Source organism: Capricornis sumatraensis, chromosome 2 (assembly GCF_032405125.1).
Source record: "Capricornis sumatraensis isolate serow.1 chromosome 2, serow.2, whole genome shotgun sequence".
Taxonomy (NCBI): Eukaryota; Metazoa; Chordata; class Mammalia; order Artiodactyla; family Bovidae; genus Capricornis; species Capricornis sumatraensis.
The window spans coordinates 50,443,002-50,587,180 of NC_091070.1; the positions used below are offsets into that span (position 1 = coordinate 50,443,002).

The window sequence follows — 144,179 nt, forward strand, 5'->3', positions numbered from 1 at the left end:
TGGCTCAACACTGCATGAGAAATGATGGCTTCTGATGTCCTGGATTGATCTGCAAAGCAATGAAGTTGTTTTTTTTTTTTGAGTTTTAGAGTTGTGTGTATGCAGCCTAGTGTCTCAAGATCAATGGAAGAGATCCATCATCCGTGTTTAATTCTCACACAGTATTGTGTGGTGTGCAGGGCAGGATTGATCATCTGGATCCTACACAGGAGGAAGTGGAGTCCCATGGAAGTTATATGACTTACCCCAAGACACACGATTGCAGACTGGCCAGGATGGGACTCCAGCTGAGGACTTTTGATCACTTCTCTGACCCTCTGATGCCATGTGCTTTTCACTCTGCCATGTTGCTAATGGGCTATTTCTCTGTGCAAAGTTGTCACTCTGGGTTACCTAAAGGACCTGGGAAAGGTCTACGTTATCCTTCCATAAATTGAAGGTACGTGCCTGGCAAGGAGTTACAGTGAGACAGCAGAGAAAACTACCGACACTTGGCTCTGAGTTGCCATATTATTAGACCATGAGCTTCACGAGGGCAGTAACCAGGCCTGGCTCACTCTGCATCCTAGGACCTGGCATAGTGAACATCTGCAGAGGGAGGGAAGGGGGAAGAATGGGAAGTATGAAGGGAGGTTAATTTCTTAGGATCACTGGCCTGCTGTGTTGGCTCTTGTATTAGATTATCACAGGCACTCAAGATGAGTCCTAGGATAGGACTTTGCATAACATGATTTTTCTGGTCTCATTCTGGCTGCGTTAGTTTCCCACCTTTGTTTTTTCTTTACTTCTGCTTTTAATTCATGTGATTTTGTTGTTTTCACTTTTTCTGCTATACTTTAAGCATTCTTGTGGCTGAGTAAATATTTCTGGGACATCAGTCCACCAAAGAATAAAAAAAAACCTAGAAAAGCAAATGAATAGCTATACACACACACAAATGGCAGTGAACATCTCTACTTGTGACCCCCCAACCAAGAATGCCACCCATTCGATATTAACAAATTCCGAGATTTTTTTCCCCCAGCAATCTTGCTATCCTTCCTTTTCGTATCTTCCCAAATTCTACTCACTCTTTAACACCTATTCCACCAAGTTTCCTCCCTGACCTCAGCCAGCTAGTCCAGCTCTAGAATCTTCTAACTGAAAGTGGCATGTGCTACTTGTGAGCTCTGAGGCTGGCGGGAGCCTGGGGCAGGGCAGTGCCATGAGACTCAATGGCCAACCCCCCGCCCTCGCAATCTGAGTGAGTTCCGGCATGTGGTAACTGCTCTTGCCAGTCCATCCCCTACCACAAGAGCATGCCTTGGCCTCCCTCACCTCTGCTGACCCTGAAGGTTTTACTTAAATTACTTCCCTACCTCAAGCCTTGTTTAAAATCCATCTCTTCCAACAACTTGTCTCTGTCCTCTTGAGTGCCTTCCTATATTAACTACACATTCCAGTAGATTCACTGTTTCTGTGTTTTACTTCCTACATTGTATTTTGTCCTTTATTATCTAAAACGTCATGAAAAAGAATATTATCCCTATAAATGCACTGAGGATGATTTGGAGGAAAAGGTCCAACGGAAATCTCTGGGGTGAACAAGAAGACTGTAATTATGTAGTGCTGATGACACAGGACCAATGGGTGTCTCTGTGTTGGTTTCACTAATGACCTCTGTAGTGCCATCTGTCTTTGTTTTCCTTTACGTCAGGATCATAAACAGATGAGGTTTGAAGGACTTTGTGCTTTGAAGAACTATCAAATTATGCCTTACCTTATTCTGGATTCCTGTTATCTGTAACCTCTACTTGGCATTTAACAAAGCACTTTTACACGACTATTCTGTGTCCATCTTGTTCTCTTTTTCTTCTCGACATCTCAAAGTACTGAGCATGAGGTAGACTCACAGAGAGCCTACAGCCTACATTTGAGAGTTCACCCCACACCCGGGGATGGCATTCTCCCATGCTCAATTTGTTCCTCTGAGGAACAAGACACCAGCAGTCCGAGCAAGTAATCCCAGTCCAAAGCAACATGTCTCTCCCCGGGACCCACTTCCTTTGTGTCGAAGTCATCGGTTTTTGTTTTTGTTGCACTTGTCCAGGACTTGGGTTGGGGAAGTGGGGTTGGAGGAGGGGATGTGTTGGTCTGAAGGGTGGAAACCACTCTCCTAAAGCACCACCCTGAGAACACACGGAAAGCAAACATGCTCTGGCTGGGCCTACAGTCACCATTTACAGCTTCCTTTCTACAGCTGCAAAAATATTGCATCAGGTTGTCAGTTTCTGACTTTGTTTTTGTTCAGTAAATAAAAATAAAGCTACTGATAAATGCCATTAGTAAATGTGAGCTCTCGTCCCATGGTCCACGTTCGTGAGAACAAGGCCTGAAGATTCCTCTACAAGTTAACTCTCCTGGAGGCTACTCTGCATGAAAACTGTCATTTCCTGTGTTTCATGCAGGGTTGGACTGGTTTGCCACACAGAACCATATGGATACCTGGCTTTATTTAAATAGAGTCAGAAATAAGGGCTTCATTTACCTTATGGCAAGAATACCCTCCCAGACTGCTCAGTAACCAGAGCAGGCAACATGCCTGAAAAGTCCAGCTGCTGAGCCAAAGGCCTAGATGGACTCAGTATTACACAAAGACACTGATAAACATAGCCAGCAGATCCCAAGAAGTACACAATATAAATGCTTTATTGCTAGCACAGAGGTTTCTTTTTAAGTAAATTAAAAGAAATAAATCTTCATTTTCACATTCTATATTGCAGTTCAAGGTAACTAGCTGGTTAGTGGATATGTTCATGGGGGACACAGGCTATAGGAGGAGAGCATGACATTCACACGAAAGAACTCAGAAATGTGGCATCTCTCAAGGCATCCAGCCACTGTCCTTTGTCAATAACAGCAAGTAGAAGTTTCTTTAAAACATCATGAGTAGACACAAGGGTTATAAATAGACAACCGGCAATGTTAGAAAGCAGAAAACCATTAAATACAGAAGGCTATATATGTGTTGCCCATATTTCATATACTCTCGGTTAGGTTTGGTACTTTTAAATAAGTGATCTTCATCTAGGTTAGAAATGAATTGGATTCAGCAGCTGGAAGGGAAGCTGACACTGCCCACGTCATGGAGCCTTCACTGGGAAGCAGCAGTGTGGTGCTCAGCTGGGAGGAGAGGGGGACAGGGGGCAGGCCTGTTTCACACCATGCCCCCCACCCTGCCAGGAGGCCAAGAGGCAAGAAAGGTGTGTGGACGGGCCACGGGCATGACAAGTGGAGCTCTGGTGGGGCATGGCAATCATGGCACACTGGAACACTACAAACGGAGAAGGAAACCTCCAGGCCTGGCCAGCTCTTCCAAGGTTACCGCCAGCAGATCTAGGGCATGGGGGCCAAAAGTAACACTTGGTACACCAGGACTAGCAGGTGGTGGGCACAGGGGACTGGGGGGCAGAAGAGACTGTGGATTCCAACTGCAGGGAGAATTCACTTCATATGAACTGTCTGCAGAACTGGACATGGGATTATTTCTACAAGGCACCCAGCATTACCTTCTTTCCAAATTCTCAAGTCCACTCAGATCACTTTTTGGTTGATTTGAAAGATAAGCTTTGGAAAAGATCTTATCAATCTGTGAAAAACAACCCAGACCCTAACTTATTCCAGAATAATCAAGAAGGAATTAAATGCATACATGCACATGTATGCACACACACACACACACACACATCTCTCACACACACCCCCAAACCATGCAGTGAGCCCCGAGGCTGTGAACTACACAGAATGGTCTCTGGAGCTCTATCTCCTGATCTTTCACTCAGGTTATTGATGGATGTAAGAAAGCCAGACTGGGTCAGAAACTTCCTAAGTTCTTTCTCCTTAGTACATCTGCAGTGTACCAGCTCCTGGCATTTTCAATCTGGTCTGGCTCTAACTAAAACCATTTCATGTTTTGCTTTGAAGAAATGGATAACATGAAACGGTAATTTGGCTGCAAAACCTTGGAAAATTGTTCCCGGCCCAAACATCTGCCCCAAATGAGCTCAGCTGAGATCTCCTTGGAGGAGCAGGAGGGGAGCGTGAACAGAGAGAGCCTGGAAGAGGGAAATGAAGACAATGGAAAGGCTCCCTTTGCTCCTGAGTGAGGTCCTCTGTGACAGAGGCACCAAACAGTACAGCTCCCTTATTCAGGCCCTCACCCCAGAAAGACACACTGGATGTGCCCACGGCTGCTCCCCAGCCTTTATCCCATTCCCAATATTTGGTATCATTAAGGTGATCCCTCACAGAGTGCCAAGAAACCACGCCCACTGGCTTGCATTCATTACACCCAGTGAATGGTCTACATGCTGTCATTTGAATTGTTAAATAAGGACTAAGTATTGGGGATTCCTGAGAGCTGGGCCCCACAGGGAAAGCAGAGAGGGGAATCGTGCAGGCTGGTCTTCACCTTCCTTCTTGGCCATCTTAAGAGTTCTTCTGGGGGATCTTTACTGTCACAGTCTTAACTTCAGAGTACTCTCGCAAACCAAATTCTCCCCTGAAAAACAGAAAAGGGCAGAATCAGGCTCCTGAGGCCAAAACATTCCAACGTGGGCTTTCCCCTTCAGGAAATGGGGTAGAAACTCCACTCCTACCACTGGACACCTGGGATGTGTCTGTGCTCTCTTGGGTCTCCTGGAGATCTAGTCCACTTCAACTGAAAGAAAACCACGAGGTTCCCAGGTAACAGTCCTCTTGGCTTGGGATTCTACATTCCTTCCCGTTAGTCCTTGGGTTTAATGTGTGTGCTCAGTCGCTGAGTCGTGTCTCTTTGCGACTCCCTGGACTGCAGCCAGCCAGGATCCTCTGTCAGTGGGATTTCCCAGGCCAGAATACTGGAGTAGGTTGCCATTCCCTTCTCCAGAGGATCTACCTGACCCAGGGATCGAACCCAGATCTCTTGCATCTCCTGGATTCTTTAACACTGAGCCACCTGGGAAAGTGGAAACAAATACCTAAAGGCCTCCCATGGAGGAGTACAAATCACCTATAATGCCTTAAAAATAGAACCCTAAATAAATACTGTCCACAGTTCTCCACAGAGTCAGGGGAAAGAGTCAATAAATCAAAATAACTGACTGAAGAGGAACTGGGATGTGGTAGTAAGCTGTTCCCTAAGACTTGCCTTTGGTCACTTTCCCTCCTGGCTCATGGCACTCTCTGGGATCTTGGTCATGGACCAAGGAGTCTGTGTCATTTCTAGACAAACACTGATGGCACTGCTAGCATGGGGCAGCACTGGGCTGGGTGAAAGAGAAACGACATAACTGGTCCCAGCCTCTGAGGAGCCTGCAGGTGGTCCTGTCTGAGAGGGAGGGGTGGGTGCCAGGTCACCTGCCTAGGTGGCCACAGGAGATGAAGCCCTGCGACCTCTGCTCTAAGGATGCTGGGGCGAGGACAAGCCTCCTTGACACCATGCTCCTTTTCTTCACCTCTTTTCTCAAGTTCCTTCTCATTTTACCTCTCTTTAAATGTCTCTTTTTCTCTTCTCTATTTCACTGTTACATCAAGTATGTTCTCTCAATTTTTTTCTATAAAATACTTGAACTTTTGTCTTCTATTCTTTTTAAAGTCACTCCTGTGAAGCTTCTCCTCACGCTCTCAGGAGCGCACCCTACTCCTCTGTGTTCAGAGCACCTGGGCCCGCCTCCACTACTGACCGTCTGCGCCAGGGGGCAGGGTGCGGGAGGGAGGTGGCTGCTCTGTCTCCCTCACCAACCTAGGTCTCACTGATACAGCTTTCCGTCCTCCCCCACCCCAGTGTGTGGCCCACAGCGCCAGGCTGAAGGCACCTGGTGACTGGGGGGTTATCGGAGAGCTCTCCTGGCACCACACAAGGCTCCTCATGCATTTCCAGGGCCTCCTCCGAGCACCAGGGCACCTGCGGGGTCATGCTCCCCCCAGCCCCCAGGACATCAGAGACCGGGGCAAGCAAGCGTGCTGTCCTCTCATCTGCACTGGCCATCTTGCTCCAGGGATGAGAAGAATAAACTTGGGATTGCCCCACTTGGTATATGGTTCCCTCACTGGCTCCAACCAGGCTGTCTCTTTATTACCAGCTCAGCTCTGGCTCTCACTGGGCTTTTTCCTGCCCCTGGGCAATGGTGCATGTGTCTCCTCATCACAGACATCATCTGCCTCCTGTCTGAAGCGTGGTTACTCCCTTCTTGTTCCCTTGCCTGTGCACGCACTTGGGGCAGACCCTGAACCACTCCCCTCAGATCTCTGGCTAGGCTGTGAGAAACGTAAGAAAGCCTTCAGAGGCAGGAACTTGCACTCCAGTGCGATTGTCAGACCCCAGACCTGTGGGTGCTCAAAGCAATGGAAAGCCCTACTGGACCGGGGGCACTTCTCCCCTGGACCCCAGGCAGCCAGCTGCAGTAAGCGCTCAGACTGCTCTAAGATGGAGGGCTGGGTTCTTATCTGCCGCAGGAGGAAATGACATCCATGGGCCCGACGGCAGGGAAAGCCAGCGAGACGTCCTAGGGCACTGGGTGGAGCTGAATGCTGGGGTGGGGGATCAGCAGACAGCAGCGCCCCCTCGGCTTTGTGTTAACTGGCTGTGTGCCTCCAGCCAACTCATCCCCATCTCCTGGTACCCAGCTGTCTCTCTGACATCAGTTCCTGAATGTTAGTATACATACCACTCATGAAGCTTGCTTAAAGCGTAGGTTCCTGACCAATCCCTTCCTAAGACTCTGTTCCAGTAGGTCTGGGGAAAAGCCCAAGAGACCATGAGAGGGGTGGTTATTGGACCCAGACTTTGAGCAATACTGCTGTAAGGTCTCTGAAAGCCTTGACATTTCAGTTCTTCAGCTATTTTGCCATCTCCTTCCAGGGTCTTTCTCTTAGATCTACTGAAATTTTTCTTAATCCAGTTAAATTCTGTGGCACAGACAGTTTCACAGTTAAGGAAGAAGCTCACCGCTGCACAAAAAGCAGATGCACTGTTACTGACAAGCCCCAATATCTCTACAAGGGCATCTGTCCATCTGGGTCATGGCTCAGGGCACAGGACATTTAGAAGCCTACATTCATGTATGGATGTGAGAGTTGGACTGTGAAGAAAGCTGAGCGCCGAAGAATGGATGCTTTTGAACCGTGGTGTTGGAGAAGACTCTTGAGAGTCCCTTGGACTGCAAGGAGATCCAACCAGTCCATTCTGAAGGAGATCAACCCTGGGATTTCTTTGGAAGGAATGATGCTAAAGCTGAAACTCCAGTACTTTGGCCACCTCATGCGAAGAGTTGACTCATTGGAAAAGACTCTGATGCTGGGAGGGATTGGGGGCAAGAGGAGAAGGGGATGACAGAGGATGAGATGGCTGGATGGCATCACCGACTCGATGGACGTGAGTCTGAGTGAATTCCAGGAGTTGGTGATGGACAGGGAGGCCTGGCGTGCTGCGATTTATGGGGTTGCAAAGAGTCGGACACGACTGAGCGACTGAACTGAACTGAATTGAACTGATTTCTGCTTCTTGGCCAGACTAGGTTATATTCCCAAAGATGAACCAAACTCAGTGTACATATGAGGTAAAGTAAGATATTGAATCTTGGTGTCTCTCAATCAGCCATTTTAGGAAATCACTTAGACTCACGCATAAAGCAAACAAGGGTTTCTGCCTAGGGTGTCTGTTTCCCTGCCCTTTCCTTTGGCTTACAGCAGCATTTCTCAGAGCAGGGTCCCTGGATCACCTGTACCAGAATTATTCCAGAAATTTGTTAAAAATGCTATCCTGGGCCCTAGCCCAGATCTACTAAATCAGAACCTCTGAGAGGGATGTCACCAGATAGGCGTGCTTGGCAAGCCCCTCTCCCAGCCTGCAGGTGACTTTCCCATGCACCCGCATACTGTACACACACACACACACACACACACACACACACACACACACACACAGATCACAGATTCAGGGCATCCAAACAGCGCTTCTTGTCTTCAAAGCCTGTGTCCTTAGTTTTTAAAATGCAGAGGTTCACAGCTTTCTTTCCATCCCCCAGGTTTTTGACACATATTTTGTAGCTTGGGCTTTATGACCTCTTGTCTCAGGAGAGCTTAATGAGATGGGAAAAGACATGAAGACTGAAATAGATGGAACTAGCTGAACAGGCAGAACTGAGAGAAACTCAGCCCAAGTCTCTGACCCTAGGAATTAAAGGCCAACCCACTAGGTGAAAAACCAACTCTGAATATTCATTGGAAGAACTGGTGCTGAAGCTGAAGCTCTAATACTTTGGCCATCTGATGCCAAGAGCTGACTCACTGGAAAAGAGCCTGATGCTGGAAAAAACTGAGGTCAGAAGGAGAAGAGGGTGACAGAGGATGAGATGGTTGGATGGCATCACCAATTCAATGGACATGAGTTTGAGCAAGCTCTGGGAGATAGTGCAGGACAGGTAAACCTGGCATGCTGCAGTCCATGGCGTTGCTGCAGTCCATGGCGTTGCAAAGAGTTGGAGACAACTTAACAACTGAACAACAATCACCAGGTAACCTGCAGAGGGCAGCCCTCTCCACAGCTCTCTGTAGGGGAGCGACCAGAGGCTCAGACAGCCCTCAGAAAGTGCTACCTCCCTTCTCTGTGCCTCTCGGAGGCGGGCAAGGTGATGCCAGGAACCAAAGTTGCATAGAGCCTGCAGGCCTTAAGAGAAACAGTTCTGTCCAGCTGGAAGGTGAAGCAGAGTTTCTGGGACTGTATTAAATAAGAAGGAAGAGTGAAGGACCAGGACAGGGCAGGTTCTTCTATTTGAAGCACTTCCTACCACTCAGGGTCATTTAAGGAAGAGAAAACATGTTTTGGGGGCAAACAGGGACAAAGACTCATATAATTTAGACAAGATAAAGTGAGTCTCATCAGAGAGCACTGTTTCCTAATTGTTTTTTAACTGCATGGAGAAGGCCAAATCACTGTTAGTGCCTATGAGATGAGTAGAGAGAGAGAGGCCACTAGTCTGTGTGGTTCTGACACAGCCAAACTGTTCCCTGGACCTTCTTCCTAGGCAAGGGCAATGCTTCCGATAGAAAGTTCTGCACTGGACAATGTCACAAGCTTGAATCCTAGTGGAAGGCTTGCCCCATGATGAGCGTCCAGGGCTAGCCTGGGATGAGAAACTGCTAACCAGCGGTTACATATGACAAGCCTATTTTACGGCCATGCCACACGCTGTTAACGACCTGTGACAGTCTATGTGAGCGGCATTTCCAGAGCCAGTGACGACCCTGACATTTCAGAGGCCGAGAGAGCACAAACACAGGGGCGGGGAACGAAACAGGCTGAATGCATCTTGAAAAGCAGGAGCAGAAAGTTAAGGCAAGTTAAGAAGAGATGAGTACGTGGAGACTTTACAAAAGCTGAAGGAATACTAATAACAACAAATACTAATAACAACAAATGGGTTCTGGCTGTAGAGCAAGTGGGAGGTCCTGAAGGCCAGAAGCAAAGGTTCAAGCAAGAGCAGCTTCTCGCTGGTGTCACCACAGACAGAAAGCAGGCTGACGATACTCGCTGAAATTTAGGGAAACCTGTGCTGCATTTCTGAAGTAATACATTCATTAAGAGAAAAATGGGTTGTCTACTTGGCAGTCGTTTAGTTGATCAATAATGAAGACAGGAGCTCACATTTTCCGCAGGTTTGTCAGGCACCCTGATGGATATTTGGCATACTTGATTCTCACATTTAATCCTCACAGCAACCCTGTGGGGGAAGTGCAATAACAATGCCCATTTTATGGATGAGGAGACTGAAGGTTAATGAGACTAAGTAATTTGTCCAAGGTGGCACAGGAATTAAGCAGTAGAGCCAGGGTACATATCTGAGCTGTGTGATTCTAGAAACTCCGCTCTTAGCCTCAAAGCTAAACTTCATTTTCACGGTTTAATGGCTCAGGAGTAGAAATTATTAGCTACAGTATGTAAAGATGTAAATCTTCTGTGCTGGTCATGGGGTCACTCCTCTTCTCCCTAAACACCACACCTTTCTCTCATGGTGCCTCTGCTCACCCTTCCCTCACTACCAACCCTGGAAAAGTATTCCTCTCTCTTCATCTACTTAAATGTTCCTCTTCTTTCAAGGCCAATTCAAATCCTTGTAAAAGATCACGTCTAAAGTTGTCCTGGACTTCTCTGGCTCATACCATCTCTATCACCCCTGAATTCCTCTATCAGTTCATAGGCTGTTCTGGAATTCTTTTGATTCTTTAAGTGTTGTGTATTTAATTTATCCAACAAAATGTTAAGTGACTCAATGAGCTGGACCTTTCCCCACAGACCAAGGATCATGCTTTGCACAAAGTATATGCTCAGTAGTTGTTAGCAGGTTAATTGTGAACTGAACATTTGTTTAAAAAAAGGATATATTCAGTAATGCCAGGAAGAGTGGGCATAGAAGATATTTTCTCTTAAGAGTCACAGGATTTAGAAAACATGGAACCAGCTCTTTTCAAAATGAGTGAAAATTCAGGTTTTGGGGATGAGGTATCAGCTCAGGAAGACCCTAGCTACCGTTCCTTCTTCAAAGCCATTCTAAGAATCCATCTATATATGAAACTGCAAATACAACCTCTCTAGTTTTCCTCTGCCACAGTCCTATTTTTCACATCCTTAGCATCGCAAGAGGGAAGTCCAGCTCTGATCCTGACCCGGAAGAGTCCTTATTAAACCTGATACCCACATGTCCTTGGCCAGACATCACAGAAACTAAGCCACCAAAATTCTGGTTCTAAGCTCAGATCTGCTATTTACTGGCTGTGTAACTTAGGCAAGCTACTTAACCACTCCAACCCTTAGTTTCTCATCTGAACCATCTATGAGATAAACATAATGTATCTATTTCATAGAATTACTGTGAAAAGCAAATGAGACAAAATCAAACAATGTTAGGTACGAAGGGAGAATAAAGCTACATGCAGAGCAGGCATCTGATTAATACCTATTACTGTTATCGCAAAATCCTTGTAACAGGTCATCTTCCTGTAATCTCTACCAAAACATCCTCTCTACACCAAGAATGCTGCCCTTAAAATCTCTGATATCTCCTCAGCTCCCACACCTGCCCTCTAAAGACCTTTCAGACTGGGTTTAAAGCAACCTCTCCACTTGCATCTTCAGCAAGTCCCCTCCATTCACCCCATGTCCAAGCTCTACAGCCCTACACTCAAAAGATCCAATAGGCACCAAGCAGGTGACAATGAGCGAACTGCATATGTGTAAAAATAACAGCAACCAATATTAAGTTCCATGAACTGCAGAACTCACAGCCGCAACAATTCCACCATGGCTGATTGAAATAAGCAAGAAATTTAGATTTTATGGAAAGCCTCCTCTTTTTGGATGTCAGGTAAAGATTTTTAAATGTTATGAGGAAAAAACCCCAAAACATTTCTCTAGGCCAGATTTGTCCCTGAGTAGGCAGTTGGTGACCTGTTTTAAATACACCAAATTCTGTCTTGTGTCTGGACTATTCTGTACTTTCTGTGACTTCATGCACAGGAAGTGTTCTTGCTATTCCCTCTGCCTGGAATATCTTCTCCTAGAAAAACTGAAATGTTATTCCTTCTGAAACTTCATAGGCAAAATTGATTTTTTTCTCTGTACTTAACAAGATATTTAACCTACTTCTATAATAGCACCTATTACATGAGATTATTGGTGCATGAATTTTTCTCCACTCCCACTTAAGGTAAGGGCATTGTTGTGTTTTAGTTGTCCTTGTAATGTGTGCTTTGTTTATAGACATGTGTTTTCAACATAGTGTTTGTTTAATGAATGGATGGGAGTAAGAGAATTCACTGATGTGAGTACACTCTGAGCTGCTATTTGCAACTCTGTTTCTCTTTGGGCACCAGCAACTTGGGACACTTACATTTCTCTCCCATTTCCAGACATCTTGAATCCCCCAAAGGGGCTCTGGGCATTTAAGGCATTGTAACAATTGATCCTAAAAGAATAAAACATGTACTGTTAGCATGAGTTCTGTTTACACAGGAATAATCCCTCTGGCATGGTATTTCTTTTGCAAGTTCTATTTTTAAATTCCTTTTCCCACATGAGAATTCTATAATTTAAGATTCTGTGTGTTTTTTTTTTAATTGTTATTGGCGGATAATTGCTTTACACTGTTGTATTCGTTTCTGCTGTACAGCAAAGTGAATCAGCTATATGTATACATATATTCCTCTCTCTCGAGTCTCCCTCCCACACTTTAGATTTCCTGATTTAGCCAATAGGAAGTGTCCCTTCTCAGGGTGAAGTCTTTAGTTGGTCTCCCCCATCTTACCAGAGCTTATGTGCTTATTTCACACAGGCTCTGAAGAATTACAAGGCCCTGCACCCCCCAAACCCTGCCCCACAGAATGTGTTATGGCCAGAACAAGACTGACCCTGATCTTACCAAACAGTCCCGGCTTGCATTGCAGAAGACACTGTGAGAGCCTTGTTGATGTCGTTAGTAAAGACAGCTGCTACAAGCCCGAAGTCTGAGTTGTTGGCTCTTTCAATAACTTCATCCATAGTCTTAAACCTCAAAATTTCCTGAACAGGGCCAAAGATCTGCAACGAAACAGATGGATCCAACATGGATGCTTTGCTATCCTTTCACCTGTTCTCCAAATTTCAGGCAAGTGTATTCTGCCTTCATCATTTAAATGATGTTTAAGTTTAGAAGAACATAACTGTAAAATATCCCAAACTTTCCCAGAGTAAGATCACGTAAGTCTACCTTTAGAGTGTAACACCTCCACTCCCCAGCCCTGCCTGGCATCCCTTCATTTCATTGTATGTTCTACAGCTGTGTTCTCTACAAGCTCCCAGGCACTGCTCCAGAACTGAGAGCTACTGCTCTGGGTTGCTGGTTGATCTGCAACTGGTCCTCTCCTGCAGAAGTGTGATGATGCTTGGGTGCTTTCTCTTTCCTGGTTAACAGCCTAATGAACCACACTGGGGGGACCTTAACTGTTATCAATGTATTACTGAGACTAGTGATTGATTTTTATGATGATTCTGTTGACCGATAGCACCTACAATCATGAAGTGCCGTCACCTGGCCTCCATCTAGCTGGCTTGCCTTTTTGTCTAGCTTTTTTCTTGAAAGTGGGATGTCCATAGCCATGTTTATTGCTATTGCATAATGTATATAAGGTACAAAGAACTAAACCTCTAATAGTGTCCACTAGAAATGCCCTGGAAACAACCCTGGGGAAGAAGTGGCTGCTGTTGAGGTCTAAGAGCTACCTCCTCCTTGGCGATCCGCATGTCGTCAGTGACATTGGAAAACACCGTGGGCTCAATGAAGAATCCCTTTCGACCCAGCCCCTTGCCTCCGCACTCGAGCTTGGCGCCCTCAGCCACACCGCTCTGGATGAGCTCTAGGATTTTGTTGTACTGTTTCTTGTCAATCTGCGGAAGAAAGCACGTAATGACTCCAAGTGAAATCTTCTCTGAAAATGGACTAAAATACACTCAAGACTCTCATTTGTGATTTTTTTTCAAAGTTTCATTCTATGTAATCAAATCACATGGAACTGCTGTTAATTAACCATTTTTGATCTACAAAAAGTGAAATTTTGTATGGTTCAACCTAAGACACCAAGAATTCCAATAAATGCACTGATCTGCTGTTACTGACAAATCGTTAGCTACCAGTTCAAGATTTAAGCAATGTTTCTCAATGACGGAGATATTGGTTGATTGACTACTGACTTTTTACAGAAGTAAAAATTAGCCTTATAGACAAATGAATAGTGTAGTGACTTGTACTGATACTAAACAGATGAAAACAACAGAGGAGCTAACATGCAGCCCCTGTACATGGTGCTACACATCAAATCCTATTGGGGTAGTATTTTTATGGAACTGCAGTTACACCATCAGAGGAAAGGATTAAGTTTAAAGAGGGAGAGCTAGCATCCTAGTCCATAAAATAAGGTTATTCTTGCCTCCTCCATGAGGCCCCAAGTTATAGAGTTATTGCTCAATTGCTATTGTAAATAGAATAAAAACCTACACTCACCTGGGTCTGAACTGCTGTTAGAACTTTAGTCTTCTCTCAAATGGCCCCCAAACTAAGGAGATGTTGTTTCTTATCAGGAAAACCCATGCTCTCATGATCCAGATGAGATCTGGTCTACATATTCCTTTAAATACTCTCAGTTCAAAACTAGAATTCATCTGGAAAAACACTTAGATGAGTGGGGAGGACCTGCAGAGCTCAGGAGTGCAGTCTGCATGGGGTCTGTGGGCCTCCTCCTTCACCACAGTGCATGAGGCATTCAGAGTAAGAGAGAACCACACGACAGAGGAAAAAGCAGACAGCTCTTGCTCCCTACACATTTACAAGCTGCACGTGGTTTCCCCAGAGTGGGTCAGGTTGGTGGAAAAGAAACCTTGGCAGCCAGTAAAAGGATAAATGGTTTCCGGGAAGGAGAGATACCTGCCCTCCCTGATTGTGGCACCTGTGGGGATGTCTTGAATCCAACAGTTAAGAACTGGGTTCTAGTTAAGATCCATCTTGCCATGCCTTTTTTAGAGCCAAGAGACTCCAACTTACCCCCAAAGTTGATGATACCCTTAAGGGAGTCCTAATCCCTTAGTTTTTCAGAGATAAAGTTTAGAAAGGAAAAGAGAAGTGTAAGACACAAGCAAGTAATGCCTTGGTGGCTATATCTTCAGCCATGAAGACAACTGAGGAGGAGGAGTAAGGAGGCTGGTGCCTTGTTGGGCTCCATCACAGCGTCCTACTTCTGTGCTCACCAGGGATTAAGAAAGGACATGTCTATGATTTCTCTACCTGGGGTCCCTGCTCGGTGGTGGGGTCAAAGGGACTCCCCACTATGCGCCTCTTGGCCCGCTCCACACTTCTTCTCACAAATTCTTCATAGATGGACTCCTCCACAAAGATTCGAGACCCTGCCGTGCAGCACTGGCCTTGGTTGAAGAACACGCCCTGGTGAGCCTGCTCCACAGCATAGTCCACTGCAAGAGGAAACAGCCACGTTCTCAACACCAATCTATGGGACTGCCTCCCTCCCCTCCCCAAAGAACCAGGCATGATGTCATGCGCACTGCAGAGCAGAACCATGAGCAGCCCAGTGAAAAGCACTGGACTGAGAACACAGCTTTTTCCTACTTCTAACCAGACCCTGACACTATTGGCTATGTTAAGCTTGGTAATCTACTCTTGGAATCCCTTTCTTATTCTATAGAAAAGAGGAATCAGACCACATTATCTATAAAAGGAGTCTCAAACCCCAATAATCCAAGGGGCTGGGCAGATCATGCAATGGTAGTTAAGCAGTGTGACAGAGACTCAGAACCCCTATGCACAGACATAGCCCAGGGTTGGCAGATTCCAAGTTTAAAAAAAAAAACAGAAATCAATATTTTGTGTAACATTTAGAAGTAAACATAGCTAAGGGGCTTCTTAGGTGGTGCTAGTATTAGAAAACCCACCTGCATCCAAGCAGGAGATGCAGGAAACATGGGTTTACTCCCTGGGTCAGGAAGATCCTCTGGAGGAGGGCATGGCAACCCACTCCAGTATTCTTGCCTGGAGAATCCCATGGACAGAGGAGCCTTGTGGGCTATGGTCCATAGGGTTGCAAAGAGTCGGACATGACTGAAGCGACTTAGCGCACACAGCACAAACATAGCCATACCCTGCATTTGGCCTATAGACTGCCAATTTGCAATCCCTAATCTATAAGACCTTGAAGTTATGTTTTTAATTAGTGTTTTGGTGAATTAAACTGTAACAGCAATGATCGTCTTTGAAGACACTAAATTTCCTCTATATTTACATATATAATATCATGGAATTATATAATAGCATGTGGTAACTCATTTTCATCTCTTGTATCTTATATTTGAAAATAGTATTAATAAACCTGGTGTCTGCATCCTTAGTCACATCTGACTCTCTGCAACTCTATGGACTATAGCCTGCGAGGCTTCTCTGTCCTCGGGATTTCCCAAGCAAGAATACTGGAGTGGGTTGCCATGCCCTCCTCCAGGGATCTTCCCAACCCAGGGACTGAACCTGCATCTCCTGTGGCTCCTCCATTGCAGACAGACTCTTTACCGCTGAGTCACGAGGGAAGCCGGTGTCTGCTAGTTGCTAAATGACTGACTCAATGAATCCATCAATGTACTATCAGTGGAGTGCCTACATTTTAATAGGAATTTAGTTATAGAATTCTGATCTCTTTGACAACTAGTATAAAGCTGAATTCTTTGCAAATTCCAAGCGAGGGCTGAAATTCAGGTAATCTGTTTTCTGACATCTCTAATAGTGAAATTGAGGGAGCAGGGCTGCATGGCAGGATGTGGAGAAGAAAACGGATGCTTGAAAGAAGTTTTGTAATTTCATTCCCTGGGAAGTTTTCCCAAACAGAAGGACCACTCCCATGCAGAGTGGACTAGAGAGCAGCCTATCAGGAGACATGGGGTTTCCTAGATTGTAGCTCCAAGCCTCTGTATAGTCTGACTGCCAAGGTGTGATCATCTCCAATTTAGGTCTATTCATACAGAACTGTGGAGAAGGGACTGGTAACCCACTCCAGTATTCTTGCCCGGAGAATCCCATGGACAGAGGAGCCTGGTGGGCTACAGTCCATGGGGTCCCAAAGAGTCAGACGTGACTAAGGGACTAACACAACACACAACACACATACAGAACTGACCACAGTGTGTCATCAACCTTGCTGAAAGCCACGGGAGCAAGAGAAAGGGGAGTGGGCAGCTAAACGGAGAAGAGGGTGTGGGTTTGGGACAACGCTGGCAGGGCTGGTGAACTAAAAAATTTTAATGATCTACAAAGCTACCAGGCATACATGAGACGTTTCAGATTTCTTGAATCTAGGCGGAGGCTACATTTCCAGTGTTGAGAGGCTTAAACCACACTGTTCTTTCCACTGTGCAGCACTGGCCAAGCCTTCACCTCTTCTATTATATTCTACAACACTGCAGAATCAAAATGGCTTATGATGTCTAGAAAACAAGCTCTATCTGATTATAAGTGGTCTTTCCCAAAAGTGGAGAGAGGTTTTTCTCCTTAGAATGAAGGGTCTAGACTTTTCTCCTTGAATGCCACTTAGCTTCAAAGACCTTTCTCTGCATGTTCTGTCTAAAGTGAAGATAACAAAAGTGACCACCACGTGGCAGTGTGCCAGGACAAGGCAGCACATATGTGGTGGACTTACAGTCAGCATCTGCAAAAATAATGTTGGGACTTTTTCCTCCAAGTTCCAGGGTTACTCGCTTCAAATTGCTTCTTCCAGCTGCTTCTTGGATAAGCTTTCCAACCTGAAAGAAGGGCAATGGAGACAGGTTTTGCACATCTTGCAGTTGAGACCATAAAGTGGCCAGAGGCAGCTGTATGCAACAGTGGGACAGGGTAGCAGTGGACCCTGCAGGGCAAAGCACCCGCTGGATACACAAGATCGGCTCCCGTGGTCACCTTGTGTGGACAAGTTATGCAGTCTGGGATTCAGTTTCATGTCTGTGCTGAAGGGAGCTGGAAGACAGCTTTAGTTTCATGATGGAAGGAGCAAGGAAAAGGGGGTTAAACCTGATTCTTAATCACTGAATGATTTTTCTAAAGATAACTGGCAAGCAAAATGTAACCAGAGATTTTCCATCACTACACTGTGGCTTTTTGCTTTGGACTCTGGCCTCTAGAAAAAAGCCAACTGGCTCCACTTGAAAGACTTTTATGAGCATAAAACAAACTCTTCATGTGTCTCCAAAAATGCCAGGTATGACTTTAATCACATGGTCCAAATATATATATATATGTAAATACATATATATATATATGTGATACCTCTGCTTCTGCCTAGGGCTATAGTAAAAGGATTTCAGAAAGCTGAGGACCTGTCTTTATTTGTGCAATTCCCATTAATCTAGAATCTAAGCAAGCGAGAGGTGAGTTTGAAGAAAGCACTTCCCATTGTGTAGACTGACACTGTTAACAACATTGAAAGTATCAAGAGAGAAGCATGGATGCAGCACCTAGAGCCCCCATTCAAGAAGGAATGCCTTGCCTCAGTGACTAGGGATGCTGTCAGCTCATTCTGAAAAAAGCTTCCTCACCCAAAGGGACACCCTCCCCTGGGGTCCCACATCCACTGCCTGTCAGTGGCAGTGGCGCCACCACTAGACAGCTCTGCTTCACCACACCCACGTGCTTGGAGGAGGCCATCAGGCCTACGCTGCAGCTCCACTTCCCCTGCCTCCACTGCCCTTCGGCTGGGATTCCCAGTAACATGTGGCCTGCATGGCAAACTCCACCTCAGCAGCCCCTTCCAGGGCACCTGGTCTGCGACAGGTGCTGCTCTACTGGAGGACAGAGGTCACTCCGTGGAAAGCACTGAGCCACCATATAGTTCTTATAGGCCGTGTGCCCTTGTTGAGACGAAAACAGTTACTCATGACCTGGAATCCTACTGAAAATAACCCATTTTAAAAGTCTAGGGGAAGAGAAATACTAAATATATGTTGGACTCCTCTAGTCTCTGACTGAGATCCTGACTGATAACTCCTCAAACAGTGGGGAGCAGTTAAAAGGCCCTGGAGCCTGGATTTTTTTTTAACAACTGTTTGAGCTTGGGATTTAAAAAAATCTTTTCTGAGCCTCCATTCCCTCCCCCATAAATGGAGCCATTCCCTCCTCCGTAAACACTACCTGCATCAGAACTTCACAGCAAATAGAAGGGGGAAAAAATGGAAACAGTGACAGATTTTATTTTCTTGGGCTCCAAAATCACTACAGATGGTAACTGCAGCCATGAATTTAAAACACACTTGCTCCTTGGAAGAAAAGCTATGGCAAACCTAGAAAGCATATTAAATAGAGCAGAGACAGCATCACTTTGCCAACAAAGGTCCATACAGTCAAGCTACGGTTTTTCTAGTAGTCATGTATGAATGTGAGAGCTAGACCATGAAGAAGGCTGAACACTGAAGAACTGATGCTCTCAAACTGTGGTGCTGGAAAAGACTCTTGACAGTCCCTTGGACAGCAAGGAACTCAAACCAGTAAAATCTAAGGAAATCAACCCTGAATATCATTGGAAGGGCTGATGCTGAAGCTGAAGATCCAATACTTTGGCCACCTGATGTGAAGAGCTGACTCACTGTAAAAAACCTTGATGCTGGGCAAGACTGCAGGCAGGAGGAGAAGGGGACAACAGAGGATGAGACGGTTGGACGGCATCACAGCCTCAATGGACATGAGTTTGAGCAAACTATGTGAGATAGTGAAAGACAGGGAAGCCTGGGCGTGGGCACAAACAGTTGGACATGACTTAGCAACTGAATAACAACAACAACAACATCCAAACCTACTTGTCTTGAGGATGCAGTGATCTAAGATCGATGGCCCTCAGAACCCAGGCTGGCACACAGTAAGTGCCCATATGAGTTACTCACATCCAGGTGCGAGAGGCCAGCCCCCACCTCACCCCAGAGGAGAAACAGACAGTCCATAAGGGGCGGGGCCTTCCAAAGCCGGTCTCCTCTCAGGGTTCCCAACTATGTACACATATCAATTACCTTGGGGAAACACCGAGGAAACTCTCCGTCATGCCACCAATCTCCATTACTGCTCATCAGCTGGATTAAATGCTTTTTATGTTTTTATTGTTACTCTACCTCCTGGCAAGAAAAATTTAGAAAATGTACTCCCATTCTGAGGAAACCTAACCTTGGTTTTAAAAGAGGTAAAATTAAGAGTCTCTCAGATGCAGAACACTATTGCTCATCGAAGGTGTAAGAAACACTAACATCTGAGCCTAAGGATCAATGCGCAGACTAGTCCATGGCCAGACTGCCTTTACCCACTTGCCGTGTGCCTCTCTCTTCTACTTCCCAGGAATATGGGCTAACAAAGCCCTCATTCTCAAGCAAATGTGCTCTTTCTCTTGCATGAGGGAAGTATGGATACACAAAAGAAAGGAGAATTTGGGCCTCTATGCAGGTCAGAGAACAGCAGGTGGGTGAGAATCAGGACTGAAGCCTGAGGGCCCAGTAGAGGCAAGCCCACACGAGGGCGATAGGGTTTGGCTCTCTCTGCCCCAAGGAATCCATATTAACTGATGGGGATTCACTTCAAAGTCCAGGAAGATAAAGAGAGAAGCGCTTTCTCAAAGAAGATAATCACTATCACTCTATCACTATCACATTATTATTAATTATATTAAAAAACTAGCATTTACTAAGTGGGTTTATATGAGACATTTACATGTATTCATTTATTTAGGCCTCTCAAAACCCCTAAAGGTAGGTATTATCTCATTTTAAAGAACAGTAAACTCAAGTTAGAAATCAATGGCTGTTACCAGGTTACCTGGATGGTTACTGCAGAGCCTGTTGGGCTCTGTGCAGGCTGACTTCAGGGTCCAAGTGTGGACCAGTTCCTCTCCTTCCCTTAACCTCCTCCCAGCACTGTCTTCCTTTACATATTTGCTGAGCATCTAACACATGGCACATACCACCAAAACCTTGTCCTTGAACTTAGAAGAGAGGAAGAATATCACTTTTTACAGACACAAATAATGATCACAGTTCATCAGCTACAAAACTTATATTCTGCCTTCAGACGGACTTTTGAAAACCAAGCCAAAGGAAGCAGAAACCACGGCTTTTACACACAGGAAGATGCTGAATAAATGTTTGGTATTGGTGAAGAGTGCTGACCTGCTGGCATGACATTTCTGTTAGCTCTGTTCCCTGACATTCGTCAAAGTGCTCCATGGCTTGGTATCTGTTGCACTAAGAATGCTGTCCAATGATTAGTATTTTCATGGCTACAGTAACTATACAAAAATCTTGCTCAGTCAATGGTCATCAGAGAAGAATACCTACGAAAAATTTTTCCTGTGTCAATGCTTTGCCAACCTTTCCCTGGAAACCAAATTTATACTAAACACTGCAAGGCAAATCTCAGATGAATAACACTTTTTCTTTTCATCTTTGGAAGAAGGTCATATTGCAGCCCAGCCTCAAGAAAGAACTGGATGTGTTACCTACGCTACAGGAGAAGCACAGCCATCTAGAGTGGCCTCGTGACAGAATACTCTGAAAAATGCCAGTTTCTCATCAATCCCCTTCATTCAACATGTACTCCCAGTTCTCCTTCTATGTGTCGAGCACAATGCCAGGTACTGCTCCTTATCCACAAGGGACTCACAGCCAAGAGGATTCCCATGCAAACTAACAAGTGCTCAATAAGTACAAAAAAATCTGGGCCTGACTTAATATTAGAGTTGAACAGTGGAATTATGGTTGTGCAGCATTTTGTTATAATCCAGGGTCAGGCTCCTTTGAACCTCGCCCAGAGAAGTGGGCTAGGATGAAACCATCATTAATTACAGGATTGGGTATCATAAGCCTTCCCATTTTACCCTCAGTTTCCAGGTCAGACTGTCTCTGGAGAACATATTACTACTCAGGAATTCTGCCCACAAATGGAATGAAATTAAGTGACCCTGAAGGTAGGCACTTCTCACTACACTCAGCGGGAAAGAGACAACAGGAAGAATAGATGTGACTCCAAAGCAGGGAATTCTTAGCAGGAAAGAGTAATGTTTAAAAATGAAGAGTTCACGTGAGAACTGACTCTTACAAAAAAATATGATATGTCCTGTGCAAAGCAACCTAAAATATTACTTGTCTGAATCCCATACAAAGGTTTCCGAAGTTAAAATCTCTGGAGTAGGAAAGTCCAGGAAGAAGTGAAGTATAGACATCAAATGAAGTACAGACCTGGGATTAAGTAGCTCATGTTAGAAAAGTTCCGTGGGGATATTTATGTGCCACGCCAGTCATCTTTATACACGAACAGAAGGGAGGAACATATGATGAGCTAAATGAGGCTGCCAGGATGGACAGGCCTTCTGAGTAGTTCAAGTCGAGGCAATGGGGTGGACTTCGTAAACCTAAACCCTATTCTGATAAATAGCCAATCTGTGAGATAAAACAGAGAAACAGTTTGAGAAACTAAATCTTGTATGTGAATACGGATTAAATAGAATAAAGGCACAGAGACCAGATTTTGACCAAATTTATCATTATCTTTTTTTTTTCAAATAAGATTTTCCAATATACTTACTATATACCCTGTCCTATTTTCTGACAACCTAGCTAATTATAACCATGACCAGGCTAACAGACTACAATTTGGCCCACAGGAGTGACAAGACCTATTTACTACAAGCTCTGGCTTGGTTTCTAACTAACCTTTGATTTGGGAAAGTCACTTCACCTCCTTGGGCCTCAGCTTCTTCATCTGATGAATAAAGGCGCCAAGCAGTTAACCTGGCCCTTAGTGCCCCAGTACTGGGCCTCCCCAATGGCTCAGCAGTAAAGAATCTGCCAGCAATGCAGGAGACCCAGGTTCGATCCCTGGGTTGGGAAGATCACCTGCAGGATGGCATGGCAACCTGGAAAAATCCCATGGACAGAGGGGCCTGGTGGGTTATAGTCCATGGGGTCCCAAAGAGTTGGACACGACTGAGCAATTGAACACATACACATACACAGACCCAGTAAGTTGGAAGAGTTAAAAAAGACTCAGGGCCCCTGTTCATTCTGAGGGTCTTGTCTATAGTTCTCCTGGATTGTTCTTGTCTTTGAGCAGAACTCAACTTTCATAGAGGCATCACAGCTGCACTGAATGGGAAATTAGCCTGATCTTTTTCAGTTTCCCACAAAGAGTTCATTATGAAAGAGTAAGTGATCTTGTTTCTATCATGTGGCGTCTTAACTTGGCGCTCCCTGCAGAGTCTCTCAGCTGTATCTGTGTCCCCTGAACAGGCAAGGGCGGGGACCTGGGGCTCGCCCACACATAATGGAACTGGGCTAACTCTCAGCAGGAATGTTGGCACAAGTCAACTCTGACTCCCATCCTCATTTCGAACAGTCTTCAAGATTGATATCAGGAGTATCCTTGGAAGAGCCACAGCGCACCAGAACCATGCTCACGGCAATGCAGTAGGGCAGGAAATGCAATTTGGAGCTTTGCATGGAAAATAATTTGTTATACAGGACAAAAAAGACCATGAAAGGCTTCCTGTGCCCTCTTTATTTAAGGTTGTTGCTTCCTGAACAGATCTAAAGTCTGGTAAAATTTTCCTTTTTATTCATTAGTTAATCATCCATATTTCTAGGATGAGTTTCTTTTCAGAGATACTTCTTTTTCTTGATTAGTTAAGTATACATGATGGAGTGGATTCCTTTTAGAGATATGCCATCTTTTCTAAGAAATGGAAAAATCTCTACTAGAGACATCAATAAACAGGTTGAAGATGAATGATTTTTACAATATATTTCATTTATTAAACCCCAAACAGACTCTCTGGTTCTTCCACCTCTCCTTTCTTGATGTTCAGTGTGCTCTAGGTTCTGTCAGGATAGAAACAGAAATGCCCCAAATATGTGTGTACTGTAGTGTTAGTTGCTAAGTTGTGTCTGACTCTTTTGCGACCCCATGGACCATAACCCACGAAGCTCCTCTGTCCATGGGATTCTCCAGGCAGGAATACTGGGGTGGGTTTCCATGCCCTCCTCTAAGGGATCTTCCCAACCCAGGGACTGAACCCATGTGTCTTATGTCTCCTGCACTGGCAGGTGCGTTCTTTACCACTAGCGCCACCAATATGTGTCATTGGACATCTCTTGTCTCTTGGAAATATCCAGAAATAACAATTGATTTGCAGACCAAATCAATCTGTTTGGATCTGCATCAGAAAGTAACAGGACCAAGGCATTACAGAAGCTCCTTTAATTTAAGGAATAAAAGCAATTTCAAAACTCTGTGAAATTCAGACTGTAAAGACCAGTGCAGCCACTGCTCGAGCCTCCAGCCCCTCTCCTCCACCACCATTCTCACCACACACTTATCACTCCAGCACATGAACCACTTGCCCTTCCTGGGATGTGGCTGTGTACCTCTATCAGCTCCCTTCTGTTTGAAATGCCTTTCCTCTCCTCGCTTACTCATTTTTCCAGCCCTACCTTTGCTACCTCCTCTGAGAAGCCAGCTTTCTGGATCTGCCCTCACTACAGGGTTTAGTTTTCCCACTTTTCTGATCCCACATAACTCTCATACTCTTCTTGTTTAACTGTTGCCTTCCCTACCAGACTGACAGTAAGCAGAGGGACTCCTGTGCGTGTGCACATGCACGCACGCGTGAGCACAAACAGACATTTTCAACAACATCTGACGAGTCAACGGGCCAGACATTACAGTTGCTCTTCAAGTCTCTGGAAATTGGAGAATATGAAGTCTTTAAGGAAACGGAAGTGAGAGATTGGCAGACAGGATGCCTGTGTGCAAGGCCCTGCTTTGCCACCACTGCTAGCACCGTCCTTATCTTTGGCTGAAAACTTCCCCATCTTCAATGAAGGGAATGGCTTCGTGGTTCTAACACTGAATGCACATCTATTTTCCTGCAGCTCTTAAAAACTTTTTTTTTGTCTGGGCTCTACCTCCAGAGATTCTGATCATGGTGTCTGCAGTGGAGCCTACAGGCATGGGTATTTTTAATGTGCTGCTAGGGTTAAAAACCATGGGATTAAAGAATCTTTAAGGGCACCTCTCTCATACTGTCTCTAATCTTCCCCTGTTGGTTCTATTTTTCAGTTGTTGAACATTCTCATTTATTGAGCACCTATTCTGAACTGCTTGTTCTTATAAACATTATTTAATCCTCATGGTGATCCTGTGAGGCAAGAATTATTACCTTATTTTCGGTTTGAAAGAAAAAAACATGACTCAGGTCAAGCAATCCTGAGTTGCTGACAGGCACCCACCGAGCGGCAGAGCCAGTACGGCTGCTCTTCTCCACATGTTCTCCTGGGATTAGACACTGCTGCTCTGAGCAGAACCCTGATGACTAAACACACTCTCCACAACTAACAGGTATTCTAGAGTGACTGCCTTGAACATTCAGCCTCCTTCTGTTACATAAGACTCTCCTTTTGTATTTCAAATAAATTTTAAAAATTAAGACTTTGATTTTGGGGAGGTCTCCTTTGATAGGAAGAAGTCTAGAATCCTCAAGTCAAAGGTACCACATGTCCCACGAACCAGGTGATCTAAAGGGATGGGCTTCCTAGGATCGGTTCATCCTCAGCCTGAGCTCTCGCAGCAAGAGACCTACTGCAGAATGAATCATGGCATCGCAGGGTGGCAGGCAGAGGCTACAGCAGACTCTTTCTCTTCAGTCATCAAATTTTTCTTCAAGTGTTAAACAAGAAAGGTAATAACTTAAAATTTGTACATTCAAAGGTTTTGACATAACAAACTGGTATTTTTGATTCAAACGCTGGATAGTTTACTAATGGACTTATACAACCTTAGAAAGCCGCTTATAAGCTGTTTTTAAAAAATAACTAAAACTCTGGCAGGCCACTTCCTCCCACCTACAAAGAGGGGTGAGGTTACCCAGAGGGGAGAGCTGACCCGATTCATTACTCAAGCAGCAGAGAGGGTGTCCGTACCATGTACGATGACATTCATCTCACTTCGGAAATGAAAGGAGAACCCCGGCTGCGTAAATTAGAATCAGTGATAATACAGCTGTTAGCTACAAACATTTGTTTGGCACGAATCAATCTGGACTCTCCTGTAGTTTGCTTTGATGGTCTCTCTGTTATCTTGTTGACTAATGATGAAATCATGGTTTGTTAACCTAACTGAATAAAGAAAACATCATACTAAGCAAAATGCAAACTGTTTTCCTATACTTCACTGAGGTTGTTTATTGCCTCTGTGTTTATAAGAGCCCTTTCATAGTCACATATTAAATATTTACATTCATTGCTTAAGTATTTAGCTGCATAAGAGAAATTAATCCTATCTTTGAGTAACTTGTTTTCTTTTTAAAGGCCTTTTTCTAAAGTAAAATGGAAAGCAGCCACCTCAGATAAGCTTCTTATTGCTGGCTATTCCAGACGTTTTGTGATACTAGGATAATCGTTAGTGGAGCCACATTCAAATCCATATTTAAGTGACATGTGCCCTCTGGAAGAATCTATACAATTTCTCAAGCAGCCTACAAAATTAAGAGAGGATAGGTAAATAAAGAAGTAAAAAACTACAAGCTATAAGGGGTCTGGGATTACATGATTATTAGACTTGCCTGTGAAAGTTCTCCACTTGGCACCATTGATATAATTATAAAGTGAAAGTGAAAGTGAAGTCGCTCAGTCGTGTCCAACTGTTTGCGACCCCGTGGACTGTAGCCCGCCAGGCTCCTCTGTCTATGGAATTCTCCAGGCAAGAATACTGGAGTGGGTTGCCATTTCCTTCTCCAGGGGAATCCTCCTGACCCAGGGATCAAACCCAGGTCTCCCGCATTGCAGGCTGATGATTTAACCTCTGAGCCACCATATTCTAGTCAAATACTCTGGTCTTCTACTGGGCTTCCCTTGGTGGCTCACTGGTAAAGAACCTGCCTACCAATGCAAGAGATGTGGGTTTGATCCCTGGGTTGGGAAGATCCCCTAGTCCGGTATTCTTGCCTGGGAAAGCCCATGGACAGAGGAGCCTGGTGGGCTACAGTCCATGGGATCACAAAAGAGTGAGGCATGACTTAGCGAGTAAACAACTTGGTCTTCTGTTACCCATCAGTTATATTATACCAGAGAAGAAACTGGGAGATACTCCAGACGCACAGGGTTGGTTTCCCTCCTAGTGAACACAAACCCCTCCAGAGAAGTATCAATAGACACCACCAGAAAACTTTGGGGGAAACTAGTTAATGCACACTGCTATACGCTATCTCACTGCATGAATGTTCCTAACAGCAAAATGGTTCATGGGGCCACCCTGCATCTTATTCTCTTCCCCAACTCTCTATTCTCTCTCAGCTCCCCCTTTGGACATCTGCACTGATGAAGATAACATATTTCATTTTTAATGTTCTTCCTGTGAAGATAAAGTTTCTTGTGTTATATAAAGCAACAGTGAGACAGCACTGTACCCCTATTAGAAAGGCTAAAATTATAAAGACTGATTGTACCAAGTGCCAGTGAGGATGTGAAGGAGCTAGAAGTCTTATACATTGCTGGTAAGATGATGCACCCACCTTGAAAAAAAATTTAGCAGTTTCTGAACCTAATATGATTCAGCCATTCCATTGCTAGACATCTGCCCAAGAGAAAAAAAAAGAATCAACCAATCTATAGACACACACACACACACACACACACACACACATATACACATACACATATGAACTGGCACAGAAAATGTTCATAGGAGCTTTTATCTGTAGTAGTTCCCAAATGAAAACAAACTAAATGTCCTAAATGTCCAACAGGCAAACTGCTATGTATCCATAAAATTGAATATTACTCAGTAATAAAGATGATTTTTGATATATATATGCAAAAATGTGCATGGATCTCAAAATAACTGTGTTGATCACAAGTGGATAACAGAGTATATACTGTATGCTTTTATACATATACAATTCTAGAAAATGCAAATGACCTATAGTGGCAAAAAGCAGATCAGTGCCTGGGAATGGGAATGGAGAGAAGGGGAGAAAAGGGAGACAGGTTACAAAGGGGTCGTAGAAAATGTCTGAGGGTGATGGATGTGAGCTGTGGTGATAGGTTCACAGGTGGATACATACGTCAAAACTACCAAACTGTACACTTTATATATGTGAAATCCATTGCACATCAATTATACCTCAATAAAGCTGTTAATAAAGATATATTAAGCAGTAAAAATGTTATTTTATTACAGTAATTATGCCATACATCTTTTCATTGTCCTCTGTGAACTGTCGGTAGGGAAATGATATTGAATACACATGACTATTTCAAATGTGATTTAGTGGTGTTAATTAAAGTCAAGTGTATTAGAATGAATTAATTAAATTTTAAAATAATTAAAGCCCAAAAGGGAAAAAGAACAGTGAAGAGGAAAAAATATATAAACTTAAAGGAAAGCAAAAGGTGGTAAAAATAAAGAACAAATTAAAGGCTAATAAAAGATATTACTAGAAGTAAAAGGGTGACAATTTTTGAGATTATGAATCTAAATAAAAATAAAGCATCATACTTATTATATAAGTTGACCAGTTCTCATTTAACTGCACAGATGATAGAACAGAATCATTGAGCTAGGAACTCATTGAGTAGATGATGGAAGGGTGGTCATTTCTGTTAGAAAAAAAGGCATGTGCATGGTTACAGTTGAACTGTGAAAGGCAAATCACATTTGAAGATTTGCAAGCAGTCTGGGGAGGCTAGAGAACATGGGAAGGTGCAGGGTTCAGGTCACGAATCAACCTGTTACCTGAAGCAGATTAAATATCCAGGTAGATGTGTCCACTCTAGAGGTACAAATAGAAGTCTGGAGCTCAAAAGAGAGGTTCGTAACTATAAGTGACTTATTTCAGGGAAATATTCCACATGAAATACTGCACCGACTGACTTGATCACTTTCATACTGGTAAATAAAAAACTTAATGAACCAATCAGGTTGCTATGGTAGAAAATCTTTTATACTGATGATCTTACAGGGAAGGAAGAGAGTTGGAGTGGGAAATGGTGGTGAATTTCCATGTTCAGAAACCAACAATTATGACTGAAATAAACCTTGGACCTTCCATTAGGAATATTGATTTTCTGCAGATAAGGGCTAAATCAACAAAAACTTCTCAAGAAGAAAATCTGACCAGCTAAGCCTATAGGGTAAAGTTTTCTATGAACCCATCAGTTGATTTCTCTGGGCTCCTGTGAGCAACATAAAATTCCTCTTTCATCCAATAAGCGATTGCAGTCTCTCCCATGTCAGGCACTGGTAAAAATTCCCTTAATTCACTCCTTATCTTACAAATGAGGGAATTCTGGGGTTCACCTGGCATACAGAGCACTGAACTGACTCTTGGTAAAATCGCCTGAATTCTTCCTGAACTCAATCCTCCCCATCTTCTCTAGTTCTCCTGTGCTGTGGGCATGTTTCCCCAGAGGATTGTGTAAGGTCAGTACAGCTCCAATGCCACCACACAGCATCATTTCACCCCAGGATCATTATGGGCACCTCTTTGTAGGCTGCTTCAAAATATGTGTAAACTAGTGATTCTTGAATGTTAATAAACATAAGAATCACTAGGAAAGCCTATTAAAATAAGAATTCCTGGACCCACCTGAAAGTTTCTAATTTAGAAGATCTCAGGTGGTGCTCAAGAATCTGAATTTAAACAAATCACTCCTCTCTCCCCCAGAGCTCACCTCCCCATTACTATAGGGAAGGTAGTGCTACTACTGAAAACAATCGTAACTACACGACAGGGAAGAACAGTGGTAATTACGTTATAGTTTGCTACAAAGACATTTCTCCCTACACCAGAACCTAATTCTGGCATACTGTGGCTGTAGGATTGGCCCCTGATCTAGACCATAGTAAAATTGCGAGATCCTTAATAGGTACCAAGTGTCCTCTGACAACACTACTCTCTAAATGTAGTATGCTATTCCATTTAAAAAAATAAAAGAAGAATTCATAATCAGTTTATTTAAGCAAGCACCTAGGCGCCCTTCCAAAAAAGTGAACTAGAACAGCAAAACAAACAAAATAAACATTTATTAGAAGACAAAAATATTTGTAAAATATTTATAAAAGCCATAAAACAAAAAAAAGGAAAGTAAAATTTCTAGAGGAAAGCAGAGATTAGTTTTGACAGACATTATCTGCAAATAGATTCAACTAGAATCAATCAGATTTAATTAGTATTCACTGAATTCTCACAATATGCCAACAACAGGACTGGAACTTTCAAATACACTAGTGCCATTAATCCACAAATAAACACGTAAGGAGTTCTTCCTAACTGTCTTAACAGATGAAGAAATGAGAGATGAGAAAGATCAAATAATGTGGTAAAGAGAGCCAGGATTTGATCCAAGGTTGGCTGAATCCAGCCCCCTTCTCTATTACACATTTTCCCAAGACTATATTGTTATATAAATTTCATTTAAAAATAAATATAAAATAATAACAGCTAATATTTATTGACATCTTACTAAGAGCCAGAAGCTGTGTTAAAAACTTCAGATATACTAGCTTACTTCAACCTCAAAATCGAAGAATTAGGTACAATCATCCTTTATCTACACACATGCATCTGAGCATGGGGAAGATTAAATATTAACATGTACTGTGAACAAATGCACACCACCATTAGAGACGCTTAAATTATGTCTAATATAATTATAAGTTTTCTAATATAGATCTGATATTTAATCTTGATTGCTTTTAGTATGATTTGAAGGCTGTGTTTAGCATATCTTACTGAAAAAAAATACCTTCCTCTATTTTTTTAAGAGGTGGAATGATGCAGCATTCTTTCCAGTTTTCATTTCAGCAAAGCCATGAAGAGTACTTTATTTTTTTCAGAGACTCTAAATAAAGGAGTGAAATAAATACACTCAAGGTGAACTACATTAAAGCTCTAAACTCCCTAAATTAATGTAAAATTCTGTGAGGAGGTCTTCTTTGATCATGAGATTGATCAGACAGATTATTAACCTATCAGCTCAGTTACTACCTTTGCTTATTTAGCATAAAACACTGGATAGTTCTGTAGATGGAAATTAACTTGGCCTGAATTTAGGTAAGAGTAATATAATCTGAGAATTAGAAAGATGATTTATGGGAAATGGGTATAGAAGAAAACCTAATATTTTACTTAAGTTTTGCACACTTTTGTGTCCCTTAAATATAAAAATAATTCCATAAGAACACTGGAAAATGTATTCAGCAGTCACTGAACATCTGGTGTCCAGCACTGTCTCACTCTCCCAAGTGTTTGAGGCACAAGGAAATCAGACACACACTAACTCCTTGAGGCACAAGGAAATCAGACACACACTAACTCCTCAACAAGTCCTATCTGTCATGATTTAGATTCACAGGGCTATTTTTTCCCATCTCTATTAGGCTTCTCACTTTAGAAGAGATTTTAATTCCAGAACATTTCATATCCATTAGTAGTCCTTTCCCATTCTCCCCTCTTTTCTACATCTGGAAGCTACTAACCTACTTTCTGTGTACAGATCTGCCTATTATTGACACTTTATAGAAATAGTATCACACAATATGTAGCCTTTTGTGATTGGCTTTTTTCATTTAGCATGTTGGTAAGAATCACCCATGGCAAAGCATACATTGGTATTTCCTTCTTTTTTGCGACTGAATAATATTCCACTGAGATGGCTGGATGGCATCACTGATTCAATGGACGTAAGTTTGAGCAAACTCAAGGAGATAGTGAAGAACAGGGAAGCCTGGTGTGCTGCCTGTTTGCATGGGGTTGCAAAGAGTCAGACATGACTGAGCAACTGAAGAACAACAACAATATTCCATTGTATGGATATGGACACATCCATGTTTTGCTCATCAACTCACCATCTAATGGATATTCTGATTGTTTCCACTTTTGGCAATTAGGAATGATATTTTTGTATGCTTCTATGTGGTGTTAGATTTTGTCAAATGCTTTTTTCTCTCTACACAGATGATTGCATGGTTTTGTCCTCTGTTCTATCAATATGGAATATTACACTGACTGATTTTTTTGGATACTAAACTGACCTTCCATTGCTGGGATAAATCCTATTTGGTCATACTATATAATCCTTTAAGTTGCTGATTTCTGCTTGATAGTATTTCATTGAGGATTCTTGGGTCTATATTCATAGAGAGCATTGGTGTATAATTTTTATATGATTTTTTTTCTGAGACATCTTCTACACTCTGGCCTCAAGTTTTAAACTGAGAATTATTTTCAATGGCTTGATTTGCAGAACATTACCTTCTAGTTCATCTGCCTCCCAACATTTCTCCCTAAGCCCTCTCTCAATCCCTATTCTCTTCACTAAGATGTCCTGTACTCTTCAGCCTCTAGTTGTTGAAATACTACTTCTTCCCAATTTACTCTACTTATAAGACTAATATAAAATCTCTCTTTCTCTTGAAGCCTTGACAGACCATCCAACCTACAGAACTCTCTCATTTTTTTAGGATGCTAATAACATATTACAAACTAACATGTGCTTGTTGCTTAAAACTTATAAAAACTCACTGTGCATTTAATTCTCACAGCTCTGGAAAATGTATGCTTACTATTAAGCAAATTTTAAGTGGTTCATAATTATACAGCTACAAAGTAAAAGATATTAAACCCTAAGCTATTAGTGGTATTTTGAAGAAAGAAAGTGTTCATCACCTTCTGTTTCTGGGATTAAGCTTTTATTTCTCAAATTTAATCTTTCCTCCTTTATATAGTTAACAAATACTTATAATGTTTGCTGACTACACATCAGATGCTACTTGGGGTAGTGAGAATAATGACTAAAGGACAGACTTCAGTGAAAAATAACGCAGCACCCCCAAATCTATGTATATGACCAGAAACTGTAATCTTCAATGATTAAAGCTTAAAAAATCAACACTAAACTAATAATCAAATTATCTCACCCCAGAAGACTAGAAATTAGTCATTTACAGGATTATAATCCTTTAAGAATATCCTACACCAAAGAAACCAAGGACTTCTAAATCTGAACATCACTAGAGTTGTATTCTTATGACTTTAGTTATATAAACAGACGTATATAAATTTGTAACCTCATTGAGTATAATATATCTAATTTGAGACAATGGTAAACTGTGAAAATTTGCCTGAAACCTACCTGCTGCTGCTGCTGCTAAGTCACTTCAGTTGTGTCCGACTCTGTACGACCCCATAGATGGCGGCCCACCAGGCTCCCCTGTCCCTGGGATTCTCCAGGCAAGAACACTGGAGTGGGTTGCCATTTCCTTCTCCAATGCATGAAAGTGAAAAGTTAAAGTGAAGTCGCTCAGTCGTGTCCGACTAGTAGCAACCCCATGGACTGCAGCCTACCAGGCTCCTCTGTCCATGGGATTTTCCAGGCAAGAGTACTGGAGTGGGGTGCCATTGCCTTCTCCGTGAAACCTACCTAACCAAAGGCAATTTAGAATATCCATGGTGATTATGGGAAACTTTTGAAATCCTTGAACTTAAATAGCTCTAAAATTTCAAACACATATTTCAATTGGTAGTTTGAAGTTTCCATTGTCAGGAGCCTAAAACTGCCTTTCTGCAAAGTAAGATTTTAAAATTAAGATGCAAAGATAAAATAGGAGAAGTGGCCAATATGGTGGCGTGGGAAGATATTGAACTCACCCTCCTCCCTCAGGCACACCAAAATTACAACTATTTAAAGAGTAATTATTGATAAGAATGACTGGAAGACTAGCAGAAAAGATCTTCTGTAACTACAGATACAAAGAAGGAACCACAATGAGACGGGGCAGAGAGGCTGAGATGCAGTGTAATCAAGACCCATGCTCCTAGACAGGTGACCTGCAAGCGGGAGGATAAGAACAATTGCGGAGATGCTCCCCCAAGGAGCCGGGGTCTGAGCTCCGCACCACGCTTCCCAGCCTGGGGACTCTGTACCAGGAAGAAAAGCCCCCAAAACATTTAGCTTTGAAAGCCAGTGGGGCTTACTTTCAGGAGACCCAAAGAGCTGTGGAATATTCCATTCTTAAGGGCACACACAGAACATGTTCTGAGACCCAAGGCAGGAACAGTAATTTGAAAGAAGCCTGGGTCATACCCACCAGCTGATCTTAGAGAGTCTATCAAAGAGGAAGGGGGCCACTGGGGCTCCCTCAAAATGAGGTGGTAAAGGAATATGCTCCAAATGCAAGAACAAGATAAAGTACCAGAAGAACTAAGTGAACTGGAGATAAGCAATCTACCCCATAAAGTCTTCAAGGTAATAATCATAAATGTGCTCAAAGAACTTGACAGAAGAACAAATGAACACAATGAGAATTTTAACGAAGAGTTAGAAAATATAAGAACCAAACAGGGCTAAAGAATACAATAACTGAAATAGAAAATACACTGGAAGGCATCAACAGTAGATTGCATGATCCAGAAGAACATACAAGAGAACCAGCAGACAGAGTAGGGGAAATCATCCAGGCTAACAAATAAAATAATGTTTTTAAAATGAGGGCAGTTTAACAGACCTCTGTGACAATATTAGCTGTGCTATTATTCACATTATAGGGGCCCCAGAAGAAGAAAGAGGGTAAGGGGCAGAGAATACATTTGAAGACATAAGGGCTGAAAACTTGCCTAATAAGGGAAAGGAAATGCAATGTCCCATATAGGGTTAACCCAAAGAGGAACATACCAAAGCATATTGTAATTAAAATGACAAAAATTGAAGTTAAAGAGAGAGTATTAAAAATAGCAAAGGAAAAGCAACCAGTTATATACAAGGGAACTCCCATAAGACTATGAGCTGACTTTTTAGCACAAACTCTGCAGGTCATAAGGGAGTAGCCTGATACATTTAAAATGATGAAAGGAAGAAAAGCTACAATCAAAAACACCCAGCAAGACTGTCATTCATAGTTGAAGGGAAAATCAAGAGTTTCACAGATAAGTAAAAACTAAAAGAGTTCAGCAGCACAAAATAGTTCTTACAAGAAATGTTAAAGGGACTCCTCTAAGCAGAAAAGACCACAGTTAGAAATATGAAAATTATGAAAGGAGGAATCTCATTGGGAAAGGCAAATACATGATAAAGATAATAAATCAACCACCTATAAAGCTAGTAGGAAAGTTAAAAGACCAAAGTAGTTAAGTTATCTACATCCACAATAAGTAATTAAAGGATACAGAAAACAAAGCTTATCAACCTGGTTTCTCTGATGTACATCTTCCTGGTGAAGGCCAGGCCCAGTATTGGATGAAAACTGCTAACAGGGAGAATCCTGAAAGGTGTCTAGAATTAAAGCTGGAAATGAGCCCACTAAGTTATTATATGACCAGACTCAGGCAACTGCTATACAACTTCATCAAGCAATTTCTGGACTTTTCCAAAGCCTGTTGACTGGGACATAATTCAAGCTTGCACACAAAAATCTGCTGAACGTGTTCATGACAATTATAATCAACTTCAGATTGTTAAGGAAATTTTGGTCTCCCTTCAAATGTTGATCCCACCTGGGGAGCTTTTGATTTTGTGTTTATCAGTGGGCTGAACTGGGACCTTTCCCTTCTAGTAAAAAGGACCAGGATGGGATGGGTAACCCATGGGATGTCCAGTTCAGATGCAGTTAATCTGGTATACCAGCTCTCTCACACTTTAGAGGAGTCATCTAAAAGGAAGATCAACAAAATTCTTAATCTTCAACTCAAGCAAATGAAGACCCCTTAAAACAAAACAAAACACACACAAAAAAAACCCTCCTAGTTGTTACCTTTGCAAAACAGCCAGGACATTGGAAAAGAGACTGTTAACAAATTCAAACTTCTGGCATCTTCAGGTCTCTTAACTAGTTTTTCCATTGTCCTCCTAATCCTCAAGGAAGTGGCTCTGAGGAACTACAGGGGGCTCCTCCCAACCCTCCCTCTTACTCATCTTAGAGAAATGTTTCTCCAGACTGGGGCTGAATCTCTTCCAGCCCTAATATTAGAGCCACATCTTGGTGCTCGACTCCACTACTATAAAGCAGCGCTGTTTCAGAGTACTGAGACAGTTCAGTGGGGCTCTCTAGTGAACTTCATGAATTTCTTTCTCTGAATCTATTCCCTTTGGTTTAGACCCTTTGAGAGATAAATACTCTTTTCTTCTTAGTTCCTCCATCCATATCCATTTTCACCTGAGATTTCTTAGGGAAGTATAATTCCAGAATTCCTCCAAGAAAAAGGGGAAAATTAATTACTTTTCCCTTCTTTAGTTAAAAAATCACCATAGCCCTTTCGGTGAAGGCTACCAAAAAAACTGTTATGGGATCCCCTTTAACCACTTTTGTACCTCATGTAGGAAAAGCTCACCTGAATTCTCTTCATAGTCAACATTTCTCTGACACCTGCCTCACCTCCTATGAAGTCTTCATGCTCTTCACAGAACGTTTTCACAGAGTAAAGGTAACCCTGCTGCTCTTCTCCCCTCTGCCACTGATGAAGTCCCTCATGACTGCTCAACACTGACAGGTCTCTGCTTGACTCCTTGAGATGATATGCAGGAAAGTGCTTTAGGAAACACTGACTTCTCATGGTTCTCTGATGGTTTCTTTTTAAAAAGTGACAATGACAAATACTGTGCTGGGCATGATATTTAATACTGTTGCAGCAGCATCTTTACTTATGGCCACTTTGGCTAAACAGGCTGAATTATATACTCTTACACAAGCCTGTCCTTCAAAGTGCCACTGATAGTAGACCTGCTTTCAGAGGGGCAGCATGGCTTCCTCACATGTGTGCTTAGTCACTCAGTCATGTCTGACTCTGTGCCACCCCATGGACCGTAGCCCGCCAGGCTCCTCTGTCCATGGGATTCTCCAGGCGAGAATACTGGAGTGGGTTGCCATGCCCTCCTCCAGGGGATCTTCCCAGCTTAGGGATCAAACCTGGGTCTCCCACACTGCAGGCAGATTTTTTACTGTTTGAGTCACCAGGGAAGCCCAAGAATACTGGAGTGGATAGCCTATCCCTTCTCCAGGGGATCTTTCCAACCCAGGAATCGAACCGGGGTCTCCTGCATTGCACGCAGATTCTTTACCAGCTGAGCTACCAAGGAAGCCAAAATTTTAAACGACCCTTATATTCAGGAATTATTGGATGCAATACTATTTACCTGCTGCTTTTATTAAGATTCCAGGATATTCTAAACGTGACTTTCTGGAAGCTAAAAGAAATCATCTTGTTGACATTTCCAGAAAGAATGCTGTCCTTAAAGAAACCAACAACAACCAAACCTCTGGCATGGTCCAAAGAGATATTTCCCCAAATGGTGACTTAGAAAAAGTATAGAAGCCAAACACTGTTGGCCTCAGAGAAGGGAAAACAAGACTAGAAATTCAACAGTTGTTGGTTTGACAAAAAGAGGAAGCTCCGGTTTAGACCAAATAACAACTCAGTCCTAGTGGAAATTCTAAAATTCTCACTCCTAACCACTGTACATACATTAAACCACTGGTCTACTGACAAAATGATAGCATTCATGAATCAACATTGGTGAGGCAACACTAAGGCTCCAAGAATTTATCACTTAACCCACTTGTCTGAAATATATACCCCAAATAAGCCTGTCTGCACTGCTCCTGGACATTTCAAACTGCCTAATGACCATCTGAGGTCTGGAAAAGGATTTCATACAACTTCCTCCATCTCATGAATATAAATATGTTTTAGTTCTGGTCTGAAGCCACCTCCTGCAGACAGGCTACTGCCTCTTCTGTGACTAAAGTCCCTTTGAAAAATATTATCACTACCTGGACAACTCTTGAACTTCATAGTGATCAAGGAACTCATCTTACTAGTCAGGTAAGACAACTGTGCACTTTTCGGCCAGTTTCATGACACTTTGACCATACTTATCACTGTCAACCCTCTAGTTTAGTCAAATGCACTAATGATATTGTTAAGATTCAAACAGGAAATCTGTAGAGTCCCTAAAAAACCTTGGCCAAAAGCATCACCAAGAGGTCCTTCTAGATCTTAGATTGATATCTTTTGGAACTCTTAAACTCTCACTCTTTGAAAGAGTCATTGAATGTCCAGTGCACTTGGCTCCTGCCTCTTGACTCACTGGTAAGAAAGATCCTGCAATATTGCAAAGGCCAAATTGCTTCTATTAAAAACAATCATGTTTTGGTACAGCAATCTTTTTACAGTGTGCTCTTGGGAGACAAAGATGTTGAGCATCACACCTTATGCTCTGTGGAGATTTTACCTACTGGAAAAAACTTCCAGAAAGACTTTCTTCAACCTTGCTGGAAAGATCCCTCTATCTAGTAATGCTAACCAACCCATGTGTCACTGAACTCCAGGGAACAGACTTTGGATTTATGTGATACAGTAAAAGAAAGCACCAAACTCTGGCTGGGCCTGCACATCACTGGGGACCTGAAAGTAAAGATTCCCTGGAATTGAAGCAGACAATATCTGATGAGATAGCCTTTCCAAGATAATCTGGACCAGGTCTGTTGGAAACTTGCCTGCCAGACCTTTAATGATGACATGATACTTCAGAAGATCTCCGATGTCTATAACCTTGATAACACAAGGGCTTTACATAAAAACCGCCTAAGAGTTCTCCCTCCTATCCTTCTTTGTTACTAGAATGTGACCTCAGTAGGTTTTCAATCTGCATGCTTTCCCTCTGTGAGAAACTACACCAAAGGTCTTTCCTGGCACTGAGAGATAAAATGCTGCTGAAACCAGAAAACTGGACTTCTTACCAGCAATGCTTTCAGAGAAAGGTCTTGATCAAAAGGAGAAAAGATAAAAAACTTAGACAGAAACCTCAATTAAAATAGACTTTGAAGATCAGAAAAGGGAGCTCTACCACTTATGACAGTAGCAAAGCCCAACAGAAAAAAGAAAAACTTCTTACCTGGCAAGAGTTCATGCAATGAGAAGAGACTGTCACAAGTCAGGCAACAAAAAGCAACTATACCTCAAACTCTCAATTTCTCCAGTGGACTCTGTTTACTACAGCTCTCCAATTTCCTTTTCTCTGCTTTAAAAGAGTACCCTCCTTGCTGTGGAAGGATGTGCATGTGGTTTGCCATGGCTGTAGACCCCAAACTGCAATTCTTTGCTGATTCTGAATAAACTCATTTTGGCTATGGGAATAACTGGCAGTCTATTTCTCAAAATCTGTCACTGAACTTGCCCTCGCACTGGAAACAACTAGAAAAGTACATGAAATTGCTTCCTTTAAATGGAATATCATGCAGTATGGGACTGTGATTCTAGAGATAAAAGAAACAAGGGAATGAAACCATCACAATATTGTAAAGCAATTATCCTCCAATTAAAAATAAACTAAAATTTTTTAAAAATTAAAAAAAAGAAACAGGGGAAGACCTTTTGCATCATGGGATGTTAAGACCAAAGTAGAACGTGCTGATCTCACTGAAATGATGAAATAGATTAGAGTTTAGAGAGAATGAGGTGGTTAAAAAGTAAAAGGCTTAGTACCAGAGAGTACTGACAATGCAGTCAAGAAAACTTATAGGGGTCCCATCAATTCTCTGGCTGAAGGCTAAGCTAAAGGGTATACCTGTGGTGACTGGTATACTTCAGAAAACGGGATAAAGAACAAAGATCAGGGAATTTGCATGCTGAATAATCCTCAGAGCTCATATAGGGTTGGGGACGTCTGAGTTCTGACTAACCAGAGTAGAAAGACTTGGTTGAACATTGAGAACATTCACTACAAAATCCAGAAGGATCCCAATTTAGTAATCTTAATATATTTTATTATCTTAGTAAAAGATAAACTAGTCTTTAATGAAGCTTAAAATTAAGTGTCAAAAGGGTCAAGCTGTACTGCAAGTGACTTAATTGCCTGACAGAAAAAAGTCCAGCACTCTTAAAAGAAAGAAAACAAAATCTATACGGTCCATAATGTAATGGTCACAATGTTCAGTATCCTTTCAAAAATTAATAGACATGAAAAAGCATACATATTTGAAAAAACATTATATACAGTAAAACAAAGATAAGAATGACTGCTAACTTATCAGAAACAGAGCAAGTTATTTAAAAAGAAAACAACAGAATGATATCTTTAAAGTGTTGAAAGTAAAATAAAACACTGTTGAATCAGAATTTTATATTCAGAAAAAATCATAAAAAATGAAAACAAAATAAATACATATTCAGACAAACAGAAGCTGAGAGAATTTGTCACTAACAGACCCACACTATAAGAAGTGCTAAAGAAAGGTCTCTATACAGAAGAAAATTATATCAGAAAGAAACATAGGCAAAAAAAAGAGAGAGAGGGTTAGAAACGGTAAGTATGTGAGTAAACGTAAAATAATTTTGTTTTCTTATGATGAATCAGATGGTAAAGAATCTGCCTGCAATGCTGGAGATCCAGGTTTGATCCCTGGGTTGGGAAGATGCCCTGGAAAAGGGAATGCCTACCCACTCCAATATTCTTGCCTGGAGAATTCCATGGACAGAGGAGCCTGGTGGGCTACAGTCCATGGGGTTGCAAAAAAACCAGACACGACTGAGCAACTAACACTTTCACTTTGAAGAGATAGTTGAATTTTTTAAACAAGCAGTGTAGCAATGTATTGTGGGCTACTAACAGTGAATCCTAGAACAGTGGCAGCGTGAAGGATGCAATGAGAAACGGAAGAATTGTACTGTTGCTGCATTATAGTAACAATACTTTTAAATAGTAGACTGTGATTAAAACGCACCTTGCAATTTCTAAAGCAACCACTTTAAAAAGAGGCTTAGCTGATAATCCAAAATAAAAGATAAAATAGAGTACTCGACTCATCCGAAATGAGGCAGAAAAAGAGGAGAAAGGGGACAAAAAGCAGATGGGACAAGTAGAAAATAAAAGTGAAAATGGGAGATTCAAATCCAATCATATCAATAATTCATTAAATACTGAACAACAAACCCCTCACCAACAACAAAAAAAAAAACCACCAGGCATGGGAGAGTACATATTGTATATTCCATTTATATAAAGTAACAGAGGAATGAATATTAACAAAGAGGGTCACTGATTGCCTGGGGCTAAAGGTATGAGAAATGTTTTTAGGGTATGGAAATATTCTATATCTTAGTTTGGGTGATGGTTATGTGACAGTGTATATTTGGTACTTAAATGAATGCATTTTATTGTACGTAAATCATACTTCAGTAAAGTCTTTTCACAAGTTTAAAAAACTTTTGGAATGGCAAAACAGAGACTTAAACCCAGGCAACTTGGAAATAAGCACTTATGTTCTTACTGATGCACTATGCTACTTCTTGTCTGGCCTGAAAGGTTAGGTCATCCTCTCAACATGACTTTCCAACACATGGTATTGGGACTTTTAAAAAAGTGCTCAGTTTTAAAATTGAAATATCCTAGAAGAAAAAAAAATCCCTAGAAATTAATCTATCAAGACAAGCCTAAGATGTAAATGATGATGACATCAGTGAAGAACACTGTAGGACAAATAACTGAAGAGGTTTATGCCATGTTCCTGGATGAGATGTCAGTCTTCTAGAAAGAACACTCATCTTCAATTTAATACGACAGGTAATGGGATGCCAATCAAACTTCCAATGAGAGCTGTGTGGAGGAAGGTGAGGTACTTGGAAAACCAAACTGAAATTTTATCTGAAAGAATGGGCAAGAACAGCCTAAAGGTTTTGAAAAACCAAATAAGAGGGTATCTTGCCTGCCATACTCCAACACATCTTTTAAAACCTTATAATTAAAGCAATCTGGTACTAGTGAAAATACTGAGGAATGATGTTACCAAGATGGCAACACAGACTGCTCCAGACTTCGCTTTCCTTCACAAGAAGCGTAAGGATCACTTGTTAAAAAAAAAAAAAAAAAGACATCATGGAGAGATCCCTAGAACGCAAGGTTAAGCGGGAAGCGCTCCCCTGTACCAGAGACCCACGACAAGGGTAAGAAAAGCAGCTACACCGTGACTGCACTGCCCTCCCCCAGGCCACTGCAGCACCATGGGGAGACATTTCTCCTGACCCTCTGGCTTCTCCAGTGGGAAAGGAGAACTCATAACTGTGAGCTGACCCGTGGGAGCCACTACTCTGATCTCACACCATGGGCACTGCAGGGGAATCTGCACAGCTCAACCACCACCGAAATGAGACTGCAACAGAGAGAGGGGGAGGGGTTGCAACACACAAATCCTGGCAGACTGAATTCACATCTGCAGTGACCAAGCAGTAATCCCAACCAGTGGCTCTGCTCATCTGCAGAACCAAACTAGGGGCACACTCTGACCAGGGAACACAGATGGGCGCAGATCGGCCTGATTCATCTCCTCAAATGAGGACTTCTGCCAGCCCTAGGGCCCAGTCTGCCCTGCCCAAACAAGAAGCTGAACCACAGCACCATTCACTGAAGAGTGTCTTCTAGTCTCATCTGACCAGAATGACTGATAACTCCTGAAAGACATGTGGGCCAGTAGTGCTTGAGCCAAGAGGTGGACAGGCAGGCAGAGCCCCCTGACCCCAAAGCAAGGTCAATACAGGACACACAGTGCTTGCCTGCAGCTGGGTTCAGTTCATACTACATCACCTATGGCTACTTTGTGCTCCAGGGGCAGAGTTAAGTAGTTTCAATAGAGACCATATTGCCAGCAAAGTTCACAACATTTGCTATCTGGCCGTGTTTTGCAGAAAAAAATTGCTGATCTCTACTCTCTAAGACCTTTTAAGGCTCATGGTCATAGTTAGCTGCAAACAGCATCTACAGGAGTTGGGGATATAATGATAAGACAAAGTTGTGTTTCCATTTTCATCTTGACCAGAGATTAACTTACATCTCCAGTTCTTAACTTGTGTTCTTGATTCAAGAAAAGTGTTCAGAAGCCCAGCTTCTGGGATAGACTCTTTTGGGACAGTTTGTTAGTTTGTTTTTGCCTCTGATATTTGTTCCTTTTATTTCAAAATATAGTAGGGTTTTGTTTTTCCGGGACAGGTCTCACACAAATGGAGCACACAAGAGTCCAGAGATTTGAGGCACAAACAGTCAATGTCCACCTTTACTTTGCCACCCATCCGTCTTCTAGCTATGGTAAGACCTTGTTAAGGTCTTATCTGCTTGGTAAGACCTTGAGCAGTCACTGCTCTTTGGGTGTTCAGTCCATGGGTAACATTTTCAATTTTCTCTCAAACCCTCTATTCATTTGCGGAACTGTTCTTTAGGCTGTGGTTTCTCAGGCACCTACCTCAGTAGACCCTGTGAACGCAATCTTGTCTATGCCAATGTGAGAAGCTATTGCTGCCCCGGCCGTTGGCCCGTATCCTGGCAAAATATTGATGACTCCTGGTGGAAAGCCAGCCTAACAAAACAGAATTGGAGGAAACGTGGCTTGTGAAAGCTGATGAAGCACATTGAATCGGATATGCTCCAGTAGGCCCCAACTCTAAGGAGGGTGGGAGCCACTCCTGAGGTCGGTTTCTCTTACCTCCTTGACGAGGGCTCCCATGTAGAGCGCGCTGAGTGGTGTTTGTTCTGCTGGTTTAATAACTACTGTATTGCCACAGCACAGAGCTGGAGCAATTTTCCAGGCAAACATCAGCAGGGGGAAGTTCCACTGAAAGGCAAAATCTCAGGGTTGATAGATGGAAAAATATTCCTCCATTACTTTGTTTTCAAGCTGTGACTTCTCAGATTTCTCAGACTGGTCCTCAACATAAATCTTGTCCCACCACAGAGTATAGATGTTTGGATTTTTTAATTACTTCATTAAGAAGAGAACAGGATTGACCGTGAAAATCTCCCCTATTCTCTCTCTGGTCAGCAAATTACTATTTTCCAGCTACCCACAAAAAGAAATCTTATCGTTAAAAGGGAGTCTTTGTTTTGTTTCAGCTTTTCATTGTTGTCATTTTATATGTTTTTAAAATTAGCTTTTGGTTCCAGTAAGTTCTTGTGTATGAAAACTTTTTCTTGCATTTGTGATTTTTTTATACCAGGGTTTCAGGCTGGTATAAAAGCTCTTCAGAGAGGAAGACCTAGAAGTCAGTGTGTATTTCAAGGCAGTACCTTTTTCTTTACCTGCATGTATTATCACAAAACACACAATTACAAAAAATAAAGTGCATCTACTGATAAGGACGCAAAAGTCTTAGTTTGTCTCCTGGCCACTGCAAAATAAACTAATGGAGACTATGTGTGTATCTGAGACTGGGGCCTAAGATGGTTTAAACCAATTTTAAAAAGAATATTAAGCTTGTATTGTTATAAGTGCAGGCATGAACCTCAGTACTATCAGGTGTCATTGATAATTTCATTAAGAAAGAAAACAGAAATCCTGGTGCCCTGGCTCTAGCCCCTGACCACAGTGTGTTTCTGCCTGAAGCATCTCAGCTGCCATCCTTGAAAGATTCTCACTGGCCCTGGCAAGCTTGCAAAAATATACAAGTGTCTTGCCTTCACCAAACACCCAATTTCTTTTCCCCTTAGTTGTTTATAAACTTGGGAGTACACAGTGATGTTTTAATTTCATCTACAGTATATAAATCTTGGGAGCGCAGTAATTGAGCCGAGCTGGCTGACAAGTGGCTCTTGTCCTGTCAGTGAAAGCTGCAGCTGAGTCTGGGGAAGGCAGGAAAAGCAGGTTTGAGTTCCTGCAATTAAGGTGACAGACCTCAACCCGGCTCTGATCTAAGTAGTATTTCCCTGGGTGGTTTAGGGGCAGAAGAACTTAAACCAAATCTCTCATCTTCTCCTTTCATTCTCGAATAAATGTCACAGTAACCCAGAGTTTGTGGACCTTTAAAATAATTTATTAATATGTCCCCCAAATGTTTGGCTCCCAAAGCTGAAGATTATCTTGAGTTATTCTCCTATATTTTGAGAAAACTTCTTGTCTGTACTTTAAGAATTTAAGTTGAGGCTCCCCTGAAATCCTTGCCAGAATGATTAGCTAGACTCTCCTGCTGGAAGACTCGATGATGTTTTGTATAGTGCCAAGGCTATGTATGAGGCAGAGAGGGGAAAAAAAAAGACAGTGTTTAATGTTCCAATCCAAACACTAAGCACTACATCTATTTCCCTGTACAAGACACACAACAGCACGGCATGGTTTCAATTATGACTGTGACGTGGACTGTACTGCTGTGTCTTCTGTAGGGTCTTCTATCTAGATTCTTGTGAAAAGAAACAGTGGGGAAGAATGGGATTAAAATACCATATAAAACAATATGCCTGGAAAAATGGTGAGTCACAGTTCTAAAAAATAAACAAGCAAATATAACAAAGCATTAATTTTCCATAAGCTGAATGGACATCCATAACTGAAGGCAGGTTATTAATACACTGGGCTTTGCTTTGCTTATTTTAATCATGAGAATTCCATAACTTGAGAATTCAACTCCTGGTAACGAAGCTGAAACCCTATTAACCTGTTCAAATAAGCATTTGCAGGGAGGCTGTTAAAGATATGTCAACAACATGAACTCAGTTTTTTTCCCCCAGTAATGGAAAACACACATTGCTGAAGTCCATGTTTTATGTATCTTTAAGAGAACTGGTTCAAATGAAAATAAATACGAGGCGTGAGGAGATACACTCACCGGGATGATCTGTCCACACACACCAATGGGTTCATGTCTTGTAAAGGTAAAATAATCTCCATCTGAAAGAAACGAGCACAGTCACTGCCACAGAGTTCAGATGAGAAGAAGAACTGCAGAGGGAGAACACGGGAGGCAGCAAAAAGCAGAAATAAAGTTGAAAACACTTTTTTGTCATGGTTCCCACTCCACTGTGTATTAAAGCTAGCAGAAGCTATCACTTGGCAAAGGGTTTCTCCACATCAGGTTCCCAGACACCCAAACAGAGTACTGGTAGAGGACCTTGAAGGCAAAATAAAGGATGAGTTTATCACACCAGATGCAGTCCTGGGGGTGGATGGTGGGGAAGGGACAGAGCGGGGAGTGGCTGGAAACGGGAAAATATTAAATATTATATCAACTATCAGAATGATACTTATATATGGAATAGTTACTTGAGTTAAAAACTGAGGTTCCTCAAAATTTTAAAGAGCTTTCTGAAAATATTAAAAAAAAAAAAAAAAGAAACTAAGTAAAATGCTATCAGGTAAATTTAAAATGCTAGGCAGCTGGAAAAGGTGAGATTTAAAAGTAAGACCTGTTTCATAACTCAGTCTTGGTGTCCAAATGCACTTCTGGGCACTGGGGGAACCCAGGCATGTCTAGGACTATTTCAAGAAGGCAAGAGTCCACTTCAAAGAAGATTTCATCAATAACCCAAAGCCTCCACCTTCAAACCAGCCATGGAAATGAGGATGACTTAATGACCTTCTTTTCCCTATAGGAGCAAGCAGCAGTTGGAACAAATACCCAGGAAATCCAAACCAAATTCTTCTTTAGGAAAGTACCATTATGTTTATCTGAATTATTTTAAGTGGCTAAAGGAAATAACCAAAAAATGCCTGTTTTTAGCATAAAGCTTTTCATTTTTGGTATTGGGTCTTCCCCGCACCTGCCCCCTGCATTAATTGTCAACCCTTTGGCCACTTCACTGACACCTGTTTTCTCTCTCAAAAGATGTTCGCTGGGGAAAGTGGAGACCCTCTGTTAATACTCAGGAAGAGCATTACTATTAGAGATGTGGATAAGAGTAGGGACAGGGGGAGATGTTAATTCTTCCCAGAATTAACAGCTATCTGTTGCTGGTACATCTTTTCAAAGAACTTTCCCCCCCACATACATTAGCATCCTTTTATCCTCTCTCTTTTTCAAAAGAATACAAATGGGACTATATTATACATAGGCTTCTACACTTTGGTTTTTCCCACTTTTTTTTCATATAAATCTAACACACTTTTTTAAGCTGCTGAATGTTTTGCCACTGGCTCAATAAATAATGGTACTGCTGTAAACTGTCCTGAGAGACTAAAGAGACTACTTTCAGTGCAAGCTATATAAATAATGCTGTAACACTATTTTATATATCTATGCATATTGGTGAAATTTCACAGTCAGATGTACACGCATTTCACATTTTGATAAATACTGCCAAATCACCCTTCAGAAAAATTATTCAGTTCATAATTCCAACATGTTTTTTTCCTCCCTATCCTTTAACATGGGTTTTTTTTCAAATCTTTAAATTTTGGTCAACCTGAAAGAAAATGACAACTTGTTTTGATTTGTGCTTGATGATATATGGATTGAATACGTTTTCATGTTTAATAGCCATTAAAATTTTTTTCTTCAGGTTTATATCCTCTCCCATTTTTCTACTGGTTTATTCTTCTTTTTCCGTCAGTTAGAGAACTCTGTATATATTAAGGACATTAGGCCTTTGTCATGTGTATACGCAAAGTTTTCCCCTAGTCTGCTACTTGTCTCTTAATTTTGTTTGAGGTATATACTTTAAATTAAAGACTTTAGGAAGTAGGTAAACTCAGTAACTGTAGCAAAGAAATTATTTTAGAATGTATCTCCACTAAAACAACAAAAAATAGCCCAAATATGGAAACCATCCATAGGAGGACAATAAGAAGTCTAAGTAATATTTAAAAAATCAAGTTAACTATCTCAGCTTTGTATGCAGACAATTCAAGAATTTTCATAGATATCTTTCTTTACAATAGTGCCAGTTACCACCTTTCTTCAATTTATAAATCTCTGAAAAAGCTTTTTTTCCTATTAATACTTTTCACATTTTTTCCTTTAGAAGATATAAATGTTTGTTTCTTCTCCCTGAGAAGATTTCTCATGGGGAGAAAAAAAAATGATCAAGAGGCTAAAGAGTATCATTTGCAAGGAAATTCTTCCCAAATAAATGCTGTAATATGGGTAAGATGATGGATTCAAGTATTAATTCCAGACTATAGAAAGAGAGTGTAATGTCAATATGAAGTGCAAAAGGGCTAAGACGAAAACTGGAATACGAACTGGAGAGCAACACAGGTGCATATTTCAGCAGCACTAGAATGGTCCAGAAGAATTCACAGGGCACTTGCACAACCACAGCATGGTAATTCATAAAGCATTTTCCCTCTCTCCATTCTAAATGCTGAGGAGTTTAGTTGTACTACGTATATAATTTTGAAAGTTACTGAAGAAACAAAAGAGAAGAAAAAAGAAATGTAGGGCAATCTTTAAAAGCTGACCTCAGAAGGAAATGAACTTAACTCCATAGCTATATCCAAAGGGAAACTGAGTTATGGGGAATGAGAACTTTCCTGGATAAATGTTCACAGAATCAACATTTAGCTAAAGCTGGCACAAGGAAAGAAATTGAAGACTCTTCTAAGTTTCTCTAAACAGTAAATAAATAAAGGGCATTTTGGTGCTTGAGCGCTTCCCAAAAGAGCACTGAATGAGAGAGATAAAGAAGGGGTCCCAGACCTTTGAGTTCAGTCTGTATTCTAGGATGGTTGGTGGAAGAGGATTCTGAACACCCTTAGTCTGAAGCAGGGTACTTGGCACATGAGAACTATACCTCCTACATGTAACCCCTGACCAGGGCTGGAGGCACGCCAGAGGTCCCACACAGCTAGTATGACCCAGCTCTGACTCTCACCAGCTTCTAGACCAGGGTTCCTCAAAGGACAATCACGTAAGAGCCACCTTCCTGAAATCCAAAACAGAGGGGATATGCATACGTACAGCTGGTTCACTTTGCTGGACAGCAGAAACTAATAAAATATTGTAAAAATACTACTTTCCAATAAAAATTTTCAAATTGCAAAAAAAGAGCCATCTTAATTTTTACTATATCCAAGTACCACCTACCCTATTACTTACAACATCTTAAATTAACTCATCTTTTAAAAGCTATTTGTTAGCCTCACATTCAGGAAAATCTAAGAAATAAAAGATTTCATGAGCTAGCAATATTTTCTTCTAATATTCTTCAAGCCTAATAATTAAATAAACATGGATTCAGTTCAGTTCAGTTACCCAGTCATCTCCGACTCTTTGTGACCCCATGGACTGCAGCTCACCAGGCCTTCCTGTCCATCACCAACTCCCAAAGTTTACCCAAACTCATGTCCATTGAGTTGGTGATGCCATCCAACCATTTCATCCTCTGTCATCCCCTTCTCCTCCTGCCTTCAATCTTTCCCAGAACGAGGGTCTTTTCAAATAAGTGAGTTCTTAGCATCAGGTGGCCAAAGTATTGGAGTTTCAGCTTCAAATCAGTCCTTCCAACGAACACTCAGGACTGATCTTCTTTAGGATGGACTGGTTTGATCTCCTTGCAGTCCAAGGGACTCTCAAGAGTCTTCTCTAACACCACAGTTCAAAAACATCAATTCTTTGGCATTTAGCTTTCTTTATAGTCCAACTCTCACATCCATACGTGACTACTGGAAAAACCATAGCCTTGACTAGACGGACCTTTGTTAGCAAAGTAATGTCTCTGCTTTTTAATATGCTGTCTAGGTTGGTCCTTCCAAGGAGTAAGCGTCTTTTAATTTCATGGCTGCAATCACCATCTGCAGTGATTTTGGAGCCCAGAAAAATAAAGTCAGCTACTGTTTCCATTGTTTCTCCATCTATTTGCCATGAAGTGATGGGACCGGATGCCATGATCTTATAAAGGTGATGTCATCTGCATATCTGAGGTTATCGACATATCTGCCAGCAACCTTGAGTCTTGCTGTGCTTCATCCAGTCCAGCATTTCTCATGATGTACTCTGCATATAAGTTAAATAAGCAGGATAACAATATACAGCCTTGAAGTACTCCTTTTCCTATTTGGAACCAGTCTGTTGTTCCATGTCCAGTTCTAACTGTTGCTTCCTGACCTGCACACAGATTTCTCAAGAGGCAGGTCAGGTGGTCTGGTATTTCTATCTCTTTCAGAATTTTCCACAGTTTATTGTGATCCACACAGTCAAAGGCTTTGGCATAGTCAATAAAGCAGATGTTTTCCTGGAACTCTCTTGCTTTTTCAATGACCCAGTGAATGTTGGCAATTTGATCTCTGGTTCCTCTACCTTTTCTAAAACCAGCTTGAACATCTGAAGTTCACGGTTTATGTATTGCTGAAGACTGGCTTGGAGAATTTTGAGCATTACTTTACTAGCGTGTGAGATGAGTACAATTGTGCAGTAGTTTGGGTATTGCCTTTCTTAGAGACTGGAATGAAAACTGACCTTTTCCAGTCCTGTGGCCACTGCTGAGTTTTCCAAACTTGCTGGCATATTTAGTGCAGCACTTTCACAGCATCATCTTTAAGGATTTGAAATAGCTTAACTGGAATTCCATCACCTCCACTAGCTTTGTTCATAGTGATGCTTCCTAAGGCCCACTTGACTTCACATTCCAGGATGCCTGGCTCTAGGTGAGTGATCACACTATCATGATTATCTGGGTCATGAAGATCTTTTTTGTATAGTTCTTCTGTGTATTATTGCCAACTCTTCTTAATATCTTCTGCTTCTGTTAGGTCCATACCATTTCTGTACTTTATTGAGCCCATCTTTGGATGAAATGTTCCCTTGGAATCTCAAATTTTCTTCACGAGAACTCTAGTCTTTCCCATTCTATTGTTTTCCTCTATTTCTTTGCATTGATTACTTAGGAAGGCTTTCTTATCTCTCCTTGCTATTCTCTGGAACTCTGCATGCAGACGGGTATATCTTTCCTTTTCCTCTTTGCCTTTCTTTCAGCTCTCTTTTCTCAGCTACTTGTAAGGCCTCCTGAGACAACCATTTTGCCTTTTTGCATTTATTATAAATATTAAATACAGTTCCTTGTGCTATACAGTAGGTCCTTCTTGTTTATTTGTTTTATATGTAGTAGTCTGCATCTCTTAATCCAAAATTCCAAATTTATCCCTCCCTTACCTTCTCACTTTAGTAACTGTAAGTTTGTTTTTAAATGTCTGTGAGTCTATTCTGTAAATAATTTCATTTTTATCATCTTTTAAAGATTCCACATATTACTGATACCATATGATAATTATCCTTGTCTAACTTAATACTCTTAGTATGATAATTTCTAGGTCCATCCATGTTAGTGCAAATGACATTATTTCATTCTTTATATGGCTGAATAATAATACTCCATTATGTGTATACATACACACACACACATATCTTCTTTATCCACTCATCCGTCAAGGGACATTTAGGTTGCTTCCATGTCTTGGCTATTGTAAATAATGCTGCTATGAACACTGGGCATGTGATTTTTGAGTTAAGAGTTTTCTCCAGATATATACCCAGGAGTGGACTTGCTGGATCATATGACAACTGTATTTTTAGTTTTTTGTGGAACCTCCATACTGTTCTTATCTGGTTGCACCAATTTATATTCCCACCAATAGTGTAGGACGGTTCCCTTTTCTCTACATTCTCTCCAGGATTTACTGTTTATAGACTTTTTGATGATAGCCATTCTGACCAGGGTGAGGTGATACCTCATTGTGGTTCTGATTTTCATTGTGCCACATAATATGCCACACTGTGCTTCTCAAATTTAAATGTGTACACAAAGCATCTGGAGTTATTAAAATGCAGATTCTGAACCTGTAAATCTAGGCTGGAACCCAAGAGTCTGCATTTCTGCAAGCTCTCAGGTTACACCAATGCTCTGATGCACAGATCACACTCCAGGTACCCAGGTTCAGAGGAGCCAAGTGGATAAAGGGAAGTCCCCAGGTCTCGTGATGATCTACAGTTGTTGACTTCATTTCTATTTACTTTTGGCCTCTCTGATCTGAAGTGCAGAAGAATCTAAGCAATGTTTTTAACACTTTTAAATTACAAAAATAAAAACAAAAACATATATAACTTTTACAAAATATTTTCATATTCTTGCCTCATTTCATGCTCAAAACAATGTATGGAAAAATTAAGGCAACTAATATTATTTGAAATTTACAAGTAGTGAAAATATGCCACAGAGAAGTTAAGTCTAAAGTAGTGTCACTGGTTAAGTTGTGGCTCCTGAACTTGAAACTAGGTCATCAGACTTCAAGTTCACTTCCCTTAGAAACATACCAAAGGTGAATAAGGTTTGGATTTAGGTGGATATCACAAACCACAGAATCAGAGTGTGATGCCAAGGAATGCAGAAGGGGGAAAAAAGGGTGAAAATGATTCTTCAAGGATGTGGTGTGTGGAGAGAGAACTCACATAGACTACTGTATCTCAAGCTATAAAGGGAATGCTACAGAGTGCAGGCTTCCTCTTGGGATGGGGAGTCTAAGGCTGAGTGCCTCTCTGCATCTGGGATAAGTGGACGCCAGTGGGCGGCAGGGTTACTTCTCCCTCCTTCTCTTCTGTACCTAGGACGAAGTATGAGTACACCTCTCTGCCTAGAAAAAAAATCACAGCCCATTTCCCATCTTTTGTTAATGTGTTCAGTCACTCAGTCATGTCTGACTCTGTGACTCCATGGACCACAGCCCACTAGGTTTCTCTATCCAAGGGATTTCCCAGGCAAGAATACTGGAGAGGGTTGCCATTTCCTCCTTCAGGAGATCTTCCTAACCCAGAGATGGAACCCACATCTCCTGCACTGGCAGGCAGATTTTTTTTTTTTTAACCACTGAGCCTTCCGAAAAGCCCAAAGTAAAAGGGTTAGTTGCTCAGTCATGTCCTCATTGACTATAGCCTGTCAAACTGCTCCATCCATGGAATTCTCCAGGCAAGAATATTGGAGTAGATAGCTATTCCCTTCTCCAGGGAATCTTCTTGACCCAGGATTAGAACCTGGGTCTCCTGCTTTGGAGGCAGATTCTTTACCATCTGAAACACCTTTAGTCTTTTTGCTGTAACACTATTTAAATACAGTATGATGATTAAAAAGATTGTTTCCATCATTTCTCTAGCTTTGCACTATAAAGCACATCAGCTTGACAGAGGAAAAAAAATCTCCATCCAAACTCAGATACTCCACTTTAGGCTACAACCATTTTCTTACCAAATATAAGGCATTACAGAGAGAGCTCAGACTCAGCAAGAACGGACTGCATTTGATGAAAATAACAAATAAATGTTCTGAATACCATATTCCAAGCCAGCAAGTTAGGACACAACCATGGTGGAGGAAACTAAAGAAGAGATGAGACACCAAGACGGAAATACTAAATCTCGTGTTTAGGACTTTTTATCTTTTAGCCTCTTTTGCATTTCATTCAAGAAAGTAAAAACTACTGTTCTTAGAAGGAGTTTAAGACACACCCAGAGACAACTTTTCTGATGTGTTTTTACACCTCAGTGTTATGTAACTTGATGAAGAATTACAATTAAAAGCTTTATCATGAATTTAGTTGAACTATGGATCAAATTTTACCGAGCATGTATAGATTAAGCCATTTCTTAGTTTACAGTAAAAAGAGTCTTTGTCCCTAGAGATGAGTAACAGGAAAACTTCTTCCGTATTTGTGAATGTTGAGCCACTGTTCTATGTCATTTAATAGACGTGAGTTTGAGCAAGCTCTGGGAGTTGGATGGACAGGGAAGCCTGGCGTGCTGCAGACCACAGAGTCACCAAGAGTCAGACATGATGGAGTGACTGAACCGACTGACAGCAAATTACACAGGAAAGATAGAAGTTACTTAATTACAACAACTGTGTGGATTATTCCTTCAGGATAAACATTACTCCTTAAAGCAGATTTAACAGCTGCTTGAAAAAAAATTAACAAAATTATTATTCTCATAAGAGTATCGGGCATTGACACACTCTATACATAAACTAGAGTATGATTAGGTAATATGTATGGTAAATGAAATCAGAAGAATCTGAAATGTGCCAGAAATTGAGGAGAGATTTATTAAACATGGACCTCAAGAAATGGCTCCCAACTGTAATACTAAGAGCATTTCAAGAACTGCTACAATTTTTATACATCTGGTAACTCTAAAAATGAGTTTATTTAATAGCATCAAAATCGGTTAAACAATTCAATGAATGGATGGCCATCTTTCAAGGAACTAGCAATGACCTTTTGGTGACCCCAGTAATGAACAATTAGACCAACTACACTGAACTAGTCCATTACGTCCTCTAGCAGATTCCTATGTATTCTGAGACTGGGCAGGTCTCACTGGGCATTTCACAGCTGTAATGATAAACACCATAGATACCTATACAGACACTGGAGATTCTACAGTAACATACAGTGAAGATGACACTGTTTCCCCCAGGTGTCAAGTGGCAGCATCTCAGAAGTTTAACTACATGCTCCTGAGTCAATTATGAACATATCTTAGCTCTACCACTACACATTATATGACCTTGGGAAAAAAGCTACTTTACTTCTCTGGACCTTAGTTTCTCTGTCTGAAAAATGAGGAGGATGGCCTTAGGGATCCCTGAGTTTTCTTCAACCTGCCTCTCAAAGAGGTTACATGTGAAGCAGACTCCATGATCCGTCACCACCAATTCAGGTAACTCGACCTGCTTTGGGTTTCCCTGATAGCTTAGCTGGTAAAGAATCCGCCTGAAATGCAGGAGGCACTGGGCTGGGAAGATCCACTGGAGAAGGTATAGGTTCCCCACTCCAGTATTCTTGGGCTTCCCCTGTGGCTCAGCTGGTTAAGAGTCTGTCTGCAACGTGCAGACCCGGGTTCAATCTCTGGGCTGGGAAGATCCCCTGGAGAAGAGAAACACTACCCACTCCAGTATTCTGGCCTGGAGAATTCCATGGGGTCACAAAGTCAGACACTTTGTTTCTTTCTATCTGCTCTGGGTTCTGCTTAGGTGAGTAAAGCAAACAGCTCCACATTCTCATTGATTGAACATGATCTCACCATATGAGTTCTCTGTTGACAACATTAAATCAGATCGAGCTGTTGAAGGCAGAACATTAAGATTCAAGACAATTTTTGCACATTTTTAGCCTATCCTTTAATTTAACAGGTAAAACTGAGGGGAGGTGAACTGGATAAATAATTACAGGTGGCCTGTGTAGCTTTTTAACCTTTGGATATGCTAATGTATCATAAACTCATTTTTATGTCAGAATTTAGTTAAAGTATGGACTACATTTTCTCTGCTTACCTATCACAAAACAAATCAACACTGTAACAGGAAAATCATAAGTAATGTAAACCAAAACCTCGACTTCTCCCTCAGTGAACTGAAGATAATCTTTGTTCCTTCCTCCAGCACAAAGATTTTGTGGCCATGGGAGGAGCCGAGAATTTTGGCATAGGTTAAAAATGATCAGAACGGAGATAAAACTACTTCCCCTGGAGGGCTGCTATGAGATTAGAGATACTATAATAGGCACAAGGAAAGTGTACAATAAATCATAATAATGATTATTATTTATCATCATAATTAGCAGATGTTATAGCAGAAGGGTCAAAGCATAGGATTTATGGTCAGAGAGAATGGTTCCATTGAGTACCATGGCCAGAAATTATAGATAATATTGTAAAGACAAGAACACTCAGACCATTGTGAGTCAAACTAATATTGCATGACTCTGTGAAAACATCCAACTGTGGGCCTTGGTTAGGATGTAACAGAGAGGGATAAGGGAATCTCTCAGTTCAGAGTGCGAAATGGCTGTCCAGTGGAGGCTCAGCAGTGGTCATGCTGCAATCCTTTTTTCCTCCTCCCAGATATTCTAGAGGGAGGCTACCCTGCCGGGGGAGCGGGGAAAAGTACTTACTTGCTCTCTGCAACTGATTATCCATTATGTCACCAAAATCTCTTTCTAAGACCAATTTTGATCAAGACACTTATTTACTTAAAATAATTCAGTGACTCACCATTACTGTGGAAAAACACTTGTAGCAGCCTCCCCAGGCCCAGGGCCCCACTGTCTGCTAAAACTGGCCACACTAGCACACAGACTCTGCTCCCTCCATGCTCTGCGCAGACTTCTAGCACTGCTGGTTGTCGCCCTGGCTACATCTTCACGCACCAGCCCTTGCACAGGTATCAGCTGTGTATCTCACTTCCTTCTCCAGGAAGCCTTAATGCTGAGTGATATGCCTTTCCTACAGAGTACACACTGAACTTTGTATGTCCATATGTGAACAAGCCACTCTATATTGCACTCAGCTGTCTACCTGCTTGTTTTCCTTACTATTCTATGGGCATCTTACTTGCTTACCTTTGTAGCCCCAGTGTTTAACACAGGTGGTTAAAAAAACCTGCTGAATGAACGTATGAATGAGGGGATGCCCGAGAGGCTGAGGCTGACACATGGTAGAAGAGGTAAAGGAAGAGCTCTTCCCATTATGAGGCAGAATGCCCAGCCTTCCTAAATGGGAAGGAGACCCAGAGACAACAGCATAATTCCTCCCACTCTTCCTGGGTCTTATCCTTCAGTGTCAGGGATACTAAATTGGATGAACCATGGAGTATGATTCAATGCAACAAAGCAGTCATAGATTAAAAAAAAAAACTTTCAGATTTATTTTTATGACTGCTTTCTACCCTTCTATTTCCTCTAGGAAGAACAGTTAATGTTAATCTAAAAATATGCAGAGGGTTCAAGACTTCACCGGGTTGACTGGCCTCTTCCTTTTCCCACTCTGCTGATAGGTCTCTACCAGAGGGTCTACAATGGCTTAGGCAAAGAGAGACTTGGGTTTGAATCTCAGGCCTGCCACTTACTCATATGTGACCTTGTTCAAGACACTAAACCCTTGCTGTCTCATTTTCTTACCTGCAAAATGTGTATAATACCTTTTAAAAACTGACTTGTTTCACAGGATCACACATAGAATCACACAGATCCTGTATGCAAAAGACTTTTACATGCTCAAACATAAAGTATATTATTTCTTTATACTTATAATCTCAAACAAAATTAGGCTGTTTCACAGGAAAATGTGACTCAGCAGTAAAGAATCTGCCTGTAATGCAGGAGCCGCAGGAGACCTGGGTTAAATCCCTGGGTTGGGAAGATTCCCTGGAGGAGGAAATGGCAACCCACTCCAGTATTCTTGCCTAGAGAATCCCATGGACAGAGAAGCCTAGCAGGCTACAGTCCACAGGGTCATGAAGAGCTGGACACGACTGAAGAGACTTGGCACATGGAAACGTATATAACACAATAAAGACCTAATGGTTAAAAGCTAATAGCTTTCTTATGGTCCAGATTTCATTGAAAAAAGCCAAGAACACAGAGACAGAAATCAAGCTGATATTAAATTATAAAGTTACAAATGACAATAAAGCACAGATGGACTGACTGAACAAACGTGAGAATAAATAAGTGAACAATAATGACCCTCCCTTTCCCTGGTCTTCTACTATGACCCCCTGGGTTTAGCCAACCAGATGCCCTAAGCACTGAACTAGTCAAAGGGGTTGTGAGATGAACACTCAGTAGCCTATAGGCATGCCAAAATGTGTCTAAAACTGGAACAGAAAGGAAAGTGGCCAAGTTCATGTCTGTCTTTGTCCTTCTTTCATCTGCCTGAGGCACCACAATGAAGTATCTTATGTCCCAGACCCACAGCTTCCCAGGACCTCTGCCTAACGACCTGAATCCCTGGAGAGTTCTTCATCCTGCTGCTGCTGCTGCTAAGTCGCTTCAGTCGTGTCCGACTCTGTGCGACCCCATGGACAGCAGCCCACCAGGCTCCCCCATCCCTGGGATTCTCCAGGCAAGAACACTGGAGTGGGTTGCCATTTCCTTCTTCAATGCATGAAAGTGAAAACTGAAAGTGAAGTTGCTCAGTCGTGTCCGACTCTTAGTGACCCCATGGACTGCAGCCTACCAGGCTCCTCCATCCATGGGATTTTCCAGGCAAGAGTACTGGAGTGGGGTGCCATTGCCTTCTCCCAAAGTATCCCTCTGAATGCACATTAGAGGAAATCAGGGAAACAAAAATTACTTAGCATTTTACAGAATTCCTCCTCTTTTTTTCCTTCACAGGCTGGACACCAGTTTATGAGTAAAGGTGGGAGAGACTACAGTGAATGTCTTTTCTAAGCCCTGTACTTCTAATTCAGAATCTCTAAAGAGCATCAGATGAAAACAGTGAGGTTTATAAACCAACCACCTCTACTGCCAGATAAAGTTATAGTAAAGTATCAAATATGATCAAAAATTCCAACAAATCTTTATCTAATCAATCAAGGACTTTTCTCCTAAGGAGGCAAAAGAAAACCAAGACATTGTTAGGCCAAGTAGGTATTTATGTATACATACAGTCTTAGATTTTATCTTATTTCTAAGATCTCCGTATATCATTTGAAAAGATGTTTAAATATCCGAAACAGTGAAATGGCAGGTGAGGTGGGATGCAAAAAAACTGGAACCTTTGATTCTGATAATTTCCTTTCTGCATTGAAACAGCAGAGGTCAGCTTGAAAAGGCTGACACATGTCCTGTTCTTGACAAAGGTTTTAATTCCCAGGCCCTCCCACAGGTATGCACATACCAAGCTATGACTCTGTCTCACTTAGGCCGTTCTTCAATCCTACGTATCCTACAAAGAACAATGGTCCGTAATATCTGAGAGCCAGGACTAAACTAAGATTCTGGCCTTCCTTTATCTTCTCCATCCTTCTGAGTCTGAACTTGGGAAACTTCTGAATGGCAGGGAAGAGTCTCTATAACCAGAAACCCATTTTCTAAAACCAGCATTCCACATGTCACCATCATTCATGGAGATAATGTTAAAGAAGTCTCATCTCTCTTCTTTGTCACTGTGACTCCTCACTACTTGAGGCAGAGAACTGGCAGCACAGGCATAGCCTGGCAGCTGGATAGGAACACAGATTCTCAGACCCCATCCTAGACCTACACTGGAAGACGATCCCAGGTAATACATATGCACATTCAGGTTTGAGAGGCGCTGCTCTAAGCCAGCTACACTATCAGCCATTGGTTTCCTTTCCTGGGAAACCAATGCTCCTCCATCGAGGAAGGCCCACACGGGCACTCTAAGGTCCCCAGCATCACTCTCCACTCTCTCCAGTATGCACATGGAAAGTGGGCTCTTCTCCAAAGAACACAGGTAGAGCACCTGGTACACTACTTAGCCCATCCAGGAGCCACTCAAACACATGTATTGTCTCTCTGTATACCTATTCACCACTGCCCATATCCTCATATCTCTTCCAGCTGGCTCCTTTCCTGTCATGATGTTTCTTCCTCCCAGTTTCTAAAACAGATTCTCTAGTGAAGTGATTCGCCAGGCTCTAACACCAAAGTTTTGGCTCTACAGTTTATCTGCTGGGTGAATCAGGAAGACGATGTAACGTTTCTAGGCCTCAGTTTTCTCCTCTGGTAGTAACAGTGCCTACCCCTTGGCGCTGCTGTGAAAGCACTGTATTTCATGTTACTACAGCCCAGTACTCATGCTTGGGCTTCCGAGGCGGCACTAGTGGTAAAGCCTGACAACGCAGGAGATGTAAGAGACACAGGTTCGATCCCTGGGTCAGAAAGATCCCCTGGAGAAGGAAATGGCAATCCACTCCAGTATTCTTGCCTGGAGGATCCCTATGGACAGAGAAGCCTGGCGGGCTTGTGTTCATGCTCAGACCGAGACCTTTCCACTGACTTAGTTTGGATGCCTTCCCATTGCTTTAAGGGCCACAGCACTGACAGACCAAGCCACACAGCTTAGCACCTAACTGTAACTCTCCTGTAGAGATCTTTGTTTTGTCTTACTGGTTTTGTCTCCAAAACTGGATCTTAAAAGACAATGTGTCAGGATGGTGGTTGTTTTTACAGATGGTAAAAGTAGTTCATGGTCTTTATAGGAAATACAGAAAATATAGAGAAATATGAAAAAGAAATAATAAACAATCCATAATCTCACCACTCAGAGAAAACAACTGTTAACATTTTAGAGGATTTCCTTCTAAACAAGAAAATCTTAGGTTTCAGGAGACCAAGGGCCAAGTCTTAATCTTCTCAGACTTTTCCCTGGCTTTCCCACACCCAATGCTTGTCCCGCCCCCAGCACCTAAGCTAGCACAGTGCAAGGAACTCTGCAGCTGACACACGCTTATTCCTTAGCTGACTGATGTACTGATGTGGCTTCCTCTGCACCTATGTGTGGACTGGCTACATATTGAAATAGGGATACTGTCAGAAGCAGTGACAAAATCTGTTTTGTTCTTTGTTCAGTTCAAGCTGCTGCAAAAGTGTGCTCAGATCTGTACTCCATGTGACTGCTGTCTGTGTTTGATGGTGACAGTGTGTTTCTGCTGAGGTCTCATGTTTCCCTTTTCAACATACTCAGGTCTCACATACCTACAGGAATGGTCATCCCGTGAATTTTATCAGCCCAGCCTGCATAATACCGAAGGGTTTTGATGACTCCTTGCAAATCGACATAAAATGCTTGCAGAAACGGTTTGCCACCATTGAGGGATTCCATGGTCTGTGGGAAAAGAAACAGAGAGAACTTTCCAGTGATACATTAAGTGATTGCTGGAGCAAACAAAAAAAGGAATGGAAAGAATACAAATGAATCTGAATAATGACGCATACCTGGTCAACTCTGATTTCCCAAATGAAAAGATTTTAGTACTGCTTGTCAAGTTTAGTTTCCAGTAAAAGCCACCATGAGTATGTATGTGCGTGTTCTTGTGCTTGGGTATGAGCTTCCAGTAACCACTATTCCAATACATAAACACCACTGGTGATAAAGAAAGTGTTCTGCTTGTCAACCAGCTTCTGTTATATTAATGATCAGAGCTACGTGGGGATTTTTCAGAGTCTACATCAGTAATCTGAATCCATAAAGAGGAGCAGGGACATGGGCTCTTATGCACTTGATGAGAATATAAAATGCTCTCCACAGCTGCCAAGACCCCTGCTGAGAAATGGAATGGCCGCGGTGCACAGCGAGTTTATTTATTACCACCAAATAAACAAGATCTCCTCTAGGGAAGCTCATACTGTAACAACATGAGGGCTGGTTTTCTGTAAATATTTAGCTTAACAACCATTATCTATTAAGAGTGAAGTACTCGGTCCATTTAATAAAAATAGAGTTAGAGTTATTAAGCAGTTTTAGATTATAAATGTTATTATTTTAATGACACATTCCTAAATAGGATAAGTCTGTAATGTAAAGAATTTAAGAAGAATTCACTGGAATGAGAAGAGTATTTTGACTTGAGAAATAGTAGGGGGTTTTACATATTTAACAAATAATATAAACAAAAACATATGTTTGCAATCTCATGTCCTCTTCCTCAAGGACATTTTACAATATATACTGGCACTAAAATTATCTGAGTACTAACAAAACTAAAATTGAAATACTCTCCCATTCAATGACATAAAAGTAGTATTTACAGTGTAATTAATTCATGTAATATGTGTATAGGATGGAACTCATTTTAAAATATTATGTGATCTATTCATTGTATATTAGCAAAACAAGGTATTTCCCAGTTCTTTTTAGAATATTTATAGGTCTGTGGGATGAGCATTATATTCTCCACACAGAGGGCATAGAGCCAAGGTCTAGACTACACAGACTAAAGCAGAGCCATTCATCAGATTCTAGGCCACCTAAGCAGTCCATCCCTATGAGCTGTTGATCACCTGAGAGTTGCCAGCCCTGGGTTTATTCTCAACTGTGTTTACCTGGATGCAATATTACCTTCAGTATTCTGGTCAGGAGCTTCCCTATATTCAAGAGGATACCTCTTAGTAAAATTCATTCATCACATGGCTTAGGAGTGTTTAAAAGTAGGACTCTCATTTAAGTGTGATGGGAAAAAGGACTTGACCACAGTGAGTTACGTCAGAGAAAGGATGGCATTTGAATGTTATGACATGAAAAGATAACTGCAGAAATGAACTACATCTTCATCTAGTAAGTACTGCTAATCTAATGTTATGAATACTGTATGGATTTAACTGAAATAGATAATTACAGACCATCAGTGTGCCCCCATCATACTATTTACGTGCCAAGAACTATACTCGGACTACAACAAAAGGAAGTAAAACACACTTTTCACTCTCAAAGAAATCAAAATCCAGTAAAGAGATAGCATACAGACCAGCGTTCCCCCAAGGTACGCCAAAGAATTCTGTTTTGTACAATATTGACAGATTAGCCAGAAAATTAGTGTTGGGGCTCCAAAAGGGTTGAGACACACTGAGCAGGGCTTGTCAGTCTTTAATATGCCAAGTGTCTTATGAATCTTCACGAAACACCTTTTCCCAACATGTAGAAACATCTCATTGGAAACAGCATTCCTTGAAGTACCAAACCAGAAAATGCTTTTATGGACAAATATGTGTTACACACAGCAGGAGTTCCAAACCATCTCCATAAGGCATCCATTTTTGTTTCCATGCTAGAAACAGATCCATGAGGGGGATGGAAGAAGGGAGAGTGATGGTGGAAGTGACAATGCCGAAGGGACTGGGGCTCCCCTCCCCCAAAGGAAACCCCAAGAGTGATGTGGCTTTCCAAGCAGAGGAGAGACGTAGTATTCATGGCCTTAATGCACTGACTCGACAAGGATGCCCTCAATATTCAATGACTGAGTCACTATGGGTCATGCAGGTGAAGACTACGGGCATTTCAAAATGGTTCCAGTGTTCCAGAGTTTGTATTCTCAAAGAAACTGACTTCTATTTTTAAAACAGCATCAACAACAACAAACCACTAGGAAAGCGAATGTCCCTTATGTGAGAAAATGATCACTGTAGCAAAAGAAAGTTGCTGTCTCCTGTCTCCTTTCTATCAATTCTAGAAAGTGACAGAAGAAGAAAGGGAGCAGAGCTGTATGAGAGGTCTGCGTCACACCTTCTGCTTCTGAAGGATTCTCTCTGGTTAAGGGGGCTCACACTAGAGAGGCAGAACTCTTCAGAATGCCAACAGAGTGGTTTGGCTTCCTGCAGGCAACGTGCTCACTTTCCCACTGCTGGATTGTTCTTGTTCTTTTCGTTGAGGGTGGGAGGGAGAGGGACAAGGAAAGCAGCAAGGTCTGTACGAGTCATGGGAAGCTATGGTTCTGTTCTTCAAAATTCAGTAAAAGACACTCAGCTGGTCCCCAAAAGCCAAACCTCTCCCCTTTTTCATGAGTTATTATGTACTCCTTCACTTGTTCCCCAGATCTGTGTCATATCATGTTTTCAGAAAGACTGAGGAATCTAAATTTCAGTGGATGGTAAATTTCGTGGTAAAGACGATGTTTTCTTAGGTTACTTACTGCAAGAACTGCCCTGTCTCGTTCCACCAAGTCTGCAAGCTTATCCAACAGACGGCCTCTTTCTGAAGCATCCATCCTTCTCCACACTGAACCCAGAGAGAAAGCCAGGCGGGCTGCCTGCACTGCTTTGTCTATGTCTGCCTGTTAGAGAGGAAGAGAGATGATGATGCAATAAAGGAAGAAACATTTGCTTTCACACACACACACACACACAAAAGGTGATAAATGAACATCAGTGGTGATGTCTGGACAGCATAAGTTTAGTGTTTTGCTGTCTGAAGGTAGCTATTTCATAGCAGTTTTTCTTCTCAGATGAACATACCTTGTCTGCTTCTTGAACTTCACACACCTGTTCTCCTGTGGCTGGATTATAGACGGGGAACACTCTCCCACTCTCTGAGTTCTGCCACTCGTTGTTAATAAAAATCTAAGGGAACAGACAACAGAATGGACTCCATGAGGTAAGTGACAGAAAGTCAGTCAATGGTGCTGTATTATATGAAAGTACTATAGTAGTAATACTTGCTCTGCCAGTATTCTTGGGCTTCCCTGGTGACTCAGACGGTAAAGAATCCACCTGCAATGCGGGAGACCTGGGTTCACTCCCTGGGTTAGGAAAATCCCCTGGAGGAGGGCATGGTAACCCTCTCCAGTATTCTTGCCTGGAGAATCCCCATGGACAGAGGAGCCTGGCGGGCTACAGTCCATGGGGTTGCAGAGTTGGACACGACAGTAACTAAGCATAGCACAGCATACTTGCTGGTATATAACTAAAGTACAGAATTTGAAGAGTTACAAGAAAAGCTTGATCATTATGCAGTCTAGCCTCACCCCCAATTCAGAAATTTCCTTTGTGGTATTTTTACCTCAGTGTCATCCAAAGATTAAATACAATGCTTACCTTTAGTGAATCTGTCAATTACTGAGAGAGTCAAACAAGGAAGGAAGGAGAGTCTCACCTACATACAGAGCATATTCTGAAGCTGAGAAAGTATTTATTATAGTCTAAGCTCTGGCCAATATCCCAAAAGGGTAAATCATGGATCAAACTGTCAGCCTGAGCTACTAGTTTCTCTGTCAGAGGCCTTAAGTGACCTCACAGGGAAACCTGAATGGTGCTGGAACAAGCATTTGCCTAATTTATAGTCAGAACCAGAATACAGCAATGACTCTGACCAAACCAACTGGTGAGTTGAACAACTTACATGTGTAAACCCCAGTTAGATCACTTTCCTTTTGCTGGGTAGGCAAAGTAAAAAGGCCTATAACTTTCGAATTGGTCTCTCCAGGATTTTTCTTAAGAGCCTTGGTTTCTTTATATAGGAAATGAAGGTTATCTTAAAATGGCAAAGAGACTAATGGTTTAAGAAATCATGCAAGTCAATTTCTCAGGAGATTTGTAAGAGATGAGTTAAAGGAGGAGGGAAAATATGGGCAAAAACATTAAATTTTTATTGACATTAAAAAAATCCAAACTAATATTTTGGACTATGAAAGCTCAAAGAATACACAAAGATATTTTGCTCCATAAAATTTATGGCCCAACAACAAAAATTTCTGAATTTATGAACCATTTAGTAGCCAGTCAATTTAGAACAAACACAATGATAAGCTGATTTGCTACTGCTTGGCATTTTAATAATTACAGATGAGGCTAAAGAGTTGGACTGTGAAGAAGGCTAAGCGTCGAAGAATTGCTGCTTTTGAAGTGTGGTGTTGGAGAAGACTCTTGAGAGTCCCTTGGACTGCAAGGAGATCCAACCAGTCCATTCTGAAGGAGATCAACCCTGGGATTTCTCTGGAAGGAATGATGCTAAAGCTGAAACTCCATTACTTTGGCCATCTCATGAGAAGAGTTGACTCATTGGAAAAGACTCTGATGCTGGGAGGGATTGGGGGCAGGAGGAGAAGACGCAGACGACAGAGGATGAGATGGCTGGATGGCATCACTGACTCGATGGACGTGAGTCTGAGTGGACTCCGGGAGTTGGGGATGGACAGGGAGGCCTGGCGTGCTGCGATTCATGGGGTTGCAAAGAGTTAGACACGACTGAGCGACTGAACTGAACTGAAAGTGAGTGTATATCTACAATTTTAAACATTAAGTTCTAGGTTATATCAGATCTTTGCTCTTTCCTTGATTTGATAAAACAATGAGCCTGTGTTGAAGGAGTCTTATTTTACTGAAGGCTTTTTAAGATAAAAGGAGGGAAAAAATACCTTAAGCCTATAAACGCACTTAATACAAATGTACTGAGCACAAACACAATGATTTTGTAACAGTTTTTAAGTTTTTACTATGAATGTGTAAACATGCTTAATATGCTGTATTCATTTGTATAATGTATTTAATAAATGTAAGGTATTTCTAGACACAGGAGAGACAAGGATGATTAAGAGTTCCAGTCTTTCAAGGGTCAACAGTCCCTAGTAGTTTATTAAATACTCACAACAACCCTAAAGGCAGGATTTTATTATTTCAACTGAAGATGAAGACATTGAGAGAGGTTAACAGTCAGAAACAGCAGGTCATTTCCAGGGCTCTGGGTCTGTTGCTCTTCCCACTGTACCCTGGTTTCCAGACTTGCTCAGACCAAAGAAACACAACTATTTAATGGTTATAAGACTCTTTTCACTCCGTTTAACAAATTTCCTAACATTTTTCATTGAATCTGTATACCCCTTTGAAATGCAGTATGATCTTAAAGGTAACAAAAGAAAAACATTTATTAGAGGTTAGTTTCATTAAACATTCACTTCTAGACCTTATCAGGTTTAAGGGAGAATGGAATGGGTCGTGCCAATATTCTTTTTATTCACTATTTGACTAAAACTTCTTAACTCTTGATATATTATCAGGTCCAATTACAGTTTTTAAGCTTTACTGAACAGTTCTAAATGTATGTGGTGGTGGTGGTTTAGTCGCTCAGTCATGTCTGACCCCACGGACTATAGCCCACCAGGCTGCTCTGTCCATGGAATTCTCCAGGCAAGAATACTGGAGTGGGTTGCCATTTTCTCCTCCAGGGGATCTTCCTGACCCAGGGATGGAACCTGGGTCTCCTGCACTGCAGACACATTCTTTACTGACTGAGTCACCAGGGATGTGTGTAAAGACTGATATTCCATGACCTTCTATTGTTTCTTAGAGGTCTACCAAAGGTCAAACAGAAAACCCACTTATTTTTTAATAGAATAAAATTCATCCTCTTAATGTTATTTAAGCCCACGGATCATTTTCTCAGTATAAAATATAGTATGGGATCTTTTTTAAAAAATTAATTAATTCATTTTAATTGGAAGCTAGTTACTCTACAATATTGTGGTGGTTACTGCCATACATTGACATGAATCAGTCACGGGGGTACATGTGTTCCCCCGTCCCAAACCCCCCTCCCACCACTCTCCCCATCCCATCCCTCTGAGTTGTCCCAGTGCACCAGCTTTGAGTGCCCTGTTTCATGCATCAAACTTAAACTGGTCATCTATCTCACATATGGTAATATACATATTTCAACGTTATTCTTTTCCTATTTGGAACCAGTCTGTTGTTTCATGTCCAGTTCTAACTGTTGCTTCCTGACCTGCATACAGATTTCTCAAGAGGCAGGTCAGGTGGTCTAGTATTCCCATCTCTCTCAGAATTTTCCACAGTTTATTGTGATCCATACAGTCAAAGGCTTTGGCATAGTCAACAAAGCAGAAATAGATGTTTTTCTGGAACTCTCTTGCTTTTTCAATGATCCAGCAGATGTTGGCAATTTGATCTCTGGTTCCTCTGCCTTTTCCAAAACCAGCTTGAACATCTGAAAGTTCACAGTTCACGTACTGTTGAAGTCTGGCTTGGAGAATTTTGAGCATTACTTTACAAGCATGTGAAAGTGAAGTCACTCTGTCCTGTGTGACTCTTTGTGACCCCATGGACTTTCGCCCACCAGGCTCCTCTATCCATGAGATTCTCCAGCAAGAGTACTGGAGTGGGTGGCCATTTCCTTCTCCAACAATCATGTGAGATGAGTACAACTGTGCGGTAGTTTGAGCATTCTTTGGCATTGCCTTTCTTAGGGATTGGAATGAAAACTGACCTTTTCCAGTCCTGTGGCCACTGCCGAGTTTTCCAAATTTGCTGGAACAACAGACTGGTTCCAAATAGGAAAAGGAGTATGCCAAGGCTGTATATTGTCACTGTGCTTACTTAACTCACATGCAGAGTACGTCATGAGAAATGCTGGGCTGGATGAAGCACAAGCTGGAACCAATATTACCAGGAGAAATATCAATAATCTCAGATATGCAGATGACACCACCCCTATGACAGAAAGCGAGGAAGAACTCAAGAGCCTCTTGATGAGAGTGAAAGAGGAGAGTGAAAAAGTTGGCTTAAAGCTCAACATTCAGAAAACTAAGATCATGGCATCTGGTCCCACCACTTCATGGCAAATAGATGGAGAAACAGTGGAAACAGTGGCTGACTATTTTGGGGGGCTCCAAAATCACTGCAGATGGTGACTGCACCCAGGAAATTAAAGGATGCTTGCTCCTTGGAAGAAAGTTATGACCAACCTAGATAGCATATTAAAAAGCAGAGACATTACTTTGCCAACAAAGGTCCATCTAGTCAAGGCTATGTTTTTTCCAGTAGTCATGTATGGATGAGAGAGTTGGACTTTAAAGAAAGCTGAGCACCGAAGAATTGATGCTTTTGAACTGCGGTGTTGGAGAAGACTCTTGAGAGTCCCTTGGACTGCAAGGAGATCAAACCAGTCCATCCCAAAGGAAATCAGTCCTGTATGTTCATTGGAATGACTGATGCTGAAGCTGAAACTCCAATACTTTGGCCACCTGATGCGAAGAACTGACTCATTTGAAAAGACCCTGATGCTGGGAAAGATTGAAGGCGGGAGGAGAAGGGGACAACAGAGGATAAGATGGTTGGATGGCATCACTGACTCAATGGACATGAGTTTGAGCAAACTCCGGGAGTTGGTGATGGACAGTGAGGCCTGGCGTGCTGTGATTCATGGGGTCGCAAAGGGTCAGACATGACTGAGGGACTGAACCGAACTGAACTGAACTGAATGTTATTCTCTCAAATCATCCCACCCTCGCCTTCTCCCACAGAGTCCAAAAATCTGTTCTTTATATCTGTGTCTCTTTTGCTGTCTCACATATAGGGTCATCGTTATCATCTTTTTAAATTCCATATATATGCATTAATATACTGTGTTAGTGTTTTTTTCTCTGACTTACTTCACTCTGTATAATAGGCTCCAGTTTAGGCTCTGTATAATAGGCTCACTGCATAAGAACTGATTCAAAAGCGTTCTAATAGTTGAGTAATATTCTATTGTGTATATGTACCACCACTTTCTCTTTATTTAACTTATTTTTTTACTGAAGGATGATTGCTTTACAGAATTTGGTTTTCTGAAGTTTTTTTTTTCTGAGGTTTTCTGCAACCTCAACATGAATCACCCATAAGGTATACAAATATCCCCTCCCTTTTGAACCAACCTCCCAACTCCCTCCCCACCCCACCCCTCTAAGTTGATAGAAAGACCCTGTTTGAGTTTCCTGAGCCATACAGCAAATTCCCATTGGCTATCTATCTTACATATGGCAATGTAATTTTCCATGTTACTCTTTCCATACATCTCACCCTCTCCTCCCCTCTCCCCATGTCTGTAAGTCTATTCTCTGTGTCTGTTTCTCCACTGCTGACCTTTAAATAAGTTCTTCAGTACCATTCTTCCAGATTCCATATATATGTATTAGAATATGATATTTATCTTTCTCTTTCTGACTCACTTCACTCTGTATAATAGGTTCTAGGTCCATTCACCTCATCAGGACTGACTCAAACGCATTCCTTTTTATTCTGAGTAATATTCCATTGTGTATACGTACCACAATTTCTTTTATCCATTCACCTGTTGATGGACATCTAGGTTGCTTCCATGTTCTAGCTGTTGTGTAAATAGTGCTGCAGTGAACAATGGGATACATGTGTCTTTTTAAATTCTGGTTTCCTCAGGGTATATTATGCCTAGGAGTGAGATTGTTGGGTCATATGGTGGCTTTAGTCCTAGTTTTTTAAGGAATCTCCATACCATCTTCCATAATGGCTGTATCAATTTACATTCCCACCAACAGTGCAAGCATTCCTTTTTCTCCACACCCTCTCCAGCATTTATTGTTTGTAGATTTTTTGATGATGGCCATTCTGACTGGTGTGGGGTGATATCTCATTGCAGTTTTGATTTGCATTTAATAATGAGTGATGTTGAGCATCTTTTCATGTGTTTGTTAGCCATCTGTATGTCTTCTTTGGAGAAATGTTGGTTTAGGTCTTTTCCCCACTTTTTGATTGGGTTGTCTGTTTTTCTGGTATTGACTTGTATGAGCTGCTTGTATATTTTGGAAATTAATCCTTTGTCAGTTGTTTCATTTGCTATTATTTTCTCCCATTCTGAGGGTTGTCTTTTCACCTTGCTTATAGTTTCCTTTGCTGTACAAAAGCTTTTGAGTTTAATCAGGTCCCACTTGTTTACTTTTGTTTTTATTTTCATTACTCTAGGAGGTGGGTCATAGAGAATCTTGCTTTGGTTTATGTCATCTAGTGTTCTGCCTTTGTTTTCCTCTAAGAGTTTTATAGTTTCTGGTCTTACATTTAGGTCTTTAATCCATTTTGAGTTTATCTTTGTGTATGGTGTTAGGAAGTGTTCTAATTTCATTCTTTTACAGGTAGCTGTCCAGTTTTCCCAGCACCATTTATTGAAGAGGCTGTCTTTTCCCCACTGTATATTCTTGCCTCCTTTGTCAAAAATAAGGTACCCATTGGTGCAAGAGTTTATTTCTGGGCTTTCTATCTTGTTCCATTGGTCTATATTTCTGTCTTTGTTCCAGTACCATACAGTCTTGATGACTGTAGCTTTGTAGTATAATCTAAAGTCAGGAAGGTTGATTCCTCCACCTCTATTCATCTTTATCAAGACTGCTTTGGCTATTCAGGTCTTTTGTGTTTCTATATGAACTGTGAAATTTTTTGTTCTAGTTCTGTGAAAAATGCCATTGGTAATTTGATAGGGGTCACATTGAATCTGTAGATTGTATTTGATAGTATAATCATTTTCACAATATTGATTCTTCCTACCCAGGAACATGGACTCTCTCTCCATCTGTTTATGTCATCTTTGATTTCCTTCATCAGTATCTTATAATTTTCTGTGTACAGTTCTTTTGTCTCCTTAGGTAAGTTTATTCCTAGATATTTAATTATTTTTGTTGCAATGGTGAATGGGATTGATTCCTTAATTTCTTTTTCTGATTTTTCATTGTTAGTATATTGAAATGCAAGTGATTTCTGTGTATTGATTTTGTATCCTGCAACTTTGCTAACTGATTAGCTCTATTAATTTTCTGATACTATTTTTAGGGTTTTCTATGTACAGTATCATGTCATCTGCAAACAGTGAGAGTTTTACTTCTTATTTTCCAACTTCTTCTTTTCTTTTTCTTCTCTGATTGCTGTAGCTAGGACTTCCAGAATGATGTTGAATACTAGTGGTGAAAGTGGACACCCTTGTCTTGTTCCTGATCTTAGGGGGAATGCTTTCAGTTTTTTCACCATTGAGAATAATGCTTGCTGTAGGCTTATCATATATGGTCTTTACTATGTTGAGGTATGTTTCTTCTATGCCCATTTTTTTAAAAGAATTTTTATCATAAATGGGTGCTGAATTTTGTCAAAGGCTTTTTCTGCATCTATTGAGATTATCATATGATTTTTATCTTTCATATCTTTTAATATGTATATCACATTGATTTGTCTATATTGAAGAATCCTTGCATTCCTGGAATAAACCCAACTTAATCAAGGTGTATGAGCTTTTCAATGTATTGCTGAATTCTGTTTGCTAAAATTTTGTTGAGGATTTTTGCATCCTTGGTCTGTAGTTTTCTTTTTTTGTGTTGTCTTTGTCTGGTTTTGGTATCAAGGTGATGGTGGCCTCACAGCATGAGTTTGCAAGTGTTCCTTCCTCTTCAATTTTTTGAAAGAGTTTTAAAAGGACAGGCATTAGCTCTTCTCTAAATGTCTGATAGAATTCTGCGAAGCCATCTGGTCCTGGGCTTTTGTTTTTTGGGAGATTTTTTTAATCACAGCATCAATTTCAGTGCTTGTTATTGGGCTGTTCATGATTTCTATTTCTTCTTGGTTCAGTCTTGGAAGATTGAACTTTTCTAGGAATCTGTCCATTTCTTCCAGGTTACCCATTTTATTGCTATACAGTTGTTCATAACAGTCTCTTATAATCCTTTGTAGTTCTGCGTTGTCTGTTGTAACCTCTCCTTTTTAATTTCTAATTTTGTTCATTTGATTCTTTTTTTTTTGATGACTCTAGCTAAAGGTTTGTCAATTTTGTTTACCTTTTGAAAGAATCAGCTTTTAGCTTTATTAATCTTTACTACTGTTTCTATCATTTCTTTTTCATTTATTTCTGCTCAGATCTTTATGATTTTTCTCCTTCTACTAACTTTGGAGGTTTTTGTTCTTCTTTTTCCAGTTGTTCCGGTGTACAGTTAGGCTGCCTATTTGTATTTCTCTTGTTTCTTGGGTGGGACTGCACTGCTGTAAACTCCCTCTTAGGACTGCTTCTGCTACTACATCCCATAGGTTTTGAGCTGTTGTGTTTTCATTGTCATTTGTTTCTAAAAATTTTTTATTTCCTTTTTGATTTCTTCACTAACCTGTTGGTTATTTAAAAACGTGTTGTTTAATCTCCACGTGTTTGTGTTTCTTACAGTTTTTTTCTTATAACTGATATCATAGCATTGTGGTCAGAGAAGATGCTTGATACGATTTCAATTTTCTTAAATTTACTGAGGTTTGATTTGTGACCCAAGATGTGGTCTATTCTGGAGAATCCTTTATGTGCACTTGAGAAGAAGGTGTAGTCTTCTGCATTTGGATGGAATGTTCTGAAGATATCAATAAGATCCATCTCATCTAATGTATCATTTAAGACTTGTGTTTTCTCACTAATTTTCTGTTTTGATGATCTGTCCATTGGTGTGACTAGGATGTTAAAGTCTCCTACTATTATTGTGTTACTGTCAGTTTCTCCTTTTATGCCTATTAGTTGTCTTATGTATTGAGGTGCTCCTATGTTGGGTGCATAGATATTTACAATTGTTATGTCTTCCTCTTGGATTGATACCTTGATCATTATGTTGTGTGCTTCCTTATCTCTTGTAATCTTTAAGATCTATTTTATCTGATCTGAGGGTTGCTACTCCAGCTTTCTTTTGCTTCCCATTTTCATGGAATATGTTTTTCCATCCTCTCACTTCCATATGTCTATATGTGTCTTGAGGTCTGAAGTGGGTTTCTTGTAGACAGCATATATATGGGTCTTGTTTTTGTAACCATTCAGTCAGTCTGTGTCTTTTGGTTGGAGCATTTAATCCGTTTACATTTAAAGTAATTATTGACATATATGCTCCTGTTGCCATTTTCTTAATTGTTTGGGGTTGATTCTGTAGATCTTTTTTCTTCTTTTGTATTTCTTGACTATAGAAGTCTCTTTAACATTTATTATAAAATTGGTTTGGTGGTACCGAATTCTCTTAACTTTTGCTTGTCTGAAAAGCTTTTGATTTCCCCATCAATTTTGAATGAGATCCTTGCTGGATACAGTAATCTTGGTTGTAGAATTTTCCCTTTCAGTACCTTAAATATATCCTGCCATTCCCTTCTGGCCTGCAGAGTTTCTGCTGAAAGATCAGCTGTTAAGCACATGGGGTTTCCCTTGTATGTTGTCACTTCTTTGCTGCTCTTACTATTCTTTCTTTGTGTTTAATCTTTGTTAGTTTGATTAGTATGTGTCTTGGCATGTTTCTCCTTGGGTTTATCCTGTATGGGACTCTTTGTGCCTCTTGGACTTGACTATTTCCTTTTCCATGTTGGGGAAATTTTCAATTATAATCTCTTCAAAAATTTTCTCATACCCTTTCTTTTTCTCTTCTTCTTCTAGGACCCCTATAATTCGAATGTTGGTGCATTTGATATTGTCCCAGAGGTCTCTGAGACTATCCTCAGTTCTTTTCATTCTTTTTACTTTTTTCTGCTCTTCAGAAGTTATTTCCACCATTTTATCTTCCAGTTCACTGATTCGTTCTACTGGTTCAGCTATTCTGTTATTGATTCCTTCTAGAGTATTTTTAATTTCAGTAACTGTGTTGTTTGTCTCTGTAGGTTTATTCTTAAATTCTTCTAAGTCTTTTTAAAATGATTCTTGCATTTTCTCCATTTTGTTTTCAAGGTTTTTGATCGTCTTTACTCACTTTTCTGAATTCTTTTTCAGGTAGCTTGCCTCTTTCCTCTTCATTTATTTGGGCTTCTGTGTTTCTAGTTTGTTCCTTCATTTATGTAGTATTTCTCTGCCTTTTCATCATTATTTTCTTAACTTATTGTGTTTGAGGTCTCCATTTCCCAGGCTTCAAGGTTGAATTCTTTCTTCCTTTTGGTTTCTGCCCTCCTAAGGTTGGTCCAGTGCTTTGTGTAAGCTTCTTACAGGGTGAGATTTGTGTTGAGTTTTTGTTTGTTTGTTTTTCCTCTGATGCGCAAGGCTGAGTGAGGTGATAATCCTGTCTGCTGATGACTGGGTTCATATTTTTGTTTTGTTTGTTGTTTAGATGAGGCGTCCTGCTCAGGATTGGGTGATGCCAGATTTTGTATTCAAGTGGTTTCCTTTGTGTGAGTTCTCATTAATTGATACTCCCTACGGTTAGTTCTCTGGTAATCTAGGGTCAGTGATTCCACTCCAAAGGCTCAGGGCTTGATCTCTGGTCAGGAATGAAGATTCCACAAGTGGTTTGTTGTGGCATTAAGTAAGATTAAAATAAATACCCAAAAATGAGAAACCAAAGATGAACCCCAGACAAATGGCAGTTACAAAATAAGGCACATAATAATTAAAATAATGGAATATATACATATCACCCATGAACAACGTCAAAACAGTCCAACAAAAATAAAGTACAGTAGACTGACCTGGCAAAAAAAGGAAGTCAAAAAATATGTGGAGTTTTCCTTTTTTTTCTTTTCTCTTTTTGAATTTCAGTTTTTAATTTTTAAACCTATTATTTTTTCTACATTTATTCCTTTGTTTTTCCTACTATTCTTTTCCCCTTGTAGTTAATCTTTAATAAATCTTAATATATATATAATCTTTAATGTATATAAATCTTAATGTATATAAATTCTAATGTATAGAAATAAAAAAATTATATTTACTAGTTAAGAACAAAACTAACTAAAGCAAAACTGGAAAACAAAGCTAAAGCAAGGTGCCAAGTGGGGAATAAAGCAATGAAAACAAAACTAACAAATATGTTGGGAAGAAGGAAAAGAAAGAAAGAATAGATATGCAAAGTTAAATAGAGGTAGATAAAGATTTATATAAACTGAAGATTAACTGCAAGGGGAAAAGAACAGTAGGAAGGGCAAACAAAGGAATAAATATAGAAAAAATATAATAGGCTTTAAAAATTAAGATTATAAAAAAGAAAATAAGAAAAAAAGAAGTAAAAAGGAAAAAGAAAAAGGAAAATGTCACAGAATCGCAAAAGCCCAACATAGAGGCAGAAGTTCATAACAACAATAAAAAGTGTGACTGAATATACATATATACACCTATAAGCAAAATCAAAACGGTCCAACAAAAATAAATTACAATAGGTTGACCCAGCGAACGAAGGAAACCAAAAATTATATATCTACCAGAACAAAACTAACTTAAAGTTCAAGTTCAGTTGCTCAGTCGTGTCCGACTCTTTGCAACCCCTGAATCGCAGCACGCCAGGCCTCCCTGTCCATCACCAACTCCCGGAGTTCACTCAAACTCATGTCCATTGAGTTGGTGGTGCCATCCAGCCATCTCATCCTCTGTCATCCCCTTCTCCTCTTGCCCCCAATCCCTCCCAGCATCAGAGTCTTTTTCAGTGAGTCAACTCTTCACATGAGGTGGCCAAAGTACTGGAGTTTCAGCTTTAGCATCATTCCTTCCAAAGAACACCCAGGACTGATCTCCTTTAGAATGGACTGGTTGAATCTCCTTGTAGTCCAAGGGACTCTCAAGAGTCTTCTCCAACACCACAGTTCAAAAGCATCAATTCTCTGGTGCTCACCTTTCTTCACAGTCCTACTCTCACATCCATACATGACCACTGGAAAAACCATAGCCTTGACTAGACGGACCTTTGTTGGCAAACTAATGTCTCTGCTTTTGAATATGCTATCTAGGTTGGTCATAACTTTCCTTCCAAGGAGTAAGCATCTTTTAATTTCATGGCTTCAATCACCATCTGCAGTGATTTGGGAGCCCAAAAAAATAAAGTCTGACACTGTTTCCACTGTTTCCCCATCTATTTCCCATGAAGTGATGGGACCAGATGCCATGATCTTCATTTTCTGAATCTTGAGCTTTAAGCCAACTTTTTCACTCTCCTCTTTCATCAAGAGGCTTTTTAGTTCCTCTTCACTTTCTTCCATAAAGGTGGTGTCATCTGCATATCTGAGGTGATTGATATTTCTCCTGGCAGTCTTGATTCCAGCTTGTGCTTCTTCCAGCCCAGTGTTTCTCATGATGTATTCTGCATAGAAGTTAAGTAAGCAGGGTGACAATATACAGCCTTGACGTACTCTTTTTCCTGTCTGGAACCAGTCTGTTGTTCCATGTCCAGTTCTAACTGTTGCTTCCTGACCTGCATATAGGTTTCTCAAGAGGCAGGTCAGGTGGTCTGGTATTCCCATCTCTTTCAGAATTTTCCACAGTTTATTGTGATCCACACAGTCAAAGGCTAACTAACTAAAGCACAAACTGGAAAACAAAACTAAAGCAAGGTACTAACTAGGGAAGAAAGCAATGAAAATAAAGCTAACAAATATGTTAAGAGGAAAGGAAAGAAAGAAAGAACAGATATGCAAAGTTAATAGAGATAAAGAAGATTTATATACACTAAAGATTAACTGCAAAGGGAAAAAGAATAGTAGGAAAAACAAAGGAATAAATGTAGAAAAAATAATAGGTTTAAAAATTAAAAACTGAAATTAAAAAAGAGAAAAGAAAAAAAAAAAAAAAACTCCAGAGAACTGCAAAAGCCCCAAAGCCCAGAGGTTTAGAACAACTCTTAAAAATGTGACTAAGGGGAAAAAAAAAAGCTCAAAAGCTTAACTATATTTCACAGTGCCAATAAAATCGACAACTACAACAGAGGGGGTAAGAAAAAGGAAAAGAAAAATCCAAAAGCAGCTACAGAACAAGTCAAAACATAAGAATAACAAATGTTTTTATTGAGTCACTGCTGTCAGGGTCCTTTCCCTCTCTGGGAGTCACAGTCCACCTCACCTTCCTAACATGTCCTCCAACACTGTGCGGACCTCTGGATCTGCTGTGGGGGCAGCTCAGATTCTAATCTGGTCCTACTTCTCTGTGTTCTTGCCTCCAACGGCCACAGCTACCAGAACTAGTGTGTTTTCTTTTGTGGAAGCTCTCAATGACCTTTTATATATTCCATAGACAGAGTCTGCCTAGTTGATCATGTCGATTTAATCTACAGCTTGTATAGCTGGTGGAAAGGTTTGGGGTCTTCTTCCTTAGACACACTGCCCCTGGGTTTCAATTGTGGTTTTATTTCCAGCCCTGCATGTGGGTCGTCCACTGGGGTTTGCTCGCTGCCCTGGAGGACTGGGGTTTGCCCCTGTGAGAGACAGGTGTGGAGGTGGTGCAGCTGCTTGGGTTGCAGGGGTTCTGGCAGCACCAGGTACTCAGGGGAGTTGGCAGCTAGGGCAGCAGGATATATATTGCTCTGTAAGTGTATGGCCACCAATACTGGCCCATACGCTCCAGTATTCTTGCCTGGACAACCCCCCATCCCGACAGAGAAGCCTGGCAAGCCACAGTCTACAGGGTTGTAAAGAATCGGACACTACTGAAGCAACCCTGCACGCACAGGCACAAGACTTTTTTGTCTGTGGCAGCTCTGCCCCAGTGAAGAGTTGAGTGTGAGGGTGGTGCAGCTGCTTGGCTTGCCAGGACCCTGGCAGCACAAGTGTGCAGGGACATGGACTGCCTCCATCACAGAGTTATGGCCCTATCAGTCTTTTTTCCAGCCTCTTGTAGCTGGTGATCAGAAGGCCTCTTTGGCCAGTCTATCTCCATAGCTCTGCTGTTGAGACACTTAGAGGGCTCCCTTGCCTGGGGTCCTTCTCTGTTGTTTGGCACATCAGGCACATAGAGGGGCCCCCCTTGTCTGGGGTCGTACTCTGTAAATCGGCACATCAGGCACATAAAAGGGCACCCTGGATGGGGTCCTACTCTGTAGTTCAGTGCGTCAGGCGTTTATTTGATGGGCCAGCCTCTCTATTGTTCAGCTACCCACACTGGTGTGTGGAGAGAGAGGCTATGGTGATGGCTCTGCCCCCTTGTGACTCAGCAATATCACCTTGCTTCCTCTATGGCTGCTGGGCTTTCCTCCACAGGCATTTGCCAGCACAGTCTCCTTCCTCACATCCCCTTGATCTGTCTCTCCACAGTCAACAGCAGCCCTCACCCTGGGATTGCTCCAGTCCCCAAACTCCAGCTCCCAGCCACCACTGCAGCCTCCAGGGTACCTGCATCTCTGTCCAGGGTATGTATGGCTGTGGCAAGGACTGTCTGATTCTCATTCCATTCAGGCTGCCACAGATAAGCTGTTTCAGCCTTAAATGTTTCTCCTCTGACTCAGTTACCCCGATGTGGGGATCGACCCCTGCTTCAGGTCCAGTCCTAATAACACTCCTGTTTTTCCCCCTAGTTCCTTCATCCTGCCGAGTTTTGTGTGGTTCTATATATTATTTTCCACTGGTCAGGTACTCCTGTCCACTCTCAGCTGATGTTCTGCAGGCGCTTCTGTGTCTGAAGGTGTATTCCTGATGTATCCATGAAGAGAGATGTACTCCACATCCACCGACTCCTCCGCCATCTTGTTCTCTCCTGTACCACAGCTTTCTTATCCATTCATCTGCCGTTGGACATCTAGGCTGCTTCCATGTCCTAGCTATTGTAAACAGTGCTGCAATGAACACTGGGGTACACGTGTCTCTTTCAATTCTGGTTTCCTCGGTGTGTATGCCCAGCAGTGGGATTGCTGGGTCATATGGCAGTTCTATTTCCAGTTTTTTAAGGAATCTCCACACTGTTCTCCATAGTGGCTGTAGTAGTTTGCATTCCCACCAACAGTGTAAGAGGGTTCCCTTTTCTCCACACCCTCTCCAGCATTTATTGTTTTAAAATACAATATGGGATCTTAACAAGCTTTTTCTATATCTTGCAAATTTCTTCATTCTAGGAAATATTTCATCATCACTCATCAATTATTTCCAACTATGCCAAAAAACTTAAAATAATAAGGAAACAAAAAACTTTATGAAACTATCTAGAAATGACTAAATAAACATAGCAGCAGCAGGAGGAGAAGGGGACAACAGAGGATGGGATGGACAGATGGCATCACCGACTCAACGGACATAAGTTTGAGCAAGCTCCGGGAGATGGTGAAGGACAGGGAAGCCTGGCGTGCTACAGTCCATGGGGTCACAAAGAGTCGGACACGACTGAGCAACAGAACAATTCCACCATCCTTTGGTTTCATTAATGCATTATTCAAAGTAATGCATTATTATGTCTCAAAAGGATGTAAGTAAAAGAAGTATGTGACACCAGCTTTGTCATATCCCTTTTTCCTTTCATTGAACATAGTTAAGAATTCAGAATTTTTCATTTCTGTTCATTATGAGAAAAAGAAGAAATCTAATAGAAAAAGACATTTCATAACTGCTAGATGAGTCAGCAGCTGAAAGCAAAGAGACAGAAACACCAGAGACACTGTTGATGAGGGTGAAATTGACTGTATAAACAAAAATCTTGGACTATGAGCCCTTACGATAAGTAAATGCACTTTCTCCAAATTAATAATCAGAGAGCAAATAAGATAATTATAAAAAAGGAAATGTGATAGTCTAACCTACCTAGCTATTCAATAGGAAGGACTTAGTAATTTAAAACCATCCTGTTTTGATTTTTAAAAAGGTAAGAATTCTTTTATCTTTTACGATATTTGTGGGCAAAAATTTAGTTGATATGATTCATAAATGGACAAATGCTAAAAGTATGTGTATATACAAAGGTGACTGAGAAGGACAAATATTATGTAGAAATAAGAAGTTCATTGGAATGATCAATCTAATTTACATTTATAAACTAAAATGAAAATCTTTTAGTAATTATGGAACAAAAATGGCCATGCTCTTTTCTACCAAATTAGGAGCCTTCAAACTTTTCAATAGTATTACATTATGATAAGGCAAATGCAAGAAGAACCAGAACAATAAGATATAACCTATTAGAAATGTGTTTAAATATGCAATCAGTATTTATGACATACATGTTTCCAGTTTCAAACATGATGGCTGATGAGCAGATGTATATGTGTTCAGTCACTCATTCATGTCCAACTCTTTGCAAACTCATGGACTATAGCCCGCCAGGCTCCTCTGTCCAAGGAATTTTTCAGGCAAGAATATTGAAGTGCATTGCCACTTCCTGTTTCCGGGATCTTCTCAACACAGAGATCAAACCCACGTCTCCTGCATTGGCAGGCGGATTCTTTACCACTATGCCACCTGGGTAGTTGCATTCAAAGGCCATTGCTCATTTCATGTACATATATGTCCAATACCAGGAAAATACGGAAGAAACATTGGTTTGGTTTTGTTCAAATTCTTTTTCTATTGCTTTCACTATCTCTGTACTTTCACTTTTCTAAATTTTTCATAAAATAACTTAAAGTTTTAAAATTATAAAGCCTCCACTGGACCCAGATGGTAAATATGATGACTATTTTTCCTGGTATACTAAAAGTTAAAATATTTGATATTCTTACTATGCTGTTATTTTTATAGACCGAGCTTCCCTGGTGGCTCAGACAGTAAAGAATCTGCCTGCAATACAGGAAACCTGGGTTCGAACCCTGGGTTGGGAAGATGCCCTGGAGAAGAGAATGGCAACCCATTCTAGTAATCTTGCCTGGAGAATTCAATGGACAAAGGAGACTGCCAGGCTCCAGTCCATGGGGTCACAAAGAGTCGGACATGACTGAGTGATTAACACTTTCACTTTTTTTCAGTCTTATGACAAAAAACAAAGGAAAACAAATTCCTCCAAAATACTTGAAGGTTTTCAGATTTTCTAAGCATTTTCAAAAAGTTTGGAATGCTGTCTAAAGTGTTCGCCTCTAATCAAGGCTCCCTGAAGAAATACTGTATCTCGAGGCTGTAGAGAAAAAGGACAAGATGATCTTGGAATATTGTGGTGCAGGAAATAACGTTATGCTCCAAAGCTGGTGGGACATATCAAAGGGACACAGGAGACAACATGAAGGGGGTCCCAATGGCCAATACTGGGATAATTCAAGCAACAAAACAAGTGAGACAGTGATGGATTATTACCCAAAGAACAAAAAGGCATCCAAAAGTCCATATGATATAAATTTTTATGGATAAATAAATGAAGAATAAGGAAAAGCTGTTCTTAACAGAACTCAAATTAATAGCTATCAAGGAATGATGGGATTAGATTGTCACCAGGTGTCAAACCCCACAATAGTAATTGCTTCAAGCAGATTATCATTAAATTGATGGCAAAAGTATAATGAAAAGTTGGAAGTTTATATAATCTCAGTGTATCTCCTCTCAAGATACTTATTAATCACAAAGTAAAAAATAGTAACTTATCATTGGAGAAACATGTCAGACAGTACCTCAATCAAGTTATCAAAGTCAGTATCATCAGTAATGGGACAAACTGATCTTAATTTATTAAGTGTTCATCTGCTTGTCCTACTGATAATTAGAAAGCTATGTTGAAATCTCCCACTTTGGTGTCAGACCTGTCAAAATATCCCTTAGCTCTATCATTTTTACACTTAAAATTTTATGTTATTATTACTGAATTAAATAGAACTATTAGATTCTCTGATAAAATCATTTCTCAATATGCAGTGACCCTCTTTATTACTAATAGAGCCCTGTGTCTTAAAGACTATTTTAATACAAGTAAAGCCATCTAAGCTTTTCTTTAGTATTTTTTTGATATATCTTTCCTATCACATTACTCTTAATTACATCTTTATTATTTTGATGTGCCCCTTTTACATGATGTATGAATGACTATATTCTATTCCATATGAAAATCTCTGTCTTTTAACTGGCAAGTTTAATACATTTGTATTTACTGTGATCATATTTTGTGTTAAATTATGTGTTTTGTGATATTTGGACTTAATGTTTCCTATTTGTCTTGCTTTATTTTAACTTTCTGTTTTCTCCTTTCTTGATTAATGCTTGTTGTTTGCTTTACAATTTAATTTCCCTCTTTCATCAGTTTTGAAGCTGTGTATGACCCTTCTATTCTTTCACTGGTTATCCATTATATTTTATCATGCATATCTAACAAAATTAAGTCTAAAGTTAATACATATTTTAACATTTGCCCCAAATAATTACAAGGGCCTTAGAACACAAAATCTAATCACTCTTCTCCAGGGGTTTATTTGTTATAAAATCATTATTTTATGCAGAAAAGGATTTCCTACATTTAGTAAGCTTTAAAACTGTTGATTCTCAAGATTTCTTAAAATTCAATTTAATAAATTTATTGGGGATAAAGGCTATGGTTTTTCCAGTGGTCATGTATGGATGTGAGGGTTGGACTGTGAAGAAAGCTGAGCGCTGGAGAATTGATGCTTTTGAACTGTGGTGTTGGAGAAGACTCTTGAGAGCCCCCTGGACTGCAAGGAGATCCAACCAGTCCATTCTAAAGATCAGCCCTGGGTTTTCTTTGGAAGGAATGATGCTAAAGCTGAAACTCCAGTACTTTGGCCACCTCATGCAAAGAGTTGACTCATTGGGAAAGACTCTGATGCTGGGAAGGACTGGGGGCAGGAGGAGAAGGGGATGACAGAGGATGAGATGGCTGGATGGCATCATGGACACGATGGACGTGAGTTTGAGTGAACTCTGGGAGTTGGTGATGGACAGGGAGGCCTGGTGTGCTGCAATTCGTGGGGTCGCAAAGAGTCGGACACAACTAAGCGACTGAACTGAACTGAAAGGCTAAGTCTCAATTCCTAACGTATTTATTGCATCCTCATACTCAAAAGATATCACAATACTTTGAGACTATTATTCCAGTATTTTCTATCTTGTAATGGTGCTTACAGGAAATCTCTACTGCAAGTCTGGTTATCATTTCTTTGTTGATGACTTGCCTCTTCTATCTGGGGTTTTTCATATCTTGTCTTTGTCTTGGTGTTTTAAGTTTTAACATAATATGTCTAAGTGTTAATTTTTTTTATTTTGATAGTTAAGCATTGTGCTTGTAGCATCTGTGAATTTTTGTCTTGTAATTTCATGATATTCTTAATCATTATCATCATTTCCTTAAATATAATTATTTATATTCTCTGCTCTGGAATTCCAACTATACCTTTTAATCTATCCTCAGTGTCTTTTAACCATTCATATTTTCCATCTCTTTTAAAAACATTTTATGTAAATATAACTTTGTTGTGTTTGTAAATGTGTGAAAAATATTCTTCTAAATAATTCAAACTATACAAGAAAGCAAAGAGAAGGTAAAAAATCACCTCAAATTTCATAACCCAGAAATAACTAAAGTTCACATGTTCCTGACCATCCTTCTCGATATACCTCTGTGTATATATATATACACATACACACACACACACAGTTTTCCAAAACAAGATCAATTTTACATGAGCTTCATAATTTGCTTTTTTAAAAGTTAATATATGCTATAGAAATTTTAAATGGTTTCCTTGGACTCCAGTGTGTATTTTTACTTGTATGTATACAGGTATGTGGGAGAAGGAAATGGCAACCCAATCCAGTATTCTTGCCTGGAGAATTCCATGGATGGAAGAGACTGCTGGGCTGTGGTCCATGGGGTCGCAAAGAGTCAGACATGACTGAGTGACTCACACACATATAGGTACGTGTGTGCATGCATGCATGTGTGTGCATGGCTATAGATTAGTCAATCAGCCCTAAACTGGAAGACATTCAAGTTGTTTCTATTCTCCTTTTTCCTCTGTTCTGCAGTTGAATAATTTCTTCAGATCCATTATCCAGTTATCTTTACCAAGGTCTAATAAGCTAATTTCAACTTTTATTCCTAAAAGTTCTATTTTTTTTCAAATCTGCTTGGTCTTTTTGTTTTTGTATTAAAAACCAATACCTTAATTTTTAGAACAGTTTTAGGTTTACAGAAAATGGAGCGTAGAGGCCCCATATCTCTGCTGTTCCCTTCCTCAGCGTCTTCTGATTTTAGTAGCTTGCTTTAGTGCTGGACGTTTGTTACAGCTGATGGACCAGTACTGATAAAATCTACAGATTGTATCAGGCTTCACTATTTCTTTGTGTTATAAAGTTCTATGGGTTTTGCATGTGTCCACCATCACTTAGCACAGAATAGTTTCTTCACTGCCCTAAACGTCCTGGGCTCCACCTATTTATCTCTTCCTCTTCCCCCTAACGCCCTTACAAACACTTACCTTTTTACTGTCTCCTTTACTGCACCTTTCCCAGAGCTTCATAGAGCTGGAATAATACAGTTGTTGTTGTTAAGGTGCTCAGTCTTGTCTGACATTTTGCAACCCCATGAACTGCAGCACGCCAGGGTTCCCTGTCCTTCACCATCTCCTAGAGTTTACTCAAACTCAAGTCAATTGAGTTGATGATGCCATCCAACCATCTCATCTTCTGTCATCTTCTTCTCCTTCTACCTTCAAATCTTTCCCAGCATCAGGGTCTCTTCCAATGCATCGGTTTTCTGCATCAGGTGGCCAAAGTATTGGAGCTTCAGCTTCAGCATCAGTCCTCCCAATGAATATTCAGGACTGATTTCCTTTAGGATTGACTGGTTTGATCTCTTTGCTGTCCAAGGGACTCTCAAGAGTCTTCTACAACACCCCAGTTCAAAAACATCAATTCTTCTATGCTCAGCCCTTCTTTCTACTCCAACTCTCACATATGGAAAGTGAAGAGAAATCAACAAGCCTCTTGATGAAAGTGAAAAGACATCTGGAAAAACCATAGCTTTGACCAGATGGACCTTTGTTGGCAAATTGATGTCTTTGCTTTTTAATATGCTGTCTAGGTTGGTCACAGTTTTTCTCCCAAGGAGGAAGCGTCTTTTAATTTAATGGCTGCAGTCACCATCTGCAGTGATTTGGGAGCCCAAGAAAATAAAGACTCTCCCTCTTTCCACTGTTTCCCTACCTATTTGCCATGAAGTGATGGGCCTGGATGCCATGATCTTAATATTCTGAATGTTGACTTTTAAGCTAGCTTTTTCACTCTCCTCTTTCACTTTCATCAAGAGGCTTGTTGATGTCTCTTCACTTTCTGCCATAAGGGTGATGACATCTGTGTATTTGAGGTTATTGATATTTCTCCCCCCAATCTTGATTCCAGCTTGTGCTTCACCCAGCCCAGCATTTTTCATGATGTACTCTGCAAAGAAGTTAAATAAGCAGGGTGACAATATACAGCCTTGAAGTACTCCTTTCCCAATTTTGAACCAGTCCATCATTCCATGTCCAGTTCTAACTGTTGCTTCTTGATCTGGATACAGGTTTCCCAGGAGGCAGGTAGGGCAGGTAAGATATGGTCTGGAATTCCCGTATCTTTCAGAAGTTTCCAGTTTGTTGTGATCTACACAATCAAAGGCTTTAGTGTACTCAATGAAGCAGAAATAGATGTCTTTTCTGGAATTCTCTGGCTTTTACTATTATCCAGTGGATGCTGTCAATTTGATTTCTGGTTTCTCTGCCTTTTTAAAATCCAGCCTGTATATCTGGAAGTTCTCGGTTCACATACTGTTGAAGCCTAGCTTGAAGGATTTTAAGCATTACTTTACTAGCATGTGAAATGAGCACAATTTTTCAGTAGTTTGAACATTCTTTGGCATTGCCCTTCATTGGGATTGGAATGAAAACTGACCTTTTCCAGTCCTGTGGCCACTGCTGCGTTTTCCAAATTTGCTGGCATATTGAGTGCAGCACTTTCACAGCATCATCTTTTAGGATTTGAAATAGCACAGCTGGAATTCCATCACCTTCATTAGCTTTGTTCGTAGTGATACTTCCTAAGGCCCACTTGACTTCACACTCCAGGATGTCTGGCTCTAGGTGAGTGATCACACCATCATGGTTATCTGAGTCATTAAGTGAGACTTTTTCTTATAGTTCTGTGTATTCTTGCCACCTCTTCTTAATGTCTTCTTCTTCTGTTAGGTCCATACAGTTTCTGTCCTTTATTGTGCTTATCTTTGTATGAAATATTGCCTAGGTATCTCTAATTCCCTTGAAGAGATCTCTAGTCTTTTCCATTCTATTGTTTTCCTCTATTTCTTTGCATTGTTCACTTAAAAGGGCTTTCTTATCTCTCCTTGCTATTCTCTGGAACTCTGCGTTCAGATGGGTATATCTTTCCTTTTCTCCTTTGCCTTTCACATCTCTTCTTCTCTCAGCTGTATAGCCCTCATCAGACAAACATTTTGCCTTTCTTTTTCTTGGGGATGTTTTTGATCACCACCTCCTATACAATGTTACAAACCTCTGGCCATTGTTCTTCAGGCACTCTATCTATCAGATCTAATCCCTTGAATCTATTTGTCACTTCCACTCTGTAATCATAAGGGATTTGATTTAGGTCATACTTGAATGGCCTCGTGGAATCATACGAGGGTAGCCTTTTCAGACTGGCTTCTTTCACACAGTAATTTGCACTTAGTATACAGTGCATCGGGGCTTTCCCTGGTGGCTCAGAGGATAAAGCGTCTGCCTGAAATGTGAGAGACCGGGGTTTGATCCCTGGGTCGGGAAGATCCCCTGGAGAAGGAAATGGCAACCCACTCCAGTATTCTTGCCTGGAGAATCCCATGAACAGAGGAGCCTGGTGGGCTACAGTCCACGGGTCGCAAAGAGTCAGACACGACTCAGCGACTTCCCTTTCACTTTCACTTTCACACAGTGGATAAAACGTTGCCTCCTTCATGGTTTTTACACAGCTTACTAGTTCATTATTTCTTAATGCTGAATAATATTCCATTTATGGATGTGCCACAGTTTATTGATTCACTTCTTAAAAAAATTTATTTGGCTGCTCAAGTGGTACGTGAAAGGTTCCATTTTTGTTGCAGCATGGGGGCTCTTTTATTCAGTTGCAGTATGTGGGATCTAGTTCTCTGATTAGGAATCGAACCTGGGCCCCCTGCATTGGGAGCACAGAGACTTAGCCACTGGACCACCACAGAAGTCTCCCATTCACTTTTTAAAGGACATCTTAGCTGCTTCCAGTTTGGAGAAATTATCAATAAAGTTGCTATTAATAGCTGTATGCAAGTGTTTGTATGAATATAAATTATCAACCCATTTGGGTAAATGCCTAGGAGAGTGACTGCTGGGTCACATAAGCAACACTATTAGCTTTGTAAGAAACTGCCAAACTGTCTTCTAAAGTGAGTGTACCATTTTGCATTCCCACCAGTGAGGAATCAGAGTTTTTGCTACTTTACATCTTTGTCAGCATTTGATGATGCCAAGTTTGTTCTGTTTTGTTTGGAACTTAGCCATTTTAATAGGTAATGGCACCTCATTTTAGTCTGAAAGTCCCCAATGATGTATGGTGTGGAGAATTTTATCATATGCTTATTTGCAGCCTGTGTATCTTCTCTTCCCTTTGCCCTTTATTTAATGAGCTGTTTTCTTAGTGCTGAATTTTAGAGTTCTTGGTCTATTTTGGATATAAGTCCTTTATCGAACACATTTGGCAAATATTTTCTGTCAGCTGTGGCTTGTCTTGTCATTCTCTGTTGCAGTATCTTTTCTGCAGATCAGAAGTTTTTCACTCGAAGGAAGTCCAAATTATCAACTTTTCCTTCCATGGATCATGCCGTTTGGTGTTGTATCTAAAAACTCATTGCTGAACCCAAGGTCATCTATATTTTCTCCTATGTTATCTTCTAAGAGTTGTATAGCTTTGCATTCTACATTATTAGGTCTATGACCCATTTTACGTTAATTTTTGTGAAAGGTACAAGGTCAGTGTTTAGATTCACTTCTGCATGTGGATGTCTAGTTGCCCCAACACCATGTCAAGAAGATTGTCCTTTCTTAATTATTGCCTTTACTCCTTTGTCAGAGATCACTGACTATACTTGTGTGGGTTTATTTCTGGGCTCTCTCTCTTCTATTCTTCTTACCTATTTGTCTGTTCTTTTACTAACAGTACACTGTCTTGATTACTGTAGCTTCACAGTAAGTATTGAGGTTGGGTACTCCTGATTTTTTCTTCTCCTTCAATATTATTGGCTCTTCTACCTTTCCATATCAAACTCAGAATTTCTTAATATCTACAAAATAATTTATCAGGATTGTGCTTGGGATTGCATTGAATTTACAGATCAAGTTGGAAAGAACTGACATATTGACAACATTGAGTTTTCCTATCCCTGGGTTATCTTCCCACTTACCTAGATTTCCTTTGATTAATTCCATTAGGGTTCTATATTTTTCCTCACAGAGATCTTGTACATATTTTGTTAGGTCTGTACCTATGTATTTTTATTTTTGTGGCAGTGAAAATGGCATTGTGTTTCTTATTTTAAATTTCAGTTTTCATTGCTGGTATACAGGGAAACTAAATGACTTTTGTATATTAACCCAGTGTTAGTTCCATAGGTTTTCTGTTCTTTGGGTTTTTTTTTTTTTTTTGGTCAATTCTAGGGATTTTCAACATAGAAATCATACCATAAGCAAAGACAGTTTTATTCCTTCCTTCCCAATCTGTATACCTTTTATTTTTTTCTTTTACTAACTGAACAGGAATTCAACATTGAAGAGAGAATATTTTGCCTTGTTTACAATCATAGAGGAAAAGCATCTAGTTCCTCACCACTAAGTATGATACTGGCTATAGGGTTTGTATAGATGTTCTTCATCAAGTTGAGGAAGTTTCTTTCTATTCCTGGTTTGCTAAGGGTTTTTACCATGAATGGGTGTTGGATTTTGTCAAGCGCTATTTTTTATGTACTGATATTGTCACATGATTTTTCTTCATTAGCCTGTTGATGTGACAGATTATGATAACTGATTTTTGAACAGTGAACCAATCTTGTATCAGTTCACTCAGTTCAGTTCAGTCGAGCAGTCGTGTCCAACTCTTTGCAACCCCATGAACTGCAGCACGCCAGGCTCCCTGTCCATCACCATCTCCCGGAGTTCACTCAAACTCATGTCCATTGAGTCGGTGATGCCATCCAGCCATCTCATCCTCTGTTGTCCCGTTCTCCTCCTGCCCCCAGTCCCTCCCAGCATCAGAGTCTTTTCCAGTGAGTCAACTCTTTGCATGAGGTGGCCAAAGTACTGGAGTTTCAGCTTTAGCATCATTCCTTCCAAAGAACACCCAGGGCTGATCTCCTTCAGAATGGGCTGGTTGGATCTCCTTGCAGTCCATGGGACTCTCAAGAGTCTTCTCCAACACCACAGTTCAAAAGCATCAATTCTTCAGCGCTCAGCTTTCTTCACAGTCCAACTCTCGCATCCATACATGACCACAGGAGAAACCATAGCCTTGACTAGACAGACCTTTGTTGGCAAAGTAATGTCTCTGCTTTTGAGTATGCTATCTAGGTTGGTCGTAACTTTTCTTCCAAGGAGTAAGGGTCCTTTAATTTCATGGCTGCAGCCACCATCTGCAGTGATTTTGGAGCCCCCCACAAAATAAAGTGTGACACTGTTTCCACTGTTTCCCCATCTATTTCCCATAAAGTGATGGGACCAGATGCCATGATCTTCCGTTTTCTGAATGTTGAGCTTTAAGCCAACTTTTTCACTCTCCTCTTTCATCAAGAGGCTTTTTAGTTCCTCTTCACTTTCTGCCATAAGGGTGCTGTCATTTGCGTATCTGAGGTTATTGATATTTCTCCCGGCAATCTTGATTCCAGCTTGTGTTTCTTCCAGCCCAGTGTTTCTCATGATGTACTCTGCATTGAAGTTAAATAAGCAGGCTGACAATATACAGCCTTGACGTACTCCTTTTCCTATTTGGAATCAGTCTGTTGTTTCATGTCCAGTTCTAACTGTTGCTTCCTGACCTGCATATAGGTTTCTCAACAGGCAGGTCAGGTGGTCTGGTATTCCTATCTCTTGAAGAATTTTCCACAGTTTATTGTGATCCACACAGTCAAAGGCTTTGGCATAGTCAATAAAGCAGAAATAGATGTTTTCCTGGAACTCTCTTGCTTTTTCCATGATCCAGAGGATGTTGGCAATTTGATCTCTGGTTCCTCTGCCTTTTCTAAGCTTGAACATCTGAAAGTTCACAGTTCACATATTGCTGAAGCCTGGCTTGGAGAATTTTGAGCATTACTTTACTAGCATGTGAGATGAGTGCAACTGTGTGGTAGTTTGAGCATTCTTTGGCATTGCCTTTCTTTGGGATTGGAATGATACCTGAAATAACTGGGTTATTATACACAACTGGGTTGTGGTGTATAATACTTTTTTAAACATTGTTAACATTTTATTTGCTAATATTTTGAGGATTTTGCTTTTATGAAATTGCAACCCACTCCAGTATTCTTGCAACATTTCATAGGGTTGCAAAAAGTTGAACACGACTGAGCAACTATCACTAATGAGAGATATCAGTTTGTAGTTTTCCTTCCCTGTAATATCTTCCTGGTTTTAATATTAGAGGAATGCCAAGCTTATAAAATAGGAAGTGATCCTTCTATTTTCTGGAAGAAATTATAGAAATTGGTGTGCTTGGTAGAAGTCATCACCAAAGCTATCTGAACTGATACATTTTTAATGGGGGATGTTATTAACTACTAATTCAATTTCTTGACAGATATAGGTCAGGTCTATCCAGGCTTAGACAGTATGAGTCTCCATCCTCAGCTCCCACCAGCAACTATTCTATCCTTTTGGGTCTCTAGGTCAGTCTCAGGAGAAGGGGAGTTGACTGGATTCCAGTACAATCTTTCAAGTCAGGCTTGAGATGTAAATTAAATCACTGCCCTTGGATCCAAACATCTGTAACCAGGATGCAAAAAGTCATGCAGTACAGTTTAAGGCCATTTAAACCCCAAGTCCTGGGTCAGGATAACCTACAATCAAAAAGCAATGTGGAAGGGCAGGCAAGAAGTGATGACTATTTCAGGGACTACCTGCACTCAGTGGTGTCTGATTCTTTGTGACCCCACGGACTGTAGCCAGTCAGGGTCCTCTGTCCAGAGAATTTCCCAGGCAAGAATACTGGAGCAGGTTGCCATTCCCCACTCCAGGGCATCTTCCTGACCCAGGGACTGAAACCTGCATCTCCTGCATGGCAGGCAGATTCTTTACTGCTGGAGCCACCTGGAAAGCCCTGATTATTTCAAGACTGGGTGCCAATCTGTTAGGTGTTGGGATTTTAAAAATGTATTTGTAATGTCTTTGGTTTTGATGTCAGGATAATGCTGGTCTCAAATAATAAGTAGGGAAGTATTCTTTCCTCTTTAATTTTCTGAAATTTATGTAGAAGTGGCATTATTTTTTCCTAGTATATTTTTAAATATGTTAGAATTCACCAGCAAAGGCATCTGGGCCTGAAGCTTTCTCTGTGAGAAAGTTTTTTAGCAACAAATTCAATTTCTTTAATAAATACAGAGCGATTCAAATTATCTACTTCTCCTTATGTGAGCTTTAGTAGAATGTCTTATAAAAAAATTTTCCCATTAGTTATCAAATTTGTGAGCACAGAGTTGCTCATAACATTCCTCTGTTATCCTTTTAATGTCCATGATGACTTCTCTGTCATTTCTGATATTAGTAATTTTTGTCTCCTCTCTTTTTATCTTTGTTAGTCAGGCTGGATGTTTATCAATTTTATTGATCCTTCAAAGAACCAGCCTATGGTTTTATTTATTTTTGCTACTGTTTCCCAGTTTTCAATTTCACTGATTTCTGGTATACTTTATCATTATTTTTCTTCTGCTTAACATATGTTTATATTGCTCTTTTTTTCTGTTTCCTAAGGTAGAAGCTTAGACTATTTGTTTTCTAATATATGTACTCAATGCCATAGATTTCCCTCTAAACACTGCTTTTAGTGCATCCCACCAATTTTGACAAGTTGTCTTTTCATTTAGTTCAGAATATTTTTAATTTATCTTGAGACTTATTCTTTGATCCAAGTGTTGTTTAATGTCCAAATATTTGGGGATTTTCCAGGTTATCTTTCTGTTATTAATTTATGGTTTAATTTCACTGTAATCTGACAGTGTGTTTTTATATGATTTCTACACTTTCAATTTTGCCAAAGTGTGTCTTACGACCCAGGATGTGATCTAACTTGGTTGAATGCACCACGTGAACTTGAAAAAGAATATGTATTATGCTGTTGCTGGACAGAAATTTATTTTACTATTCCTAGAACTAGTATTGGCATTTGCTTCTAGAAAAAAACCCAGCTTTTGCATTTTCCTTCAGCCCCTTGATTAGTCTTCAGGTCACTGTTCTTTTAATTAAGCAATATATTAAAAATAATATATGCAAGGATAGCTGTTCCCACTATTTAATACTGCAATAATATCTGATATTATTAGGCCAAAAAGTTGCAAGTAAAATTGGTAATATTGTCTTTATTTTCATAAGACAAGATTATATAGAGATTTCTGACAAATCTACCAAAAATTACAGGAAGTATAATTTAGCACAATCCCAGGATACAAGATCAGTAGGCTATCAACAAATCATTGGAAAATGAAATTCAAGTACATATAATTACATACACATTAATTCATACAAGAGCTAGTTGCATTCTGACTGAAGGACCCTTTAGAGTATGACAGTTTAAAGTCAGAAGCAGAAATCCTGGATAGCAACTATTACTCTTTTAACCGATATAAATTTTAAAATAATAGTCTAAAACAAGAGTTATGGCTCTCAGTTGCAATGCAACCACTTCATAAAACTGAGGGTGCTGCTAAATCCTCTCAATTCTCCTCTGTGAAACAGGTTTGTTAGAACAAAAACAGAATGAGTTTAAACTAAGAGGAAAAGAAATAGCTGAGGAGAAATTTGACTTCACAGAAAAAACTGCAAAATGTTTATTAAAGGCCTATTCTAAACATGGAGATGTTTGTAGGTACCACTGAAAATCTACAGAAAACGTGTGCTCTGCTGTCCTGGAGCTTAAAATCGTGTTTCAAAGACAAGATTACTTTCAGGAAAGTTAAATAATGTAAGGCACTCTATGATTTAGTGCCAAGATGAATGGCTGAGATAAGCACTGCAGGAGTTCGCTTCAGAGAAGGGAGATATCGGTGTGGGCTGACATGTTAGAAGAACACTTCAGGGAAACAAGAAATAATGAGGGAGTATGACCTGGGGTAGGGCATGAAAAAGGTAGAAGAAAGAAACTCTATCCCTCATAAAATTATTCAGCTGGCCTCAACAGCCCCTCTTCCCAAACGTCAGCTCCTCTCAAAGATTATCTGATTACCCAGGTTGAAGATATGTGACAGAGATGGAAGAAACCCAGGTTTAGCTTCTCATCTTCCTACCTACAAGTCCTCAGACCCTACCACTATCTCCAGTGGTTGAGTGACACCTGGGTTCTCAGCATTGCCCTCCACCATAGCATTGTCTTCAGAATAAGCAAGGTGCCTTCAGGCAAGCACTCATGAAAATGCAGTCAGTAATTAGGTCAGAAACTCACAAACCTGACTAGTGAAATAGTCATATAAAGAAGGCAGTCATGAGAAAAGAAAGAAGAATTTTAAAAATATAAATTAATCACATTTAAGAAGAGCAGCAGTTAAAAGGAGTGAAAAATACTGTGGAAGAAATAGGATGGGGAGACTTTTAAAAAATAAGGCCATGAATATTTAAAAAGTGTTAGAAAACATATGTTTATTTAAAAAATACAGTTCTCTTTGAAAAGAAGAGACTGAGACAAATAAGCCTTGAGTTCATACTGACAAACGGTGCACTGAGAAGGGGAACAGGATGAAGGGGGGATGAAGCAAGGGACAGGGCGAGGCCCCGACAGGGAAACAGGGGGAGCTCACCTGCCATGAAAGCTCAGGTAGCAACACTTGAACTATTCAGTGCTGAGTGACTAGCTTTCTTTTCTTTTTGCACCATGAAAATACTGCTAGGAAAAGCACGTAAAGCAAGACCAGCTAGAAAACACGCACAATCTGGGGCATGAAAACAATCTGATAGCCATACACCTGTGTCTTCAGAAGCCTGCTGTTTGCAGACATATACCATGCTTGTGGTTCTGGCCAATTTCTGCATTTTGCTAGTATCCCACACAATGGAAAAGGAATTACACTGTAGGGGAGGTGTGGGATTCCTTGGGTAGCAGAATCCAGATACTCATAACTATGTGTATTTGGGCCAAAAGGTTCTCAGAAGCCATGCAAAGAAATGCAGAAATTAAAGACAGGGAGTCCCTGGCAATCAATAGGGACTTTTTTGTTTTAAAAAGTCTAGTCTAAACACAGCTGAACTCATGAGGATATGTCTCTTAAAATATGGGTTTCCATGCTCCCTTCCTATTAATCACCCTCCCTTCCCTTCTTCCCTTCCTATCTCCTCCAACAATTTTTATTGAGTGCTTACTCTAGGCATTGTGTTCACTGGTGCCTCCTTAGATTTCTTTATTTTCTTTCTTTTCCAGGCTGAGCAAATTATGTCTTTCAGGGTACATATATCTGCCAGTATATGATCTCAAAAGTATGAGAAGGCTAAAGGGGTTCCTATTTCAGTCATCCTAAAAGACAAAAGCCAATGCTTCCATGCAGAGCACCAAAACACATCCAGATAATTTTTTTAGGAGAAAATACATGACTCCCAGTACTGATTTGCTTGTAGAAAACAGACCTGGCTAAAATAAACTCAGTTTTGTGTAATCAGGGTACCTACCTACTCTGCTGTCCCATGATTCCCATATCTAAGAATGCTGTTCTTATCTGTTTTAGGAAAAATGGTAGGAAACAGTCAACTGGTCTGAGCAGCCTTATCAGAGCCATACTGAATTACAGCATGTGTTCCTCTGATATGTGTTATAGCAACATGGCATTAGAGCCACATACACATCAACATCAGTTGTGACATAGTCTCAAATTGGAAGAAACTGTGCTTGCCATCAGCGATGTGGCAGAAGGCAATGGGAATTGCTACTGGTAATGGTTAATGTTCATTTCTTCCTGTTCCACTTTCTATAAACAAGGTAATGCCTATACAAGCTCATTACTGTAAACTGAGCACATTTAAATTGGCAGTAAAACCGGAGTATTTACTCTAGTGCACATATAAAGTGCCTCATCCAATGTTTTGGAAATGTTTCAAGTTTTGAAACCAAGCAGCTGGCAGCTTTACAAGCCAAACCTTACACTTAAATCACTCACTCTGGAAAGTTTTTTGGTGTCCCGTGTCAGGTAGTACCATTCAGCAGACATTCATTCCCCACCCCTTGGATTCTTTTGCAATAAATTTGCATTCATGGGGCTCTTATAACTGTTCCAGCACCACAGATTCCAATGGCTGTTGATTAAATGTATATATCCTGTGCATTTAATCTGACTTTCATTATGGCCACTTCATAAAAATGCCACAGACTGGACAAGTGATGACACATAGCAAGAACCTGGAACCCCTGCAAAGCCTCAGATTAGCTTTTTTTCTCTGTCTTTATTAATAGTGACCATTTTGCAGTCCAGCTCTAAATCAGCAAAAGTATTTGACAGTAAATGTTCCTATCTATGGATTATATATAACCTGTCCTAAACACCAGATGAAAAAGGGATAACCCCAGGAAAGGAAGGGCTGGCTTCCATGTAAATCATGTTACAAATTGGACAACACCCAGAGAGTTCATTGTTCAGCCTCAATTGTGAAGGGCCATTCCCATTTACTATTCCCCTAGAATCAATGTTAATTAAGGCAGACTGAGATCATAAATCAGTGCGGGAGTTTATAATGCAATTCAGCATTGAGCATATATATTTAAATTAAAAGTAACTGATTAACCACAGAGTTTTTCAAAAATTGGCTGAAGCAATTTCTTCACGTGAAGACAGGTCACCTTCCATTTTTGTGAAAAGGGGAAATGACAGAAATATCTTCTAAAAAGGTGAATTAAGGCTAGTAAATGACTCATGACACTAGTTATTGGGAGGAAGGGAGAAGCGGAAAAGAAAGGGAAAAGAAGAAAAAGAAAAGACAGTCATGTATGAAGGGGAATGCCTTTGTTCTATCTCCCTTGAAGTTATTAATGTTTCCATGTTCACAAGCACTTATTATGAACCTACTGCATGGAAGGCACTTGCTAGGCACTGGAGATACAGAAATAAATAGAGTTAGCCCTCGCTCTTGAGATGAGTGTTCAGCACTGCAGTGGAGAAGACCAACACAACAACAGCTCCAGTGATATGATGTGGTAACAACATTGTAAAGTATTACTGAATACTTACTATGAATATGCTTTAAGGAAAATTTATATTTTAATTTATAAAACACTGCACTGGACAAGTAATTTGTGTGCCAAAGAGAAATCCAACCAAAGAGCCATGCCTGCCTGACAGAAGCCAAGAGAACATCCTTCTAAGGCGAGCACTTGGGCTTCATCAAAGAAAGCACCAGATCGTCAAACCCTTAGCTGAAAAAGCAGGATTGTTTGATAAGTCAGTCCTTTCCCAAGAGCTGCGCTAACAGAGCACATCTACACCAGCCCAGCTATATCATGAAGACCAAAACATCCTGCAGAGATCGACAGAGGGGAATTCATTTTAACTCAAAGTATATGCACAATATACATTCAAAAAATAATTCAGATGCTTAACATTATTAGATAGCCACTGTTTACTGAGCATCTTCACTACTTCACTTAATCTATTTAACAAATCTATGATGTAGGTATTTTCCTTCCAGCAAAGTAAACTAAGATTTATGTCCAAGTAAACACTGCAAATAACTCACAAGCCAAAAATTTGAACCTAAGTCTCCTGAAGCTACGTACAGGGCTTTTTTTATGCCTGTTAACATTACTGGTGTTTCCCCATCCTCTCTGCTAAACTATAACTTTCAGTTAAAGAGCTGTCTTTAGTTAGGCCAAAGGCAGTAGAACGAACATAATTAGGAAATTTACTGTAAAGTCAGACCTGAAAACCAAATGGATCAAGAGAATAATAAGGAAAGTTAAATGTGAGTGCTTGTATGTTCCAGGCACTGTTTCAGACACTTTACATGTAGTAACTCAATTAATCCTCAAAAATATCACATGAGGTAGGCAATGTCGTCATTCCCATTTCATAGATGAGGAAGTAGAAGCTCAGAGATGGAAAGGAACTGGCGCTCAGTAAGGGACGCAGTGGAGTCGGGATCCAAAACTGATGCAGTCTGGTACCTACTTGTATGTAACAGACTAGAGCTCTGGGGCAGTTTCCTTACGGCTGCACAACCTTTAAGTGGCCAAGTGAACTGTTTTAAAATAAATTATTTAAAAATGTTTCTTCCCAAGAGGTAGCTTCCTTCATAACTTGGTCCCGACCAATCTTTCTGGTCTCATCTCTGGCCATTCCTCACTAAGGATCTAAGCCAGAATAACATCCAGAGCACAATACCATGTACATAAATGAAAAACAGACAAAATAATACTATTTCCCCATCAAGGATACATCTGTATCTAAACATAGGCTGGAATGGATGCTTGTGGGCAAACAGGAGTCTTGCACAGACCAGTGTCTTACAGTGTGCCATCTAATGAGGAGTATAATAATTTAAAATCTGTGGATCTAAGTTCCTCCCTAGTGACTCTCTAGACTAAAACCACACCTAATTCTAAATATGTTATGAACTTTTATAAGGCTCTTTCAATACAAACATACTTTTTCACCTCATAAAACATTAGAATCTTAGTCATCCTTCAAAACTCAATTCAAACACGACCTCTTGGTAAAGCCTTCCCAAACCCCTTCAGACAGAGCTAAATGCAGTCCTCTGGCTTCTGCCCAGTACTATAACATCATAAACTATTTTATCTCTGGTCAAAGGTATCCGTCCACTACTGAACTGTTCCCTCCTAAAGGACAAATACTAAGTCACTATGTCATTTTTATTTTTTATCTCCAGTACCTAGAAAAGGAACAGTGAAATAGTAGTTGCTGAATAAATGTTAGGTGTGCATATGTATCATATGAGAAAGAAGTACTTTCTGAAAACAAAAAGTAAAACAATGTACGTTTTGAATTCCAGGAGTCAAAATTCTTGCAACTCAAGAATCATTTTCATCTATCCAGGGAAGCTGGTCCCTCAGCTGACACTGAACAGCATCTCACTAACACCATATGCTTCCTGCTCTTTCTTGTTTGAACTGAGGTTATGATAATCAACCTTCATCCAGAATACGGTTTTAGATACACACTGTGGCCACTGAGACAATGGAGTTATTTGCTTACCTAGGAAGACTGCTGAACCACAGTACCCTGCCAGTGAAAGTGGTTCAGAAGGGACTACTTTCCTCTGGGGCCTTGGGCCATAACACTGGAATTCTCTTGACTGGTCTGACACCTGCAGAACCAAACTGGAATTTCAGTCTCCTCCTTTGACCACTACCAATTATGCAGTGTGGCCATTTTATAGCTCATTATTTAGGCTGACTACACCTAGAGGCTATTTATAAGAGGATACTACTTTAACAGTGTCAGACTTTATTTTGGGGGGCTTCAAAATCACTGCAGACGGTGACTGCAGCCATGAAATTAAAAGACGCTTACTCCTTGGAAGAAAAGTTATGAACAACCTAGATAGCATATTCAAAAGCAGAGACATTACTTTGCCGACTAAGGTCCTTCTAGTCAAGGCTATGCTTTTTCCTGTGGTCATGTATAGATGTGAGAGTTCGACTATGAAGAAGGCTGAGCGCCGAAGAATTGCTGCTTTTGAACTGTGGTATTGGAGAAGACTCTTGAGAGTCCCTTGGACTGCAAGCAGATCCAACCAGTCCATTCTGAAGGAGATCAGCCCTGGGATTTCTTTGGAAGGAGTGATGCTAAAGCTGAAACTCCAGTACTTTGGCCACCTCATGCGAAGAGTTGACTCATTGGAAAAAACTCTGATGTTGGGAGGGATTGGGGGCAGGAGGAGAAGGGGATGACAGAGGATGAGATGGCTGGATGGCATCACTGACTCGATGGACGTGAGGCTGAGTGAACTCTGGGAGCTGGTGATGGACAGGGAGGCCTGGCGTGCTGTGATTCATGGGGTCACAAAGAGTTGGACACAACTGAGCAACTGAACTGAACTGAACTACCTTAACAGTCCTATTTTCTTCCCCAGTGAAAGAAGGAAGAATAGGTGAAGTGCTTGTATTCTGGTCCTGGTTTCACACTAAATGTTCAGCAAGTCTCCCACCTTCCCCAGCCTTCTTTCATCGAGAACACCAGACTTGGTAACCAAAGACAGGCTCATCCATGGCGCCTGTGATACAAATCTTCCGCCCAGCCCCTTGACAGACATTCATAATTGACTGTGACACTTCCCAGTTGAACTCCTGAATACTTCTCAGCATGGCACATTAGAAAGCTACTACTAACTGAACGGAAGATGCCATCTCTAACGACTTCCCAGTTCGGATACTCTGCCTATCTGAGGTACACACATGTGTCCACTAGTGGGCGCTCAATAAGAGAGTTTATCAGAGGTTCTGTGACTGCAGATTTGTCTTACTCCTTCTCTAAGTGCATGCTGGTGTTTCATAACTACTTGAATAATAGTTAATAGATCTCCATGCCCATAAAAGAGTCCATCCTCCAGGGTAAAAGTTACTTCCTTTTCCAATTATGTCTAATACTTGAATACGCAACTAATGTACTAGAAATGTCATTTGAAAAAAAGTAAATTTAGGTGGAAAAAAGTCCTATAACAAACATTTTTAAACTCATGCAAAGTGACCACCAAGAACAACTGGAAATAGCCCACTCACCCCCAACAGTTTCTTACTGTGAAATTATGCAGCATGCCAAGCTCATACTTCTGATATCCAAGTCTCATTAAATGCACTAATGAATTAACACTCTTTATTTTTTGATCTAAATATAGTAGAGGCTGCTCTAATGAGGAAGAGAGAGATTCAAAGAACCAAAAGGGCCTTACATACCATCTATACTGAAGGAAATTGTTGTATTGTCAAGAAGGAGTAAAATGACTGGCCCATGGTCATACAGCCCATTAGTGGCTGAACGGGGACTGGAATCCAATATCCTGATCTCCGGCCCAGGGCTTTTGCTAAATTTAAATTTTGTTTAGAAAGCAGATTTGATGGTTGACCAGGAAATATAAGCATCTCTTCCACAATGCCTCTTCAAAATGATTCAGCATAAGGAATTTTGAGTCTTTTTTTCCTTCAGCACAATCAATATGGGGACAGCAAAATACTTTTTCATTTTCTTTCTTGAAGGCAAAATGTGTTAGGGAAACAATGGTGGTTTACATCCCTAGTAGATTCCACTCAGAGGTGAGATCCTGGGGAGATTCTACATTCTCCTCACCTACAGAAGCAGGAAGTTCTGCCAGAGGACAGCAGCCACACTACTGTAATCCTCAGACAGAAAATTATTTTCCCAAGTCTTCTTAAAAAAGAGCTTGTGCACTTTTACAACCACAGAGCTATATCTGAGGGTCCAGGAAGGGGACTTCAAAACCTATCCCTATCCTAATGACTTCCCACAGAAGGGCTAGTTTTCAATATGCAGATGAAAAAGGAAATGGCCAACCTTGCCTGATTTAGGGGCTGGTTACAAGTTCACTGCATCAAAACAATTCCTTTTTCATATGTTCCTTTATCTGCCAAATCTAGGTATCAAAACAGGCAACAAAATGCCAGTCTTTATGAAATGGTCACATCTATCTCTCAGTTACCTCATCAGCTAAGGGAATTAAAAGTACATTCATAATGGCAGTTTATTAGGGACAGGCCACACAGAGAGTTGGACAAAACCTATAAGTACAATTTCGTTCTGTAATTATTTCATAGCATCCTAGAATTCTGGGAACCTGGTCAGGAAATGTCATCTATTTCCCCATCTCACAAACTTTATTCCCTTCCTGGTGGAATGCTTTTAAGAACTCTAAAAAGGACAATTCTCCACGGGTCTTCTGCCAAACAGAAGTGTCCCTTCCCAAACCAGAAAGGAACAGACATCTCATGGCATTCAAGAGAAGTGGCCTGAAATATGAATGAAATATCTGGTTGTGTCCTTGGCTTTAAACAGTGAAGATTATAAAGGCAGGGTTTTTGAAAAGGCAGGCCAGTTCAAATTATTGGGTTGAATTTATATGATTTCTTTCAAAAGACACCCTCAGGATAACAACATAATATGCAAGTCTCTTCTCCCCAGGACAAGTGTAGAGACTGAAGTTGCTTAATTAAATCAACAGTAATGATTAAATGCCATGAGGGTCATGTCTCTGTATGTGGAAAAAAAAAAAAAAAGTAGGAAATTTACTGAGGACTGAGGTGACTAACCTTGCATGTACTTCTTTATCTTCCTTATAGAACAAACCAGAATGGAAGTACTAGAGTTGAAAGATCTCCAGTTAAAATCAACCTGCCTTTTACCACTTGTGTAAGCCTGAAGAAGTGAAGTGAAGTGAAAGTCGATCAGTTGTGTCCGACTCTTTGCAACCCCGTGGACTATACAGTCCATGGAATTCTCCAGGCCAGAATACTGGAGTGGGTAGCCTTTCCCTTCTCCAGGGGATCTTCCCGACCCAGGGATCGAACCCAGGCCTCCTGCACTGGGGTGGATTCTTTACCAGGGGGGTCACAAGGGAAGCCCTGTGTAAGCCTGAGCCATCTTAAATAAGACTTTCAAACTCTTTGAGCTTTGTTTTCTTTCCAGAAAAAGCAGTAGGCCTAGTCTTTGCAAGGCTACTGCACAATCAGGTGAGCTAAAATGTGAATGTGCCTAAGGCTTAGCTAGCTATGATGGAAGTTTCTCCCTTTCCTAAGTTCCTTGAAGAAAGGTCTCCCGGCAATGTTTGGAGTCCCCCACATTCTACAGGTTCTAACACACCATCTAACAGGCAGTCAGTATTCAGAAGATTTAATAAATCAAGTTATTGGGGAAAGAAGCAAAGATGGGATAAGGAATTCAGACTGGCTGTCAACAGGAATTTGATTCTTTCACAAGCTGTAATTTGTTTTATAAATCTCAGCAGTTTCTTGGATAAAGATTCAAAACAGTGCACCTCAGCCACACAAGCCAAGCCATATCATCACTTGGCCACTTCTGCAGCAGGAGGATAATGGAGGACGAATCAGGTTTACCACACTTTCAGCCCACAGCAAAGTGGCCGTGACAACAGAGAGAGGCTGCCATGGATTTTCTAATTGTAGGATCTAATCCCAGGGACAGAGGAGCCTAGTGGGCTGCCATCTATGGGGTCGCACAGAGTCGGACACGACTGAAGCGACTTAGCAGCAGCAACAAACCCCTGAGGAGTTCTCAAAGCAGCAGGTATTAATAGGACTTAGGTGTAAATAATTTCCTATCCTCAATGAATCTTTGACGCAAAGCTGCCATGGTTTTATTTCAGTAATAAAAGGTTTTGTTTTTTAATAGCAAATGCTTCAGATGATCTGTATTAAATCCTGCAATAGACTATGCTTTGGAGAGTTGAATTTTACTCGACTTGCCACTACGCTGCTTTCGGTTCATCAAGGGAGAGTACCAAATAGCAAATCAATAACCAGACTGATCTATTTATAGGAAAAAAGTTCAATTACTTTTAATTAAGAGTAAAAAGTCGTCTGAGGACTTGTCATATGTTAGTTATCTCCTTTTACATGATTGTTTCTTCTGACGTACTTCAAAGACATTTCAGTCAATAGGGTACAGACAGCACTATCACTGAACTACATGAAATTAAATTTCTATTGTTATAAAAAAATTATATTGATGATCACCTCGGGATACTACCTTGCAAAGCTGGTAGCCTTTGAATATTTTAAACTAAGGTAATAAAGGTATTTTTAACTTAAAGGAAAAAAATCCTGACCTTATTTACTTGCAATTAAGAGGTCACCTATATAAAATAAAACAAGCAAATGTCCAGATCACTTAAGGGGTGAGGTGAGAAGTTTCCTATTGAAATATCTAGGTAGTCAGAGCAAAAGTGGTTCTCCTGTCTTCCATTCTTTGCTTTGCTTCACGCCAAAACATCTGGCTAAAAAGTGGAAAAACACCCAAATGGCACTGTATAGGAAAACACCTAGATGATTGATTACATTTTTCACTTTAAAGTCAATGTTTTGATATAAAGACATGGCCTTTGTTCAATAGGTGTAATCGTTTACTGGCAAAAAGCATGGTTTTATAAAGCCTGTTTTGACAAGGACTAGTTTATCAATCTTAATTTTAATCAATTAACAGTTTTAAATAATAGACCCATTACTATGCCCTGAACCCCCTTATTCTGCGTCCTAGGCTGAAAGGCAGGAAAAAGGAAAAGTCTTCATTAGAAAAGACTGCAAACTACACTTTCAAAGTATGCAGAAAGAACAAGGTCAGAGAAATGAGAAACCAGAGGCAACATTTTAAAATAGCTTTAAAATATTAGTCTAAATTGACTGTGCCAGAGTATTTTAAAATAAGTGCTATATGCCCAACATATTACACTAATACACAATGATTACACAAATTGTGTTAATGTTGTAAACAGAAGTAAGTTAGGACATTAGCAGAATTAGGTAGCCAAGATCCACCTAGCTTCTCACATATCCATCTAACCTCAAGATCTGTTTCTGAAAGTGAAAGGACACTGATGAGAGTACAGAGACAAAAGATCATTAGTCATGTTCCCCAGAGAACAGTTCAGTTTGGGCAGCCTTCAGGACACAAGGCTAGAACCAAATGAACTGGGAGGCGAGGTATTCATTTCCCAGAATGAAGTTACTTGGATCATTTAAAGGGCTCTGGATATAATGCCAAGAACCTGTGATACAAGTTAGGGTAGACCTAGTGTTGTAGTTGCTTCAGGACCCCAAGGGTTATGGCAAGGTTTCTCTTCCACACACCTAAACTGCCTAATTTCCCCAGCCTCCCTTAGTAATACCACCAGGTTTGACTAGCACCTATATTGAATCTCATGGAGGTTTTTTTGGTTGTCTTAGGTGTCCTAAGATCAAATTCTGCCTCCCCACTGCTTTCAAACTATTTCTTTATGGATCAAATTTCTGCATATATCAAGACTGCTAAATGGTGTGACTTAGGTATGTTATTTGATCTTTCTATGGCTCAATTTTCTCATCTCTAAAAGGAGAAAATCAGCTCATCCAGTGGCTGGAAAGATGAAGTGAAGTACTGGATGGCTGAAAACCTGATACAGTGCACACTCAAATTTTTTATTCTGATTCTGAATGCAAATCATCAATTCAAGGCAATTTATTAATGCTTTTAAAACGTTACTCACTCCTTGTTCTGTGTTTATCTGTTCATTTATTCTTCTGTTGCCAGTAAGACCCCTTTGTCAAACCATGAGACACACAGGGCAAAAGGATGGGAGAAGAAGGTAAAGATGGTGAAGGTCATTCAGCACACTGACTGGTCAGAATTTCTGACTGAGACCCTCTCCAGATTCAGCCATGAAGACAGTCTAATGCTGGGATGTTCAAACTCACTCCTGAAGCCTGGCTCTGACAGGGTCTGAGCAGTGGTGTGGGGCATATGCTTGGAGAAGAAACTTCAGGAAAGGCTTTAAGGCTTTCTGTCATCTTGAGAAAGCAGAATGTGACTTGATTTCTTTTTGTTTCTGCTTGGAAACAAATGTTCCTTTGCCTATCTTTCCTAGGTTTAATTAGTCTTCTGTCTTTCTCAGAATTCAGCCTGTTCATTTGCAAATGGAAGACATCAGAAAGGCTAGTGAGTGTGGGTGTTGGGGTGGGAAGGAGACTGAAGTGTTTATTTTCAAAGCCATGGGGGTCCCCATTTGAAGAAGCACCCAGCTTATCTCAATGTTTTTGTTTGTATGATTTTGAATTAAAAGGTTGGAGCAATTCATTTAGGAGATTAAGCTGTCTTACAATGGGCCTAGTTGCCCTATTTATTTACTAGTATTGCTAGGGTTAAAAAAAGGTACTTCTACTATACTCATTTTCATTATTCAAGTACAACAATTTTAAAGGATTCCTTTGGTCTTTGATTTTATTGCCAAGTAAATTTACATTAAAATGATATTTATTTGTTGGTCACAGATAAAAATCACAAGCCATGCATGTAACAGTTTAGGGTTGTCGATCTGTTAAATATGAATTTCAGAAAAATAACAAATTAAATTTCAGTATAATAATGTCCCCAAATCATGGGGCATACTTATATTAGAAAGTATTCATTATATATCAACAATTCAAATTTAACTAGATGCCCTATATTTTACCTGGTGACCCTACCAGGTTTTCATGGATGTTGTACACATTCCAAGGATGAAAACTGGGAGATAGTCCATGTTATTATTATATATTATATTTAAACTTGCTTCCTGCAGATCTGAAGTACTTCATCAGTCAGAATAATAATTCCCAGCTAATAAACAGATACCTCAGGAAATCAACTGAATTCTGACTACAGGATGAGACCTAGTTCTAACCACTAAAGCCCATTTCATTTATGGTAATTTTTCTCATTTATAAAAAGTAAAACACAAAAGGGACAAATAATATCTTCAGTTGAATTAGAAGTTAATGTCACAAACTACTACATTTAACGACCAATCTCATCTCATTATGTTACAAAGCAAACATTCTGTGCAAAGAGGAGCTTGAAATGGCCCAGTGTATATCCTAAGGTTGAAGAGGTCTTTGAACCAATAAATGAGTGTTTTTTCCACAAGAGACTAAACATTTGCTTGTGACGGTAAACAAACAACAAGCTGAATTTTATATTGCACAACTATTTTCATGTGTCTGTTGATAAAAATAAATAAATAGTGCACAGTTACTAGATTTTTTTCTTTCAGTTAAAATATTTGTCCACAACTTAAATGTCAGCAAATTTTTTCAAACATAATTATATCTATTTTGTATTTAAGTAATTAAATTCTTCTTTGCTCTTGGTCATTACAAATATACAGAAAGGTCTGTATGCCTGATGCCTTCCCTACCCTGAGAATTAAATTGTCATATTTGTAGTAATTCATTCCTAAAAGTCCTGAGTTAATAAAATGTGAACTAATGAGCCTAGTTGAGGATACCTTATAGAGTCAATTTCATTATCTTAAAGTCACATCCAATATTTAGAAAGCAATTTTTTTTTATAGACCTAAAATCACCTTAATTTTTTTTCTTTCTTTTTTCTTTTTCAAAATAGTTACCATCCCAGAAAAGGGGTGGACGGAGGAGACATCAAATGAAAAGCTCAAGTTAACCTTCAATATTCGGTGAAGAAATTCCTTTTTGCTATTTACATAAAATATAAGAAAAGTCTTGCTAGGATGTGATTTTGAAATAAATCTCATGTTGGGGTTAAGGCTTGCTAAGAAATGCCACTGAAAGCTGCCACTTGACCCGGAATTCCTCTACAAGGAAAACTAGCCACAACTACATGTGAGACTTATGAGAGAAACTGCCGGAATGTCAACTTCATTTGCAGCAGCCCCATATGGCCTGATCACTCTCCCTGGCATGATAAATCACTGGCAGAATCCTTACCTTCCTACGTTTGATCTCTGCTCCGCAAGATGTGGTTTTGATGTGAAGAACTCCAGATCTCTTGGGTCAGAGACAAATAGCAGTGGCCCTGACCTGCAAAGTGCTAAGTCTCTATTAGACTCAAGTGAAAAGCCGTAAGCTTCTGACAAGTTCCCTCTCCACACAGTTTACCCGACCCACTGTGGTTTTCATGAGCTGAGGTTGACAGAGAAGCTGCCAAAATCCTTTGGCAGAAAAGTGCCAACAAGCCCTTTTTTCCTACCACCATTACCAAGTATTAAAATCAATGTTCCCTAAGACTTTAAGGAAGAATTCTCTTGGGAGTTACTAATCGAATTTCTAGTACTCTAAGTGTTCAGTAAACACAATTTTTTATTTCCAGTGGATCTTTATGACACCGCTAATCACTCATTTATATAAATAGAGTCATTAACAGAAACTTCTATGGACTACTTTTTGGTAATTATAAGGACATCCTTGGGAAAATATTTTTTACAACCACTGTTCTGAGTGAAAATCTGGGGTCCCAGAAAGCCTGTAACTAGATGTACAAACAAGTTTGGTATTTTCCTTCTGATCTCATAATCCCAAATTGGGATCCAGGAAATTAAAGAGTTCTGAAGAGTCACGGTGGGATGAAGAAATCTTACGACTCATCTAGTCATATTTGTAAGTACTACATGGGTTAGTAAATAGGCATCTCATTCTGTCCTATCACTTTATAAGTAATAAAAGTTTGGTCCAAGGAATTTAAGTAACTTAATCAGTATCACAAAACATTTTCAGAGTCTGGTATACAAGGAAGCACTCAATAAGTGATTAATTTGTTCATTCAGTAATTCAGGGTGTATTTACTGTGTGCCTACATATACAAGAAACTGCTAAACGAGCACACATCCCTGGCAGAGCTGGGACCAGAACACAGATCTTCTAGTGCAGAGTCCCCTGCCTTGTTCACTACTCTACAGCACACCTGAGGGGCTTCTATTTCAACGAAAGGGACAAGTAAGCGGGAGTGGAGGAGGGGATTTTTCCATTAGAGAAAGAGAGACGGAAGGAGGGAGGGAGAGAGAGAGAGGGAATATGCATATGTTTTCTCTAAAGAGAGAAAGCTATTTATTTCAAAACACTTTACCCTGGAATTCACTTTCTAGTCCCAGATTTTTGTCTATTAGTAACTCTGCAAATGGATCAGACAATATTATTTTCTATTAACAGTATTCATCCATGTATGCATTTATACAAACGCAAAGATGTGTTGGATCATACTCTGTGCCAAAGCTGCGATGATAACAGTTTTTATGAAAATCTGAATCCAAGAAGTAGCCTAGGCAATAAGTAATAGTCGGATCCCTTGATGTGACATTATCAAACACACAAGTTATATACAGCAGTAATAATAAAGATCTGAAATAAATCTTAAAAAACACACGTGACAGGTTTCTCCCTTTGTGTTCAGAAATTGTGTTGAGAAGTCATTTGTGACTATAAAAATAACAGGAAGAATCACTTCAAAAATTGTAAGACAAAAAAATGATGTGAGATTTTAGCTGGCTGTCATGATGATGAGTTCTGAGAAAGCAAAAACTGTGCTATCATTTTAGCAGCTGCATTATTTCAATAGCTATCCCACTACACTCTCACAATTAAAGACACTCATAAATAAGCTCTTCATTAGCTCTCTGTAGAACCAAGTCACTGACTTTACCAGTGTTCATAAAAGCAGAATGTTGGTTTCTTTTTTAGCTAAATGTAGTTTAGGTACTCATATTTGTACATACATGTCTATGCTTAATGTTGAGCAATCATCTCTCCTTAATTTGGATCATCAGGAGTTCCAAAAAATCACTGCATTTTATGTACTTTTCTTTATTTCTTCTCTGTTGGAATTCCCGGTAATGATACCAGAATGTGGGCAAACCTCATTAGTCTTCCTGCTGTTTACAAGACAGGATTTATGCTCAATGTGCTGAACACAATGACACATATCACTAAGTGGCTACAGCCACCACCCAGGCTCTCATCTGAGAAATTTTTCACAGGGTACAAATACCTATCAGCATGGAGAAACATGGAAGAGCAATTACAGCCAACACGTGTAGTCTTTTAAGAGTACCTAATAAATACCCATTTGTGAAGGTTAATTTAATGCAACCTAGGCTGTTATCTGGAATAGTATATGTCACCAATTCAATCCATTAAGTAATTACTAAATTCTCAAGAGGGCTCACAGAAGTCAAATGTGGTTATTCCAGGTTCATTGCTTCTGGTCTCCCTAGGGACCATTCAGGCCAACAGCTGGAAGAGCTGACTACAAAGGTTCCCAGGCACAACTAACCATTTTTATGAAAACAGGTAAATGAGTCTAACCAAGGAATGAGGGTCATCAAGGGTTTGTCTGAGAGGAATACTTTGGGAAGGAGAAGAGAAGCATAAATGTGTAAAAAATTTTAAAGGAGATGAAAATGGTAAGAAGAAGGGGTGTCTGGCTGGGAAGTAGAGAAATGCTTTCTCTCTAAAAGTGAAGACAGAAGTCTGGAGATTATAACCTGGCTTAAGGGCAATAACTTGACAGTTGTTTCTTTAGATAGGATTTCTGAGCCATTTCCAACGAAACATTAATTGTGTATCCCAATCACTACCAACTTCTGTCACCGAAACTCTGTTGAAATTTGAAAACTGCACTTTATTTCTCTATTCTGCATCCCTGCTGAAGTGACATGGAATAGATGGATCCAAACAAGTCAAGTCTTAGTGAGAAATGGTTGCTCGTAAAAGGCAAGATACAACATATCCACCCTGCTCTTTCTAAGCCAAGTGCCTCTCCCACACCGTTTACAGTCAAGTAACACAAAGTGATGGCTTATTCATAGTGGGAGAGAAAAATCTGAAAGACTGAAATATATTCACTTTCAACAGTCTCATTAATCCTCACTCCCAAGTGGATCTGAAATAACCATACCAAAGAAAAGCACTTTTTGACTGAAAAAACAAACAAGCAGGTGTTATTAAGGGCCGTGTGTGACTTAGCCAACCAGTGAGAATCCAAAAATACAATTCTTTCCCATAGCCTATGGAATCACATCTACCCAGGTGACTCATACCCCAAACGTTGATTGCATCAACTGTTTGTTTGAACACAGTCTCTCATCTTTATGTCAGGCAGAAATTGTGGCTGATGATAGCTATGGCAATACCAACTGGACTTAAGGTTGGGATTTATAGTCAGAGAACTGGGTTTGGGATTATCTTGTAAAATATTTAGCAGAGCTTTAGGCTAATAATTCAATTATTATTATTATTATTTGGTCTTGTTGTGGTTTTTGTGCTTGTTCTTGTTATGAGGAGGGAAGGAAAAGGATTATTTGAGGCTTAGAAGAGCCACCTACAGCTAAAATTAATTAACGTTAATATGCTTGATTGTACCATTTATAAAATGGGATGTTAACAGAATAGTCACATAATAGGACTGCCACAATTATTAAAAGTAATCACTGTGAAAGTACTTTGGAAACTGTAGTATTACTAATGAAAGGATAATATGTTAATTAAGAAAGTATTAATCAAAAGATAATTCATTGCTATCAGTAGCTATCAGTGATAAAATATAACAACTATTCACTCAACAAATACTTTCTAAGCATTCATTTATACTGTAAGACACTAAATTAGAGGCTTCCACATACCAACATGAATAAAAGTTTATAATCTAGTACAGATTAAGAGTAGACGAGTACACAGAAAAATATAATACGAGGCAAAACCTGCACATTTTAGTAGCAGTACAAACAAGTAACAAGGACTTTCAGAGATCATACTCTTGCTAAAAATTAGTAAGTGTTGAGCCAACTCCGTTAGGTATTACATACATAAGATGCCTAGAAGGACTAGATCCAGTTTTAAGGTTGGAGAATTTCGTTCTTCAGTTGGTTCTTTAGAATTAGAGGCACACATGCATGGATCAAATAACTGACGAAATCCAAATACAATGGTGAATGTGTAACACCAGCTTTGAGTTTAAAACACAATGAGCTCAAATATTAACAAAAAATAAAGTGATGTTATTTTCAAGCCCAGCACGAAGGAATAATTTAAATTCTCTAAACTAATAGGATGAAGCACAGTACTGAATCAGTTAATCAAGAAAAAGGTCTATTAGATGTTAGTTTTCACGTTATAGTAACCATCACCTTTCCATAATTCTCCAGTCCCAAACACAAAGGGCACACAGTGAAGAATTCTGGACCTCTTAATCTTAGTCCAAAATTGCATAGAATACAGTTTTAACTTTCTTTATACAGTAATATTGTTTGATTTTCCTCTATGTTACAGTGTTCATCCTTAACATTTATCTGTAGCATTATATACAAACAAATAGCAATTATAGGTGAATTAAGACACAAATGCAAAAGGTAAAATTTGTAATAATAAAAATAAACTTTCAGAAAACTATATAGAAGAATATCTTGAAAAACCTGGAATAAGTTTCTTAAAGAGCAAGTTCAAAATTACTAAGCACAATGGGAAAAAGACAGAAAATCCTCTTCTAGTTATACCAAAAAAAGGAGAAGGAAGAATAAGCACAAAGGGGAAGAAAATGGTCACAGAGTATGTAACTGTCAAAGGATTATAATTGGGTATATATAAAAATTGCTACAAATCAGTAAAAACACACAGGTATAGAAACAGAAATGAGCAAATGATATACTAGCCAATTCACAAAGGTGGAAAGCCAAATGGCCAACAAACATATGAAAAGATGTTCAACCTCACAAGAAATCATGAAATGCAAATTAGAACAGCAATGAGATAACATTTTGCATTCAGCAGGTTGGCAGAATTCAGGAAGTATGGGAACTCCAAGTACAAGCGAGGATATAGAGCAATGGGGACTTTGATATACTGCTGATGTCAATGGAAATTAGTATAATGTGTTGGACAAATATTTGTCAATCCCTGATAAAGCTGTAGATATATCCAAGAGTTAACAATATCACTCTAAGTATATATTCTAGAAGGTTTCTCACCCAGGCAGATAAGGAGATATGCTTAAGAATGTTTACTGGAATAGCAAAACGCTGGCAGTATCTTACATGTCAATAGTAGAATAAATTAAAAATTGGGTATACTCAAAAAATGGAATACTATGAAACAATGACAATGAATGAATTACAGGTATATCCAACAACATGAATGAATCTTGAAAACACTATGCTAAGCCAATAAAGCAAACTGCAAAGAATATATATGGCATAATTCAGTTAAGTTCAGTCGCTCAGTCATGCCCAACTCTTTGCGACTCCACGGGATGCAGCAAGCCAGGCCTCCCTGGCCATCACCAACTCGTCCATTGAGTCGGTGAAGCCATCCAACCATCTCATTCTCTGTTGTCCCCTTATCCTCCTGCCTTCAGTCTTTACCAGCACCAGGATCTTTTCAAATGAGTCATTTCTTCGCATGAGGTGGCCAAAGTACTGGAGTTTCACCTTCAACATCAGTCCTTCCAATGAATATTCAGCACTGATTTCCTTTAGGATGGACTGGTTGGATCTCCTTGCAGTCCAAGGGACTCTCAAGAGTCTTCTCCAATACCACAGTTCAAAAGCATCAATTCTTTGGTGCTCAACTTTCTTTATACATCCACGTGAGAGCTGGACTGTGAAGAAGGCTGAGAGCTGAAGAACTGATGCTTTTCAACTGTGGTGTTGGAGAAGACTCTTGAGAGTCCCTTGGACTGCAAGGAGATCCAACCGATCCATTCTGAAGGAGATCAGCCCTGGGATTTCTTTGGAAGGTATGATGCTAAAGCTGAAACTCCAATACTTTGGCCACCTCATGCGAAGAGTTGACTCATTGGAAAAGACTTTGATGCTGGGAAGGATTGGGGGCAGGAGGAGAGGGGACGACAGAGGTGAGATGGCTAGATGGCATCACTGACTCGATGGACATGAATCTGAGTGAACTCCAGGAGCTGGTGATGGACAGGGAGGCCTGGTGTGCTGTGATTCATGGGGTCGCAGAGAGTCGGACACGACTGAGTGACTGAACTACTACAACTACAATACTAGAAAAAACACAGCCTTGACTAGACAGACCTTTGTTGGCAAAGTAATGTCTCTGCTTTTAAATATTCTGTCTAGGTTGGTCATAACTTTGGCATGGTATGGTACCATCTATATTAAAAGGTTTAGAATGCGAGATAATAGTACACATCATTTATTAATATGTGTGTATGGACATATACCAGTGGGAAAGATAGATGCCAAATACCTCTGAGGAAGAAAGGAAAGGAGACAGGGGATTGGGAGAAGTTCACAGGTAGAGCATCAATGTATTTCTTGAAAAAGATTAGAAGCAAACAGCACAAATAGTTAAGAGCAAAGAAACCTGGGTAAATGTATACACATTTGTTATATTGGCTACTCTCTCCTGTATGACTAAAGTATCTGATCTCCTCTCCAGTATGTCTAAGAACACAAAATGCTGCTGATGTGCTGAGCCTGAAACATCTCTTCTTTTGAATCATCATGGTGCTTCAAGTGCATTCCTGTCAAGAATTCAGCATCTTCTATCATGCGCCACAGAGACATTACTTTGCCAACTAAGGTCCATCTAGTCAAGGCTATGGTTTTTCCTGTGCTCATGTATGGATGTGAGAGTTGGACTGTGAAGAAGGCTGAGAGCCAAAGAATTGATGCTTTTGAACTGTGGTGTTGGAGAAGACTCTTGAGAGTCCCTTGGACTGCAAGGAGATCCAACCAGTCCATTATGAAGGAGATCAGCCCTGGGATTTCTTTGGAAGGAATGATGCTAAAGCTGAAACTCCAGTACTCTGGCCACTTCATGCGAAGAGTTGACTCATTGGAAAAGACTTTGATGCTGGGAGGGATTGGGGGCAGGAGGAGAAGGGGACGACAGAGGATGAGATGGCTGGATGGCATCACTGACTCAATGGACGTGAGTCTGAGTGAACTCCGGGAGCTGGTGATGGACAGGGAGGCCTGGCATGCTTCGATTCATGGGGTCGCAGAGAGTCAGACACGACTGAGTGACTGAACTGACCTGATCATGCGCCACAGTTATTGGTGTGCATGTTCTCATCACACACCCAAGTGGGAATCCTCTCTAGCCTCTTCAGGACAATGCACACATCTGATGTATCTTTTCATGCCAGACAGTGACTAACAATGCTTTGGACACAAGAGGCTCTAATAAATGTCTGATGAATAAATGATGATAAGTAAATAAATTCAGGAAAGCAAAAGGGTGAGCTCTGGCTGCAGATAAAAATAAAAATAACCCTGAGTAATGCAATTAGATAACCTTCCCTGTGAAAATCAAGTTATATTGGTACACTGATTATCAGACTCTAAAATATAGAGAATTCACTGCTTTCATGTTCAGCCAATCAGTCTCATACTATTTCCTGATTTCCACCCAGAAAGGATTCAGTGAGTCCATTTTTCACACCTCATGAAATAAGACTTTATGTTATCCTCTGTTGATCTGTAGAGATACTTCATAATTCTGTCTTCCCAGTCAAGGTCTTCTTACTTCCCCCTTTCTTTCCCTCTAAACCCTCCAGCACTACACGTACCTCAGCCCATATGTTTGGTGTTAGTCAATGATGGGGGTTGCAGGAGGAGGGAAACAGGTGATTTCTGCCTCGTAGTGAGTTTATTAAATTCACACTACTTTGGCAGATCTACTCACCTGGAGGTAGGCTCCATCCTTTCTGTGGGAAGAGACATATTGCTTATACCATTTTTTGACCAAGCTTAATCTCTTAGAAATCCCTAGAAATGACCTGGGGCAAAATCCAAAGAGTCACTGGACTTGAAATCCAAAGACAGGTTAGAAAAACTAAAATCATATAGAAGAAAGTGTATAAAATATAATCTTTAATTATTTTTACTTTTTCTCCATAATTTATAATCAATATTGGAAACTGTTTTGGTACCCATGATACCCTCAATTCTGTCTAAATAAGGTGTTTTCCACTTTCAACTGGACAATAGGTTTTATCTTTCCAGAGATCTAGAAATAAAGAAATTGCAACTCTGGCTCTCCAAAGGTCAGACTGTGGTAAGAAAAGGAAACAGAGCAGATATCTACTTCTGGAGGCAACAGAGCTGAACTGAAATAAAAGGAAAGCTTCCTTCTATAATAAAAATTAGAGTATTCACTCAGAGACATTCTAATTTTTAACCACATTCTACAGAATTCAATAAACCCCTGTGTTTAGCCCCAGGCTAGTTTGTTGTGAGCCCAGCTAAAGTCTAGATGGTGAAAGTACTTGATTATTATTCCAACTGGAATTTTCAAAGGCTTAAGTGTTTTCAAATTACGCGATAAAACAGAAAGTTGTTGTAAATAAACCATTAAGATTTGGAAGGGAAACAATTTAAACATAACTCTACCATCTTGCAAGCAGACAAACTAGCAATAGAAAAATGCCAGAGATAAGAAATTCACAATTTGGGTTATCTCATATATCTGAAAGGTAAAATGGAATAAAGCACAAAGACAGGTCTGAAAAGGCAATTAAAAATTAACCAAGGTGACATTGTGGCAATCATTTCTATGCATTGGTTTGCTGTCTAAGGGGAAATGACTGGCTTTGAAATTAACTGTCACAGTTTTAGGAAGACTTTCAAAACAGTCACTATGTGGTGCTTTTATTGTTTGGAGGGTGAAGTGCCCCCAAACTGGGAAATCAGGACCACTGAAAGGCTCTTTAATTTTAAATTGTATAAACTAAGATTATTTTCCATTTCAAAAGGCATCCACCTCCTGAGAATGTCCTCCTATGCTGCCATACTTCCCAGATTTATGCACCAACAACTTGACATGATCTTTCTTTAAGCTGCTCAGAACACCAGAAATGACTCTTTGCCATCTGACATTCAGGACTGGGTATAAAAGGCTTGTCGATGCAGAGTTTTGGCACACGTGTCAGATAACTAATTTGATTACTAAAATCCTGGCTGGAAATTGTTTGATTCAGTAACTTTTTAGTAAGGAGAAGTCCTTGACAGGGAAACCTCCAAGGGGTCCCATCTGATAAAAATCCAGTGTAAACATATAATGATTCCACAGCTACCGAGAATATTAAACCCTTATGACTAATTAGTAAACAATGGACTGTTTCAGGAAACAGAAAACAGCTGTTGACTATACAATTCCAATCTTCCTTAAAATGGACATTCATCAATTTGAAGCAAAAATATATTCATCACTTCCCAAAAATGAAATGGAACTAGACTTTGGCTGACTGTCATTATATGCCACTTACTTTTACATACTTGCTCAGTCCTGACAACAACCATCATGTAGGGTAGGTATTACTATTACCTCAGTTTTGACAGATGTAGAAATTGACACTCAGTGAAGAAACTCCCTGAGAGGAGACACCATTCATATGTTGCTTATTAATCCATCTCCAGAATCTGGCACCGTTATTTGGCACTATGTGGTGAATAAACGTTAAATGTGCACAGCACTAAGAATTACAAATCTGACCTAGATTTGAACAAGGGCCTATTTTTAACCGAGAGCCTTTCTTTTTTCTAAGTAAGTCAAGGGCTTATAAACTTAATGTGGGCCATACAGCGCTGTTGTAACTACCTGACTCTGCCATTGTAGTAACAGCCACAGATAATATGTGTAAATGAATGGTTGTGGATGTGTTCCAATAAAACTTTATTTATAAAATCAAGCAGAAAGTCTACAGTGTGCTGACCCCAACAAGCTGTCACTAACTAAAAGAAAAAAAATAAACATCAATATTTGTATTCCATTATCCAACTGAGAAAGACATGAGAGAAAACTGTATATGTTGATATTTGAGATATTTTTGTTTTGGTCATGGATTGATCATCAGGTTAATCATTGTCTAACATGAAAGAGAACTCCCTGTGCAAGCCTGGCTTCTCTCAAACCAGGCTGCAAGAAAATCAGACCTCACAGAACACGTTCCTCAGAAGGCTTTTTTTCATACAGAAAAACTATAATTTCTCTTTTTATAGAAATAAAGGACAGAAGCACTTCAGCAAATGATTCCATATGATTCCTGCCTATTTAACAGAAGGCATCAGGCAGAACTCAGAAAAATTATCTAATTCAAGTCCTACAATAAAGTTTTTTAGCTTCCCTGGGTTAAATGGAGATGATACAAACATGAGAAAGCTGTCCAATTATGAAAAAGTATATTTTTGAAAACCCGAGGTCTCCTATAAACATGAAAATTGATTAACAACTTAGGATCAAGAAGACAATCTTGATTAGAGGTTTAGAAATCACCAAACCTTAAAGAGAGAATCCCTGGGATAGATAAGAACCTGCCCTAGACCTAAAAAAAAACCCACAAACTCATAGAAATAGCAAAAATAGTAATTTAAAGTCAGGAAATCAAAGGTCACAAAAAGGAGTTCCTTCTTAAGAGGAGTTGACTAGTTCATATTCTCTCCATGTTTCCAACAGAAGCAACACATAAAAATAAAGATTTAAATTTTTTCTCAAAAAAAAAAGTATGAGACTGTTAGGAAAAGCAAAGTGTATGGTGAGGCAAGCTCTATCAATTTTTCATAAATCAAGGCCAAGGTCTTCCTTATCAATTATTCCTATTTCTTCCTACTCTGTGTCCTTCAAAAGGTTTTGCAAGGATCTAACATATACATGAAAGTGTTAGGTAAGCTGTTAGGCTCCATCACAATGTAAGTGGCATTATAAATGTTATCATTATTGTTATTATTACATTGGTCTACTGAAGTACTGCCATGCTGATAACCAAAATTTGGCATTCCATCTTTCTAAAAAGACCCTAAGCTCATAGGAGTTCGTTCGATGTTTCTTCCAGAGCCCAACCAGTGTAATGAAAAGCACTATTACAGGAAGACAGCCACTTAAAAATTCTTTGAACTGAATTGAAATTGATCCCAGAAAACAGTAGATGTTCAAGAAAAGGTTGCTAAATGAATAAAAGAATAAATAATAGTTGCCCAATGCACATTAGCTCTAATTTTCAGTTTATTGCCTATTTTTTTTTCTCTTCTAGTTCAGTGGGTCAGTTCCATAACCCTCTTCTTCCCTATGTCCTAGCTCTCCACAGTATCAAATCCTGAAGGAAAATAAAACTATACTAAAACAAAACACTACTCTTTATGGTAGTGTTCGTTATGGGCATAAACTTTCATTGAAAAAGTGATCAACAGAGAGATGGCACAGGATGTGTGTGTGTGTGTGTGTGTGTGTGTGAGAGAGAGAGAGAGAGAGAGAGAGAGAGAGAGAGAGTTGGGGGAAGGAGGGACTAGCAGAGCAGAAAAGATGATAGAGACAATAGAGAAGGTAGGGGTGGGACACAGTCCGAAATTTTCCAAAAATTTAACAATCAGACTGATAAAACAGGAACAACTCAGAAAAATCTTTAATCCATAAAGGCACAGCTAAAAACAATCACGCTCACTCCTGTGCAAGCCATTAAGCAATCTTCTCAGGATACAAGGAAAAGAGTGTACATTTTCCTGGCCCCAACCCTCTGCTACTTCATGTTGGTGGAGTTATCAGTCTTTCTTGACTAACAGTCTGCAGTTTTTTTTTGTTTTAACATATTCCTTTAAAAAGAATCAGTTTTAAAACTTGTTGGGGGTCTAGCTTGCTATATTAGGGAAATAAAATTAGACATATTCCAAAAATGGTACTATTGATCATTAGTCCTAAATGGGTGCTGGAATTTCAGACAGATAGGCTTAGTTTAAAAATTAGATGTAATTGCCTGAGAGTCAATACAAAACCATGAGTTTAGCCCTTTCAGCATTCTTGGGGATTGAACTTTAATTCTGGAGCATTTTCACTGGACAGACAAACAGCAGTAACTCTTATTTCTTATGGTCTCCTTTACTCCTCTTTTACAAAAAATGTAAAATACTTTTAGAAGAAAGAAATGGTGAAAAGTAAAAAAAAAATAACATCACAAGTGCAAGTTTTCTGAACGCATGGTACTTAAAATTCTCAAAATATAACCATTTACATGTAAGTATGATTCTACTGTCCCCAGATAATATTTTAAAATCCTATTGTTACATATCCTTCACTAAAATTATTCATTTAACAAGACAAAAATTATTAAGGACCCATCTATATTTATCTGGTACCATTTTCTGACATAAATACTGTATTTCTTTCCTATGTGTTATTCAACAAGCTCTCTAGCATAATAATATTTTAGCTAGTGCCCTTTTAAAAATTCCTAATGAATGTGGTATCACTATTCTAAAGGACCAACTATTGCACCTTGTTCATTCTTCTGCTTAAAATCACTAGTATAATTTCCCTCGCGTTCAATAAGTGAATTTTTAAAAAACTCTCCATTAATCTTATTTTCCATTTAAGTAAAAAATCACGGCCCAGTACCCTCGGCTATCAAAAGAGCAACTTGTGCTCTCCGTGTTAAAGATGCTGCTTGCCCATACCACTTGTCTCAGAAAATTCAGAAGTCTCACTAAAGGGCCAAGGAGCAAAGCTGCTGGGAATGTTCACAGATACCTGATTTTACAAGGTTTTGTGAAAAGAGCTTGCCTTTAGTTTTGCTCAATGTTTATGAGGGTTGTTTGTCAAGCCTAAAAATAAGGTGCCTCCTCCCCACAAATTAAAGAATCAAGTTACAATCCATTATTTCATTTCTGATTGTTTTTCTTTGTAATAACTGGGAAAGTGGATACTGGATAAAAGTCTCCCCTGAGCTAAAGGACTCCACATTAAAGGCTTCAATTAGCTATAAATCAGTTGTCTTTCCTACTGGGGCACAACAAGAGAAAAAAGGAAGCAGGGGTTGTCAGAGAAAAAGAGAGCTGGAAAAGCTTCCAAATTAAATTCCTAGATACCTACTGCAAACCGAAAACTCCATTCAGGAGCTGTGAGGAAAATTCAATCCAAAGTAAGACTAAAATCAAACCGTCCCAAATCTGAGGTCCCCTCTCCAGCACAGCTCTTCCATCCCGAAACCTTTTAAAAAGAACCTGAAGAGGTTAGGGACCCTCATAAAACAACTCTTATGCTACATGCTTTCCTTGCTTGTTCCTAAACCCGGAGAAGTGCCACACACTGGCACCATTGTTATGCAAACAATGCCTAAATGGTTGTAACCATTAACGATCTCTCATTAAAAAGACTTTCAAAAATTTGTCACACCATCTAAAAAGCTAACAGGTACATTAAATCCATCTAAATTGGCATTCAAAACACGAGCCACCCTGGTTTTTATAATTCAGCGGGTAAAATTTCAATATTGATGGGTTTTTAAAAGTACTTCTCTTTCAATCCTTAAAACCAAACAATTCGCTCCTGGACAAAATTCAGTTTATCTCGTAATAAGCATGATGGAAAACAAGTTTAACCGTGTTGCGTGTGCGCAGTATGCGTTTAGGTTGAATGGGCGATGTCTGGAGTAGAAATCAACGGAAAGGAATAGAAAATCAAGACAACTGTAAAAGGAACTCCAAGAAACATTATTTTAAATTGCATCTATTTCTCTCTCACACCTCAATGGCATAACATAACCTCCCCTGTTTGTGTAATCAATACTTTTATTCTATGTCCAATTTGTGGAAAGTAAATTCTATTTACATTAAGGTAGAGAACGCATTTCCTTTTTATGTTGCGGTGCAACAAAAATTAATTCCTGCTTGGGTAACCCGAGATGTCAGAGTTCGTTATAAAAAGCAATTTTTTTTTTTCAGTTCAAAAGCGAACCCGTTAATATGCACGAATTTAAAGACTTCTCAAGTTTTCCAGGAAAACTGCCACTACCTACAAAATTCGAATAAAACGCTGATATTGGATCTACTGTACTCAGAGGCCAGGTTTCCATGAAATCTGCAAAGGCGGCCATAGCGCTGTGAGCCTGGACGATCCTATGCGACAGCAGCTGGCCGTGCCCCGCTAGGGCTGCGGGGTACCCGAGACGGTCCCCTAAAGGTGGACGGCCGAGAAGAGACGGCCAGGCTGCTCGGCCAACCCGGCGGGGAACCCTTCGAGGAGTGGAAGCGGTGCCGACGCCTTCCTCGCAGCAGTCGGGGCCCGGAGAACCGGAGGAGGAGGCAGCGGCGGACGCGGTTTGGGAAGCAGCCGTTGACGGCCACTCTCAGCGCCGCGCGGCAGGCTGGCGGAGGCGAGTCCCCGACGCGCCCCAAGACCCCGGCGGGACTTGAGAAGCCCCAAGGCCGAGGACCGGGTGTCCCTCTGCTGCGCGGGCTCGACGGGCTGGGCTCGGAAGACCCCAGCCCCACACCCTGTCCTCACGGAGAGGAAGGAAGGTTCTGGAAAGTCTCCGTGGACGGCCGGCCCCCCGTGGCGCCTTACCTTGGTGTACTTGATCTCGAGGTTGGGCGTGGGCGACGGCAGGAGGTGCAGGGACGCCATGAGGGCGGCGGGGTCGGCCTTCACCTCGCCGGGCATCTCGATCTCACTGGAAGTCATGGGGGCGGGCCGAGGTCTCGCTCGCCCGCGGCGTGGGCAGTGCGGGCTGTGCGCGCGGTCCGAGAGCCGGGGGCGCGCTCGCCTGTATATAGGCAGGTGTCAAGCTGGGGCTCTTCTTATTGGACGTGAGGGCCGAGGCGCGGGGGGCTGGTCCATCCTACCTAGGACGCCCCGGCGCAGCCCCGATTTACATAAAGCCCGCCGCCCAGCGCCGCGCGGCTCGGACGCTTGAGACCCACGGTCAAGTGCGCCCGCCGCCCCCCCCCTCGCCCTGAGCACCCGCGACCGCGGGGACCAGCCCACGCGGCCGCCGCAGTCTTCGACGGCGGGAGCGCAAACCTGCACCGCGGCCGCTCGGGGCTCAGCCGCCGGGACTGGCCTCCCTCCGGCCGGGGCAGCGTCGGCGGGAAGCACACCTTGGCCGATGTCGGGCGCCCGTCCCGGCCCTGGAAGCGGAGCGGGGGGCTGGCGAGGGGACCGGAGCGGCCCGGCGCTTACTCGGCCCCGAGAGCTGGACGCGGTGTCGGTGGGAGAAGCCCGGGCCCTGGGGGGTCCGGCCAAGGAAGGGGCAACCGACGCTGCGGCCGGCACAGAGATCCCCTCCCGCCCCGGACCCGCAGAAGCCCGGCTCCCCTTCTCTCCCGGGGACTCGCGGGACTCCCTCCGCTCTCTTCCCGCCAAGGGCGCCGGGCCCTCCGCAGCTACCGGGTGCCCGCGCAACCCACTTCCCGAAACGCGGCCCGAGGTGCGCCGTGGCCACAGGGTCGGGAACGGGTAGTGATGAGCGAGTTTCTCGCCCTACTACTCAAAAAGAGTGTCCCCGCGATCCTGTCGACGCCGCGCGGCCCTCGGCGGGACTCTCCCGCCCAGCTGCTGCCCTCTGCTGGCCGGGACCACCCCGGGCGGTCTGGGCTGCGCCGGGAAGATGGGGCCTTGGGAAGACGGGGCTGCTCCGCGGAGTTGCAAGCTGCGTTGGCTTTTCTGGTCTTTCCTGATACTTCTTTCTAGAGGGAAACAGGGACTCTCCTCGTCCCAAAACGCACAAGGATACAACTAGTTTTGTTTTTCTGTAGTTCTCCACGTTAACAGCTATCATGTCGCCAGACACTGGGCTTCTCACTTAACTGCCCCCTTTAGAGTTGAGCTCCCTAATTTAAGCCTTTTCGAAGCTCCAACAGATCTAGTTTTGGGAACTCTAGAGGTCAGCGTGTAGGACTACGTCAAGAACACAGAGACCCCATCTCAGAATGGGCTTTGGGGTCCTGGTCTAAATCTAGGGTCCAGATCAAAAGGCCTCTGTAGGTCGCTCGCACTCTCAATGTAAGCCTGACAGAGGTCTACTGATTCTTTGGATGTTAAGTGTCCACCAGAAAAGATCCTGACTTAGATACTTTCAGTAACTAAAACAGCCCTATATTTATTGCTTGGTTCTTAACAACAGTAGAAATAGACTTAAATATGTCATTTCAGTATTAGGTCTGAAGAAATAACTTCCAGCCTCTCAGAACCCAACATATCTCTATTAAGTTACCAGAGAGGATTTGGGGTCGTGTCTGTGTGTGTGTATGTGTGTTTTGTTTGTTTGGAGAAATTATGGACCTTAGCTGAGGGTCCGAGAAAGCGGTGAGATTTCAGTTCACAGGGGATCTCAATGGCTAAAGTTTATGCCTTAATAATAACAGTATATGTTCATGAAATAGATGAAAACCTTAGAGGGTTAGAGATACAACTGAGAGATCAAAAAGTTAAGGTTAGTTGAGAAAGGGAGAAGTCTGTGGCGAGGGAAATCAGTGATGCCTGTGGAACAATTGCTACAAACATGTTTTGAGTGCTTTCTGATGCAAGGCATGGTGTAGAGACTGGTTTACAAATAAGACAGCTCTGGACTCTAGTGAGCTTAAACCCCCCACGGAGAGAGAGATGACTATGAGAGGCTGCGGGGAAAGAGCATCCACACCACCATCTGGGTGCCGCACCAAGGAACAGGCCAGCTCTCTGGGGAAACGGACCTTGGAGGTTGGCCTTAAAAGGAAGGTCAGCCTTCAGCATGGAGAGGAGGACAGAATAGGCAGAAGAGTCCACAAGAGCAAAGGCATGGAAATGTGTGAATGCTTTTTAGGGACATCAGTGGTGCTGGAGAAGCAGCAGATGAGGCTGGCAAGGCAGTTGCCTCAAGGCTGTAAGGGCCTTAACTCGAGACACTGAGAAGGACAAGTCATCAGAAGATTCTGAGGAAGAGAAAAGGGAAAATTGTATAAATTAACTGATGAATGAATATTATCAAGAAAGACTGTTGCAAACCAGAAACCACTGATTTATATTCTCCTCAAAGTATAAAACGGGGATATTCACCCTTGACCCCACTCTGGTGTGCTAACTCCAGTTCCATCACCGTGGCTGGAAGGAATGACAGGTTAGAGTTATCAGCATTTGTTAAACAGTGCATGCATGTTAAGTCACTTCAGTCATGTCCAACTCTGTGTGACCCTGTGGGCTGCAGTCAGCTGGGCTCCTCTGTCCATGGGTTTCTCCAGGCAAGAATACTGGAGGGGATCGCCATGCCCTCCTCCAGGGGATCTTCCCGACCCAGGGATTGAACCCATGTCTCATTATCTCGTGCATTGGCAGGCAGGTTCTTTACCACTAGCACCACCTGGGAATCCTAGTGAGAAAGAGCAATAAACAGATTCCCTTCTTATTTGGGCCAGAAAGGATCTTTTGGCTTCTCCTGCTACTGCTAAGTCGCTTCAGTCGTGTCCGACTCTGTGTGACCCCATAGACGGCAGCCCACCAGGCTCCCCTGTCCCTGGGATTCTCCAGGCGAGAACACTGGAGTGGGTTGCCATTTCCTTCTCCAATGCATGAGAGTGAAAAGTGAAAGTGAAGTCACTCAGTCGTGTCCGACTCTTAGCGACCCCATGGACTGTAGCCCACCAGGCTCCTCCGTCCATGGGATTTTCCAGGCAAGAGTATTGGAGTGGGGCGCCATTGCCCTCTCCAAACATTGGCTTCTCCTAAACATTTTCAAAACATTTCTTCTCGTAAACAGTTCCATTTCCGCTGACTACTTCAACTGTAAAATGAAGGTAACTTTCCCAAGCTCTCTGATTAAGGGACCTTTTCTCTTCCTGATCTTACATTTTGTTTTACTCTTCCCCATCTTTTACTGTAAATTTATCTTTTCATACGTTTCTAAGAGTTTTTTGTTGTTGTTGTTTGTACAGTCATTTTCTTTTCCCCCTATCTTCTGCTCCTGATTGTGGCCATTTTTTGTGCACATTCTTTAATTCAAGATGGGGGACAAGATTTAGCAGAAAAGAATAATGAATTGCAACTACTTTAGTCTTGTTTGTTTCTATTAGTAGAATTTATTCTTCTGTTACTTACTTTCAAAGCTGCCTTAGCAACTTTTCTCATATTCCTGTTCTCTTCTCTTGTTTTATTGTCCTCTTATTTTCTCCACAGATTTTACAGTGGTTGAAGTAGCAGTCTTTATCTTCAGGTTTAACATTTTGAATGTAAGTCATTTTCCTGATTTAGCTAAGAAACATTTTTTCCCAACCTTATAATGTTTCCTTCTCCCACCCTCCCCCATCTGTAATTATTTATTGTTTAGGATACATCTTGGTTAAAGCCCCTGCACAGGGGAATGTACACTACAGCATGCTCTATTTATTTCCTTGTGAAAACAATTTATTAGGCCTGCTGGAGCCAATATCCTGGAGTCATAGAGGAGAAAAATAAATTCTTGCCTCATATTTCCTCACCTAAATAGTAGAATGCAAAGTTGTAATTTTCAGGCATCAGCTTTATGTGAAGCTTGACTTTAGGTATGACACCCTAGCAATTTAGGCTTTTCAGATTACAATTAAGGGAGGGAAGTATCTGTTAAATCGAGAAACATCTTTTAGAAGTCAATGAGGGAGACTAACTAGAGCACAGATATTCCTTCCAACGAAGGAACACTTTTGGTTTTGGCAATAACTGAATGTCCAGCTTGAATGTCACGCTTCCATGTTTAGGCGCTATTTCAGCCTCAGGTGGCCCTGCTTAATTGCTTTCCTGTTCCCATCACTAACCATGCTGACAGCCTACCTTTTCTAACAGATACACTTGCATTTTAATTTATCTGCAAAAATAAATCACACATTATAGCATTTCCTTCTTCTGGGTTAATTGAATCAGTTCCTTAAATGTCTCTAAGTCTAATGATTTGAAAGGAGCATGGTGTTTGAAATATTTAAAAAATTAGGGCCCTTGGGTTGTATGCAGAATGATCTCAGTGCTTATTTCAGATATAAGTGTTTCCTAATGATCTCATTCATCTCAAATGGGATATGTCTGGCTACTTTATTTGAAATGTTTCCTGAAAACTCTTAACAGGAAAGCTTAATGTAAGGAATATTTACAGAGAAATGGTATTTAATATACTAACAAAAGCTTATAAAGAGCTTTACATATTTTTATCCAGAAATGCTTAATGAAGTATTTTGGACCCATTATGAAAACTTCTATAAAATAAATTCACTTACATTTTTTTATTTAACGTGAATATTAACTTTTTATTTGGGATCTAAATGCTCACTTAATTATTCTTTTCCTTCCAATATCTAGAGGAAAAAAGGCTGAGATTGTGGCACTTATAAACCATAAAAATTCCCTACATATTAATTCCCTATGCCCAATGTGGCCTCTGGTCACTATATTCTATGAAAAAGAGTATTTATGGTTGCAGGGTGTAGATTCCTAATTGGTCATGACTCCAAAAATCATGTTTTGATACAAAACACAATTCTTTCCTTTAAAAATATATCTTCCAGCTTTTGAGAACCTCAGGAGACCATTTTAAAAGTGGAAACTAGATTCCTCTTTGTTGTAAAGCTCAGTTCCACTTCATATATGTTTTAGAGGCTTAAATCTGGTTGCAGAGATGAGCTCAGTACTTTATCAATAATCACACTTAACAGGCGTAGAGAAAAATTTAAATCTCAGCTATGGAGTCTTTCCTGATGGCCCTGAGGAAAAAAAGGCATTAGCTCCCTCTGCAGTTGATGGTATGTAGGTGCAAGTAAATATTGTCACTTTAAAAAGCAATAGCTTGGATTCAATGTATGCATCTGATACTGGTAAGAACTCTTTTGTTAGATGTTTCAGTTTTAATCTGAATTACTTTAGAGGAAAAAAAATACTTGAGATTCAAATTTTACACTGCAGTTAGCCTATCATTGAAAGATCTTTTGTGACCCTTAAGAAAAGGGTTCATCAGCCAAATTTACCATAAAAGGTGCAGTATTTAGAACCTACAGTTCGTTCACATGCTAGATAAGAGAAGGTAATATCCCAGAGCAAGTCACATGGGTATGTGGCAGATTGGAAACAAGTATTGTTTCCAATTCCTCATTGTGGGTGAGGAAGAGTTACTAATGGGCAAGCCCCTACATTTTTATGTTTTCCTTCACCTAGATAAGTGCTTGGCATGTAACTAAGCTAAATTTGCTCTTCTGTTCAATCCCTGGGTTGGGAAGATCCCCTGGAGGATGGCATGGCAACCTATTCCAATATTCTTGCCTGGAGAATCCCATGGTGAGAGGAGCCTGGTGGGCTACAGCCCATAGGGTTGCAAAGAATCAGACACGACTGAAGTGACTGAGCATGATGCATTTTTAAATATAAACTTCTTCCCCAAGTCTTTCTTTCCTTATACAGTCATTTAATAAGAGGGGCTTTGGGCATAAGTAATCCTCATATGAACTTTGGTGATATTTGGGAGAGGGATCCATGTTCATGGTTATTAGAATACAAGGTTAAATGAATAGTAATTATTCTCCTTTACATGGTGGAATGAGCCATTGACAAGATAATGAGGAACATGTTAGACAGACAACAGAGGGGGAATGCCAGCCTCTTTCTTCTCAACTACACAGTTTAGTCTATGAACAGCACAGGTCAAGAGTGTGAGGCATTCAGAGCCAGGACTGCTGCTGCTGCTGCTAAGTCACTTCAGTTGTGTCCGACTCTGTGCGACCCCATAGATGGCAGCCCACCGGGCTCCCCCGTCCCTGGGATTCTCTAGGCAAGAATACTGGAGTGGGCTGCCGTTTCCTTCTCCAATGCATGTAAGTGAAAAGTGAAAGCGAAGTTGCTCAGTCGTGTCCGACTCCAGCGACCCCATGGACTGCAGCCTACCAGGCTCCTCCATCCATGGGATTTTCCAGGCAAAGAGTGGGTTGCCATTGCCTTCTCCAAGAGCCAGGACACAGACATCCAATTTGGACATCCAGCCCTAGGTTACAAAGGAAGGGTTTCTTGATTCAGACATAACATATTCCCCATTTCAGAGCATCTGTGACTCCTTGACTACATTGCTAAACCTGGATTTTTTCCCCCTCTATCAATCAAATAGCTTCAACCAAACAATATTCCTTGATGATACATTATGAGCTAAGCATCAGCATAGAGTCTATGAAGAACAAAAAGAAGTGTGCGGGATGACAGTAACTACATATGTGAAACAATTAAAGGACCATATGAGACAGGAAAGAAGTTAGAATACGCAAGGCAGAATGAGAGTGAAAGAGGATATCAGAAAGGAGACAACCTATTACAAATGCTTTTGTTGGGGTTTCCATGAGTCTTAAATTCTTGCAGGTGCTATGGAGGACAGAAGACACAAGCGATGAGGGAACATTTTCCAAAATATGACCCAACAAAGAACTCCTTTGACATTTTTTAGTGTGAAGGTAACTAATGTTATCCAGTAAGTTAACTATTTGCAAAACTGGAACTCCCAAAAGCAAACACCTGGGCCTGGGATTTCCTCCCATTTCCCAAATCCTAGTTAAATATTCTCAAGTAATAGACTCTTTATGTGTCTATTATATGGTGGCTCCCTGGTAAAGAATCCACCTGCCAGTGCAGGAGATTCAGGTTCATACACTGGGTCAGGAAGAGCCCCTGGAGGAGGAAATGGCAACCCACTTCAGTATTTTTGCCTGGGGAATCCCATGGTCAGAGGAGCCTACTGGGCTATAATCCATGAGGCCGCAAAAGAGTTGGGACAGGACCTCATGACCAAACAATAACAGTAGACTCTTTGACACAGACATAGCCAAGAGTAAATGCAGTAAGGACTAAGGGCAGTTTATTTCCCCTCTCTTAGTAATGAAAGAGAGCATTAAGTTTGACACTACTAATGCTTGCATAGCAGCCACTGACTGATGTTGCTGTTTTACTCCTGCTATTACATTCATGGAATAGTCCAGTGGTTTTTAGCCTAGTTTCCAATTATTATAATTTAGGGAGCTTTTATGGCTTCTGTGATGGATCAACAGGTAAAGAACCCATCTCCCAATGCAGGAGACATAAGAGATGCAGGTTTGATCCCTGGGTCAGGAAGATCCTTTGGAGGAGGAAATGGCAACTCACTCCAGTATTCTTGCCTAAAAAATCCCATGGACAGAGGAACCTGGTGGGCTACAGTCCAAAGGGTCACAAAAGAGTCAGACATGACTGAGCAACTGAACACACAACACACACACATAGAGAGCTTTAAAATTACAGTTACCTGGTCCCACCTTCAGAGATTTCAATAGGTTTAAGCTGGGGCCCTAGTCATTGATAATTTTCCCTGGCGCCTGTAAGACACAGCCCAGCTTGAGAACCGCTGGTTAACCCATAGAATGTTAACTCTGTGGGGTTACTTGAGTCCATACTGCCATCTCTGGATTGGAAAAGTGGACTTCATGCTTCTCATTTTCTAGCGTTCTTTTATTTGCTATTTTTAATTTACTATTTGAAAAACACATCAAGCCTCAAATGGATTGACCTTTCTGCTAATGTATTTCACCTAAATTAACAGAGGCAATTAACTAATTTATATTGGAATTGTGCACTTTCCAGGCCACATTTATCAACCCTTAAATGCTTGATCTGGTGTTTCAGTTTAAATTTTTTATTATTACCCTTTAAATCTGAAGACGTGTCTTACATCTAATTAGCCAAACTTACATATTCAATTAATAGATTCATTACAGGCTAATGAATATGGAGACAGCACCAGGGTAACATCTGCTTGCCGGTTGAGAAGACTCGAACTTTTCTAGTATGAAAAAAAGAAAAGTGTCTGTTGTATATATAACTAAAACAGCTTGAGCTTTCAGTTTTAGCATTTCTGCATACTGTGATGTTCTCAAATGGGCCGGCTAACCTGGGAAAACCAATATATTGTCCAGTGATAGCTGCCTTCCCAGACAAATATAGAAATCAGAATTGCAAAACAAATACACACCTGAAGACACTTTTCAATATGAAAATGTATAGGTCAAGACTGTCATCTCAAATTATTAAGTTTTTCGAACCTGAGTATTTTTATTAAAATGCCTAAGATAATAAACTTAGTAAGGAAATTAATACCGTAAATTAAACAAAACCTTTAATTTACTATAGTATATGTTAGGATCATCCCCAAATTCATGTGATTTTATGTGTTTAAAAATACGGCCAGACACTATTTTGGAAACTAAATGTTCCAATAGTCAATTATATTTGGATTCTAGAAAATTCAAAAATCTGAAATGAATTTCGACAATATTTTCAATTATTAAAATTCTGGGATTTCCTTTCTCTGGCTATGTAAAACAGGCAATTTTAATAATTATGAAAAAGCCGTGAGTTTCAGGAAAGGTGGGTGAGAGCTAGAATTCACTTGAATTAAAGGTGGCAAGAATGTGAGGAAAATCTTCAGAAATCACTTCTAGAGCACATAATATCTGCCATGTAACTGTCACTAAACAAATGACTTTGGACCAAAGTCTGCAGGAGGAGTAATTCAGGGCATGTGCATGACACTTTATTAGGGCGTTAAAAGTCTTTTTCTTCCATTTTACTCCTTACATTCAAGCTGACACTTGTACTATTAAAAGACCAATATTTCTTGCTTTCAATTATACAAGCGCAAAGTCCCAATATCCTTGTTAGAGTATCAATTACACACTAATCAAATACTCTCAAAGCGAGTCACTGCAATACTTGTGTGCCTCATACTGATGGACTCTTACGTACCTAGCAGCGACAAGACTTCCTGGGAGTGTGTGAAAGGAAACTATAAGATCTAGTAATACCCCAAGAAACTCACAGCTTGATTCATAACTGACAGCAAATACTAAGGCCCACAAGATTTAATGTGTTTTAAGGGCAGTTAATGCTCTTCAGTATCTGAAAAATAGTGCCAGGGTGAGTAAGTGGTAAAGAATCCGCCTGCCAATGCAGGAAACACAAGATATGCGGGTTCAATCCCTGGGTCGGGAAGATCCCCTGGAAAAGGAAATGGCAACCCACTCCAGTATTTTTCCCAGACTTTGTATGATGGCTCAGATGGTAAAGAATCTGCCTGCAGTGTGGGAGACCTGGTTCAATCTGGTTCAATCCCTGAATCCAGAAGATCCCCTGGAGAAGGAAATAGTATTTTTGCCTGGAGAATTCCATGGACACAGGAGCCTGACAGGCTACAGTCCATGGCGTTGCAAAGACTCAGACATGACTAAACATACATTTTGCAACATTAAACAATTTATAATACTCTGAAATGTGTATTGTATACATGTAGGTCTAGACATAATTTGCATTAATTGTGATCAGACTGATACTTTATGTTAGCAGTTAGACATTAAACTCTAGATTTTCTAATAGTTTTTATAAAAATATTTAATGAGATATAATTACATTTTAAAAAACTGAGTAATTTTATTAAGTTTGACACATCAATGTTAATTTCTATTTTGCCTTTTAACTTTAATCAAAATTTTTAAATATTTTAGGAAAAATAACTTTTTTAAAATAAAAGAAATACTTCAATGTTTCTACTTTCATTTAATTAACATTTCTGATGAAATATATATATTCAAGTATGTACACTTCAAATTATTTTTTAAAAGAAACTTTTAAATTATTACTGTCAAAATCACCAAATTATGTGAAAATCTTGGTTATAACAATACAGTGATTTTGATAAAGTCAAAAGGTGCATTTTGTGGAATAAGTATATAATTTATGAGTCATACATGTCTTTATTACTTACCCCAACATTGCTGGCACATCAACAGAACATTAAGACATACTCAATAATAACAAAATTCAGTAGTCTTGATAATTTACTGTCTTTCAGTCAAATAAAAAGTAGAGCTTTACAAATTTAAACATTCTGCCACCATGAAGTTCTACTTGTTAAAGCAGAAGAAAACCCTATATTTAAGAATTTTAAAGTCTAGTTAAAAACTGTAAAATATTCAAAAGTATGGTAATGGGTCTTCATTTGTCTCCTTTATCTGGACCCCACAAACGTTAGAGGTGGACCTAGGTATGTAGGACTTCCCTTGTGGCTCAGTTGGTAAAGAATCTGCCTGCAGTGCAGGATACCCGGGTTCGATCCCTGGGTTGGGAAGATCCCCTGGAGAAGGAAATGGCAACCCACTCCAGTATTCTTGCCTGGAGAATCCCATGGACAGAGGAGCCTGGTGGGCTACAATCCATAGGGTCGTAAAGAGTCGGACAGGACTGAGTGACTAACACTTTCGCTTTCTCTTCAGATACAAGGAGTTGCTGTCTATGGGCTTAACAGATCACTGTTTCTTTATGTCCTGATTCTATGGGACTTTCCAGAGACTCTTGATTAGTTTGCATTGATTTTGTTGTTGTTGATCATCCTGTGATAATCCTCCTGCATATTTTTAAAGTTTTCTCTGAAAAAACATGTAAAGTATCTCCAGAAACACTGCTTTAATTTGAACTCAATACATTAATTGGCTTCTCATTGTAAAGTGGTATTCATGTATCATTAACAAGTTGAGTCAGTGTTGTCAGGGTTTTCTCTATGCTGTAATAATTTTTTATTTGGTTTCCTTATTTCAATATGGAAAAGGCACTGGATCTGGATTTAGTGGTGGTTTAGCTGTTTAGTCGTTTAGTCATGTCCTAGTCTTTGCGACCTCCTGGACTGTATAATCCACCAGGCTCCTCTGCCCATGGGATTTCTCAGGCAAGAATACTAGTGTGGGCGGCCCTTTCCTTCTCCAGGGGATCTTCTCAACCCAGGGATCAAACTGTCATCTCCTGCATTGGCAGGCAGATTCTTTACCACTGAGCCACCGTGGATTTAGGAAACCTAAATTTTAGTCAGGACTCTTCCCTTATTCACTGTGTTGAGCCACTGAAGTGTTCCCAATAGAAAATGTCCATGCTAATGTGACTATACTCTCATGAAGACTGCCAAAGTTTGTATTAGGAAATCTGCATTATTTTTTTTAACTACAAAAGGAAAACAATTCCAATTTTTTACCTATGTCAGAAAGTCATTCTCAAAACTGTGGAATAAAGAATTAGGGCATGGTTGAGCTAAACAAGTTGTGGTTTAAGTAAAATATGATCATTACATCTTCATAATTCAACAAAACAAGCACAGCATTCTTAAGAACTAAAAAAGTACATAACCATCATCTCACAACAAGGAGCTCCGAGTTCAGGCCAGCAGGGAGCATAGTTGTAGCATCATGCTCTACAGAGCTGCAGAGATCAGAAACATGGCATTTGAGCTGTACCTACATAATAGGAAGGCATGTAAGCAAGACCAGCATGGAGGCAGGAAGAATGGAACAAACTGGAAAAGTGTAACTATGGTAAAGGAATACTTAGGACATAGCCAAATGATAAGCTAAGAAACTGATTTAGTAGAATGGTGAGCTAGGGTAAATCAGCTCTCTTGCTCACCTTTTTACTCCGGAATATTATATGGGTTAGGTGGTAGCAAGTCCTAGAAAAGTGTGATGTGTAAGTTATTGCCATTAAACATGGCAAATAGCCACGCAAAAGCAGAAGAAGGTCCAAAAGGTCTGTGCATGCATCAAAGGATTATCAGGTGTGAGAGAAATTCCTAGGGCCATTGGAGGAGACCACAAGATGATGAGAAAGAAAGGGTTGTGAAATACCTGAAGGTGCCACAGACTACAAGACCTTACAAGGCACAGCCTCGGCTCTGTGTTAACCCTTTCCTCACCAACTTCTGCATCTGCTATCGTCTTATCCCCCTGTGCTGCCCCTCCTTTTACCTCCAGTGCTACTGCTTTGCTCCTCATCTCTTTTTAAATTATTAACTAATTAATTAATTTGCCTGCACTGGGTCTTAGTCGCAGCATGTGGGATCTAGCTCCTTGACCAGGAATCAAATCTGGGGCCCCTGCATTGGGACGACGGAGTCTCAGCCACTGGCTCACCAGGGGAGTGCCGGTCCTGGTCTCTTGAATAGCGTTTGTAACTGTGTATGATGACAATGAATTTCAGTTAAGTGATACCAGATGAGTTCCTGCAGTATATGGGAGGCAGGATTGCTCCAAGACACTAATGAGAAAAGAAGATTTCTGTACTGTAGTGAAAATTTTGTCCATAATGTCTTTCTCTTCTTGTACCCCTCTTTACCGATAGACTGGCCTTCCAACATCTTAAATGTAAGCATGCTACTCTTCTCCATAGTGGCTTCCTGTTCCTTACAGGATGATCAGAGCTGTGACTCTGGAGGGAAAATCATAATACCACGTGTTACAGGAGAGAAAACTTAGACGAAGACCATTTATTCAAGCCCAACAAGGGAACTGGAGGCTTTCCTCAACTCTCCTCATCACGTGTAGATATAAGAGATTTCTATGTTCCTCCCAGGCCTGCTGGATCATTTCCCAATGAAGGGTTCAGAGTCTGTGTGCTTAATAACCTGAGCATTCTCATTTTCAGGTGGTTTGGGGGACCTGATGAAGAAACTCAAGTCCAAAGAGACACGTTGGTCGCAGGATCTAGAAAATGAGGGCCAGAGCCAGAATGGAAGGAGAAGAAAGGAGGGTAGCTGTGAATGGGGCTGCAGACCTCATGGCATTCTCACCAAGGGATCGATGCCAGAGCCTGATAGAAAGGCCACTTTGGGGCTCCTGGAAGTAAGTGATCCATGCAGGGAGGACCTCCCTCATGCCCTTGCCAGCCCTGAGGGCACAACAGCAGGGCTGGAGGAGGCAGTAGGAGGGTAAGGGAGGGTGAAAACTCCTGGGCTGTGTTCCTGCTAAGGAACCGGGAAGAACATGGGGTACTTTTGCCTCAAGCATCTAGCCCTCCAGAAACAGCTGAAGATAAGCAAGATTTGCCTAGAGGGAAAACCGTGAGCAAGGCAGAATTTGTTCCTGGTATTCACAATATTCCCTTTTTTTTGGTCTTTCCTTCCTTGTTGGTGTCCTCACTCCTCATCCCCCCAGTGTGTCTTTATTCTCAACTTTTTCTTTCCTAGAAGCATAGAAACGGCTTTGACTGAGGCAGTGTTTTGCCTTGACCAGCGTTCTCTACTCAGCTTTCTTTACTTTCTGCTTTCTCCTCAACTTCCTCCCTCTCCCTCTCCCTCCCCTTCCTTCCCTCCTTCTACCCTCCTCCCTTCCCTCCTATTCCTTCTTATTCTTCTCCTTCTTCTTCTTCTCTTTCTCATTCACAAATGTAAGGCTTAAAAAGTACAGTATTTCATCACCAGGCAACTTTTAGCCACCTGTGCTTTTGTCTTTATAAGCCCCTGATTGTTTCTGTTCCCCCAATCACTCCTTTGGGGTTTCCCAAATCTGTCTTCTGAATTGGAACTCCTAAGACCTCGTGAATAAACTATTTTGTTACTGTAAAAAAAAAAAAATGTATTTCAGGCAATAATAGAAGTGGAAAAAAATATTTGCAATAGAAGGTCAAGGGAGACACCCTACCCTTGAAATGATAATTTTCCAAAGTTTGCCTTAAAGTTTTCTTTGGCCATTCAAGTCACATTTAATGAGTGAAGACTTAATGTTATGCACCGTGTTAGATATCTGGCATTCAGGAAGCAACAGAGAAACCAAGAACAACAACAAAAGAACAAGTCTTAGTCCCTTTCTTTGAGTGGCTAGTAGTCTTAAGGATAAAAATTCAACCAGATAATACTGTAAGACAGAGATGTGCGTACTCTATATAGAAGCCTAGGCAAAGAATAGTTAGCCTTCTTTGGGTGGGACAAGAAGGCTTTGCAGTGATGTGGCTTGAATTTGGACTTGAGGCCTGAGAAGGTTTTCACTAGGGAGTTAACAGAGAAAAGAAAGGGTATTCCAAGCATAAGGAGTAGCATATAAAAGGGTTCAGAGGTGTGGAAAAGTTATACGGAAAAAACTAAACTAGATCAGTATGGAAAGTGCAGAGTGAGTGGTGAGGAGTAGAGGGAAATGATGCTGGTGGAGGTGAAGGGTCAGCTTAAGTCATGTGGCAGGCTGTGTTTTTCAAAGACGCCCTCACAATTACATATCTCATCCCCCAGGATCTCACTTTCCTCTGTCTAGACGTGGGCTCGGTTCCCTCTCTGTGACCCTGGGCTCCTGTGGCCTCCATGACCCACAGGACGTGGCGGGAGTGATGCTGCACGGCTCCCAAGGCTGGGTCATGAAAGACAGGCAGCTTCTGCTCAGTGTGCCTCCTCCCCTCCCTCTCTTCCTGCCTCTCTCCTTCTCGCTGGATCCTTGTCTTTGGAAGTCAGCATGTTGTGAGGAAGCCCAGGACAAAAGGAAAGCGTTGGTGTAAATGTTCTGTATCTTGGCCCCAGCCAGGCGCCGGCCAGCATCAGCCATCAGATGTGGGATGAATAGGCCTTCAGATGATTTTACCCAGTGTGTCTCTCTGCCGGACCCTGGACACCACAGAACAGAAACAATCCACTCTTGCTATATTCTGCCTGGATTTCTACCCACAGTAACCATGGGAGACAATAAGTGATTATTGTTTTAAGCCATTAGGTTTGGGGGTAATTTTTTTAAGTTAATTTATTTTTTAATTGAAGGATAATTGCTTTACATAATTTTGTTGTTTTCTGTCAAACATCAACATGAATCAGCCATAGGTATACATATATCCGCTCCCTTCTGAAGCTCCCTCCCATCTCCCTCTCTATCCCACCCCTCTAGATTGATACAGAGACCCTGTTTGAATTTCCTAAGCCATACAGCAAATTTCTGTTGGTTGTCTATTTTACAGATACTGAAAGACGAACTCCCCAGGTCAGTAGGTGCCCAGTATGCTACTGGAGATCGGTGGAAAAATAACTCCAGAAAGAATGAAGGGATGGAGCTGAAGCAGAAACAATACCCAGCTGTGGATGTGACTGGTGATAGAAGCAAGGTCCGATATTGTAAAGAGCAATATTGCATAGGAACCTGGAATGTCAGGTCCATGAATCAAGGCAAACTTGAAGTGGTCAACAGGAGATGGCAAGAGTGAACATCGAATTTCTAGGAATCAGCGAACTAAAATGGACTGGAATGGGTGAATTTAACTCAGATGACCATTATATCTACTACTGCAGGCAGAAATCCCTTAGAAGAAATGGAGTAGCCATCATGGTCAACAAAAGAGTCTGAAATGCAGTACTTGGATGCAATCTCAAAAATGGCAGAATAGTCTCTGTTTGTTTCCAAGGCAAACCATTCAATATCACAGTAATCCAAGTCTATGCACCAACCAGTAACACTGAAGAAGCTGAAGTTGAACGGTTCTATGAATACAAGACCTTTTAGAACTAACACCCAAAAAAGATATCCTTTTCATTATAGGGGACTGGAATGCAAAAGTAAGAAGTCAAGAAACACCTGGAGTAAGAGGCAAATTTGGCCTTGGAGTACGGAATGAAGCAGGGCAAAGGCTAACAGAGTTTTGCCAAGAAAATGCACTGGTCATAGCAAACACCCTCTTCCAACAACATAAGAGAAGACTCTACACATGGACATCACTAGATGGTCAACACTGAAATCAGATTGATTACATTCTTTGCAGCCAAAGATGGAGAAGCTCTATACAGTCAACAAAAACAAGACCAGGAGCTGACTGTGGCTCAGATCATGAACTCCTTATTGCCAAATTCAGACTCAAATTGAAGAAAGTAGGGAAAACCGCTAGACCATTCAGGTATGACCTAAATCCCTTATGATTATACAATGGAAGTGAGAAATAGATTTAAGGGCCTAGATCTGATAGATAGAGTACCTGATGAACTATGGACTGAGGTTCGTGACATTGTACAGGAGACAGGGATCAATACCATCCCCATGGAAAAGAAATGCAAAAAGGGAAAATGGCTGTCTGGGGAGGCCTTACAAATAGCTGTGAAAAGAAGAGAAGCGAAAAGCAAAGGAGAAAAGGAAAGACATAAGCATCTGAATGCAAAGTTCCAAAGAATAGCAAGGAGCGATAAGAAAACCTTCCTCAGCGATCAATGCAAAGAAATAGAGGAAAACAACAGAATGGGAAAGACTAGAGATCTCTTCAAGAAAATTAGAGATACCAGGGGAACATTTCATGCAAAGATGGGCTCGATAAAGGACAGAAATGGTCTGGACCTAACAGAAGCAGAAGATATTAAGAAGAGGTGGCAAGAATACACAGAAGAATTGTACAAAAAAGATCTTCACAACCAAGATAATCATGATGGTGTGATCACTCACCTAGAGCCAAACATCCTGGAATGTGAAGTCAAGTGGGCCTTAGAAAGCATCACTACAAACAAAGCTAGTGGGGGTGATGGAATTCCAGTTGAGCTGTTTCAGATCCTGAAAGATGATGCTGTGAAAGTGCTGCACTCAATATGCCAGCAAATTTGGAAAACTCAGCAGTGGCCACAGGACTGCAAAAGGTCAGTTTTCATTCCAATCCCAAAGAAAGGCAATGCCAAAGAATGCTCAAACTACTGCACAATTGCACTCATCTCACACGCTAGTAAAGTAATGCTCAAAATTCTCCAAGCCAAGCTTCAGCAATATGTGAACTGTGAACGTCCAGATGTTCAAGCTGGTTTTAGAAAAGGCAGAGGAACCAGAGATCAAATTGCCAACATCTGCTGGATCATTGAAAAAGCAAGAGCGTTTCAGAAGAACATCTATTTCTGCTTTATTGACTATGCCAAAGCCTTTGACTGTGTGGATCACAATAAACTGTGGAAAATTCTGAGAGAGATGGGAATACCAGACCACCTGACCTACCTCTTGAGAAACCTATATGCAGGTCAGGAAGCAACAGTTAGAACTCGACATGGAACAACAGACTGGTTCCAAATAGGAAAAGGAGTACGTCAAGGCTGTATATTGTCACCCTGCTTATTTAACTTCCATGCAGAGTACATCATGAGAAACGCTGGACTGGAAGAAGCACAAGCTGGAATCAAGATTGCCGGGAGAAATATCAATAACCTCAGATATGCAGATAACACCACCCTTATGGCAGAAAGTGAGGAGGAACTACAAAGCCTCTTGATGAAAGTGAAAGAGGAGAGTGAAAAAGTTGGCATAAAGCTCAACATCAGAAAACGAAGATCATGGTATCTGGTCCCATCACTTCATAGCAAATAGATGGGGAAACAGTGGAAACAGTGTCACACTTTATTGTTGGGGGCTCCAAAATCACTGCAGATGGTGATTGCAGCCAAGAAATTAAAAGATGCCTACTCCTTGGAAGGAAAGTTATGACCAACCTAGATAGCATATTCAAAAGCAGAGACATTAGTTTGCCAACAAAGGTCCGTCTATTCAAGGCTATGGTTTTTCCTGTGGTCAGGTATGGATGTGAGAGTTGGACTGTGAAGAAAGCTAAGTGCTGAAGAATTGATGCTTTTGAACTGTGGTGTTGGAGAAGACTCTTGAGAGTCCCTTGGACTGCAAGGAGATCCAACCAGTCCATTCTGAAGGAGATCAGCCCTGGGATTTCTTTGGAGGGAATGATGCTAAAGCTGAAACTCCAATACTTTGGCCACTTCATGGGAAGAGTTGACTCATTGGGAAAGACTCTGATGCTGGAAGGGATTGGGGGCAGGAGGAGAAGGGGACGACAGAGGATGAGATGGCTGGATGGCGTCACTGACTCAATGGATGTGAGTTGAGTGAACACAGGGAGTTGGTGATGGACAGTGAGGCCTGGCGTGCTGTGATTCATGGGGTCGCAAAGAGTCAGACACAACTGAGTGACCGAACTGAACCGAATGTAAGTTTCCATGTTACTCTTTCCATACATCTCACCCTCCCCTCTCCTCTCCTCTCCTCTCCCCTCCCATGTCCATAAGTCTGTTCTCTATGTTTATGCAGCAATAGATAATGGATTCAGTCATGCCAAAGAGTTGCACTCTGTCTTGAAAACACCAGGGAACCAGTGAAGGTGTTTTCATCAGAGAAGTGGGATAAGACTTTTGAATTAGAAAGATAGCCCTGGTGTCAATTTGGAAGTGGGATGGTGGGGGAAGGGTGACTTAGAGGCTGGGAAAACAAAATTATGTTCGTTACCCAGGCCAGTGGGAACCATAAAGCTGGAAAATTTGGTTTAGGAACTACTTTTCTGAATCCAAAAGGTGAGATGCAGTTAAGAACAGCAAAATTCTTGAGCTGGTTCTTTCCCACCTTCCCTGACCACACTTTTCCTCTGCTCCCTTACATCCAGATCCTGAACCTTCAGAGCCCCTTTCATGGTGCCCTCATCCTTCCCTGTTGATGTCTACTAGCTAATGGTCCACTCCTCTCAGCTGGGCTCTTCTCCTTACCTTCTCTCCAAGGATGAAGGTCATGGTGCCAGTCTTATAACCTAGAATTTCTGTCGTCTCTAGCTCATTTGACATCTGAGGTCTTGTAGGGCATGAGGGAGGACATGTCTGAGGGAAAGAAGATCTTAAACTGTTGGGGATGCTGGCTTTTTTAACATAGGTGAGTGAAACAATGATAATCATGACGCTTATATGACTTACACTGTTTTGTACTATTTTAACTCCAAAGATGATTGTAAATACTGAAAAACTAACACCATGTTTATTAATATAGATGATTTGATCATATAATGTTAAGTGCATAATATTAACTTACTTCGTAGAGCAAGATTCATTAACTGGAATATATGCTATGATGTAAAAGTCTAAGAGTCTAGGAAAGCAATGCAGGCCAAAAATAGAGTGGATTAAATCTTTTCCTTCACTTCATCTAGGCTTCATTCTTCCTACTAAATATTAGGCTCATCTCTAGATTTATCTAGCAGGAGTAGTTGGCACTAATATCTTACAGGCACTGTAACTGAATGCATTTTCATTCACCTAGGTAAGATTTTTGACTCAGCTTTTCCTAAATTACTTTATTGAGCAGTTTATATCAGGATTTTTTCATATTTATTATTTTACTCAATCATCACATAACCAAAGCAGTATTTTACCTTTATTTTTACAGTTAGGAAAAAAATTCTGAATTGATAAAGAGAAGGTTAAATAGCTCACGGTGATAAAGCAGGGCCTTGAAGCTTGGTATTTTGATAGGCTCAAGGTTAAACAGTTCACAGAGATAAAACAGGACCTTGAGGGTAGGCATTTTGTCTGGTACTTGAAAAATCTCTTTCTATCTTTGGTCATTATGATAGCTTAACAAACCTAGTGATGTCTTACATTAGTTTCCTAGAGATGCCATAGGAAAGTATCACAGACTGAGGGGCTCACCCAGCAGAAATTTATTTTTCAAACAATTCTGGAGGCCAGAAGTTCAAGATCAAGTTGTCAGTTTTAACTTAATCATTTCCTTTAGAGGCCTTATCTCCAAAAACTGGCTACATTCCGAGGGAGGTGGGACACAATTCAGCCCTTCATGTGATTATTTAGTTGATATTGACATGTGTACTGGGTAGAGGCTGTGGTTCCTCACTAGAGTTATGTAAATCCTTACAATTTCCCAGGGATATTGTCCCAGGTAGTAGGAGACATATATAGACACTTAGTTGAAAAATGGTGGCTTGTAAAACCCTCTTGGGCTTTCAACTGGCTTGCTGAATTCTAGGCAAAGGTTCATGAGAAATAAACCCACCCCTGAAGGTCCCCTGTGCAACCAATCATCAATCAGCCAGGGGTTGCTATGCTTATATGTAATATAAGAATATGTAAAAACAGAATATTTGCAACACAGAACCCTGGGGGACCCAGAAAGTGGATCTGCTGGAAAATGCCAATGTTGATTAGAACATTTTCTGTGGATTAACTGCAAAAATTTTTGATAAACTTGAAAATAAAGTTAAAACTTGAAAATAGCTGTAACATGGCCTTTCCCAGGAAATCAATAGAGGGCCTGAATAGAAAGAAAAGGGAGGAGTTTGGTCAGCAAGATGGCAGAATAGAAAGACGAACTCACCCCTTCTTAACGAAAACACCAAAATCACAACTAACAGCTGAATAACCATCAACAACAAAAAGAACCCCACTGGAACCTACCAAAAATACCCTACACCCAAAGACAAAGAAGAAGCCATAATGAGACAGTAGGAGGGGCACAATCATGATAAAATCAAATCCTGTACATGCCTGGTGGGCAACTCACAAACTGGAAAATAATTATACCACAGAAGTTCTCCTCAGTTCAGTCCAGTCGCTCAGTTGTGTCTGACTCCTTGAGACCCCATTAACTGCAGCACGCCAGGCCTCCCTGTCCATCACCAACTCCTGGAGTTCACTCAACTCACATCCATTGAGTCAGTGATGCCATCCAGCCATCTCATCCTCTGTCATCCCCTTCTCCTCCTGCCCCCAATCCCTCCCAGCATCAGAGTCTTTTCCAATGAGTCAGCTCTTCGCATGAGGTGGCCAAAGTATTGGAGTTTCAGCTTCAGCATCATTCCTTCCAAAGAACACCCAGGACTGATCTCCTTCAGAATGGACTGGTTGGATCTCCTTGCAGTCCAAGGGACTCTCAAGAGTCTTCTCCAACACCACAGTTCAAAAGCATCAATTCTTTGGCACTCAGCTTTCTTCACAGTCCAACTCTCACATCCATACATGACCACTGGAAAAACCATAGCCTTGACTAGTGAAAATCCTGAGCCTCATGTCAGGATCCCCAGCCTGAGGGTCTGGCAATAGGAGTCAGAGCCCCCAAAGAATCTGGCTTTAAAGGCCAGTGGGGTTTCATTACAGGAATTCCACAGGAGTGGGGGAAACAGAAATTCCACTCTTGGAGTGTGGACGCAAGCTCCCATTTGCATCAGGAGTATACTGAGAATTATGTAAGGTATAGTTTATAAAAGTGTTAAGCCTGGCACAGGGCTTTACCCATAGAAAGTACATATTTTGCTTAAATCCAAATTTGTCCTATTTGTAACTTTTAAAGAAAATTTATAATGGAAATTTTCAAACACACACATAAGAAGAAGAATTCTAACAAACCCTAACATATCCATTACCTACTGCTCAACATGTGTCAACAAGTTGTCAAACTCACCCTTTCTCTCAACACTTTTTGTTCCTGGATATTTTAAAGCAAAACCTAAACAGTATGTTATATAACATGTAATACTTTATTATGCATCTCAGGTTTATCATTATAACATTATTATCCATAACAAAATTGAATGATTCCTTAATATCATCTATAATCCAGTTGATATATAAATGCTTTTGATTTTATTAAAGGTATTTTTTATCTACAGTCAATTCATTGAAATAAGGATCCAAACAAGGCCCACATGTTGCCTTTATTGTGTATCTTAAGTTTATTTTAAAATAGTCTCCAATTGCTTTGTTGTTGTTTTACTTTATGGCATCTATTTATTAAAAACAAATAAACATGTTATTTGTATCATGGAATGGTTTATGCTCTGGATTCAGCTGTTCTGGATTCATGGTGTTGTTTAACTTGTTCCTCTATCTCCCACATTTCCTGTAAATTGGTTGTAAATTGGTTTCTAAGACTAGACTACATTCGTGTCCAAATTTTATAGATAAGGACACTCATAAGTGGTGCTAGAGTTGTCTTTTGAGGATGACTAATGATGTATGTTTAACTATTTTAAAACCCATCTCAGAAATCTTTGCCTCAAACCCAGGTACATCGTGACCTGGGTGATAGTTCCCTTTGGTTGACCATAGAACTCCCTTAACTTATGTTGCCGTGGGATGTGGCTGTGTTGTTTTGAGTTTTTGGTGTGTGTGTGTGTTTAAAGACTATGATCTAGTATTGTTTTGGAAACTATGATGCCCCTGACTCTAGTGAATAAGCTATGTTTTAAAGTCACTCACTATTTGTTTCAAATACACAGATATTTAGTTAGAATTAGTATTGAGTCAAGCATATTTAAAACAGTGAGCCATTGTCTCAAATAGAATATGATAGGAATTATTCAGAAGACAACAATCATCTTCTCTGTTCATGCCTTAAACTAAAGATAACTGAAGATTTTGATTCAGGATAACTCAGAATATCCAAATAATTCTCCCTCAACTATCTAGATATTCTTTTGAAATGTTGAGTCAGTTCCCATGGTTCCACTCAAGTAGTTTCACAAATAAGTATTTATTGTACCACCACTTTGAATAGGTCGCGTTTGGGAGGTGCTACAAACATACCAAGATAAGACATAGTGTGTGCCATGTCGCTTCAGTCATGTCCCACTCTTTGTGACTCTATGGACTGCAGCCCATCAGGTCACTCTGTCCATGGGATTCTCCAGGCAAGAATACTGAAGGGGGTTGCCATTTCCTACTCCATGGGGTCTTCCCAACCTAATGATCAAGCCCTCATTGGGAGGCAGGTTCTTTACCACTAGCACCACCTGGGAAGCCCCTAAGACATAGTACCTGCCCTCAAAGACTAACTTTGATATGGATGATAAGGTATAGTACCTGTCCTCAAGAACTAAGTTTGGTTAGGAAGAGAGTGAATAAATAAATAGTTTTAGCATAAAGTATGTGATATAATAGTGGCAAAAATAAAGCACTAAAAGTTTAGAAGAGTTATGGAAAAGCTTTTGGTGGCATTTGAGATGAAACTTGATTTGGTAGAAGTTTTATGCTTCTTGAAAGATGGGGAAGGGTGGCTTTGGCATGAATGAATAAACAAAAAAATACCTAAAAATCCAGGCTTGAAATCACTGGCTATAGTTTGCCTCTAGATGAAGAGATGAGATAGATGATAGAGTGTTGTTCAATTGCTAAGTTGTGTCCAACCCTTTGCGATCGCATGAACTTTAGCCGGCCAGGCCCCTCTGTCCATGGGATTTCCCAGGCAAAAATACTGGAGTGGGCTGCCATTTCCTTCTCCAGGGGATCTTCCCAGATCAGAGATCAAATTCATGTCTCCTGCATTGGCAGGCTGATTCTTTACCAGTGAGCTACCAGGGAAGCCCTTAGGAGATAGAGACAGAAAAGCAAATTGATATCATGGAGATTACTGAACATCAAGCTGGTCCTCCATTTCTCCTTCCCTCCCTCCCTCCCTTCCTTTCTCCTTTCCTTTCCTCCTTTCTTTCCTCTCTCTTTCTCTCTTTCCTTCCTTCTTTACTTCTTACCTTTTTAATTCACAAGGTAACAGAAAACTATTAAAATAAGATAACATAAGTGATATCAAAGCCCCAGAAAAGGAGAGTTTTAAAAAGAAAAGCAACATTATTCACAATAACTTGTAAAGTAGAAACAATTCAAATGTGCATTAACTAATGAATGGATAAACAGGTGTGGCAAATCCATACAATGGAATATTATTTAACCATAAAAAGTAATGAAGTTCTAAAAACATTACAATATGGATGAACCTTGAAAATATTATGCTAAGTTAGATAAGCCACTCACAAAGGACTACATATAAGATTCTATTTCTATAAAATATCCCAAATAGACAAATCCATAGAGACAGAAAGTAGATTAGTGGTTGGAAACGGCAACCCACTCCAGTATTCTTGCCTGGGAAATCCCACGGACAGAGGAAACTGGTAGGCTACAGTCCATGGGGTTGCAAAGAATCGGACACGACTGCCCCTTTTATGGCAGAGGGGCAGGTGGGGGAATTATGGGATGACAACTAAGTTCAGTGGGTTTCTTTCTGGGGTAATGACATGTTCTGAAATGAACTGTGTGGGCTTCCCTGGTGGCTCAGTGGTAAAGAATCTGCTTGCCAATGGAGGAGACACAAGTTTGATTCCTGGTCTGGGAAGATTCCATATGCAGCGAAACAACTAAGGCTGTGTGTCACAACTACTGAGCTTGTGCTCTAGAGCCTGGGAGCTGCAACTACTGAACCC

General features: G+C 40.7%; 1 protein-coding gene across 2 annotated transcripts; it reads right to left on the reverse strand.

Moving 5' to 3' along the window:
- Positions 1-4,352: 4,352 nt before the first annotated feature.
- Positions 4,353-120,086, reverse strand: ALDH1A2 (aldehyde dehydrogenase 1 family member A2). 2 transcript variants are annotated; one of them, XM_068964157.1, is made up of 13 exons: positions 119,970-120,086; positions 63,048-63,152; positions 62,726-62,866; positions 59,796-59,925; positions 45,196-45,257; positions 43,083-43,211; positions 42,843-42,956; positions 17,239-17,341; positions 14,829-15,013; positions 13,274-13,438; positions 12,435-12,592; positions 11,907-11,981; positions 4,353-4,540 (listed from the first exon to the last, which is right to left on the reverse strand). In XM_068964157.1, the coding sequence occupies exons 1-13, from the start codon at positions 120,084-120,086 to the stop codon at positions 4,468-4,470; spliced, it is 1,557 nt and encodes a 518-aa protein (XP_068820258.1). In that variant the 3' UTR covers positions 4,353-4,467. The 2 variants fall into 2 exon arrangements, with proteins under 2 accessions (XP_068820258.1, XP_068820259.1); XM_068964158.1 differs by lacking the exon at positions 42,843-42,956.
- Between the last annotated feature and the right edge of the window lie 24,093 nt (positions 120,087-144,179).

Bases quoted from the DNA above. Each gene is read 5' to 3' on its own strand.
- ALDH1A2 (XM_068964157.1), bottom strand. From the start codon at position 120,086: ATGACTTCCAGTGAGATCGAGATGCCCGGCGAGGTGAAGGCCGACCCC. The intron at 62,867-63,047 runs GTATGTTCATCT...CCTCTCTAACAG, and splicing joins AAGTTCAAGAAGCAGACAAG to GCAGACATAGACAAAGCAGT. The intron at 15,014-17,238 runs GTAAGTCCACCA...TTCCTCTTGCAG, and splicing joins TATTTTTGCAGATGCTGACT to TGGACTATGCTGTGGAGCAG.